Source organism: Aquarana catesbeiana, linkage group LG01 (genome assembly GCF_042186555.1).
Source record: "Aquarana catesbeiana isolate 2022-GZ linkage group LG01, ASM4218655v1, whole genome shotgun sequence".
Classification (NCBI taxonomy): Eukaryota; Metazoa; Chordata; class Amphibia; order Anura; family Ranidae; genus Aquarana; species Aquarana catesbeiana.
Window position 1 is genome coordinate 138,970,516 of NC_133324.1, and position 144,179 is coordinate 139,114,694.

Sequence of the window (144,179 nt, forward strand, 5' to 3'; positions counted from 1 at the left end):
TGTTGATGATGTTTTTTTTGTCCGGTGATGCGAAAGTAGAGTTGGGTGTCATCGGCATATGAGTGGAAACAGAGGTCCGTTTTCCTGATGATATTGAGAAGTGGGCGGATGTAGATGTTGAATAGCACTGGTGACAGGGGTGAGCCCTGGGGAACTCCGCAGGAGACTGCCCGGGTTTCTGAGGTGAATGTTCCTAGTTTCACTGTCTGAGAGCGATTCTCTAGGAAGGATGCAAGCCATTTTAGCGCCAGACCTGTGGCTCCTGCCACTTCTGAGAGGCGGACAAGTAAAGTATTGTGGTTCACTGTATCAAATGCTGCGCTGAGGTCCAACAGTACCAGGAGACTAGATTCTCCGTCATCTGCTGCTTCAAGGGCGTCGTCCCATATTTTGAGGAGTGCTGTTTCTGTGCCATGGCCCGGGCGGAAGCCTGATTGCAGTGGGTCCAGGAGTTGATGTGTGTCCAGGTGGCGTTGTAGTTGCAGTACTACTGCTTTCTCCATAATCTTGGAGATGGTGTTGAGGCTTGTTATCGGTCTGCGGCAGTTGGGGTCCTTAGGGTCAAGATTGGGTTTCTTCAGCAGAGGTTTGACGATGCCTTGCTTGAGGGAGGTTGGTACAGTCCCTTCTTTGAATGATTGATTTATGAGGTGTGTCAGAGTAGGGGCCAGGATGTCGGAACATTCTTTAAGGAGTTTTGTGGGGATGATGTCGTTTGGGGATGTGCTGTCTCGAAGGCTTCTGATGATATTTATAGTCGTGTCAGCGGTGATAGGGGACAAAGAAAATTTCGGTGGTCGCGTGATGTTTGTGTTAATATCTTCTTTTTGCTTTGGTTGAATGAGGTTGGTTGTTCTTTTCTGATGAATCGATTTCCGAATGTGAATGTGAATGAAGTAATCTGATAATTCATTGCAGAATTCTTGAGTATTGTTTTCGGGTGGCTCTAAGCAAGTCGGGTTCATTGACTGAGTGACTAGTTTGAAAAGTTCTCGCGGACGATTTAGGGCAGTTGAGATGGTGTCCGAGAAATGTTCTTTTTTGGCTTTGAAGATTGCCTTGTGGTATTTCACAGTAAGTTCTTTGTAGTTGGTACGGTTTTCCTTAGTGGGATTTCTTCTCCATGCTCTTTCAGCTCTTCTACGTTCCTGCTTGAGTAGGGTGAGCGTGGCATTAAACCATCTCGAGTTTTTATTGCGGATAGGTGTTCTGCGTTTTGGCGCCAGTGAGTCTGCTGTTTGTAGTAAAAGCTTGTTTAGGAAGTTGAGTGTTTGTTCCGTTGATAGGTTTGAGTTTAGCAGAGGTATTTTTTTTGATAATGTGGTTTTGAAGAGTTCGGAGTGTAGTTTCTTCTGGGATCTATTCCAGTTTGTTGTTGTTGTCCATTTCTGTTTTTGGGAGGTGGTGTTGATGGTGATTTTGAATTTGATAGCGTGGTGGTCCGTCCATGGTAGTGGAGTGTTGTCCAGTATGTTGATGTCCATATTCTGTTTGAAGATGAGGTCTAGAGTGTGTCCTGAACCGTGTGTGGGAGCGTTTATCAGTTGTTGCAGGCCCAGTTCTTCCATTTGGTTGACGCAGGCGGTTGCGATACAGTCTTGGGCAGAGTTTGCCCAGAGGTTAAAATCCCCAAGTACCAGCAGGTTTTTGGTTTTCAGGGTGTGTATTGAGAAGAATTCGGTGAGTGGAGTAAGGAGATTGGTCTTTGGTCCTGGTGGTCTGTAGCATAGTAGTATGTGAATGGTGTCTTGAGGTGTTGCTTGAAGATGCAGTGAGAGAGTTTCCATGAAGGGCACTGAGTTCTGTAACGTTGGTTTGGTGAAAACAAGGTGCGATTTGAAAATCACTGCTAGGCCTCCTCCTTTTTTCCTATTCTATGCTCAGTTAGGATACTGTAGTTTTCGGGCACCAATTCAGCTAGGATGGTGTTGCAGTCAGGAGTTAGCCAGCTTTCTGTAATGAAGAGGCAGTCAATGTTGTTTTCGATGATAAAGTCGTAGATTTCCAGCCTGTGCTTGACTGCAGATCTGGTGTTGATCATGGCGCATGCTAGTTGTTGTGGTTGGATCAATGTCTCCCTGTTTCTGATGGTTGATTGTGGCTTGGTCCTTAGTAATTGTTCTTTTTTTAGTCTTTTTTGAGTGGCGGTTGGCAGGATTGAGGCAGCGTTTCTTAGCCTGTGAAGGGCGTCTGCTGTGTATTTGAAGTTGCACATGATGAGGAGGCAGAGTTGTTGAAGGAAGGTTGATCTAATGATGATGATGATACTGATGTAGCGATGACGAGCTTGCAGGAGGATGTCGGGATCGGATGGTCACCACTGCTTCTGGAGTGGTTTGGGTGACGGATTAATGTGGTGCGGAGGTCCTGGCGGAGGTGGTGTGCCTACCACCCTCCTGTTGATCCAGAGGAAGGCAAAAAAACCTCTGCTGCGAAGCCAATAGCGCAGCAGAGGGAAAAAATTCCTTCCTGACCCCCCGAGGGGCGATCGGGCTCGGCCCCTGGATCAACTGCTAGTGAGCTCGGTGCTTACCTGTAGGATGGTGGGTGGTGCGGTGGCTGCGTCTAGGGCTATCTGCGGTGGATTGGGATCAGGTGAGTCACCAGTGCCCTCTGCGGTGAGGTCCAGTAGCGGGGGGGTGTTCCAGGTGTGGAGGGGGACGGGCTCTGTTGGGAGAGGGAGGGGGGAGTGTGTGGCTGCCGGAGCTGGGCCGCAGCCGTGGTCTGCCCCACCAACCTAGCGGCTGATCGGGGTGGCTAGACAGCGGCTGCGGTGGTGTCCGGTGGGGGGGGGCTGGGGTCAATTCAGGAGGTGATGCGGCCGGAGTGCTTGCGGCTTAGGGAGGGAGGCCCAGAAGCTGTATCGTTCAGCCTAGGTGTAGCAAGATGGCCACCGGCTAGGCCTGAGCGGTGAACAGGCCGGCAATAGGAGTACTAAGATGGCCGCCGGCTAGGCCCAAGCCGCGGGCTGTCCTAGCGTGGTTACCCGGGCCCTTATGCTGTAGTGGGCGGGTAGAACCGGTGGATAGGCTGGCAGGAGGGGGGTGCGGGTCCGCCGGACGAGCTACCAGGCGGTGGTGTGAGGAGCGGCAGTGATGTGCTGCCGGCAGGGTAGGAGCCGCGGAGTGTCCTGGGCGGCCGGCCGGACTGGCTGAGTGCAGCGCCCAGAGGAGGTCAGTGGGGGGGATTCTAGTGTACCGCTAGAGGGGCGGCGGCTGAGACTAGATCCGTGGATGGGTGGCTGGATGCCGGGCTAGGAGGCCGGTAGATCGAGGCTGAAGTATGGGTGGCAGTGATGTCCTGCCGAGCTAGCCGCTGGAGCTATGAAGGGCCGCAGAGGATCCTGAGCGGCTGGCCTGCTGGCTGAGTGCAGCACCCGGAGAAGGTCAGAGGGGGAGGAGGGAGAGGGATTCCGGAGAGGCGTACGAGGATTCCCGGAAGGGTGATAGGATGCCGGAGCTGGTGGTGCTGGTGGTCGGATAATCGGAGGAGAGGCGGTGGTGAGATACCGGTTAGTAGAGGAGCTTGCAGGGGCCGCGGTATCCTAAGCGGCCGGCCGGCTGGCTGGATGTGGCCCTCGGATGTAGGCCGGGGGGGGGCCCGGTGGCCGCTGCAAGGGGATCAGGAGGATCCAAGGGTCCAAGATGGATGGCCGGAGCTGAGTGGCCGGATGGCCGGAGCTGAGTGGCCGGATGGCCGGAGCTGCTTCAGGGAGCTGCTACAGAGGTCTGCTCTCCACAGTCAGTGGAGCACATGTGTCAAACACAAGGCATGTGCCGTATGACTTCAGTGCATGTTTAGGAGGTGATGGAAAGGTGCCAGTAGAGAGAGAGAAATTGAATATATGAGCGAGAGAGCATAGGATAGAAGATGAGGGTGATCATAATAGTTGTGAGGTAACAGGATCCAGGGGACAATTGGTTAGGTTGGCATCTGAGAAAAGTGTGGTAACCTCTTCAGTAGTAGCTGGGTCAAAAGAAGAAAGTATTGAATGTGCTGTTAGACAGGGTATGTTAAGTGAGGAAGATAACTGTACAGTGGAGACATCCTTACGAATTACATCAATCTTGTTTTTGAAGTAATTGGCAATGTCTTTGCCAGTGAGTGAGTCAGTAGGTGGAGGTGGTGGGGTTAGGTCAAAAGATGAGGATACGTTGAGAAGTTCAGATGTAGCCAAACTGTTAACATTAACAATGATGTTTAAAGTCGTCAAGAATTATAGTGGGAATTTTAGAGGAGAGAAAGTAGGGTAACAAAGCAGAGAAGCCATCAAAAAGCTGTGATACTGATCCAGGAGGCTGATAAATTACTGCAATCTTCAGAGAAATTGAGGATTATTTGTTTATTGAATAATTAGGGACTAATAAGAGACACTTGAATGGAAGGGAAAATTATCAGAAAACCCAATCGGCTACATGCACAGGCCAAAGTCATAAAAGATCATTGATTCTTCAACCACTAAAGGCAAAAGGAGGTGAGAATCAATCACTGAAAATATAGATAGGTTTAAAGGATATTAGAGTATTTACCATAAAGCAATAGCAGTGTCATTTAATAATCATACATAGCATGGAGAGGGATAAACATGGGTATTCCAAGCACCAGGTATAAAAGAACATTGGGTCCCTGTCTCTGGGAAAGAACTGCTCCTACTGCCGTTTCAGATGCATCCACCTCCATAATGTATGGCAAGGCTGGGTCAGGATGTTTTAGGATGGATGCAGAAGTGAATAAGTTCTTGAGGGTTTCAAAGGCGATTTGAGCTTCAGAGGACCATTGAAACCGAACAGCCTGTTTAGTCAGTTTTGTAATGGGGGCAATGATGCCTGAAAATCCTCTGATGAATTTCCTATAGAAATTTGCGAACCCCACAAAGCGTTGGATACCCTTCTTGTCCACAGGGAATGGCCAATTAAGATTGGCAGTGACCTTCTGAGGATCCATCTTAATACCTTCCACTGAAATAATTAACCCCAAGAACTGGATACTTTCACGTTCAAATTCGCACTTTTCAGGTTTTGCGTAAAGGCCGTGCTGTCAAAGCTGGTTTAACACATTTTTAACATGTTCACAATGCTTGTCCAGAGATGGGGAAAAGATCAGGATATCATCCAGGTATATTATAACAAACAGGTCAAGGTAGTCTCTAACAATATCATTAGCAAAATGCTGGAATGTGGCAGGAGCATTACAAAGCCCAAAGGGCATCACTAAATATTCAAAGTGCCTGAAGCGGGTGCAAAAAGCAGTCTTCCATTCATCACCGCTTTGGATGCGCACCAAGTTATAGGCTCCATGGAGATCCAATTTTGTGAAGATAACTGCAGTCCCAAGTCTCTGAAACAGTTCAGGAACCAAAGGAAGAGGGTACCGGTTCTTAATTGTGACTTTATTTAGTTCCCGATAGTCTACGCAGGGACATAGGGTATGGTCCTTTTTGTACGAAGAAAATTTCTGCACCTGCCGGGGAAGTAGAAGGACGGATAAACCCCTTTTTTAGGTTGTCATCAATATAAACCTTTAAAGTCTCAAGTTCAAGTTCTGTTAAAGGGAAAATTCTTCCAAAAGGAATTCTGGCCCCAGGGAGGAGCTCAATCGAACAGTCATAAGACCAATGTGGGGGGAGAGTCTCTGCACCTTTTTTACTGTAGACCTCCAAGAAACTATGGTATACCTCTGGAACAGATTGACGGGTTTCGGCATCAGAGTCCAGGCAAAGCAGAGAAGGAGCACACGTAGCTTCCTGTAAACAGTGTTGTTGGCAGTAAGGGGAACAGAAACTGATCTTTCCTGTGACCCAATCGATTTGTGGGTTATGTGTAACCAGGGCATGCCCAAAATGATGGGAAACAGGGGAGACTCAATGACATCCAGACACAGTAGCTCCTGGTGATTACTGGCAATGGTGGTGGTTAAAGGCACAGTTTGCTATGTGACTGGTCCAGATTTAATTGCTGACCCGTCGGCCAGATGCACAGAAAGTCCCTTTGCCCTGGATCCATAAAGCAGCTGCAAGCTCCAGAATCGATTATAGCGCTGACCTGGGTACTCCCTCCTGGGAGCTGCAAAGGATGGAAATATCCAGGTAGGAAGAGTTGTTTGGCAGGACAGGTGCATGAACGGAAGATATGGAGAAACATCTGTGGAGCTTTGCGGAGCAAGTCCTTATGTAATGTCCAGATTCTCCGCAATAAAGGCACAGATTGTTTACCTGCCGACGTTGCCGCTCCTCAGGCGTGAGCAAGGGGCGAAGGAGGCCCAACCGCATGGGTACAGGGTTATCGATGGTGGTAGGCACTGGAGCCGAGGAGGCCCGTTCAGATCTACGTTCTCTCAGACGTCTGTCAAATTGAATGGAAAGGTTGACGAGGGCATCCATAGTCAGGCTAGGGCAGTATAGGGGCGGGCTAGGGTAGTATAGGGGCAGGCTAGGGTAGTATATAGACAGGCTGGAGTAGTATATAGACAGTCTAAGGTAGTATATAGACAAGCTAGGGCAATATAGTGACGGGCTAGGGTAGTATAGGGGCAGGCTAGGGTAGTATAATGGCAAGATAGGGCTGTATAGTGATTTTTGAGCATGACAAGTTATGCAATATTTGGCCATCCAGCAGATCAGCAGCCACTACTAGAAAAAATGATGGACACGCTTTGTGTCCTGTCACACAGAACTAACGTATATTACCTCTCTGTTGCTCTCTCTCACTGCTTCCATAGTCTTCAGTGTCTAGCCTCATGCATGCACCAGAGCAGAAGATGGCGGGCCAGGTGTGAGGCCAGCTGCACCCCCTCCTTCAGTTTCACCCAATAGAAATGCAAGCCTTGCAAGCTGCGCCCGAACATCGGCTGCTGGCGGAGTCAGTGGGGAAGGGAATATGGCAGGACACACACCTGAGCTCTTCATGTGTTTAACAGTCAGTGTTAGACTGTGTGTGAGCACCCTCGCACCCAGCAATTATGTTGAGGGCAGCAGGGTGGCCTTTTTACAGGGCTATGGAGCGGCCCGGGGGGCAGTTGTCACGCTGCCCCCCTGGCCCAGTCCGCCCCTGGATGACACAAAAAACTGCTGGAAATAAAATCTTGCGCTTCAATTTTCCACCTGTCAGGCTAGGAGCATATAACAGGTAAACAGTTCAGGTGTTCTGATTATGCAAAGAGTTCAGAGAACAAGAGCACATACCATGAGCAGGTTTGAGCAGAGCAGGTCAGCTGGGACTTGTAGTTCACCGCTGTAGATGTAGGTAGATGTTTGCTGGACCTTGTAGTTCACCACTGCAGATGAGGATAGATGGTGTCTGGTGCTTGTAGTTCACCGCTGCAGGTGAGGATAGATGTCTGGTGCTTGTAGTTCACCGCTGCAGATGAAGGTACCACAGTAGAATCAGGCAAAGCATAGTCTAGGCAAGCTGGGTCATACACAGGAAGATCAGAGTCCAAACGGTACCGAATCAGAAGCAGGCAAACAGGGTCAAACGAGCCGGGTCATACACGAAATACACAGAGCAGATATCAACTGGATCAAACACAAGGTAAACTCTAACACAAGCACTGATTGAATGCTGATACAAGTGATTTAAAGGTGAGCTGGCCAATCATTGTTGTTTCCCAGGCAAAGGCTGTGTCAGGTGAGTTGTGCTGGGTCCTAAAGGGGTCCTAGTACTGACAGTACCCCCCCTTTCTCAAGGGGTTGCTCCTGCACCCCCAGGCTTACTTGGATAACGAAGATGGAACTTCTTCTTAAGTCGGTCAGCATGAAGATCACGAGCTGGGACCCAAGATCGATCCTCTGGGCTGAAACCTTTCCAATGAACGAGATATTGTAAGGAATTGCGCACTCGTCTGGAATCAAGAATAAATGCCACTTCATATTCCTGACTGTCCAACACATCCACAGGTTCTGGTTCATTTACTTGGAGGCTGGAATGAACAGGTTTCAACAATGAAACATGAAAGACATTTGGAATGCGCATGGATGGGGGGAGTTTTAATCTATAGGATACAGGATTAACAATCTCCGAAATTTCATAGGGCCCGATGAATTTTGGGCCAAGTTTTTTAGATGGAACATGCAGGGACAGATTCCTAGATGATAGCCACACTTTGTCACCAACTTTATATCCTGGTGCCTTTGAGCGCCTCTTGTCAGCCATTTTCTTAAAAGCCTGCACAGAGCGAGAAATAGCACGATTAACATCGGACCAGATTTTGGAGAAATTTTCAATTGTGGTGTTGGCATCTGGCACATCAGAGGGTGGAAGATCAAAGGAACACACACGAGGATGCAACCCGTAAACACAGAAGAAAGGAGAGGTCCCTGTAGATGTGCTGGCACAATTATTAAAGGCAAACTCTGCCCATGGCAGGACGTTGACCCACTCCACCTCATCATTGGCCATCAAACAACGTACCATCTTCTCTAGAGTCTGATTAGTCCTTTCTATTTGGCCGTTTGTCTCAGGATGATATGCTGAAGAATATGATAACTTAATCCCCAGCTGAGAGCATAGGGCCTTCCAAAACTGGGCTATAAACTGAGAGCCACGGTCTGAGACAATGTTAATTGGTGCCCCATGGAGCCTGCAAACATGTTTAATGAATAAAGATGCCAGTTCTTTAGCAGATGGAAGTTTCGGAAGCGGAACAAAGTGGGCCATTTTACTGAACCTGTTTACCACCACCCAGATCGTGGAACATCCCTGGGGCGGAGGCAAGTCAGTGATAAAGTCCATAGATAAATGGGTCCAGGGACAGGTAGGTATTGGTAGAGGACGTAGGAGACCGGGCGACTTAGAGGTACTGCCCTTGCTTCTAGCACAAACTTCACAGGCCTGGACGAAGGCTAACACATCCTGCCTAATCGATGGCCACCAGAGGTTGCGAGAGATAATCTCAAAAGTTTGTCTAAACCCCGGATGTGCTGCAGGTTTTGATGCATTTACCTGCTGCAATACCTGCAAACGAAGAGCCAGGGGCACAAAAAGCATACCGGAGGGAGTGGAGGGAGGGGCTTCAGCCTGTGCAGGTAACAATGCCTCAGAGATGTCAGTCTGGGTGAAAGCCAAAATCCTATCCTCAGAGATAATGGGTTGTGGAGGAAGTGGAGGAGGAGACTCATAAAAAGCTGCAAGACAAGGCGTCAGCCTTAATGTTTTTTGGTCCTGGTAAATATGAAATTGTGAAGTCAAATCTGGAGAAGAACAATGACCACCTGGCTTGACGTGAGTTCAGCCTTTTAGCAGAACGGATGTATTCAAGGTTTTTGTGGTCAGTCAGAACTATGAATGGATAGCGAGCTCCCTCCAGCCAATGTCTCCACTCCTCCAAAGCGAGCTTTATGGCTAGAAGTTCTCTGTTGCCTAAATCATAATTGCGCTCTGCTGGGGAATATTTATAAGACAAGAAGGCACAGGGGTGGATGGCAGCATTTACAGGATCCTTTTGTGACAAAAGCGCCCCCATCCCTACTTCAGATGCATCTACCTCCACAATAAAAGGTAGCTCAGGAACAGGATGGCGTAGGATTGGTGCAGAGGTAAAGGCTTTCTTTAACTGAGTGAAGGCTGCCTGGGCTTCAGTAGTCCATTTAAAGGTAGTCGGAGTCTTCCTGGTGTGAGAGGTGATGGGATGTGCAATGGTGGCAAAGTTCTTAATGAATTTTCGATAGAAATTTGCAAAGCCCAGGAAGCGCTGAACTGCCTTCAGGTCTGAAGGTGGTGCCCAGTCTAAAATGGCTTGAATCTTGGCTGGATCCATGGTGAGGCCTGTGTCAGAAATTAGGCAGCCTAGGAAAGGTACTTGTTTAACATGGAATGAACATTTTTCCCGCTTTACAAAAAGGGAGTGAGTCTTTAATCGGGCCAATACCGAGCAGACATGTTTCTGATGTGTTTCAAGATTGGGAGAATATATCAAAATGTCGTCTAAATATACAAGCATGAAGCGACCCAACATGTCACGGAAAATGTCATTCATAAAGTTCTGAAAGACAGCTGGTGCATTTCGAAGACCGAAAGGCATGACAAGACATTCGTAATGACCATCCTTGGTGTTAAAGGCTGTCTTCCACTCGTCGCCTGCACGTATGCGCACCAGATTATAGGCTCCCCTTAAGTCCAGTTTGGAGAAGATTTTGGCTCCCTGGATTTGAGAGAACAATTCTGTGATGAGAGGAAGAGGATACCGATTGGGAACAGTTATTTTATTTAGACCTCTGTAATCAACACAAAGTCTCAGTCCCCCATCCTTCTTTGGAGAAGCATCCTGCTCCTGCGGGAGAAGTGGAGGGACGGATGAAACCCTTAGCTAGGTTTTCCTGGATGTTTTCTTGCAAGGCAAGATTCTCTGGCTCAGACAGTGGAAAGACTCTCCCTCGAGGAGGTGTAGTGTCAGGCAAGAGGTCAATGGGACAATCATAACTGCGATGAGGTGGTAAAGTGTCAGCAATCCCTTTAGAAAACACATCCCAAAAGTCCTTATAACAAAGTGGAATCTGTTCCATTCCCACTTGACAGGTAGCAAGTCGAACAGGGTGCTGGATGCAGTTCTTTTTACACTGATTGGACCAAGCCAGAATATTTCCTGTTCGCCAGTCAATTACAGGATTGTGCTTCTGAAGCCAAGGAAGGCCTAGGATCAAAGGAGTGGATGGAGAGTCAATGACAAGACATAAAATCTTCTCCCAATGCAAAGCCCCCAATTGTAACTGGAAAGGGTTGGTGGCTTGGAGCACTAGATCTTGTGAGAGAGGCCGATTATCCACAGAAATCAGGCGGACTGGGCAATCTACAGCATGAGTTTCCAGGGACAAAGAGGTAATCAGAGTCTTATCAATAAAATTCTCAGCAGCTCCAGAATCTACCAAGGCCAGCAGTTCGTGAGCCCCTGTCCCAAAGTGAATGACAGCGGGTAAAAGAATATGATTGTCCCCCTGGGGAGATGAGAGCAGACCTAAGGTAACCTCCCCGCAATTACCTAGGTCCTGGAGTTTCCCAGACGTGTAGGGCACGAACGGAGCATATGACCCTTGAGGCCACAATACAAGCAGAGTCCCATGTTACGCCGGCGCGTGTGTTCCTGAGCAGATAACCGGGTGGAGCCTAACTTCATAGGTTCTTCCTCAGATTTAGCACTGGAGGTGGAATAGTCAGGCGGCAAGGGAGGTATATAGTTTGCCACAGCTGTATTTTGTTCTCGTCTCCTCTCTCGCTGGTGGCGGTCAATTCTAATGGCTAGACTCATAGCCTCCTCCAGTGAGGCTGGGTAGGAGAAGTTGACCAGAGCATCCTTAATTGCATCTGAAAGGAACATTCTAAACTGGCTGCGGAGTGCTGCATCATTCCAGCCAGATTCCAGGGCCCACCTGCGAAACTCTGAGCAATACATTTCAGCTGTGGTAGTTCCCTGCTTTAAGTTACGCAGGGTTGATTCTGCAGTAGCAGCACGATCTGGATCATCATAAAGTAACCCTAGGGCTTCAAAGAAGGCATCTACTGTTAGCAAGGATGGATGGTTTGGTTCCAGGTTAAAGGCCCAAGCCTGGGGGTCACCCTGTAGTAGAGAGATAATGATTTGAACCCTCTGAGTTTCAGGGCCAGACGAGGATAGCCTTAACTTGAAATATAATTTACAGCTGTTTTTAAAGTTGCAAAACCCTTTACGGTCACCAGAAAACCGGTCAGGCAAAGGAATTTTTGGTTCAGATGGAGTTTTTGTAGCGGTGGTAATAGGAGATTGCACCTTGGTGAGCTCTGTGGCCATTTCCTGAACTTGATGGGATAAGCGGCAAAGTTCCTATGCAAACAACTGAGCCTGCTCAGGATCCATGATAGGTTTCCTTTATTATGTATGGCTCGTGTTAATGTCAGGCTAGGAGCATATAACGGGTAAACAGTTCAGGTGTTCTGATTATGCAAAGAGTTCAAAGAACAAGAGCACATACCATGAGCAGGTCTGAGCAGAGCAGGTTAGCTGGGACTTGTAGTTTACCGCTGTAGATGTAGGTAGATGTTTGCTGGACCTTGTAGTTTACCACTACAGATGAGGATAGATGGTGTCTGGTGCTTGTAGTTCACCGCTGCAGGTGAGGATAGATGTCTGGTGCTTGTAGTTTACCGCTGCAGATGAAGGTACTACAGTAGAATCAGGCAAAGCGTAGTCTAGGCAAGCTGGGTCATACACAGGAAGATCAGAGTCCAAACGGTACCGAATCAGAAGCAAGCAAACGGGGTCAAACGAGCCGGGTCATACACGAAATACACAGAGCAGAGATCAACTGGATCAAACACAAGGTAAACTCTAACACAAGCACTAATTGAATGCTGATACAAGTGATTTAAAGGTGAGCTGGCCAATCATTGTTGTTTCCCAGGCAAAGGCTGTGTCAGGTGAGTTGTGCTGGGTCCTAAAGGGATCCTAGTACTGACACCGCCTGGGTCCAATGGAAGGGTCGGCCCTGTCCACACCACTCTGTACACTGTCCTGTACCACATATATTCCACACCATGCCACACTAGGCTGTACTCAACATGGCTTCACATTATACACTCTGCTATACTATACATACTCCAACCTTATCCTACTATATAGTATACCCTGTACCTTAGTGTTGTCCCCTCTCACTGGAGAGCTGATTGCATTCATTGCCACAGACTGTTCCCAAACAAGCGTACTTTTTCTAGTTTTATATAATCTGCATCTTGTTCAGTTTTTCCGGGAAATGTAAATACTTTCTACTATGTAACAATACATTCTATTAGCAAACCCTCCATATTTTAGCCAAAAAAATGATTATTATACTAGCATCATATATTTAACCGCATTATTTCTTTCATCTTTATAGCATTTCTTAAAGTTTCTGGTTAACCACTTCAGCCCCGGAAGGGTGGCAGGACAGTTTGTGCCATCTTAGCATTTTATGGCCTTCAAATCTGTGATAGGTAGTGAGGAGTGAAATAAAAAATTTACGCCCTTAGAAATCCTGAAGGCGGTGCTTGGTTTTCGGGGTCCCGTACGCGGCTAGGCTCCCAAAAAGTCTCACACATGTGGTATCAGTGTACTCAGGAGAAGCAACAAAATGTATTTTGGGGTGTAATTTCACATATGCCCATGTTTGAGCAATATATCATTTAGTGACAACTTTGTGCAAAAAAAAAAAAAAAATTGTCTTTTTCCCGCAACTTGTATCACAATATAAAATATTCCATGGACTTGACATGCCTCTCAGCAAATAGCTTGGGGTGTCTACTTTCCAAAATGGGGTCATTTGGGGGGTTTTGAACTGTCCTGGCATTTTATGCACAACATTTAGAAGCTTATGTCACACATCACCCACTCTTCTAACCACTTGAAGACAAAGCCCTTTCTGACACTTTTTGTTTACATGAAAAACATTTTTTTTTTTGCAAGAAAATTACTTTGAACCCCCAAACATTATATATATTTTTAAAGCAAAGGCCCTACAGATTAAAATGGTGGGTGTTTAATTTTTTTTTCACACAGTATTTGCGCAGCAATTTTTCAAACGCATTTTTTTGGGAAAAAACACACTTTTTTTTAATTTTAATGCACTAAAACACACTATATTGCCCAAATGTTTGATGAAATAAAAAAGATGATCTAAGGCTGAGTACATGGATACCAAACACGACATGCTTTAAAATTTAAAAAAGTGCAGTGGCGACAAACTACATACATTTTTAAAAGCCTTTAAAAGCCTTTACAGGTTACCACTTTAGATTTACAGAGGAGATCTACTGCTAAAATTATTTCCCTCGATCTGACCTTCGTGGTGATACCTCACATGCATGGTGCAATTGCTGTTTACATTTGACGCCAGACCGACGCTTGCGTTCGCCTTTGCGCGAGAGCAGGGGGGAACAGGGGTGCTTTCTTTTTCTTTTTTTTTTTTCTTTATTATTTTTTTTTTTGCTTTTTTATCTTATTTTTAAACTGTTCCTTTCATTTTTTTTTTTTTTATCATTTTTATTGTTATCTCAGGGAATGTAAATATCCCATATGATAGCAATAGGTAGTGACAGGTACTCTTTTTTGAAAAAATTGGGGTCTATTGGGGCCCTCAAAGCATCTGACCACACCAAGATGGTTGTGATAAAATGCTTTCCCAATTTTCCAATGGCGCTGTTTACATTCGGCAAAATCAAAGTCATGAAATGCTCGTAGCTTCCGGTTTCTTAGGCCATAGAGATGATTGGAGCCATTCTGGTCTCTGATCAGCTCTATGGTCAGCTGGCCGAATCACCGGCTGCATTCTCTGGTTCCCTGTTGGGACAGGAGAGCCAGAGAAAACCATTGAAGACGGTGGGGGGGACATTCCCTCCCACTGCTTGTAAAAGCAGTCTAGAGGCTAATTAGCTGCTAGGATTGCTTTTACATGAAAGCCGACCACTGGCTGAAAAGAATGATACCAAGATGATACCTAAACCTGCAGGCATCATTCTGGTATAACCACTCGAAGTTCAGCAACATACCAGTATGTTGCTGGTCCTTGTTGGCCATATATTGTAATCTTTTTTTCATGCAGCCTGTGGGCTGCATGAAAAAAAAGATTGATCGGTGGGTATGCCCACCATTAGAATACCTCCCTTCATCCACCCACTTCTAATGATGGGCATACATGCACCATTTATATATGCCGAAGCATGGGGGGCATCCGCCCCAAAAGTTAGGAGCAAATCGCTCCTCCGCCCCTGCTGCCCCCATGCTTCGGCATATATGCTCTTTTTTTTTAACTGTGGTGGTGAAATCACCTCCGACCGTGCTGGAGTCACGGCTTTATGTATCGTGGGAGCAAACACTGTTGCTGTCAAGATAAATAAATCAGCGCTGCAGCTGAATTGCGTACCTGAAAACAAAAAAAATGGTTAACAATAAAACACAGTAAACAGTAAAGTATAAAAAAATTGCATATCTGAAAAGCAAACATGATAAAAAATAATAACAGTAAAACATTGCAGAATAGAATACAGTAAAAAAAGAGAGAACAATAGAGAGAGAGAGAGCAATAAAACGACAACTATTTTTGTTTTTTTTATTTTATTTTTTTTGTGTTTTTTTGTTTTGTTTTTTTACACTTTTTTTTGTAACTGTAACTTTTGTAACTGGTACCAGGTTCAGGTCTCTCAAAATGCGATGGCATCTTGGGAGACCCTGTGAAAGTGTGTCCTAGTCTGTGCAGTGCTGTACCCTACGCTAATACTCAACTAGTGTATGGTAGCGTTCAAAACATTCACCAATGCAAAGACCAGGATTGTCAGGACAGGAGGGACAATAATAGCGGGTGTCACGCTTATATCCGCGCTTTCTGCAGACACGACATTTTCTTTGGGGGGCTCGTTGGGTAGGGGTACGCGGGAAGACATAAGGAAAATGCCTCTCATGCAGCCGGCTTACTGCATTTGGATTGGGAAGGTGAGGTGGAGCACCGTCTGGAAACAGAAGGGCTCGGACTATCTCTTCCTGGAATTTAAGGAAGGATCCAGTCCGTCCTGAAGCTCTGTATAGCACATGAGCGTTCAGCAAAGCCAACTGAAATAAGTATACAGACACTTTTTTATACCAGCGTCTGGCCTTACGGGCAACTAGGTACAGCGCCAACAACTGGTCGTTGAGGTCCACCCCTCCCATATTGAGGTTATATTCGTGGACACAGAGGGGTTTCTCCACAACACCAGTCGCCGTAGTAATTTGGACCGTCGTGTCTGCATGAAGAGAGGTAAGGATGAAAACATTCTTATTGTCCCTCCACTTCATAGCGAGCAAATTATTACACTGCAAGCAGGCTCTCTCCCCCAGCCTAAGACGGGAATCTACAAGCTGCTGGGGAAAGCCCCGGTGATTAGGTCGCACGGTGCCACATGCTCCAATCTGATGATCAAAAAGGTGACTAAAAAGTGGCACGCTCGTGTAATAATTGTCCACATATAAGTGGTACCCCTTTCCGAATAAGGGTGACACCAAGTCCCACACAATCTTGCCAGCGCTTCCTAAGTAGTCAGGGCAGTTAGTCGGCTCTACGTGACTATCTTTTCCCTCGTAAACCATAAAACTACATGTATAGCCTGTGGCCCTGTCACAGAGCTTATACATCTTGACCCCGTATCTGGCACGCTTGCTGGGAAGGTACTGTTTGAATGACAAGTGGCCAGAAAACTTAATCAGGGACTCATCAACGCAGACAACTTGATGGGGAGTAAACAAGTCTGCAAAACGTTGGTTGAAGTGGTTTACGAGGGGCCGAATTTTGTAGAGCCGATCGTATCCAGGGTCTCCACGAGGACGACAGAGTTCATTGTCGTTGAAGTGCATGAACCGCAAAATCTGCTCGTATCGTGCCCTGGTCATGGAAGCAGAGAACACAGGCATATGGTGAATTGGGTCAGCGGACCAATATGACCGCAACTCACTCTTTTTGGTTATGCCCATGAGGAGGGAAAGGCCCAGAAAGATCTTAAATTCGAAAACCGTAATTGGTTTCCAATCACTGGCAAGGGAGGACTGGGGAATAGTGGTGATGTGCTGACCAGCGTACAAATTGCTTTGGTCCACAATAGATCTATAGAGATCTTCGGTGAAAAACAGCAAATAAAAATCAAGTGGCATAAAATAAATTGTTTCCACATGAATGCCAGGTTGGCCAGTGAATGGGGGAAGTACGGGTGCTGCAAAGTGGTGGGTTCCCAATTAGGATTGGCGAATGCAGCAGGAAGGGCACTATGGGCGTGACGGGCCTGTGTTCATCTTCTTGGTGGCAGCGGGACACTACTTGTGCTTGCCACCTCGCCTGCTTGAACTGCACTTATGGGACTCGCCACGTCACCACGTGTTACTGCAGTGCTGGATATACGACCAGGGTGTACTAGGCCGCTGGTGCTTGCCAGTTCACCAGAAGGAATAGCGGCGCTAGTACTTCTCTGCTCCATACGAGAGCCCTGTGGTTCTTGCACCTCAACAGCAGAAGAAGAAGTTCGGGGTCTGGTACGCCTGACCTTGGCATGGACCACAACTCCGTCGTCAGAGCTATCTGTCATGGAGCCGCTGCTGTCTACAGGTTCATATTCTGAGCCTGAATCTGACAGATCAGTGACTTCCTCTTCACTATCTGTCATGCTCAGAAACGTGTAGGCCTCTTCACTAGTGTACCTTCGATTTGCCATTGTGGGCTCTAAATTTAGTTGTACACTAGTGAGACTCACAGGCAAAAAAGCTCCTTACTGTTGGCGACTGTATCAAAACGCTACCAAAAAACTGTTAGCGATCGCAGGGACCAGGCCTGACTGCGAACGCTGCAGTTATGTGTTTAGTGCTTTGTAAGTGACAGTGATTGATCGATACTGCACTTGGGTGGGCTGGGCCGAGGGGCAAAACGCAGGTGCTAGCAGGTATCTGGGCTGATCCCACTAACACTGCGTTTTTGGGGACCCTAAACTGCTGGGGACGCTAGTATAGATCTGATCGGATCAGATTAGGGGGTTAAACCTTTATTAGGTAATAAACGGTGGGTGCCCTGAAACTATAAAAAACAAACTAACTAACCAGCGTCACCCGTAACAGTTATACGGTGATCACTGGTGAAAGGGTTAACTAGGGGGCAATCAGGGGGTTAAAACCTATATTAGGTAGTATATGGGGGTCCGTGACGCTATAAAACGCTGATGGCGAACCTATATACTTACCTCCCTAACTAGCGTCACCTGTGACACTAATACAGCGATCAGAAAAACGATCGCTTAGTGACACTGGCAACGGGGGGTGATCACGGGGTTAAAATTTTATTAGGGGGGGTTAGGGGAGTACCCTAGACCTAAAAGGGGCCTAACACTAACTGCCCTACCACTTATAACTGTCACAAACTGACACCAATGCAATAATCAGAAAAAAAACTGCTATTGGTGTCACTGTGACAGGGGGTACAGGGGGGTGATCAGTGGGTGACTGGGGGGTGAAAAGTGTGCCTGCGTGTTCTACTGGAAGTGTAGTGTTGTAGCAACTCACATTGATGTCTTCTCTCCTCGGCACCGGAATGAAAAGACCGTCTCGAGGAGAGATTACATCACTTCCTCCGCTTCTGTTTACATTACAGAAGCCGAGGAAGCATTTCATTCGCCAGGAGCGATCGCGAGGGGGTGGCCACGAATGAGTGGCCTCCCCCTCACCTCTGATCGCCCTGACTAGAATCCGACTGCTGCAGGCCCCGGGGGGGGTCCAATCGGACCCCCCGCCCGTGGGCAGGCAGGGACGTACAGGTAAGCCCTTATGCCCGCCCGTGCCATTGTGCCGACGTACATCAGCGTGCGGCGGTCGGCAACTGGTTAATGAGCAAAATTGACAGTACAATATGGTAGCTGGCAGCTAGAATATTCTTCTGTTGCATGCAGGAGGAAAAAGATATAATGTATTTCTATTTGACATTTAGTTGGAATGAGGACAAAATCATGTGTAAAAAGGACATAACAGAAATAATAATAAAAAATTGGGACTAGTAAGCTCTCTTATTTTGAGAAACAATACTGCGGTAATTCAAACTAGCTAAGGCAAGATGGAGTCGCTGTTGTTCAGTCATATTACTACACAGATGATTTTGCTAACCAAGTTATTTCCTTGTAACAGTGGCACCATCACCAGGGGGACACATCAGCTTCACCCACTACAGGTTGTCTGTAGAAAACTACAGGAGGGGGTGGACACAAGACCAATTACCCTGAACAAGGAGATTATACTGTAGAAAGCTTCCGCACAGAGGCAAAGTTTAATGCTGGTGTCAGGAAGCTTGTGCAGCAAGTGCTCATTTTTGAACAAGGACATGAGCATGGGAGCTTAACAACACATGCAAGGACAAGAATGTGTAAATGAGCATGCATGAGTCATGGTGCACATATGCACACACAGGTGTGCCCAGATCCTGGCTGTCTGGTAACCTATTTAAACTTGAGGTCTGCTTTGCCTCATTGCTGGATTGTTTTCAGCACTGTCCCTGTATTCTGTGTTCCTAAAAACCCGCTGATCTTGCCACTGACCCAGCTATGTCTGATGCTTCTCTGATGCTTCTCTTCCATTGCCTGATATGTCTGCTGCTTATCTGTGTTATGGACCCTGGCCTGGACTTCTGACCTAGACTCTACCTCCTGACTTTGTACCTCATTGCCAGAATGTTGCTGCCTGTCTCCAACATTGAACCTGATCCTAATGCTGTACCTATCTGTACTGTGCTCCTGATAAACCAATTTACAGAAGTAGTGAACAACATGTAATAGAGTTTTTCACTATCTGCCTGACTGCTGCTTAACATAGCTTGTGACTTGACTCCATACTGCCACCTGGTGGATCCCTGTGATTCAAGGTTGCCAACCTCCCGCAGCATTTTTTACTGACAAAACATGGAATATTTATTGGCGGAGCACATTTTTTACTGGCAACCTGAGAAATTACAGAACTCCTATTGAAAACTAACACAGTGAATATTTGAACAGTCTAAACATGATATAGAAACACTGACAATACCTATAACAGAGTCATTTGCTTGATGTACACTTAAAAAGTCAACACACCATGAAATTATCAGCCCCTGATTTTTACTGGCAGTTGTAAAAAAAATCACTGATTTTTACAAACTGTCAGTAAATTTACTGGCAGTTGGCAACCCTGCTGTGATTCCAAATTCAAGTTCACTGCTCCAGCTTCCTGGCACCTGTGCTCTTCTACTGCCCTAGAAGTCCCTTTCTTCAGCACTAGGGGTGTTTCGACAGGAATTGTGAAGGGGTCCACCCTTGTCATCTCAGGCTCAACAGTCAGGTACGTGATAGCTGGACTACTGCATAGATCTGAAAGAAATACACAAAGATTCAAATAAGAATACCAGTGCCTCTTATTTAGACAATATTATGTATCCCAAAATTCAGCTCTAATGTCATTTTAAAGTTCATTTTCATTTGTTTAAAGTATGCAGCTTTTATAGGGTGACAATGTTCTGAACCTGCCTTATAATGGTGCTCCTAAATTTTCATCCTGTCACATGGGCTATCAATAGAGAATACAAGGCACACAAGCATGGCCTACTGTTGTCAGCATCAGGAAACATACACTGAGAAATGCCATGCAGACCACTGTCCAAGAGGGTAACATCCATCATTTTGGAGAGCACAGTTTTTACTTGTTTTACAGAACAAGGACTTTGCCATGTCCCAAAAGCAACTGTGCTCCTGATAAATCAATTTACTGAAGTAGTGGGCAACAAGTAATAGAGTTTTTCCTGTCTTTTTCCTTAAGACATTTGTGATTTATCTCTTTTTTGTATATATTTACATCACATCTCTCATTTAATATTATTTATCTATTTGTATATATTCACATGAATTAACAATTTGCATGTATTTATTTACTTTCATTTGCACTGTATTGGATACAAGGTTACTTATCAGGAAGTGCATGATATTTTGTATATATGTTTTTAGGTCATCCTATATATTCAGATGATATATGGGTGCCGCTCTTGTTGGCTTAATTACACATTAGCACAAAAAATGTTACTTTATGTTTTTTGGTAAATGGTAAATACAGAATGTAAGGAAGAGAAAGGAGAAGAGCAGGGTTAGTTTTGGCGTCAAATTTTGATTATTTTAAGTCATAGTCTTTTGACTAAAATGCCATTTTTGTTTTAGTCTACAGTAATACCTTGGATTACGAGCATAATTAGTTCCAGAAGCATGCTTGAAAGAAATAATGAAAACTCAGATGATTTATTCCGCAACCACTGCTGGTGTATGCAGTACTGTATGTGGCCAGAGGTGCGGGGGCGCTGGTGTATGCAGTACTGTATGTGGCCAGAGGTGCGGGGGCGCTGGTGTATGCAGTACTGTATGTGGCCAGAGGAGCGGGGGTGCTGGTGTATGCAGTACTATATGTGGCCAAAGGAGCGGGGGCGCTGGTGTATGCAGTACTGTATGTGGCCAGAGGTGCGGGGGCGCTGGTGTATGCAGTACTGTATGTGGCCAGAGGTGCGGGGGTGATGGTGGCTCCCAGCGCTTCCTGGAGAACTCGGAGATGCTCGGAGACGCTTGGAGACACTCGGAGACACTCAGGAACTTTTGACACTTTTGAGTGCTCCGATGCACGTTACGCCCACCCCACCCAGCTGGGTATGTTTCCAATGTCTCCGAGCATCTCCGAGTTTTCCACAAAGTGCTGGCAGCCACCAGGGCCCCCAGACCCCTGGCCACATGCAGTACTGCATACACCAGCGGCTTTACTACATGGACTAGGGCTAGGCTGAGTTCTATTTGGGAGATGAAGGCTAATTCCAAACCCCACACTGAAAGGGTGAATTTTTGTGATGAGCACCAGTGATAGGGGATCCCAAAGTGTGCAGTAATAAGAAAAGGATGCAGAATACCCTCTTTTGACAAATCTAATGGAACATGGTAGTGGTAAAAGTAAAACAATCCCAAGACTGTTTATGGCTTTTAAACATATTGTAATTTCTGTATACTTGAACTAAAGAATTACTTTAACATGGGAATATTTGATATTTGCAGTTGTTAGAACTGGCTGGAGATGCTATATATAAGCTATACCTATATATTTCTTATTAATATTATACAGGATTTATATATATGTTTATATATATATGGGGCGGCACAGTGGTGTAGTGGGTAGCACTCTCGCCTAGCAGTAAGAAGGGTTCGAATCCCAACCACGACACTACCTGCCTGGAGTTTGCATGTTCTCCCTGTGTCTGCGTGGGTTTCCTCCGGGTACTCCGGTTTCCTCCCACACTCCAAAGACATGCTGGTAGGTTAATTGGATCCTGTCTAAATTGGCCCTAGTATGTATGAATGTGAGTTAGGGACCTTAGATTGTAAGCTCCTTAAATAAAAATAAAAAAATAAAATATATACATGCATACACACACATACACACGCGCTATATACGTATAATATATATTTAGCAAAGAAGAATATACGTTTTCCTGAAAACATATACACACAGGTCGGTAGTAATTAAAAACAGATTTTCATATGTGATTTTTTACATAACAGTATCGTTTGACAGGAAGTGTTTAAAACAGAGGATGATGAGACTTTTATTGCTCCCATAAAGGTGTATTCAGTTTCAGCCAGAGAAGCAAACAGCAATTTACTGCTTATTCCCAATCCTATTCAACTCTCTACCAGGAGGTCCACACTGTAGGGACACTGCTTTTTCAAAGCAAAACTACAATTTATAAGGCTTTCATCCATCCTTCTACACTGAGTTTTACAGCCCTACGTTAATTACATCAAAGCTCTTTCTATGGCTAGGTACTACAATGGGGTATTCACAAATACTATCCATTTAATTAAGGAAATTAAATCCAAATTCCATATCCATGCATATTGTTCTGATTTTTATTGCCATGGTGGTCAGTTTTCACTTTCTAGATAAGTGTAAGGTGTTATACTAATTTACTGCTTAGTGATGGGCAGGCCTAGAACATAAACCTTGCATCCTGTCAGCATTTAAATTGCTTGAAAGTATTTTAAAAGGAATGCTGTAAAATAAAGGTCTATGGAAAGTAGTTTAATTATCTACTCATCTACTTACCTAAAAAAAACCCCAAGCAGACCTGTATCACATAATCAACCTGCAGCACATTTGCATAATACAAATGATAACAATATGTACACAAAAATTCAAAAGGGTCTTATTCTTTCTATCTTATTCCTGTTATCAATGTTGGAGAGTATAAAACCTAAACCCATTAGGAATATTGGGGCACCCAGAAGCTTTTGCCATAATGCGTAAGTATTCTCAACATATTTGCCATTTATAACATTTTTACCCTGCAAATGTCTTTGTCCAGTGATGCAAAAAGCTTTGGTACCACTCCTTGCTGCACTTTCATCTTCATCAGGCCCGGACTGGCTATAGAGCACAGTGGGCATTTGCCAAGTGGGCTGGGGCCACCAGGCCGCATTCCAAGAGCTGGCTAATGCAGGGGTCCCCAACTCCCAGGCCGCAGACTGGCACCAGTCTGTGGCCTGTTGATGACCAAGCCTCACAGCGGGAGCTAAGCAGTAACCGTGGTTCGGACAGGGCAAACACAGACTGCGGGCACTGTTCAACTCCTGCTATGCAGCCATGCTTGTGTTTCTTCTCCCGGTTCTCCCTCCCCATCAACAATATCATCCTATCAGCAGAGCAGGGATCGTGAGGAGCTGGAGATCTGCACAGAGAGTGGGAGTCTTTTCATATTAACAAGGATTAACAAGGTAATCACCCGCTTGTTAATATGATCCAGATCTGCAGCTCATTCTGATCCCTGCCCTGCTGATAGGGATGACTTTTTCGGCAGGGCGGGAGACCCTGCAGAGGACACACAGGCTGAATCCTGTCTCTGCTCTGCCAAAGGTGGGACTGTGTAGGGGAAGCAGAGAGTAAAAGGGGGCACTGTCCTCTACTGTTTAAAAAAAAAAAGGGGCACTGTAATTAGAGAGAAAAGTGGGGAGTGGGGCATGACTGCAAGGGGCACTGCGATTGGGGGCTGTGATTGCTAGGGTCACTGTGACATAAAGATGACCGCACCGCAAAGGGGCACTGTAATCATTACAGTGCAGTCTTCTTTATATCACAGTGCCCCTTTACATCACTGACTCCGTTAATATCCTGTCACCAACTGCCCCAGAAAATCCCCCCCCCCCCCCCCCCCCCCGGGTCCCTGGAAAAATTGACAGCTCAGTCTAAAATGCCTGGGCCTATTTTTTGTCTAAGTCTGGGCCTGATCTTTACCCGCCACTCTTCCCATGTTTAGAGTTTTTAGCCATTGTGATCAGCAGGGCCACAATGACACCTGCACAGGAAAAAATGCCAGGAAGAAGGATTTATGACAGAAGAGAGATACTGGGGTTGATTTAATAACTACTTCCTGACCGCGCTATAGCAAAAAGCAACTGCAGTGCGGTCACCCAGTTCTGGGAGGGCGTCCATGGACTTTCTCCCAGAACCACGCCCCCATTCGGACACAGCTGATCGCAGCTTGTGCTAAAGGGCTAATCACAGCGCCCATCAGTGCCACCTATCAGTGCCAATGCATCAAAACAAATGGTGAGCAAAGTCTTACAGTCCATTTTCAATAGTGAGCAGTTATGGCATGAGTAAAAAGCATGTTCACTGCCAGGATGCTGTAGAGATGGATCCTTACTTTTTGTGTGGAAGCAATGGTCTCTCTGTGCAGAAGTCTGACATGCCACCTACTGAGTCAGACCTCAAAGCTCATGCTCCCTGCTGATTTGAGAGTTCTAGCTTTGGCACAGTAGGGGGTATGGAGACTTCTACATAGAGACTACTGCTTCCACAATGAGAGCATTAGCCTTTCTCTGCAGTGTATTGGCAGAGGACAGGAATTTCTACTCTGGCAATTTTTTCATCAAAACAAACTGTAAGACTTTTAACACATTTGCTTTGATGCATCTGGAATGGTTTCAGATGATATAAAATAAAAAAAATGTAGGCTTTAATAAACTGTATGCATAATCATTCTATAGCATCATTAAATAACTTAAAGTAGACTAAATGTGGCCTCTCGGTAAAAAATGCTCAGCATGTAATTATTATTATTATTATTATACACAATTTATATAGCGCCAACAGTTTACGCAGTGCTTTACAATGTAGAGGGGGGACAGCACAATTACAGTACAGTTAAATACAGAAGGGACAGGAGGGCCCTGCTCATAGAGCTTACATTCTAAAGGGAGGGGGTGGTGGTACAAAAGGTAATAGATGCGGGGAATGATTGGATGGGGGTGGCTTGTAACTGCACTTACAATTTTCCCTTAGCCCATCTGCAAATTCACACAAATACCTATTCAGTGGTGAAATCCACCTCATGCAGCTTCCTGTGATGGGGGGTACAATACTGCTGCACTGCTTGCACTATAGTGGGTCACTGCTGATTCATAAACCTGTAGATTGTCAATCAGCAGTAGGCCACATCTAGCCACTGCTTTTTGGATTAGCAGGGCTGACTCCTACTGAATCTCTCCCACTTTTGGTTACAGTGCCTTGAAGGAGGAGCAGGTATGACACAAATGAAGGAGAATGTGACTTTTTTTTTTTAATTCATGAGTCCCTTGCATCACATAGTAACTGGATTCGGGAGCTGTTTAGACTGCCATACAGGAGCTTTGTACTTTAAATGGATTCATCTCCTTCTGTATACGTATTTGCATTTATCATACAAAATCTACTAATATTGTTTTTAGAACTCATGTATTGGTTTGTTAGGTGGAAGTGTCAACCTCTCAGGTCCCCAAGCAATTATGTTTACCTTGGAAATGAGAAATAGCACCATAAAGAGCATCATATTGGGCTTGGTAACAGATACAGTGTTGCCAACCATCTGTTAATTCATGGGCAGCCTGTAAATTTCAGCCCGTTTTCGGGCCACCCGTAAATGTCCATTACGGGCAACTGTGCCCGTAAAATAGATGACTGCTGGCCGACAGCGCAACTGCGCATGCGCCATTCTGAAGCCGGCTCAGCTCGGGAAATCTCATACGTGCTCAGCAGGGCGGGCGCATGTGCAGTGAAGTGATGGCGCTGCCTGGTGCTATTTTTGAATGTCAGGCGCCGCGCTCCATTCTCGTTCATCTCGCCACAGCAGAGAAGGAGGAGGAGGTGGTCAAGGAGGTCGGTCCTCGGTCGGTCTATCTCTGCCTAGAACGGAGGGACTCGGGAGTGCTGAACAGAGCGCCGCTGCACTGGCCTGACTGATCATTCACTCTCCACTCCAGGTCAGTCAGAATGAAACTGATTTGAGTTGTGCTTATCAGCCATTCAATAGAACACTACACACGCAGCCTCTGACCCCCCCGGGCCATGTCCAAGCAGCCTCTGACCCCCCTGTGCCATGTCCAAGCAGCCTCTGACCCCCCTGTGCCATGTCCAAGCAGCCTCTGACCCCCCCTGTGCCATGTCCACACAGCTTCTGACCCCCCCCGTACCATGTCCACACAGCCTCTGACCCCCTGTACCATTTCCACACAGCCTCTGACCCCCTGTACCATGTCCACGTAGCCTCTGACCCCCTGTACCATGTCCACACAGCCTCTGACCTCCTGTACCATGTCCACGCAGCCTCTGACCCCCTGTACCATGTCCACGCAGCCTCTGACCCCCTGTACCATGTCCGCACAGCCCCTGACCCCCTTACCATGTCCACGCAGCCTCTGACCCCCCGTACCATGTCCACGCAGCCTCTGACCCCCCTGTACCATGTCCACACAGCCTCTGTCCCTATGTACCATGTCCGCGTAGTTTCTGACCCCCTGTACCATGTCCACGCAGCCTCTGACCCCCTGTACCATGTCCATGCAGCCTCTGACCCCCCCGTACCATGTCCATGCAGCCTCTGACCCCCCCGTACCATGTCCACGCAGCCTCTGACCCCCCTACCATGTCCACGCAGCCTCTGACCCCCCCGTACCATGTCCACGCAGCCTCTGACCCCCCTGTACCATGTCCACGCAGCCTCTGACCCCCCCGTACCATGTCCACGCAGCCTCTGACCCCCCGTACCATGTCCACGCAGCCTCTGACCCCCCTGACCATGTCCACACAGCCTCTGACCCCCTGTACCATGTCCACGCAGCCTCTGACCCCCGTACCATGTCCATGCAACCTCTGACCCCCTGTACCATGTCCACGCAGCCTCTGACCCCCCCGTATCATGTCCACGCAGCCTCTGACCCCCTCCTGTTCCATGTAAATGGATGTAAATGACTTTTGTTTAACTTAAACACATTGCGAATAGCACTAGCAACATGTTCATCATTTAAATATTGATATTTGTACTGTTTAGCACTGAAAACAGGCATTTTAGGTACTTTTTTGCAGTGTCAGTAAAAAATGCAGCTCTGTCAGTAAATGGTTTTTGCCAGCAAAAAAAAAAAAAATTGGTGCCGTTTGTAAATTTTGCCGTCCTGCCAGTAAATTTCACTTTGGGGGGTTGGCAACACTGATCAGATAATGTATAATTTTTTTAAGTTGACATCATACCTAATATGACACTTCTCATTAGGCTTCACACCTGATATAACACCTGACCATTCAATATGTCTGTAAGTGTTATCTACTTTACAAGCTACAGAACACATACCTCCCAACATTTTGAGATGGGAACGAGGAACACCTACTAGCAAATGTATGCAGGTGTAGGACATGCCCCCTGTCATGCCCCTTAAAGGGGAAATAGGACAGAGGGACATTGCTCCAAATCAGGGATAGTCCTCCGAAATCAGGGACAGTTGGGAGCTATGCAGAGGTTTTACTATCTTCCTAAACATATAACATAATACAAGAGATTTAACATAATAAAATAAAGTTGGTAGCACATTACAAATTGAAAGTTATCATAAGTGTAGTTTTATAATATTCATTTTATATTTTATTTTATACAATTAATTATCAGACATCTTGATCAGATCCAGATTCTGATGGACAATATTCCTGATAGGGCACATTCTACATGTTTCATATGAGAGTAACATGAAATAATTACCCCAACATTTCAAATTTCCGATATGTGTCTTTTGTATTTGTATAAAAAAGTATCCTGTTGTCTTTATATTGCTTCTTTTGTGTGAAATTCCTGGCAATTCTGACAGTCCCACTGCTCACCTATTTCAATCTGACCACATTAGGCATAGAAGTACATCCGTCCCAGCATGGTCAGTTTCCTTATTTGCATTCTAATTTGGAGCACAGTCAGCCTGTAATCCACTGGTCAGATTTGTGCTGACACTTTCCCCTGCACGGCATATCACTGGGAAGATAATTGTACTGCAGTTTCTCTGCCTCCTGCTGACATGCCCCTCTGAAGTCTCCACCCCCAGATTTTTAAGCTCCTTTATGCAGCTAAGAATAGAAGTCACATGATTACTTAAAAAAAGGAAAAAGATACTTATGATTTCTTATATATACACAATATATATTCTGTGTGTGTGTGTGTGTATATATAAACAGTGGGGATGGAAAGTATTCAGACCCCCTTAAATGTTTCACTCTTTGTTATATTGCAGCCATTTGCTAAAATCATTTAAGTTCATTTTTTTCCTCATTAATGTACACACAGCAACCCATATTGACAGAGAAACACAGCATTGTTGACACTTTTGCAGATTTATTAAAAAAGAAAAACTGAAATTTCACATGGTCCTAAGTATTCAGACCCTTTGCTCAGTATTTAGTAGAAGCACCTTTTGATCTAATACAGCCATGAGTCTTTTTGGAAAAGATGCAACAAGTTTTTCACACCTGGATTTGGGGATCCTCTGCCATTCCTCCTTGCAGATCCTCTCCAGTTCTGTCAGGTTGGATGGTAAACGTTGGTGGACAGCCTTTTTTAGGTCTCTCCAGAGATGCTCAATTGGGTTTAAGTCAGGGCTCTGGCTGGGCCATTCAAGAACATCTCAGAGTTGTCTTGTTGGAGGGTAAACCCTCGGCCCAGTCTGAGGTCCTGAGCACTCTGGAGAAGGTTTTCATCCAGGATATCCCTGTACTTGGCCGCATTCATCTTCCCCTTGATTGCAACCGGTCGTCCTGGCCCTGCAGCTGAAAAACATCCCCACAGCATGATGCTGCCACCACCATGCTTCACTACTGGGACTGTATTGGACAGGTGATGATCAGTGCCTGGTTTTCTCCACACATATTGCTTAGAATTAAGGCCAAAAAGTTCTATCTTGGTCTCATCAGACCAAAGAATCTTATTTCTCACCATCTTGGAGTCCTTCAGGTGTTTTTAAGCAAACTCCATGGGGGCTTTCATGTGTCTTGCACTGAGGAGAGGCTTCCATCGGGCCACTCTGCCATAAAGCCCCGACTGGTGGAGGGCTGCAGTGATGGTTGACTTTCTACAACTTTCTCCCATCTCCCGACTACATCTCTGGAGCTCAGCCACAGTGATCTTAAGATTCTTCTTTACCTCTCTCACCAAGGCTCTTCTCCCCTGATAGCTCAGTTTGGCCGGACGGCCAGCTCTAGGAAGGGTTCTGGTCGTCCCAAACGTCTTCCATTTAAGGATTATGGAGGCCACTGTGCTCTTAGGAAACTTAAGTGCAGCAGAAATTTTTTTGTAACCTTGGCCAGATTTGTGCCTTGCCACAATTCTGTCTCTGAGCTCTTCAGGCAGTTCCTTTGACCTGATGATTCTCATTTGCTCTGACATACACTGTGAGCTGTAAGGTCTTATATAGACAAGTGTGTGGCTTTCCTAATCAAGTCCAATCAGTATTATCAAACACAGCTGGACTCAAATGATGGCGTAGAACCATCTCAAGGATGATCAGAAGAAATGGACAGCACCTGAGTTAAATATATGAGTGTCACAGCAAAGGGTCTGAATACTTAGGACCATGTGATATTTCTGTTTTTCTTTTTTAATAAATCTGCAAAAATGTCAACAATTCTGTGTTTTTCTGTCAATATAGGGTGCTGTGTGTGCATTAATGAGGAAAAAAATGAACTTAAAAAAAAACTTAAGTATTGATGTACAAAGCAGAGGAAGCCACCAGAAGCCATTTTTCATTCTAGTTTAAACCTAACCTTTACTGGTTGCTATTCTTTGTATTTCAGCATTGTCCTTTTGTACTGCATTACTGAACAAGCTGAGTTGTCTTATAGCATCGCAAAAGTGTGAAAAATCTACAATGCATATTAGTGCGCATTTATATGTATGTATAACAGGTACAGTTTAACACTTTGTGAAATGTATTAATTGGACGCTGTTATATGCAGTATTTGGAAACAGACCCAACATTTTTAATGTATTTATATAAAGGCACACCTAGGAAGTATATCTTATTTCATCTGGTTTCTATTTGCTTTTTAATAAGCACAATGCATTTTCATTTTGCTCCTGTCTTGTATATTTCTTTCATTTGTCATGAGCAATCTCTGTTTAATGAGAACAGTCTCACTTTTCTGGCCCTTTTACTATGGGTCAACCATCCCATTTCATGCTTACTTGTGCTTTAAAGTTGCCCTTTGAAAGATCAAGCACTTCAATTTTCTTTTATTTCATAGCTGATCTAAGGTTTCCTGCAGGACCATACCTGCCTTCCTTTCCCTTTGGGAACTCTGAGCCATGATTCACAAAGAGGCCACAGCTGACACAACAAAAAAACATGAACTTCGCTAACTGTAGTTTGTGAATCCGCTGTATCCAATTGCAGTTTATAAAATTAATACACTGAACTCTTTACAATCCTTCAACATAATTACATCTACTTCTACAATTATACTTTTCTATAAATTTAAGGCTGGATTTTCTTCAGGGGCCTGTTGGCACCAGTGGCGGCTGGTGCTCAAAATTTTTTTTGGGGGGGGGGGGGGGCGCAACCAAATTGCTGCTACCACGCCCATCAAATGCTGCCACTGTGCCATCAAATGCTGCCACTGTGCCCATCAAACGCTGCCACTGTGCCCATCAAACGCTGCCACTGTGCCCATGAAATGCTGTCACTGTACCCATCAAATGCTGCCACTGTGCCATCAAATGCCACCACTGTGCTATTGAATACCGCCACTGTGACCCCCCCGCTCGCCGTCTGCCCAGCACTTACCCTGTCTCAGTGGTACAGCAGGTGACGGTGGCGAGCACTGTCCTCCATGCGTCTCCCCATCCTCTCCTCCCGTCCTCTCCTCCTGGTAGGCGTCCAATCACAGCGCCTATCGTTTCAGCCAATCAGGTGACGGGTAACAGCACCTGATTGGCGGAGAGGCGGTTTAGTGTTAGGAAAGCGAATATTCATTCGCTTTTCTAACACACCTGGGTGGACTGGATTCACCTGTTTTGAAGCCTATTAGAGCCTATGGTAATGCTGTAATTCAGGTGCCCGGCTCCCGAAAAGGGGCCGGGCGCCTGAATAGGGGGTGGCAGCAGCGGCCATATGCTATGCATGAATCTATCCATAGGTCATAGAGGGGGTGGCTGGAGAGAGGGGGCGGTGCCTGTATGCCCTTATGGATGCACCACCACTGGTTGGTACAGAACTACTTAAGTCTTATGTACTCTCCATTAGTATGATGAGTTTTGGTGGCAAGAGCCCAGGTAGTTCTTTGCATGGATTTTTCAGTGTGAAAAATAGTGTAAAAGATAAAGCGGTAACAAAAAAATAACACTTTTCCTCCTGTTATAATGTACTAGTATGAATCTCAAAATAGCACATTACAGTATATGAAACATGCCTTAGTAATCCAGCAGAGCGCTGTCATCGCTGACAGGGCTTCCATGTGCGCAGGAGTCACTGTTGAATGGCATGGGTATGTCGTTCCTTCAGAGCGCATGGACTGGTGACTTTGCTGGGGCGCGTTTAGGAGATATTTACAGTACCTACAGGTAAGCCTTATTATAGGTTTACCTGTAGGCAAAACATGAACAAATGGCCTTTACTACCACTTTAAAGGCTAAGTTCACCTTTATTCACCTTTTTCCTCTAAACTCCAGCTCCCTTATGTACCAATAAAGCATTAATGTACTTATTTTACAAAAATTCAAACAGTTTTCCATTTATTCTACACATGCTAACCTCCCTCTGTTCATGGATGTTCAAAAACACCTATCCATTCCATTCTGCTTTACCTCCTGGACAGATTTTAGGTCATGACGCAGGAAGGAGTTGACCGGCTGAGGGTAGATGATGCAGGGTGTGTGCTAATGAGGTCAGCTGGTTAACTCCTTTCTGTGTAATGATTGAGGGACCTGCAGAATGCAAAGGCTTCGATTATCTATAAAACATTAAACACTTGACCAATCCCCCTTCCAAAATGACCAGACGACACATTTTATTTGGAGTCGAATGGCCATAGCAGCCTTTTATTGCAAACCATTAAATACAACATTCACAAGAAAACAAGTATAATGCATACAATACAGTCAATACATAACAAATAAACCAACCTCAGCTTATGCCCTGTCTATGGTCTTTGAAGGCCTATATACTCATGAATAACTGGTTGTATTTGCCACCCAATTAAAGGCCCCCAGCCTTTGTCAGGGACAATTAACCACTTATGTACTACCAGATACAACCTAATACCCCAATGTTACCACCGTATTGTTAGGACACCCATACCTCAGTTGGGCCCAACCCACAATTTTCCACAATTATTTAAACAGCACCACCTTCAAAGACCCAATAGACCCCCTGCCACAGTACAAGAGTGTGACACCTTACACACGTGTTTCCCCCCAAACTGGAAGGCCCGCTGAAAACCCTCCTGCAATCGCAGATGTTATAAATCAATGCCGATGGCATTCAGATGCACACCATCTCTTCTCAGATATCACCAGGTCTCGTCCTCCAGCTCTCAATGATGTATTGCCAGGTCCCCATTTCGGACAAAAAAGCTTGCTATCTCCTAGTTCACTTTTATCCTGGCTTTGTTGATCTTTTCAACAGAGCAAACCATATGCCACTCAGACCTGGCAACTATATCGGACCACACAACTTAGCCAGACCCAACAGATAGAAAACCTTATAAGTTAAAATAAATGAGGGTGCATATTTTACCAAAATCTGACTGATTCCCACTGCCCAAAGCGCTGAACGACCTTGTTATTAAGTCCCCACTGGACCGCTTTCATTGTCACTCCAATGCAAAAGTAATGGGAAGAATAATTGTCTGCACTCCAACCAGCGGACAACGGGCATTTCCTGAACACCACTCTAAACTGGAATCAAGACATTGCTGTCCCACCTGCATGCATAAGGAAAACTCCCAGAAGATTTGGTCGAAACCGTGAAAAAAAACCCACAGCCCAGACAGGGCAAACTGGAGAAGAGAGAACCACACACAACTCAATCCAAGAACCCCTCCCGACTGATCAGTGTTAGATTTTCTTAACAGAATACTCAATGTAGTGTCGTGTAACCACACATCCTGTACGCTCAAACCACCCTCACCTTGTTTGTTCCGGCTTACCAATCCCCCCCACCGAAAAGCCCCAAAAAAGGCCAGCACAAAGACAGCCCAGAACAAGGCAACCTCATAGGCGGAAGAACAAACCTTATCCAAGTGACCCACTACAGCACCAAGAACCTTAAATGAAACTGGGCGTCAAGCATCTGCCACAGAGCGACCCTTCCCATAATCCTGCATAGCCTGCCTGGCCATAAAAACCTTTGTAACATCTCTGTGACAACTTAAACATGAAAGCCAGACGGGTCAACTGCTGAGACATAGCAAAGACAGACACACCTTGTTCAAAATTCCTGCCAATAAAATAAAGCAACACTGGTACATCATCGTCCTCACAGGAATACCCCCCATCTTCATTCACCAGATCGCTCCATTCCTGCCACACCCTGCAGTATCAGGACCAAGTTGACGCAAATACTGAATGACGAATTGAGAACTTGGTAGAGGCAAAGCAATGCTCCACAGATGCTTGGGGCATGGAATTCTGCGCTGCTCTGCTTCCAGTGCCAACTAACGGAATCTGTCCCACTGAGAACGAGACACATCATCAGCCACTGAGTTATCAACTCCTGGAATGTGCCCAATTTCATGGACAGTGCAATGGGAAAACAGTTCCTGAACAGCCAAATTACACACTAAATAAACCTCCCTTCATTCTACTGGCTAACCAACTCTCAGCACTTCAATGACCCTGACAGTAGGTTCCATAACCAACAGAGCACGCCACGTGAGTGAACGGTTATAGATCAATATTATAAATTATGTGCTCCAGCCAAAGAGAGAAACCGTTGTAAGAAACCAGAAATGAATCACACACTCGCAAATTCTCAAGTTGATTCTGCCCCAGCCCAATATAAGGATGGGGCCCCTTAATTCAATCTGTAGCAGCCACCAGTTATCCCCAAAAACGTGGCCCATGGGCATACTGCAACAAGCAAAATTAAACTTGCCCAAGAGAGATTGCAAAGCAGGAAGTTTATTTTTTTTTTGCATTGCCTGTTGGCAAAAACTATCCCTGTCAGATCTTCAAGTTTGTCCAAAGGCAAATGACATTCCATCACCATGGTGTCGATGACAATACCCAGAAACCACAACTCAGTGGTCGGGCCCTCCATCATGTCAGGGGCCAATGGTACACCATAAAACTGGAAAACATGTTGGACCGTGGCCAAAAGTGAGGCATAGTACTTCCAGCAGTACTTCCAGCAGGTCCTATGCACAAGAAATCATCTGAGTCATGGATGACTAAATTAAGCTCAGAAGCATCCCGAACAGCCGATTCCAAAAACGAACTAAACATTCTAAACAACGAACAAGAAAAGGCACAGCCCATTGGTAAACATCTATCAACAAACTTCTGCTCTTGCCATTTGCACCCCAGCAGATGACAACTAGAATGTACCGGCAACTAGGGATGAGCTTCGAGTTCGAGTCGAACTCATGTTCGACTCGAACATGGGCTGTTCGCAAGGTCGCCGAACAGTGAACCATTTGGGGTGTTCGCGGCAAATTCGAATGCCGTGGAACACCCTTTAAAAGTCTATGGGAGAAATCAAAAGTGCTAATTTTAAAGGCTTATATGCATGGTATTGTCATAAAAAGTGTTTGGGGACCTGGGTCCTGCCCCTGGGGACATGTATCGATCAAAAAAGTTTTAAAAACCGCCGTTTTTTCGGGAGCAGTGATTTTAATAATGCTTAAAGCAGTGGTTCTCAACTCCAGTCCTCAGGACCCACCAACAGGCCAGGTTTGCAAGATAACTGAAATACATCACAGGTGATATCACTTGCTGCTCAGTGATTGCAGTATTCTAGTCTGCAACTCCCCAAGGTAATACTTAAAATCTGGCCTGTTGGTGGGTCCCGAGGACTGGAGTTGAGAACCACTGGCTTAAAGTGAAACAATAAAAGTGTATTATCCCTTTAAATTTCGGACCTGGGGGGTGTCTATAGTATGCCTGTAAAGGGGGCATGTTTCCCGTGTTTAGAACAGTCTGACAGCAAAATGACATTTCAAAGGAAAAAAAGTCATTTAAAACTACTCGCGGCTATTAATGCATTGCCGGTCCGACAATACACATAAAAGTTCATTGATAAAAACGGCATGGGAATTCCACACAGGGGAACCCCGAACCAAAATTAAAAAAAAAAAAAAATGACGTGGGGGTCCCCCTAAATTCCATGCCAGGCCCTTCAGGTCTGGTATGGATATTAAGGGGAACCCCGGACAAAATTGACTGTTTCACTTTAAGCATGATTAAAATCACTGCTCCCGAAAAAACATCAGTTTTTAACTTTTTTTTGCATTGATCCATGTCCCCTGGGGCAGGACCCAGATCCCCAAACACTTTTTATGACAATAACTTGCATATAAGCCTTTAAAATTAGCACTTTTGATTATTCATGTTCGTGTCCCATAGACTTTAACGGTTCAAACAAATTTTTTGCCTGTTCGCATGTTCTGGTGCGAACCAAACAAGGAGTGTTCGGCTCATCCCTACCGGCAACCAATGAAAGGCTGCCTCAATATCAGTCTTGACCAACAATGTACCTTTACCATACCTGGGAACCCACGACACTGCCATATCAAAAGAAATGTAGGAAACCATGCACAGCTCTGGATCAGTTGCATCATTCACTGAATCTCCTTTAGGATACACCAAGCGAGGAATGAGGCATAACTTATTCTCTTCTTTTTTGGGGCTAATACCCAAAGAGGAAATACTGGAGGTGAATCAAAAGGGCCAGCCATGCTACCCAAAGCAACTACTTTGAAAAGCTTTCCTGAAAACGACCACTGGATGTAAATGAGATGACTGCAAGCTATGTGCCATAGGAGGAACAACCAGCAACTGGTAGGGCATCAGAAAAACCCTACGAGAAACCCAGCTGCAACACACAAGCTTCCTCCCTGTTGGAATAATGCTTTAGGAAAGGCGCCATCTTTTCTACCTTCACCAGCATCTTCCCTCTTTCCAGCGTCACCTCCTTTTCCTTTTCTTTCTTCTTCACAGGCGCTGCCAGCCATTGACCGGAGGAATCCGATGGTCCCGCACCAAGAGGGCGAGCTGAGGCCACAGATGGAACTCTGACTGCACTGACTACTGACACTGGAGGTGGCAGCTTGTGTTGTGGACCACGCAGCTACCAGAGAGGAAGAAGCCCCAGACGTCACCCCAGCTTCACAGCGCACCAGCACCTCCCTAAGACCTGCTAACAGGGTGTGTACAACACCATACGCACGAGGGGCCCCCATCAAAGAAGAGACTGAGGACCTAGTTCTGCCCCCCAAAACTCCAGCCACCTTCCCATTGCCCCGATCCCCGCTGAGCTGTCAACTAAGTCCCCCGGAGCCCCCTTGAACAGAGTGAGAATAAGAACAAGAAAGAGGACATGAAACAAAAGGCTCTCCTGGCTCCCTCTGTCCCTCAGGACATCCAGCCGCAGATCCCTGTGCAGTGTGCGGGAATTCCCCATCTTCAGAGCCGCTGAGCACCCTTTCAGACCGCCTCTGTTCAACAAGCCCCGTTGCTGCTCTCTCCTCTCAGCAGGCTCCAGGGTGCAGTTGCCAGCCCCAGACCCCGGCGGGTGTCCGCTGATAAAGTCAGCAGCTGCCACCACACCCTAACCCTGGGCGCTCCCTCTCCTACTCCCACACTGGGCTCTGTGAGGGATGGAGGAAACCTCACCAGCGCACGCTCTGCGTTGCCAGGACACAGGGGAAAACTGCCACCCGCATCTTCTGTCACTGGGGGCCCTGGACACTCCCGGAACTTGGCCGGCACCCAACGCTCTGCCACTCCCACTCCCACTCTGGGCCACGCTAGACACAGGCAGGGAGTCTGTATAGTCAGCCGCACCATCCACACTGTGAGATGTGAGGGCAGGGGAGTGGGTGCCAGATGAAAAAACTCCCACCCTGGGTTGATCATAGATGGGAATTCCTTCCGACTCGCACACCAGGGGAAGCAGGCGTGTGCTTGGCTGGTGGGGTCAGAGGGTCCCTTGAGGAGCTCCCAGAATGCCACTGAACCTGAGATGTCACCTCAGGAATGAAGCGCTCAGAAGGCTTAGACCTCCTAGCATGTGGGCAACTAGAAGAGGGCCCAGGAAAGACCTGCCTGGGCTTGTGCTATAAGTCTGATAGTTTGTCTTATAGCCAACCCAGGGCATCTGGCCACAGCCGCAGCTCTAAGCTGGGACAGCATGTTGTCCAAGTCACCCACGTTTTGTTCTTCCTACAGGTAAAGTCCAGGAAGAAAGAAGAAAACTGTCTGATGCTGTGATGATCTCTGACTGAGCTGTGACATGATCCCCCCTCCTCTCTACCCACCTACAGGACACACCCTCTGCCTTTAACTTTTCAATCTGCTAAGCAGACTGCATCATTCTTAATCACCCTAATACGCGGCCTCTTCTGCAGATCCCAGTCATGCTGGCCCTCCTCCTAGTTTCACTAAGCTCCGGGCCATGTACATGACCTAAAGTCTGTCCAGGAAGTAAGGCAGAAGTAATGAATAAGTGTTTTTGAACAGCCATGAAGAGAGTGAGGTAAGCGTGTGTAGAATAAATGGAAGGCTGTTTTATTTTTGTAAAAGAAGTACATTAACCAAATGTGTAATCTGTCTAACAAAATCTCTTTATTTACTGTATTGGGATTTAACAGAACCAGAATAGATGAATAACTATTATTGTTGGATCAAAACTTTCATTTGACTTTCAGCAATAATATAAGATCTAGACCTGAATTTTTCATCAGTATGGATGTCATTAGGATAATTACTCAGCTGAAAATCTTTACATTCTCAAGGACTGTACTAATAACTGTATCTAGATGTTAGAAATTGTCTTAAATATTCCAAGTGCCAAATGGCCTAAATATGCTTCCTTCCACAGAGGTTAAATAATGAAGACTACTTGGGAAATCCATGAGACAGCAACACATTACCATTTGGTTATTAACCCAACACTGATGTATTATGATATTTACAAAACTTGCAAATATTGGGCCATGTATGAGTAAACATTTGAATTGACAGAGGAATGGTGTATAGTCTGTTTATGATACAGAATGGGAGTTTATACATCTGAGTGGAAGATTGAATAGTGCACTGTTTATAGGATTGCATGGGGAGGGTTGTGCCCATGAGGCAGAATAGGGAGTGCTGTACTTATGAGGAAGATGAGGGAGTGCTCCTCATAAGATGCAGAATGGGAAGTGCTCCCCCTATGAGCTTCTATGATGCAGATTGCGGAGTACTCCCTCTGTGATGCAGAGTAGGGTTAATTCTGCCTTTGGGGCACCTATAGGCAGTATGGGGAGTGATGGCATATCCTTGTGTATTTACAGAGATAAACAGAAGGCCATAAACAATTCCAATGCACTCAGTTGTTAGTTTCACCAATTTCCCTCATCACATAACAGTATTTGTCAATCAGCAGTGGCTTTTAGCAGATGTACAGCATAATATGGCTTTCCTGCATTCAACATTTTTCTTCTGTAATGAAACAGGAAGATCATGTAATAAGAATAGAAAACCAAACTACTTTTATATTAAAATATACATGAATTTATTCCCACTGAACATTTATAAGCAATACCAATAGGAAGTGGCCACAAAATGCTGAAACAGTATATGGTTCTAATAGCAGTGGGACTCTGCAGTTGGCTTGTTTTCTCACATAAGGTCTGTGATTAAGCTGTTTCTAGTATCTGGAAGAGCGCTGCAGACACTAGATGTCTATCTAGCTTAATCAGGCATTATGCAACAGCATAGTGTCTGTTACTAAATACAAGCTGCTATGGATATTAATAGCAATCACACAAAAAAGTCAAATCTCACAAAAAAGATACATTTTCAGACGTCACTTATCATACTTAGTGTGTTTTATTATTGTATTGTACCCTTGCTTTTGTATTTGTTTTGTATTTCATGTAGTGGCTGTGTTGTCACCCAAAAGTGTGTTCCTTCCACAGACTACAACAGGACAGTATCATCCTCTGATGAGAACTTTCAACACCTCCCTCCCGACCGCTCACCACTCACCGCAGGTTCAGGGGACAAAAGGTTAAATATAGTGGCAGTTCCACCCCACATACTTACATTCCCTTTGCACCATCTTTTTCAGGCCCCAGATATGGGAAGCATGTGACTCCTTTCCTTTGCTACTTGATAGCTCTGGTGCTTGACAATTGGCCTATCATAGAGGAAGTCCTCAGCACTCTGTAAGCTCAATGTGGTGTCCTGGAACTTGCATAGGGTTTCCTTTCCTCACTCCTGCCAAAAGGAGAGGTGGGGGAGTAATACAATGGTAATTTTGTACAACTGGGGATGGAGGTAAGTGAACCTGTTGTTTTATTCTACATGGGCAAAGCACAGGTTCATTTTAAAACAACTCTGAAAGTTGTTTGTGATATACTTAGCAGTTGGTCAGGTTGGGAAAAGATGTCAAGAACACGGCTTATGAAATCACTATACACAGTTTACTTGTAATGACATGACCCTATGAACAAAATGAGTGTTTGCAGCTGGATTAAATTGCTTAAGTTGAATTTTGCAGTAAGGATATTGATCATAAAGGTCTCAGCTGGTTCTGCCATCTGCTTTTCATCTATGAAAAAATACAGTTGACTGTAAAACATGATGTGCAGCTCTGGATCCATTCACTGAAATTGCTAACATTTAACAACGCCACAATACTGGCACAGCCATTCGGTTTTACTTCCCACCAACTAGTTTATGGTCCTCAAGGAAAAGACACCAGATTGTGAGCTGTATAAAAAGTATAAAATTAAATAATAGAATAAAAGAACAGATACAAATAAAATGTAGCTTTACCGTCTCTGTGAAATACTGATCATGTGGAAGAATAATGTCCACATGACATGTAATATAGTGTACATTGCTCATAACATTTTTCAATCATAGGAAAATAAAGAACAGTTTAAAAAACAGATTCATATAAATGCAACAACTAAGTTAACCTTGGGATTATCAAATACATGTAAAATTCAGGACACAGCTAATTTAAATTAAGAGCCAATATGCAGTTTTATAGCTGAACTCCAGGCAGACATAAAAAGCAATTTAATACTGTTATAGATTCATTAAAAACCTTAAAAATTGTGTTTACATACAACCAACATACACACCTAAATCTGTTTAAATAATAACTCATAATCTCTGAACCACTCAGACTGGAAGAGAAAGTAGCAGCTCTGGAAGCCATTCACATATACAGGGCTTTTTTCTCAGAGAATAGGTGCAGGAACTGCACCCTTCTGAGTCACTTCTTATCTCTGCTCCCTACCCACCTCTAAGCACCTTTGCTTGGTTTCATCCCCTACCCACCTCTCAGTACTGCCCCTTTTAGAGAGTACAGAGCCAAGTATAACTTTGTGGTGCTAAGTAATTTGTATGAAATTTGTTAATGATAGCAAGAAAAGTAGTAAAATAGACTCCCCACAGCCAGCAGCAATAGACCCCCCAGCAACAATAGATTCACTCAGAAACAATAGACCCCCTAGCAACAATGAACCCCCACAACAAAATACCACCCAGCAGCAACAACAGATCTCCCAGCAGCCAGCAACAATAGACCCCCTCCATCAATAGTAGATCTCTTGCAGTAATAATTGACCCACCAGCAACAATAGACTGCCACTCAAAAATAGATCCGCTCCAGCAACAATAGACCCTCCAACCCACCCCAGCACCCCTTGCCATTACATACATTCAGTGCTGGAGGTGCCAGAACTGCGTTTCCACTGAAAAAAATGCCCTGCACGTATATATTCACATATATAGTGTGTGCGCCGGTTAACCAACACAGAAGGCTTGCTGAGAGGATGAAAATTCCAAGGGTGAGGTGCACGTCGGCCATAAAAATATGTGCAAATGCAATAAGGCCTTCCCAACGGCCACAATATAGAAAAAAGAGGTGGGATTACTGCACAAAAAATTACTTTAATAAAGAAATAGAAAATGCATGGTATTCATGGTAACAGTTTCAGGCTAACACAGATACAGTGGGGCAAAAAAGTATTTAGTCAGCCACCAATTGTGCAAGTTCTCCCACTTAAAAAGATGAGAGAAGCCTGTAATTGCCATCATAGGTATACTATGAGAGACAAAATGTGGAAACAAATCCAGACAATCACATTGTCTGATTTTTGAAAGAATTTATTTGCAAATTATGGTGGAAAATAAGTATTTGGTCACTTACAAACAAGCAAGATTTCTGGCTCTCACAGACCTGTATCTTCTTCTTTAAGAGGCTCCTCTGTCCTCCACTCATTACCTGTATTAATGGCACCTGTTTGAACTTGTTATCAGTATAAAAGACACCTGTCTACAACCTCAAACAGTCACACTTCAAACTCCACTATGGTGAAGACCAAAGAGCTGCCGAAGGACACCAGAAACAAAATTGTAGACCTGCACCAGGCTAGGAAGACTGAATCTGCAATAGGCAAGCAGCTTGGTGTGAAGATATCAACTGTGGGAGCAATAATTAGAAAAAGGAAGACATACAAGACCACTGATAATCTCCCTCGATCTGGGGCTCCACGCAAGATCTCACCCCGTGGGTTCAAAATGATCACAAGAACGGTGAGCAAAAATCCCAGAACCACACGGGGGGACCTAGTGAAAGACCTGCAGAGAGCTGGGACCAACGTAACAAAGGCTACCATCAGTAACACACTACGCCGCCAGGGACTCAGATCCTGCAGTGGCAGACATGTCCCCCTGCTTAAGCTAGTACATGTCCGGGCCCGTCTGAGGGTTGCTAGAGAGCATTTGGATGATCCAGAAGAGGATTGGGAGAATGTCATATGGTCAGATGAAACCAAAGTAGAACTGTTTGGTAGAAACACAACTCGTTGTGTTTGGAGGAGAGAGAATGCTGAGTTGCAACCAAAGAACACCATACGTACAGTGAAGCATGGGGGTGGCAACATCATGCTTTGGGGCTGTTTCTCTGCAAAAGGAACAGGACGACTTATCAGTGTACATGAAAGAATTAATGGGGCCATGTATCATGAGATTTTGAGTGCAAACCTCCTCCCATCAGCAAGGGCATTGAAGATGAAATGTGGCTGGGTCTTTCAGCATGACAATGATCCCAAACACACCGCCCGGGCAACAAAGGAGTGGCTTTGTAAGAAGCATGTCAAGGTCCTGGAGTGGTCTAGCCTGTCTCCAGATTTCAACCCCATAGAAAACCTTTGGAGGGAGTTGAAAATCCGTGTTGCCCAGCGACAGCCCAAAAACATCACTGCTCTAGAGGAGATCTGCATGGAGGAATGGGCCAACATACCAGCAACAGTGTGTGACAACCTTGTGAAGACTTACAGAAAACGTTTGACCTCTGTCATTGCCAACAAAGGATATATAACAAAGTACTCAGATGAACTTTTGATATTGACCAAATACTTATTTTCCACCATAATTTGCAAATAAATTATTTCAAAAATCAGACAATGTGATTGTCTGGATTTGTTTACACATTTTGTTTCTCATAGTTGAGGTATACCTATAATGACAATTACAGGCCACTCTCATCTTTTTAAGTGGGAGAACGTGCACAATTGGTGGCTGACTAATTACTTTATTGCCCCACAGTAACACCCTTCTTCAAAACCAAATACCGGGGGTGCTATGTGTGCCGGCCAGGCTACTCACTCCTCAGTGCCCATCAAATGCAGCCTGATCAGTGCTCATCAAATGCCACCTTGCCAGTGCCCATCAAATTCAGCCTTGCCAGTGCCCATCAAATGCAGCCTGATCAGTGCCCATCAAATGCAGCCTGATCAGTGCCCATCAAATGCAGCCTGATCAGTGCCCATCAAATGCAGCCTGATCAGTGCCCATCAAATGCAGCCTGATCAGTCCCCAGCAATGCAGCCTTACCAGTGCTCATCATTGCAGCCTGATCAGTGCCCATTAAATGCAGCCTTATCAGTGCCCAGAAATGCATCCTTACCAGTGCCCAGAAATGCGGCCTTACCAGTGCCCATCAATGCAGCCTTATCAGCGCCCAGCAATGCGGCCTTACCAGTGCCCATCAACGCAGCCTAACCAGTCCTCATCAATGCAGCCTGACCAGTGCCCAGCAAATGCAGCCTTATCAGTGCCCATCAATACAGCTTTACCATTACCCAGCAATGCAGTCTTACCAGTGGCCAGCAATGCAGCCCTACCAGTGCCCATCAAATGCAGCCTTACCAGTGCCCATCAATGCAGCCTCATCAGTGCCCAGCAATGCAACCTTACCAGTGCCCAGCAATGCAACCTTACCAGTGCCCAGCAATGCAGCCTGATCAGTACCCAGCAATGCAGCCTTACCAGTGCCCAGCAATGCAGCCTTACCAGTGCCCAGCAATGCAGCCTTACCAGTGCCCAGCAATGCAACCTTACCAGTGCCCGTCCTCCCCTCCCTCAGTCCTCCTCCTTCAGCAACCGCTGTAACAAGGTCCCACCTCCTAGACTGGCTTTTATAATACACGTCACACTGATTAAATTTGCCGGCATTGGATCAGTGTTCCGCCTTTTACTGGAGGTGGGACTTTGTTACAGTGGCCGCAGGAGGAGAAGGACCAAGGGAGGGGAGAACGGGCACGCCGGGATGACACCCCCCATTGTGTTGCACCCGGGGCAGACCGCCCCCATTTGGCACGGATGCCCTCCCCTTCCCGCATACCCACACTGCCACAGCTTGCAAACTGGAGCCCAGTCCTGCAGGATGCAACTGCTAATGGGAAAAGAGCCCCTCCTGTGGAAAAAGTACAGGAACACTGTTCCCATGCATTCCTGCCAGACTCGAGCCCTTTCAATCCATTATGAATGTTGCTGCCAGACTTATCCACCTTACCAACCCCTCAGTGTCTGCTACCCCTCTCTGCCAATCCCTCCACTGGCTTCCACTCACCCAATAAATAAAATTCAAAGTACTAACAACAATTTACAAAAACATCCAAAACTCTGCCCCAGCTACATCACCAACCTGATCTCAAAATATCAACCAAACCATTCTCTTCGGTCCTCCCAAGATCTCCTGCTCTCTAGCTCCCATGTCACCTTCTCCCATGCTCGCCTCCAGGACTTCTCCCGAGCTTCTCCCTTCCTTTGGAACTCCCTACCCCAATCTGTCCGACTATCTCCTAATCTATTATTGAAGAAATGGATTCTGGACAGCCGCACTCCGATAAAAGCCTTTATTGTAATGAACAGTCAACGTTCATGTGACAACAGAAGCAGGACAAATAGCTGACGCGTTTCACAACATCATTGTTGCTTAGTCATAGCTAAATGACTACATATTCTTTGACAAATATATACCAGATTCAAACATGTCACATGATGCATTCAATGATTTTAAATTGCAAACACATGTGGCCAAAAAAAGGGGGGAGTGGAAGAGATACATACAAACATACATGCGAGGCCCCTGAGAAAACATGGAAAAAATGAAAATAGACCACAAAACAAGATGGTTAACATAAGGAAAAAAAAGGGATTGCTATGTATACATGTACATATCAAAGATACACATATATAAGAAAATCCAATATCTCGAAATAGTCAAAAAAGTAAAAACATAATAAAGACATAGTAAACCATCACCATGTATAATACAGGGGAAACACATGAAAACATGAAATCATAATAATAAAAACAAGATACATTTATAAACAAAAGCACATGTGCAAATTGCAATGCAAGAGTAAAAGTGTGTTTATAAATAATGTCCAAAAATCTACCAAAACATGTTGGAACATACCATGTTTATATGTAGGAACTTCAGTTCACGGGGTGCCACTAAGGAATAAGGGCACAAATACAAAGTGGCGGTGTGATGATGTCTAGTAAATAGTTAAACTCTATGAATTAGTGATGACTATATCAAAGATCACCGCCATTTAACCACATAAACATGCAAAAAAATTCGAAAAAAATAATATTTAGTAGAACCCCTTCAAATATCTAAATCTCGGGAGAAACCCAAAGACTAATTGGGATATCTAATCACCAGCAAAACAGCAGGAAAGCAGCAAAAAAAAAAAAAAAGCAGAAAAAAATACAGAAAATAAACACAACCCCTTCAAATCCTCCTCCATTAGTACAAACCCCCCAGGACACACCCCCTCCATTACTACAGACCCCCCCCAGGACAAACCCCCCTCCATTAGTACAAACCCCGCAGGACAAACCCCCCCTCCATTACTACAGACCCCCCAGGACAAACCCCCCTCCATTAGTACAGACCCCCCCAGGACAACCCCCCTCCATTAGTACAGACCCCCCAGGACAAACCCCCCCTTCATTAGTACAGACCCCCCAAGACAAACCCCCCTTCATTAGTACAAACCTCCCTTCCATTAGTACAGACCCCCAGGACAAACCCCCCTCCATTAGTACAGACCCCCCCAGGACAAACCCCCCCTCCATTAGTACAGACCCCCCAGGACAAACCCCCTCCATTAGTACAAACCCCCCCTCCATTAGTACAGACCCCCAGGACAAACCCCCCTCCATTAGTACAGACCCCCCAGGACAAACCCCCCTCCATTAGTACAGACGCCCCCAGGACAACCCCCCTCTATTAGTACAGACCCCAGAGGACAAACCCCCCCTCCATTAGTACAAACGCCCCCTGGACAAACCCCCCCTTCATTACTACAGACCCCCCAGGACAAACCCCCCCTCCATTAGTACAGACTCCCCCAGGACAAACCCCCCTCCATTAGTACAGACTCCCCCAGGACAAACCCCCCTCCATTAGTACAGACCCCCCAGGACAAACCCCCCTCAATTAGTACAGATCCCCCCAGGACAACCCCCCCTCCATTAGTACAGACACCCCAGGACAATCCCACAACCCCCCTCCATTAGTACAGACCCCCCCAGGACAACCCCCCCTTCATTAGTACAGACCCCCAAAGGATAACCCCCCTCCATTAGTACAGACTCCCCCACGACAACCCCCCTCCATTAGTATAGACCCCCCAGGACAATCCCCCTCCTCCATTAGTACAGATCCCCCCCAGGACAACCCCCCTCCATTAGTACAGACGCCCCCAGGACAGACCCCCGCTCCATTAGTATATATAAAAACACCCGGGCGTCAGCTAGTGAGGAGCGGACAGTGTGCAGCCGCGCCGCCCGGGTGGAGAGCAGATGGAGACAGGCTTGGGCGGGAGTGAGAGACAGAGGAGGAGAACACGTCAGGCACGGACCGCCCCCCCCCAGTGATGTCACTGCGCGGCTGGTCTCTCTCCACACAGAGACCAGCCGCTCCAATCTCCGGCGGCTGCTCTCCTTCTCTGATAGGAGGAGGGAGGGGGGACGGGCTTGAGCCTCGAAAAATACAGCGGCAGCGGTGACCTGCGGAGGGAGCCGCCTCTAGACACAGAGGAGGAGGAGGAGGAGGGAGGGGAGCACTCTGGCGCTTCAGCACCCCCACCTCTCTGGCACCCGGGTGCACTGCACCGCATGCACCCCGCCTGGGATCGGCCCTGCAAACAGACGACACCAGAAGTTTCAGAAAACGTAGCAGCGCTTTTGAGTATCTGGGGCATAAGACTAAGTTCCAGAAAGACTTCAAACAATATGAATCTGCCCTCCTAAAATACTATTCCTGCCTCCACACTGCCAAACAGACCTATTTTATCCAACTCATTAACATCTTCTCATCCAGTCCACATCAACTCTTCTCTACCTTTAACACTCTACTATGTCCTCCACTGCCTGTACCCTCTAATTCACTCACTGCCCAGGAGTAGGGATGGGCTATCTGTTCGAGTTGAACATGAGTTCGACTTGAACATTGGCTGTTCGCCTGTTCGCCGAACAGTGAACAATTTGGGGTGTTCGCGGCAAATTTGAAATGCCTGAGTCTGGTATGGATTTTAAGGGGAACTCTGCGCCAAAATTTTTAAAAAATGGCGTGGGGTTCCCCCAAAAATCCACACCAGACCCTTATCCAGGCAGGCAACCTGGCAGGCCACAGGAAAAGAGGGGGGACGAGAGCGCCCCCCCTCCTGAACCGTACCAGGTCACATGCCCTCAACATGGGGAGGATGTCCCCATGTTGATGGGGACAAGGGCCTCATCCCCACAACCCTTGCCCGGTGGTTGTGGGGGTCTGTGGGCAGGGGGCTTATCGGAATCTGGAAGCCCCCCTTTAACAAAGGGGACACCCAGATCCCACCCCCCCCATGTGAATTGGTAAGGGGGTACCATTTCACAAAAAGAAAGTGTCAAAATGTTAAAAAACCACAGGAGACGGCTTGGAACAAGTCCTTATTTAAAAATAAAAAAATAAAAAAAGAGATTCCAGCGATGTAATCCATGCTCCTACTCCAGCGATGTAATCCAATTCTCGATCTCCAGCGATGGATGATCTCCAGCGACTCCAGCGAGGACCACGCACAGGATCCTGCCTCCACCGGAGGCACCCAGCCAATGACGCGGCACCAGCTTGACAGCTCTTATGTAGCTGAGGGTGGGGCCACCCGTCACATGACCCCTGTGACAAGTTTCCCAGTGACATGTACGGGTGACCCCGCCCCCTCTGATGCAACGCAGGATTCTCGTAAACTCCCACAGCCAATCCGGCAGCACTGTAAGCACATTCCAAAATTTCAGTGTGTTCTCCAAGAGTCACAAGGCCCTTCTGAGACACTGGCCTTCCCAGCTCTCTCAAGCAAGCAGCCTCCCCTGGATTTTCTCCTTGACACAGCTTCCTCCACACCAGGCAGGACAGTTTCAGGACCAGTTTAACACATATTAGGCCCCAAGCAGGCTATTGGGCCTAACAGCAGAGCTCCACCCAGCAGCACCTCCCCAGGCCTCAGCTCAGGGGAAGAGAGCATATGGCCTGTCCCAAATATTTATATTCTCCCCCTGCATGCACCAGTGGCCTAAACCCCCTACTGGATTGGCTGAGGGAAATATAAATATTTATAACTCAGTCTTGTTTTTGAAACCTCATACTATGATCAGTGGTACCAGTGCCACCTACTGGTGACAGTGAGAAATCACAACCCAAATGGAGCTTAGGAAAAAACTAGGTGAAGAACTACACAATCTGTCTTCACTGATCATGGACTACAACCCAGCCAAAAACAAAACTTAGCTAGTAGCCCCTGTTTAGAACAAGGACTATACTGCTTTTTTTTGTAATCAGTAAAGGATATAATACTGGTCAAAATAGCAACCCACCAGTAGAGATGAACAAACCTCTGAAACTAAAAACCTTTATAAAAAATCTTGAATTTCTGGAATTTGGAATTTCTAATAAAAAAGTCCCATTGGATCAATGGGAATATAACCCAGGCTCCAAAAAAAAAGTGTGTATTGCAGAGTAAAAAATGATGCAAAACTACAGAATAGTATGGGAAACAGGCACCATTACATTCTGATGCCTCGTACATTGGGCACCAGACCAGAGAAGCATACTGCCCTCTCTCAGTGTAACCACTTCTTAATGGCTGTTGCACACCTTGCGTCTGGCCCAACTCCAATCCCCCAACCATCACTCACACTGCTTCCCACAGCGCAATTTCCTTGACAGCATCACTGGAGTTGAGAGACACATACCTCACTTTTACTCAGAACTTCTCAGTTGCAGAACACAATATGATCCGTAACCAGAGACCAGGCACTCATTTGATCATGAACATTGTTTCTCGTCTTGTATTGATGCAATGTGTGCTTTCTAGAAGTCCTTTTCCACAAAAGAATGTGTACACATATCAAAGACTAGGTAATCTTCTCGAAGAACAGATCCCTTTCCTATTTTTAACCAGGACAGGAGTAAATCTACCAATCAATTACATGGCAGTCGTGGGTATTAACATAAGTACTTCTGCAGAATGACCTTCACCACCCAGAAATGGCATCCTTCTTCTTGACTGGGGGAAGATTTCCTCCTTTCAAAAAACAGGACCTCTATTGCTAAATAACAGTGAAAGGAATAAAACCAAAGTTTGTAAGCACCCCTTTTAAGCTTATCTAGTTGTCGCCATCTATTATGAACTGCAACTTGTAGCTTACAGTCATTTCTACCATGCCTTATTCACCAATAAGGTTAAAAGACGTTATCCTGTCACAAGTTTTACTTACAACTCTGAATAAGGAAAGGGATGGTCAGCACCCAGGATCACATCCAAAAAATAGTATTTCTTTTTCGAAAAGACATGTACAATGCTGTAAAAACAGACAAACTCTCCCTCTTAAATTGCCGCTTACAGCAAAAGCAGCAGCCCTATGCCTAGTACACAGAATGAGAAAATTGGATGAAAAATACAGCCTTGGAGTAATTGTCTGATAATCTGATTATTACTACACAGCTTTTGAGAGCCAATCATGACAGTTCATGCAAAAATATCCAAAGGGACAAGCATGAAAATTTTTCTTGTATGATAACACAACTAACAATTTTCGTGTAATTAGCATGGTATTTGTACAAAAAAAATTGTGTGACCAAGACCACGCATGCTCAGAAACGAAAAAATACATTACAATAAAATACAATACATTACATCACTTCTGAAAGTTGTATTCTGTCATACAAGAATCTTTGTAACTTTAGTAACCTATTGGTTTTCATTATGAGATTATCATGCAAAAAAAAAAAAAGATGATCATTCATTCGATATTCTCATTGTGTGTACTAGGCAATAGCCAGAAGAGTTTTCCAATAGTCAAAGTACATGCTAGGGCACACAAGATTTCCCCTCACTCCCTGTACCAATGACAATGTTATCACTGAAACAGCAAGTGAGGATAAACCCTTTCCTTTTTTTTTAGTTTTGGATAGAACAATAACGCTCTCCTGATGTATAAATTAACCTATGAAGCAAGAAGCTGTTCTAAGAAATGTACTAAATTTGGTCCCCTTGACTAGACTTCCAAGCTAAGGTTGCTCCAGAAAACACTTAGTGTTATTTCTTCTAGACCTATCTTCTAGGTCTGCTAATTTGGTCTGGATTTTTTGAATTTCTGATTGCTGATCTTTGCAAGCATCCACCATGGAATTATGGGCTGAGAAAACATCCTCCATCTTATGCTCAATGTGTGCCACTCTATTTTGCAGTTCATTAAAGCGGGAGTCCAGCGACCAATCTTTTTTTTTTTTTTTTTTTTTTTTTTTTTTAGGTCATTGAGAACCCCAAAATAATACTCACAGTTTGGGTGTAATATTTCCGCCTCTGTCTGTTTTCATACTGAAGAATAACTTAAAAAATGTGATGCTGGCTGTTTCCATCTTGCTTGTGGGCATGTGAAGCCCACGAGCATTGATTTCCTGGATGCGGTGAATGCTGTTCATTCACAGCTTGTTCACACGCATGATCATTGTTTCCGCACTGAATCTTGGGAAGCCTGACACTAAGCTCCCAGGAGACAGTGCGGCACTGGGGAAAGGCAATAAACACGCCTACTCCCATGGGAAGAGAGACAGGAAGTGCCACAATAAAGTACAATATAAAGGTAATTACAGCAATAAAAAAAAATTTTGTGCGGCATTTGAACATCTATACAATTAACTGAAGGGGGTAAGATTAAGCTAAAAATTTGAATGGAACCCCGCTTTAACAGCAGATTTAGTGCTTGCCATCATATTGACTATGTCTACATGTAACGAGTCTCTTAGGTGATTAGCATCTCTTTTAAATCATATAGGATTCTGCATGGGGGGAGAAGGAGACTGCAGCATGTCTAGAGACAATCCCCTTCTTTCTCCCTTGCTTTTTTTTTTTGGTTTTAGTTGGGCTTCGGGTGGTGGGGCTGTCAGGAGGGGAGAACTCACCCATGTGCTGTGGCAGGCAGATCACAGTGCATACTGATGAAGAAGAGCCGCCGGAGTCAGATGCAGGTGCCATCTTGGGTCTCCTTCCCCAACAAAGGGGAGAAGAAATCAGTACATTTTTGTGGAAACGCCCGCTGGGGACCCATTTGATCATTGTTGGGTGGGTTAAATACAACCCGTAGATGTGAAATGCACGCGCCTCGTCCGTTCAGTCTGATCGATCTGTAGGTCCGGGATCCGGAGCTCCTCAGACCATGTCTGTTTTAGAAGCAGGCAGTACACACCCCCAAAAACCCTTAGGGTTATTGTATTCCTATATATACAGCTGGTAAAATAAATATTGAACATGTCACCGTTTTTCTGGATAAATATATTTCTAAAGGTGCTATTGACATGAAATTTTTAGTGTCGGTAACAACCCATGCAATCCATACATACAAGTAAACCAAAGCAAATAAGTTCAGAAATGAAGTTATGTGTAATAAAATGGAATGACACAGGGAACACATGAAGAAAGGGAGCTGCAAAAAAGCATGGAAAGCCAAGACACCAGCTGAAATCTATCAGTAATTAGAAAGCAATCCTGCCCCTTGTCAGTGCAAATTAATATCAGCTGGTTCAGTCTCAACTGATGGCCTATAAAAAGGTGTCTTATTACTGAGGTGTCACACAAGAAACATCTCATGATGGGTAAAAGCAAAGAGCTCTCTCAAGACCTGCCTGGACACAGTGGGGGAGATTTATTAAAACTGGTGCACACAGAATCTGGTGCAGCTGTGCATAGTAACCAATCAGCTTCTAACTTTAGCTTGTTCAGTTAAGCTTTGACAATAAAACCTGGAAGCTGATAGTCTGCACAACTGCACCAGATTCTGTGTGCACCAGTTTTAGTAAATTGCCCCTAATGGATCTAAGGTGGTATGTCAATGCAAAAAAATGCATTTGAAACAGAGCACACACAATGATTTAAATTTAGCTTGTCCCTATTGAACTGTTCACATTTCAATCAGTGTATGGTCAGTTTAGACTCTAGTGAGTTCTTTCACTATCTGTCTCCTTTTCTTTCTACGGTATTCTAGTAAAAAAGTGTTCTAATTTCAGGCTCTGGCTACAAGGAGTCATGCCTGTTTCTTACTCACATAAAGAAAACAGAACCTAAAGTGCACATATTGCTATATACTATATCTTCCACCGAAAAGAGAAAGTTTGTTAGTAGTAAAAATATTTCCTAAGTGGATAATTTGTGCCCTGTGATTTTATAACCTATTGTGTTGTAATGTGCATTCATTTAACAGTCCCCTGTCCCTTCTACTGATGCCTGTAATTGTCAGAGCTTTGCAGTGATAAATTTCCTGTTGTGCAGCTCCAGAATATATTACGTTTTATGTAATGATTTGCCCTTTAGCACAGCACTCTCCAGAGAACCGTGTTTGCTGGATATATATCTTTTTTTTTACTACACTGCTTTTTTTCCCCTTTTATTTCCTGCTTGGGATATAACAGATCTTGTAAATTGTGTAGGGGGGGGTTGACAGTGAAATGGAAAAATAACAGCAATAAGAAAGAAGTGAAGATTGCTTTACTTCTTAAAGAAACAAAAAGATGTTATACCACATTGTATTTTGAATGCAGTTTGAAGATATTACATATTGCAATTTGCCAGAATTTAACCCTTTTCACACCTGCAAATAAAAGATTAAATGTGCAATGCATACAATAAAGCCCTTATTGAGACCCTTTCCAAGTCCAAGTCCCTAAAATTGAAATAGTATACTCACCTCTTTGGCAGCCCATGTCCCCCATCCGCCCTCTGGTCCAGCTCTGCAGTCTCTGTTAGTCTACTCAGCATTCAACACTCTTGGGATTGTAAGATGCCCTAGTGATCTTCTTTGTGCACTGGTTCCTTCCTCCAAACCCCCTTCACTACAGGCCTTGGCAGTGAATCATGCCACCAGAGAGGTGATTATATTATGTCATCTATTGTAGGGGGGTGTTGTGTTCATTTGTTGGGAGACCTGACAGGGTCTCTTTAAAGGACATTTGCAATTATAGAGTTTAAATAGGATTTAAACAGAGTAGCACCTCCTGTAGCCTGTCAAATTTACTGGAACCAGATGATGTCATTATATATTTCCTCTTTTTCACCACCTATTGGGTAACCTGGCATTTCACTGTCATCCCACACATACAATAGTGTACTAAGAACCATTAGATCTGAATTATTAAAATTAGAGATTGGTGTTATTTACAAGATAAGTATCAGCTATATTTCCAAAAATGTGTTCAAAACCAGGTACCTGCCCCCCCCCCCCCCCCCCCCCCCCCCCAAAAAAAAGTGCCAAATGTGGCAGTGGAGGGTATGAGGGTGCAAACAAGCGGGACTTCCCGTTTTGGGTGAAGTTGCACTTTACATTATAGAGCGGTGCATATCTTTTGTTGAGGAAGGTTCTGATAATCGTTTTCAAAGTTAAGATGCAATGGAAAGTGTTTCTTATCTTGTATTTTTACATGAGCACCATTTTTGTTTTTCCCTCAGTGAACACATTACCGATGGTGTTGGTACAAAAGCTTATAGAGCATGGTCTACCTCTCAAATTTCTCGTATTGGAATACCTGTTGTAAATATCTTGTTATCCTAAAGTAGCCTTTCTCAGTCAGGATTCTGTGGGACCATAGGGTGTCTCCAGAGGTTGCTAGGGGTCCCTTGGACTATGAGTATTCTCTGTAAAGGGGAATTGTTTTCAATGAGCACAAATGTAAGGATCATTTTTCCCAAAGACCATTACACTAATGTACCAAGCACTGTGGAAATAGTAATTATTAACAGGAGTTCCTTGAGACCTGAAAGTTATTTCAAGGGTTTGTCCATGTTAAAATGATTGATAAAAGCTGTTCTAAAGATTTGTGTACCTTTTTATATCAAGGACTTTGTTTAACCACTTGCTGTCCAGGGCAATTTTTTAACTTTTCACACACATGTAAAACGCAGCATTTTATAATAGAAATTTCTTAGAACCCTCAAACATTATATATTTTCTGAAAGTAGATGCCATGGAGAATAAAATGGTGGCTGTTGCAATATTTTGTTTTACACAATATTTTTGTAGCCATTATCAGGTGCATATTTTCAGGAAAATATACACTAAAATGAATTTTAGCGCACACAAACATAATATAATACCCCATATTTTGGTAAAATATAAAAGATGATGTTGGAAAAATAGTAAAAAAATATCAAACATGTCAAGACTCAAAATTTAGTTGCTCAAGATATGGCAACAAACTATAGTGCCTAAATTTTTTCATAAGCGGTGATTTAACCTCCCTGGCGGTATGATTATTTCAGATTTTTGATGCTGAAAGCGGTATAATTATTTTGCATGGAAATTTGGCGTTTTATATTGTAGGCCTGTAGTTCTTAGGAATAACTCACTTAAATCTGTCCAAACAAGAGTCTAGTAGACATCTCCGGTATGATAAATTTTGAAACACGAAATCATAAATTATAATATAATATAATACAATATAATAAATAACTATAAATAATTCTACCAAATAATAATAAAAAATTATTTAATAATGTAATCAAATCAAAAACACTGAAATTTGCTCAGTTGCAGAATTGTCGCTGTCATTACTTTTCAGTGTTTGATGACGGATCTCCCCACTATCGCTCAATTCTGCAAGTGATTCTAATTTATTATCACTGTTTTCTAGCTGGTCTAAAACCACTTTTGATGTAAAGGGACGATTTTGGTTGCTATGGACAATCTCCAGTTTCCAGGCAGAAAGAACAGTTTTTATAATATAAAACTGCATGCAGGGCACTGGAGAAACCACTAGGGACAAAAGGGAGGTGAAATAATTTCATACAGTAATGTAATCTGTAAGATTACAGTGTACTGTATGTATCACTTTTTGAATTTGGCGCCGTTCTCCGTCCCCATGTGTTGCAAGCTCGCAGGGAACGGAGCTCAGCTCCGTGATGAATCGAGCAGAGGACGAGTCGCTCACACTGCGGGGAGACAAGGTAAGTAAGCTCTTCCTGGATCCTGCGATGCGATCCCGAGTTTGGCTCGGGAGTACCGCTTTTGGTTCTGAAATTCCACCCCGAGCCAGACTCGGGAATACCGCCAGGGAGGTTAAAAGCCTTTACAGGTTATCAGTTTAGAGATAATAGCGAATAATGATAGAATTATTGATCTCACTTTGATATTTGTGGCCAGTGGCAGCTGGTGAAGTTTTAAGCCCCATACACACTATCATATTTTCTGCTGAGTTTTTTTTTCAGATTTACCAAAACCATGTAGTGCAAGGGCCTGCCTGATTGCATACACATTGAAACTCCTAAGGTTTGACCTCATATTACATGGTTTTGGTAGATCTGAAGGAAAAACTCAGCAAAAAATCTGATAGTGTGTATGGGGCTTTAGGATGGGGGGGCGCCAGACTCTGCCCTTCATTTGACCACTCCCACTTCCCATAAGCCCTACCCCTTATATAATCCACCCACTCCGTCCCCTGTATTCCACTTGCTTCCACCCATAGTGTCAGGAGTATATAGCTCAGCATCACAGAACAGAGTATACAGATCACAGATACGCTATATAGCTCAGCACCACAGATACGCTATATAGCTCAGCACCACAGATACGCTATATAGCTCAGCACCACAGATACGCTATATAGATCAGCACCACAGATACGCTATATAGATCAGCACCACAGATACGCTATATAGATCAGCACCACAGATACGCTATATAGATTAGCACCACAGATACACTTCAGTATATAGATCAGCACCACAGATACGGTATATAGATCAGCACCACAGATACCGTATATAGATCAGCACCACAGATACAGGGTATAGATCAGCACCACAGATACAGGGTATAGATCAGCACCACAGATACAGGGTATAGATCAGCACCACAGATACAGGGTATAGATCAGCACCACAGATACAGGGTATAGATCAGCACCACAGATACAGGGTATAGATCAGCACCACAGATACAGGGTATAGATCAGCACCACAGATACAGGGTATAGATCAGCACCACAGATATGGTATATAGATCAGCACCACAGATACCGTATATAGATCAGCACCACAGGTAAGCACCACAAACTCTCCCCTAGATAAGTAGTAGGAAGGCTGTGCTGTTGCATGGCCAGAGCCAGGCAGAGAGTCAGACCGGGGACAGCTGTCCAAACAGAGGGTGCAAGTGACCTGTGGACAGAGTCTACCACCCCACGTTATTTCAGTCTGAGCTAGCAAGGCTATTTAACACTTTGCACTGCACTTGTTATCTGTCTTGTGTGCAGAAAACTGTCCCCAGAGGGGTACTTGCAGCTGCGGAGAGGGAAGGGTAAAGCCTACTGTGCCAAGCACTACAGACTTTAAAAAAATAACCAAACCTTTAGTATAACTTTATGCTACTACTGAAAAATAAATTATAAATACACATTAAAGGATACCAGTCACAAGAAAAATATGGATGCTCCCATCACTGATTTTCCTTCTGAAAATTACAGTTCCATGACAGTAATGCTGACAATTTTGCTTCAGTACCAATCACTGACCTGGGACAAGTGAGTAAATACATACTTCTGCATTCTTCTTAGACTTTCTGAACTGTATACTTGTCCCTGATCAGTGATCCGCGGTACTGAATATATATGGGTATCAAAATAACAGCCAGTCAGCAAGCATTTTAAGAAAAAAGATCAGCAACCACAGCCCCCATGGAGCTTTAATTATTACAAAGAGCACTTTGGTCCCTCACCTCTGGTTCACACATGACAAGCTCTAGCAGCAGGTCTGTCCTCGCTCTGGTGCAAGCAGACAGGCTCAGACTAAGTCCAGCAGACATTAACCTTCTTAGACATACATGTTGCAGTGCTCCTGTAAGGACTACCATTCCCATAACTCTCCATGTCTGCATGCAAGTCCTCTCTGCCACCCCTCTCTTGCTATTTTATCCTCTGATTTGATCAGATTCTGAACTGCCAGGACTTGGAGGGTGGGGGAGAGCAGAGCGTGAACGGAGTTTACACAGATCCCATTCTTGCCACTGATCTGCAGCAAGGGGAGGTGGAGGGGGCAGTCCACAGTGAGCGGAGAGCTGGCTTCCATCTCTGCAGCCCCCACTCTCTCATACCAGCAGCACAGTGACAGGGGAGTGGTGGCAAGCAGAGGGGAGGTACACACAAATGCAGAGTTCCCTTGCTGTGTGAATTTCCTAGCAGCGGAGGCACAGTAAGGGGACAGAAGATGACACCCGGTCCGCACTTATCCCACCCACGATCGCTTCCCCTCCTTCTCGGCAGACTCCATATAAGAGTATGTGTCTCTGGGGTCAGCAGCGCTTCGGCCAGCACTTACCTTCAATGGCGCGACTCCTCTCTGAATCCTCCGCATGCATCCCAGTCGACTCCACCCCCACAGTGACGCAGAGTATCGCCCACTGTCCTCTCCCCTGGTTGTCCTGTCCCAGTCGACTCCACCCCCCACAGTAACGCAAATAGTACCGCCCATTGTGCTCTCCTCCGGTCCCCGCCGCGCCAATCCTAGCAACTACTATAGCATACTGACAAATTCCAGTAGAGTGGGAGTGTTTGCTGGCGCACAGCTTGCGCCCTGCACACTCCCTAAACACGAGCAAATCAGCTTCCCAGCCTGCAATCAGCTGATTGCAGGCTGGGAAGCTTCCCATAGACCGCCGCATGTCCGTCACCTGGTCACTCTTAAAGTGACAATTTGTTTTTTATTTTTCAAACAGCTTGGGGAGGCGGCGCCCAAATGCCCCCTATGGACAGGCTGCCACTGTTTGTGGCGATACCTCACATGTGGGCCTACATATGCATTTGCATGGACACTATATTGCCAAAAGTATTGGGATGCCTGCCTTTACACGCACATGAACTTTAACGGCATCCCAGTCTTAGCCCGTAGGACTCAATATTGAGTTGGCCCACCCTTTGCAGCTATAACAGCTTCAACTCTTCTGGGAAGGCTGTCCACAAGGTTTAGGAGTGTGTCTATGGGAATGTTTGACCATTGTTCCAGAAGTGCATTTGTTAGGCCAGGCACTAATGTTGGATGAGAAGGCCTGGCTTGCAGTCTCTGCTCCAATTTATCCCAAAGGTGTTCTGTCAGGTTGAGGTCAGGCCAGTCATGTTCCTCCACCCCAAACTCGTTCATTCACACTATATTGACAAAAGTATTGGGCCACTACTCCACATAATTTGGCTGAGGGGGGATTATGGTGAGGGGTTGTTTTTCAGGGGTTTGGCTTGGGCCCATAGTTCCAGTGAAGGGAACTTTTAAGGCATCAGCATACCAAGACATTTTGGTCAATTTCATGCTCCCAACTTTGTGGGAACAGTTTGGGGATGGTCCCTTCCTGTTCCGACATGACTGCGCATCAGTGCACAATGCAAGATCCATAAAGACATGGATGAGCAAGTTTGGTGTGGAGGAACTTGAACGTTCCCATAGACACACTCCTAAACTTTGTGGACAGCCTTCCCAGAAGAGTTGAAGCTGTTATAGCTGCAAAGGGTAGGCCAACTCAATATTGAAACCTACAGACTACGACTAGGATGCCATGAAAGTTCATGTGCGTGTAAAGACAGGCGTCACAATACTTTTGGCAATATAGTGTATGTAAGGGAATGGGGGGAGGGGGTGCTTTTAATTTTTTTAACTATTTTTATTTATTTTATTAAATGTTGCACTTTTTTCTAATTAACTTTATTGCTATCATAAGGGGCTAACAGGTCCCCTGAGTGATAGCTTTGGCCAGTGAGAGGTTCTCTTTATGAAAACATCAGGGATCTTTTACACCCCCAATGTCTCCCATGCCCTCCAAAGCAGCTAACAAAGTACAGATTGTGCTTAATTAGCTGCTTCCCTGATGAAATCCTTTTCGCTTTCAGCTTCATTCTTCACAGAGGAGATAGGGGAACACGTATGGAATATGCATAGTTACATTGGTCCAAGCTGGACCAATGTAACTATGTATAAAATATCTGAACCTGGAATTCATCTTTAAAATACAGTTTTTTTCTACATTACTACATTGAATCTGATATTCCAAACAGTAAGTTACTGCTCTCCTTTACAAGTGTGCATATCAATGTTTTTAAACACATTGGGGGGGGGGGGATTTACTAAAACTGGAGCACTTAGAATCTGGTGCAGCTTAGCATGGTAATCAGCTTATAACTTCAGCTTGTTCAATTAAAGTAGAACTATAGGCAAAACTTTTTTTTCAATTTTGAATAGAGTAGCAGCAAAAATAGACAAATATAAATGCCTATCCCTAATTAAAAATAAATAAATTGCAGTAATATGCGATACTATGAGAAACAGTGATAAAGTGCACTAATTCAAGAAGCTAAACAACAAAAAGACAAATATGCATACATGACTATCCCTAATTTAAAAAATATATATTTATACACAATAATATGTAAAACAGTGATAAAAGTGCTTGAATCAAAAGCAGGTATTCATCTGATTTTACATTAAAAAAAAACAATAAAATAAGTCCCAAATCATAAAGTGCGTTGTGAACACAGTTGTTCCTACCATCCAGGCATCCAGCAAGAGTGTGCCCTAGCAGCTCACTTTAAACAAAGACCACAACAGGTCTAGTGGTGCTTTGGTATACAAATCCTTAATGACAGTTCATGTTCCACTCTCCTCTCTTCACCTGCATCGAAATCCACAGCTGGTCTGACAAGGCTTTAATATATGGATCCTTAATGGAAAATCACATTCCACTCTCCTCTCCTAAAAGCGCCACTAGACCTGTTATGGTCTTTGTTTAAGGTGAGCTGCTAGCATATAAACACGGAAAACTAAAACATTCCAAATTGTGCTCCACCAATGGAATATTAGGGTTAGTCACTCCTTGATTTCTACCTCTCTGAACTCCATATTAGATCTCATGGATACCACTCACCTATCTGCACACCATGCCCCAGCACCAATTAAAGAAAAACCTTACACACAGCATGTTGGAAATTCAGCCATAGTGACCCCTGTGGTGGGATGACTATTACACTACGTAACTGAACCAGAACTTGCAGCAGACTTGCAGAATGTTTCCAAAGAAAGTTGATCTGGAGTCATGCAATCAGGGCCGGTACAAGGCAGGGGCAGAAGGGGCACGTGCCCTGGGTGGTACCATTTGGTATGGGGGGGGGCGCAGCCTGCAGGTGAAGTTCTGCCACGCCAGTGTGTACAATAATACTGTCTTACAGTGCATGTACAGCGCCACTGTACAAATTCCCTTTGTGCGCTCCTGCATGATCCTCCCTTCCCTTCCCTCAGCACACAACTACAATGTTTACTCCCCTACGGAGGAGTCCCGTAAGTCTCTGCCAGCGCCGTGACGTCACTCACGGCCGGAGGCGAGGTGGGAGGACACAGACGAGCGCAGGGAGGCGGGAGCTGTGAGGTGTGTCGGCGCGCTGCCTGTTACCTCAAGCGGAGCGGAGCTGAGGAGTAAGGATGAGCTCCGGCGTGTTCGCATGGCGCACGTGCCGAGCCCGCCAGGAAGTCGGCACGGCGCAGCGCTAATCACAGGCAGGGAGACATTTCCCGATCTCTGCAGCCGCACATCGGGAAATGTCTCACTGCTTGTGATTAGCGCTGCGCCGTGCCGACTTCCTGGCGGGCTCGGCACGTGCGCCATGCGAACACGCCGGAGCTCATCCCTACTGAGGAGCTGCTGGCTGGCTCAGGCTGCTGGATTCAATCTGAAAGGTAGAAGAGTGCAGTGCCAGTGTCATGTGTGCCAGTGTTCTACTCAGATCTTCAGCAGTGGTGTTCACTGGTCATTAACCTCACCTCAGCCTCCTCCCCTCCCCCAATCCAGCCATTTATTAATCTGTTTTTTAGTGTTTACTTACACAAGTTCAGACTCAGAAGTTATGAGTCTGAATTTGTGTAAGTAAACTCTAAAAAACAGATTAATAAATGGCTGGATTGGGGGAGGGGAGGAGGCTGAGGCGAGGTTAATGACCAGTGACCACCACTGCTGAATACCCCACAATACTGTGCAATACTCTGCAATACCCAACAATACTGTGCAATACTCTGCAATACCCCACAATACTGTGCAATACTCTGCAATACCCCACAATACTGTGCAATACTCTGCAATACCCCACAATACTGTGCAATACTCTGCAATACCCCGCAATACTGTGCAATACCCCGCAATACTCTGCAATACCCCGCAATACTCTGCAATACCCCGCAACACTGTGCAATACTCTGCAATACTCCACAATACTCCACAATACTGTGCAATACCCTACAATACCCCGCAATACTCTACAATACCCCGCAATACTCTGCAATACTGTGCAATAAGGATGAGCTCCGGCGTGTTCGCATGCTGCACGTGCCGATCCCGCCAGGAAGTCGGCACGGCGCAGCGCTAATCACAGGCAGTGAGACATTTCCCGATGTGTGGCTGCGGAGCTCGGGAAATGTCTCACTGCCTGTGATTAGCGCTGCGCCGTGCCGACTTCCTGGCGGGATCGGCACGTGCAGCATGCGAACACGCCGGAGCTCATCCTTACTGTGCAATACCCTGCAATACTCTGCAATACCCCGCAACACTGTGCAATATTCTGCAATACTCCACAATACTGTGCAATACTCTACAATACCCCGCAATACTCTACAATACCCCGCAACACTGTGCAATACCCTGCAATACCCCGCAATACTCTGCAATGCCCCGCAATACTCTGCAATACTCTGCAATACCCCGCAATACTCTGCAATACCCCGCAATACTCTGCAATACCCCGCAATACTCTGCAATACTCTGCAATACCCAGCCATACTCTGTGATACTCGGCGATACCCTGCCATACTCTGCCATACCCAGCCATGCTCAGCCATACCCAGCCATACTCAGCTATACTCGGCCTCTGTATGTGGCCAGGCTGTGGAAGTCTCACACATGTGGTATCGCAGTACTCAGGAGGAGTAGAAGAATCTATTTTGGGGTGTCATTTTTGGTATGTACATGCTATGTGTTAGAAATATTATATAAACGGACAAATGTGTGTTTAAAAAAAATGTGTTTTAACCACTTCCCGCCCGCCGGTTGTCATACGACGTCCATGACTTTGTGTGGGGATATCTGAATGATGGGTGCAGCTACAGGCATCATTCAGATATCAACTTTTTTAGCCGGCTATTCTCTACACTATAAGAACGATCATAGCGGCTGTTCCACTGCTTGATATATTCTTGTTTTGAAACGACATTGATTCTTTATTAAATACGGGGGGGGGGAGCGCAGTTTGCCATCTTCGCCCTGGGCACCAAATGGGCTTGTCCCAGCACTGCATGCAATGCAGACTTGCTGCAATTGTGCAACAAACTTGTGAAGCTTGGCAAGTCTAGCAAGAGCTTAGCAAGTCATTTTCAAACTTGCAGCACAATTACTTGCTATCTGGGATAGTATACCAGTGCAAGAACCTGTTTCTAATAAGTGCCACACCGGACCACTCAGATTGTTGGGCCCCTAAAAGGGATAGCCATGTCAAATCCTCCTAGTACCAACAAGATTGTAGTCCGTGGTTTACTAATCCCAATCCTCAACTCCCGCAAGGGTATAAAGCACATCACATGGAAAGGATAGGTAGAAAGAGAAAAAAAAAAAAAAATACAAGATACAAAAAGCAAAAAAAAAACAAGGAAAGACGTAGAAAGCAGAAATGAAGGAGAATAGTTAGAGTATAGCGATCAGGAATAGGCACTCAGACCTCACCTCTCTCATCCCAACTCTAAACCAGGTTCAGGTCTTACAATCCCTCCATTGGCTGCCACTCAGTCACCAAATTAAATTCAAGATACTAACTATAACTTACAAAGCCATCCACAACCTGGCCGCCAGCTGCATCTCTAACCTAGTCACAAAATACCAACCTAATCATTCTCCTCGCTTCTCCCAAGACCCCCTGCTCTCAAACTCCCTTGTCACCTCATCCCATGCTCGCCTTCAGGACTTCTCCAGAGCCTCTTCCATCCTCTGGAATGCTTTACCCCAATCTGTCCGATTTTCTCCTACTTTATCCACTTTCAGATGATCCCTGTAAACTCATCTCTTCAGAGAAGCCTATCTGGCCCCCACCTAACAACTGTACATTTATTTTCTCAATCAGCACATCACCCACAGTTATTACCTCTTGTATCTCTTGACCTTTCCTCTTAGATTGTAAGCTCTAAGGAGCAGGGCCCTCTAATTCCTACTGTATTAAAGTGTATTGTATTTGTACTGTCTACCCTCAAGTTGTAAAGCGCTACGTAAACTGTTGGCGCTATATAAATCCTGTATAATAATAATAATAGCCTGCTGTCTCTGTGTGTGTGTCTTTGGTATGTGTCAGCTCAACTGCATCTTCCACTGTTAAATGAAATTGGGATCTGCCTGCTGTCTCTGTGTGTGTGTCTTTGGTATGTGGCCTTCTCTATCTGTTGCCCTGTGTGCATAACCATGACATTGTTATTTGTTGCTCTAGACCAGGGGTCCTCAAACTACGGCCCGCGGGTCGAATCCGGCCCTCCAGCGTTTTTGATCCGGCCCGCGGACTGCCCCTTTAAAATTGCAGCACTGCCCCTGCCCTCTGCTCCCTCCATCACACAGGACGGGAAACATGACAGGCAGGGCAAAGGACCTTCTGTGCTAAGAAGCAGGTGATTGGTTACTAGGCATCAGAGCGGTCCCAGGAACCAATCACCTGCCCCTCACTTCCAAAGTCCCGCCCTCCGTCCGGACCTACCAAGCCTCGTGTCCTGCGTGATACAGGTAAGTGTAAGGGCGGCGGGGGGAGTCTGTGCTATGGTGGGGATCTGTGCTATGGTGGGGATCTGTGACACACAGGGGGGAGTCTGTGCTATGGTGGGGATCTGTGACACACGGGGGGACTCTGTGCTATGGTGGGGATCTGTGATGTGGGGGACTCTGTGCTATGGTGGGGATCTGTGATGTGGGGGACTCTGTGCTATGGTGGGGATCTGTGATGTGGGGGACTCTGTGCTATGGTGGGGGACTGATGTGGGGGACTCTGTGCTATGGTGGGGATCTGTGATGTGGGGGACTCTGTGCTATGGTGGGGATCTGTGATGTGGGGGACTCTGTGCTATGGTGGGGGACTGATGTGGGGGACTCTGTGCTATGGTGGGGATCTGTGATGTGGGGGACTCTGTGCTATGGTGGGGATCTGTGATGTGGGGGACTCTGTGCTATGGTGGGGATCTGTGATGTGGGGGACTCTGTGCTATGGTGGGGATCTGTGATGTGGGGGACTCTGTGCTATGGTGGGGATCTGTGATGTGGGGGACTCTGTGCTATGGTGGGGGACTCTATGCTATGGTGGGGATCTGTGATGTGGGGGACTGATGTGGGGGACTCTGTGCTATGGTGGGGGACTCTGTGCTATGGTGGGGGACTGATGTGGGGGACTCTGTGCTATGGTGGGGGACTGATGTGGGGGACTCTGTGCTATGGTGGGGATCTGTGATGTGGGGGACTGATGTGGGGGACTCTGTGCTATGGTAGGGGACTCTGTGCTATGGTGGGGGACTGATGTGGGGGACTCTGTGCTATGATGGGGGACTCTGTGCTATGGTGGGGGACTCTGTGCTATGGTGGGGGATTGATGTGGGGGGCTCTGTGCTATGGTGGGGGACTCTGTGCTATGGTGGGGGACTGATGTGGGGGACTCTGTGCTATGGTGGGGATCTGTGATGTGGGGGACTCTGTGCTATGGTGGGGGACTCTGTGCTATGGTGGGGATCTGTGATGTGGGGGACTCTGTGCTATGGTGGGGATCTGTGATGTGGGGGACTCTGTGCTATGGTGGGGATCTGTGATGTGGGGGACTTTGTGCTATGGTGGGGGACTCTGCTATGGTGGGGATCTGTGATGTGGGGGACTCTGTGCTATGGTGGGGATCTGTGATGTGGGGGACTCTGTGCTATGGTGGGGATCTGTGATGTGGGGAACTCTGTGCTATGGTGGGGATCTGTGATGTGGGGGACTCTGTGCTATGGTGGGGGACTGATGTGGGGGACTCTGTGCTATGGTGGGGATCTGTGATGTGGGGGACTGATGTGGGGGGACTCTGTGCTATGGTGGGGGACTGATGTGGGGGACTCTGTGCTATGGTGGGGATCTGTGATGTGGGGGACTGATGTGGGGGGACTCTGTGCTATGGTGGGGGACTGATGTGGGGGACTCTGTGCTATGGTGGGGATCTGTGATGTGGGGGACTCTGTGCTATGGTGGGGATCTGTGATGTGGGGGACTCTGTGCTATGGTGGGGGACTGATGTGGGGGACTCTGTGCTATGGTGGGGGACTGATGTGGGGGACTCTGTGCTATGGTGGGGGACTCTGTGCTATGGTGGGGGACTGATGAGGGGGACTCTGTGCTATGGTGGGGGACTGATGTGGGGGACTCTGTGCTATGGTGGGGGACTGATGTGGGGGACTCTGTGCTATGGTGGAGGACTGATGTGGGGGACTCTGTGCTATGGTGGGGGACTCTGTGCTATGGTGGGGGACTGATGTGGGGGACTCTGTGCTATGGTGGGGGACTCTGTGCTATGGTGGGGGACTGATGTGGGGGACTCTGTGCTATGGTGGGGGACTGATGTGGGGGACTCTGTGCTATGGTGGGGGACTGATGTGGGGGACTCTGTGCTATGGTGGAGGACTGATGTGGGGGACTCTGTGCTATGGTGGGGGACTGATGTGGGGGACTCTGTGCTATGGTGGGGGACTGATGAGGGGGACTCTGTGCTATGGTGGGGGACTGATGTGGGGGACTCTGTGCTATGGTGGGGGACTGATGTGGGGGACTCTGTGCTATGGTGGAGGACTGATGTGGGGGACTCTGTGCTATGGTGGGGGACTCTGTGCTATGGTGGGGGACTGATGTGGGGGACTCTGTGCTATGGTGGGGGACTCTGTGCTATGGTGGGGGACTGATGTGGGGGACTCTGTGCTATGGTGGGGGACTCTGTGCTATGGTGGGGGACTGATGTGGGGGACTCTGTGCTATGGTGGGGGACTGATGTGGGGACTCTGTGCTATGGTGGAGGACTGATGTGGGGGACTCTGTGCTATGGTGGGGGACTGATGTGGGGGACTCTGTGCTATGGTGGGGGACTGATGTGGGGGACTCTGTGCTATGGTGGGGATCTGTGATGTGGGGGACTCTGTGCTATGGTGGGGATCTGTGATGTGGGGGACTCTGTGCTATGGTGGGGGACTCTGTGCTATGGTGGGGGACTGATGTGGGGGACTCTGTGCTATGGTGGGGGACTGATGTGGGGGACTCTGTGCTATGGTGGGGGACTGATGAGGGGGACTCTGTGCTATGGTGGGGGACTGATGTGGGAGACTCTGTGCTATGGTGGAGGACTGATGTGGGGGACTCTGTGCTATGGTGGGGGACTGATGTGGGGGACTCTGTGCTATGGTGGAGGACTGATGTGGGGGACTCTGTGCTATGTTGGGGGACTCTGTGCTATGGTGGGGGACTGATGTGGGGGACTCTGTGCTATGGTGGGGGACTCTGTGCTATGGTGGGGGACTGATGTGGGGGACTCTGTGCTATGGTGGGGGACTGATGTGGGGGACTCTGTGCTATGGTGGGGGACTGATGAGGGGGACTCTGTGCTATGGTGGGGGACTGATGTGGGGGACTCTGTGCTATGGTGGGGGACTCTGTGCTATGGTGGAGGACTGATGTGGGGGACTCTGTGCTATGGTGGGGGACTGATGTGGGGGACTCTGTGCTATGGTGGGGGACTGATATGGGGGGATCTGTGATGGGGGAAGTATGTGATTGGGAGTGGTTCTGTAATGAGGGGAGTCTGTGAAATACTGATAAGTTTATATTGATTACAATTGTTCTTTCTTTTTTTTTTTGCACTACAAATAAGATGTGTGCATAGGAATTAGTTCATATTTTTTTTAAACTATAGTGCGGCCCCCCAACAGTCTGAGGGACCGTGAACTGGCCCCCTGTCTAAAAAGTTTGAGGACCCCTGCTCTAGACTGTCTTACCTAAGTTTTATGTGTTGATCTTATCTTGGCCTCTGGCCTCTTGCTATTCTGACTTTAGAAGCAAAAAGTCCACTTTGATTGTTAGGCATTCTTATAGTCACTCATGATTAATTAATGAACTTCAACCCCACCCTTATAACAGTATAAATTTGAGCATCCTTAAGGGGTGAGCACATTGCAATGGCTTCTATCCTTAAGGCTTCTATCTCTAAGTGATTCTTTCTACAAGTGATATGCACTTCAATCTCTGCACTTCAGCGATTGCACAAAGCAAACAAATACAGCAATCTGCACTGGAAAGCACCTAACAGACTGCAGGTGACCCTGTCTCTCTAATAAGCTCTCCTTCCACTCTGTAACATGCACTCTCTACCACTGCTTCTGACACTCCTGTCCTCTCTCCTCAAACTCTCTTACATTCACCCCCCCTCTCCACCCGCCTGCTTATACATATCACCCTGCCTTCTGTCTTCTCCCTACTACTGCTCCTACCAACTCTTGCTCATTCTACATCCATATACTGATAAAATCTCCAGTACTCTGAGACATGCCCCTTCATATAAATCACATTCCCACATTACCTCCCTCACCCTCCTGCTTCTCCTAATCTCTGGTGACATATCCCCAAACCCTGGGCCACCATCATCTGTCTTTGCCCAACGCTCCCATCCCCATACACCCTCTGGCAGGAGCCACAACCCACCGAACTTGGTCTCTATTCCTCTTTCCAAAACCAGCCCCCCCTTTTCCTGTGCCCTGTGGAATGCACGTTCTGTCTGCAACAAACTCACCGCCCTTCACGACCTCTTCATCACAAATTCCTTTAACCTACTTGCCATTACTGAAACCTGGCTTCATGAATCAGATACTATTTCTCCTGCTTCCCTCTCCCATGGGGGCCTTCTCTGGACCCACTCCCCCAGACCAAGTGGACGGAAGGGAGGTGGAGTGGGAATCCTTCTAGCCCCATGCAGCACCTATCAGGTACTTCACCCACCTCCCTCTCTGACACTCTCCTCTTTTGAGGCACACTGCATTTGTCTATTCTCTCCCATTTCTCTAAGAATTGCTTCATCTACCGGCCCTCTGGACCAGTATCAGCCTTTCCTGAAGACTTCTCTGCCTGGCTACCCTACTTTCTCTCTTCTGAAATCCCCACAATTATTCTTGGGGACTTCAACATCCCTGTTAACACTAACACTACTATTACTTCTAAACTTCTCAGTCTAACCTCCATCGCTTGACCTGAAGCAATGGATACAGGCTCCTACCCACTCCAACGGCAACACCCTTGACCTTGTCTTCTCCTATCTGTGCACTCCGTGCAACCTTTCCAACAATCCACTCCCACTCTCTGATCACCACCTTATTAGTTTTGCTCTCTCCCTGTCTTCCACCTCTTCTCCCTCCAACCGCCTAACAGTTACAGGTAGAAACCTTCGGCACCTCAACCCTTCTCTTCTCTACTCTGCTACTGATCACCTCTATGACAAAATCTCACCTCTGTCCTGCCCCAACCTAGCTACTTTCATCTACAACAGCTCACTGTCTTCCTCCCTAGACAAGCTTGCCCACCTCACGCAGAATTAGGCCCCGACTGCTACAACCCTGGCAAACAGATGACACCAGAAGTCTCAGAAAACGTAGCCGCGCTCTTGAGCGCCTGTGGCATAAGACTAAGACCCAGGAAGACTTCACACAATAAAAATCTGCCCTCCTAAAATACTACTCCTGCCTTCACAATGCCAAACAGACCTACTTTATCACACTCATTAACACCTTCTCATCCAGTCCACGTCAACTCTTCTCTACCTTCAACACTCTACTCTGTCCTGCACTGCCTCCACCCACCAAGTCAATCACTGTCCAGGAGATTGCCAATCACTTCAAAACTAAGATTGATACAATTCATGAGGAGATCACCAATGCGCAAAAACCTCCCCCATGCAACACCCCATGTCCACAGATACAATCATTACTTCCCTCATTCAACCCTGCTACTATTACTGAGGTTGCTAAACTTTTATCTAACACTCATCTAACCACCTGCCCCCTGGATCCTGTTCCCTCGCAAATGCTACGCTCACCCTCTGACTCGATTCTACACTCTCTAACTCACATTTTCAACCTCTCCCTCTCTTGTGGCATCTTCCCAAACTCTCTAAAACATGTGCTAGTCACCCCCATACTTAAAAAGCCCTCACTGGACCCCAGCAATCTCAACAACTTACGTCCCATCTCCTTACTCTCCTTCTCCTCCAAACTTCTTGAAAGACTGGTCTACAACCGACTAAGCGACCATCTGACCATGAATAAACTTCTTGATCCCCTTCAGTCCGGTTTTCGCCCTCAACACTCCACGGAAACTGCTCTCCTTAAACTCTCAAATGACCTACTAATGGCTAAAGCCAATAGACACTATTCTGTACTACTTCTCCTGGATCTCTCTGCTGCCTTTGACACAGTGGACCACCCCCTCCTCCTCAAAAAAACTCCACTCCTTTGGTCTCCGTGACTGTACTCTTCGCTGGTTCTCATCCTACCTATCCCACCGATCCTTCAGTGTCACTTACAACTCTACTGCCTCCTCCCCTCTTCCTTTCTCCGCTGGGGTCCCCCAAGGTTCTGTTCTTGGACCTCTCCTTTTCTCAATCTACACCACCTCCCTGGGTCAGTTGATTGCCTCCCACGGCTTTAAATATCATCTCTACGCTGATGACACCCAAATCTATCTCTCCACCCCCCAGCTCTCTCCATCTGTCTCCTCACGCATTACCAACTTACTAGCAGACATATCAGCCTGGATGTCACATCACTTCCTCAAACTCAACCTATCCAAAACCGAGCTCATGATATTTCCTCCCTCAGGTGCCACTTCCCCTGATTTCCCTGTCAATATCAATGGCTCAACTATCAACCCATCTCCCCACGCCAAGGTCCTAGGTGTAATCCTTGACTCTGAACTAACCTTTCGACCCCACATTCTATCACTATCCAAAACTTGCCGCCTCAATCACCGCAACATCTCTAAGATATGCCCCTTCCTAACCAATGTCACCACAAAGCTTCTAATCCACTCCCTGGTCATCTCCCGCCTCGACTATTGCAACTCCCTCCTCATTGGTTTACCTCTAAATAGGCTATCCCCACTTCAGTCCGTCATGAACGCTGCTGCCAGGCTCATCCACCTCACAAACCGCTCAGTGTCTGCTACCACCTAATCGTTCTCTTCGCTCCTCCCAAGACCTCCTGCTCTCAAACTCCCTTGTCACCTCATCCCATGCTCGCCTTCAGGACTTCTCCAGAGCCTCCCCCATCCTCTGGAATGCTCTACCCCAATCCGTCCGATTTTCTCCTACTTTATCCACTTTCAGACGATCCCTGAAAACTCATCTCTTCAGAGAAGCCTATCTGGCCCCCACCTAACAACTGTACATTTATTTTCTCAATCAGCACATCACCCACAGTTATTACCTCTTGTATCTCTTGACCTTCCCTCTTAGATTGTAAGCTCTAAGGAGCAAGGCCCTCTGATTCCTACTGTATCAAAGTGTATTGTATTTGTACTGTCTACCCTCAAGTTGTAAAGCGCTACGTAAACTGTTGGCGCTATATGAATCCTGTATAATAATAATAATGAACCTGCAAGGATATTTTGCATTTCAGAAGATTCTCTAAGCAACTTCCAAGTTAGCCAATTTTGATAGGTGACAGGAGTGCCTTCATCCTCTCAATATGATCCATCTCTATAACCCACTCAATCAGAGGTGGAGTGTGTGCCTTTCACCAGTGGCATGGTATAACCATTCTTGCTGCTATCAGCCAATGCCTAAGTAGACCTTTTTTAATGCATTTAAAGAAGAGGGGTAGGATAGATAGCAGGGTATTCTGTGGTGTATTGGGGACAATCACTCCAGTTACCCTGGTATAGAGCTGAAAAATCACCTCCCAGAAATCATGAACAGGTGGACATTTCCACCAAATATGTAGTAATGAACCCTTGGCAGAATGGCAACGCCAACATAAATCTGAAACATTCATGTCAATCCAATGAAGCAGCGTCGGGCATCTGTACCAACATGAGAGAAGCTTGAAATTTGTCTGATGTGCCTTAGTTGCTAATGACATACAGTGATGAGGGTAAATGTTTTCTCCCACTCCTCTGTTTTAATTAGGACATTCAAATCTAGTGCCCATTTATTTGTAAATTCCAGGAGGTGCAGAGAGAATATAATCTGATCTAGTATCTTGTAAGAGCAGAGACTCAAAGGTGTCTGGTTCTTTATTAAATACATCTCCTGAGGAGAAGGAAGATAGAAAAGATGATAATTGCCAATATTCCAACCAGTGTATAACTGATTACTGCTGCGTAGGATTTAACAACGGCGGAAGATTTCCCTGAAACAAGATTTGAGATATTCTGCAGACTCACTCCTTATTCCAAGACAAAAAACGTGTTCACACCTTCCCCCGGAGGGAACCGAGGATTGCCCAAAATGGGCATCATTAGTCCCACTTTGTGGGATAGTCCCAATTGGATTTGCAGTTTGTCCCAGGTACGCCCTAAGTGGGCTGTAAGGAAGGGTAAAGAGGAAAGTGGACCACAGGTAGATACTGTATATGCATATGGACACACATATGAGATAAGATTTATACATGTGCATCCATACATACACATGCGTACATACATACATACATGGTCACCAATACATGCACATACTTGATCTATAAAAACCTTGATAATAATTGCCATGGTTTGTACATTCAACAAATTTCAAACATATTCATTGTCGTGCATTGGAGATAGGTCCAAGGCAGCGGATTGATCCAGAACTAATAACCACTGAATACCTGCATAATACCCATCCCCCATCTCCCCTGCATGACACATGCTTCTGCTATGACTTCTATTTATTATTTATGTACACAAGGTTTTAAGCTTGCACGCTATTTCCTCCATACGCAATCACACCCCTAGGAACAGAGTTTCTAGCGGCAAAAAGTAACATTAACTATTAGAGCTCATAACACAGATTTGTGTACATAAGGGAACCTATCCTGAGTTGACATGAATATAGATATGGCAACAAAAAAAAAAGGAAGAGAGAAAAAAGAGAAATAAGGGGAAAAAAAAGAACCCTATCACATAGCAGTGCTATATATATAATAATACAAACAGGATACACATTACTAATAAACCTTTCTGAACCTAGAAAAAAGGACAAATTGTATCCTATATAAAAAAAAACAAAAAACAAAACACCCATATCGCTTATTAATCCAATATATCAGCAATAAACTGTTTATGGGTCTAGAAAACACGTTGCATCCCAGCAGAAGAGAAAGGAAAAAAAAAAAACATCCCATCACACGGCAGTGCTATCTAATAGTACAAAAAGGATACACATTACTAATAAACCTTTCTGGACCTAGAAGAAAGACAAATTGCATCCTATACCAAAAAGGGAAAAAAGGGGATCTAAGAATAAAGCAGACCCCCTAGAGGGCCTTTACTTTGATTCCTGGGTTAATCTATAGAAGGGCCAATTTCTGTGCTTCCCGGTCACTCCCCCAAAACAGGGGCCCATTGCCCCACACCCCAAAACAGGGAATATGTTTGGGGCCACTCTTAAGATGGAAACTCTGGCAGATCCAGGGCCGCTAACAATGCCGGAATGGACCACGAATAACTAGCCACTTGCTATCCTTCCAGATCTGTAGCTGGAATGGAAAGTTCTAACGGTAAGAGATATTGCAATCTTGTAACAGTTAAAGTAGGGGCCTTCCTTTTCTCTAGGGTAAAACAACATAGATCTGACAACAGATGTATAGTGGCCCCCTTAACGTTCATAGGGCCTTTTGCTCTGGCTTTCCTTTAGGTATACTTTAAACATTGACAATAATATCTGGAAGGTGACTGGCTTCTACAGTATGCAGAGCTGCACCAGAGAACTGCATGCTCCAGTTATAGTAAATCAACCCCATTTTGTCCTCACTCCCAGGAAACATCTTACAGGAGATTAACAACAAATCCCACTATAGAATAAAATATAGAATAAAACCAGTTATCTTATCTCTAGTGTTCTTAGTCCATCATGAGCAGTGTGATGTATTTAACACACTCAGCTGATCATAAACTTGGGAGGTTAGTATCTCCTCAGTAAGGTTCACAGCCACAGCTGACACAAGTCAAAGACATCTAAGGAAGAAGACAAGGTTACTGGCTTTGGATTAAAAAATCATCTCTTCGTTCAATAATTTAACGCTTTGGGACCTTGTTTTCATCATAGTACATTTCCCAATGCTGGCTGACCAGATAATAAATCTGCCACCTTCTATGTAAAATGTAGCCAATATAATGTAGATGAAAAGTGTAGATATTACAAATCTACCAGGGGATTTCATGATAATTGAAAAACTCAGATCAGTTTCCAGCAATGATTTATTAGAGCCAATGAATGAGCAGTGAAGCAAAAGAAGCTAGAGTAGAAGCATAGCCATTTTCTATTGAAAGAGGATTCAAATTTAGCAGTTTAACCTCTGCGAGTAGTTTATGTCTGCATTAGCTAAAAATAGCAAAATATTTCCTGGATTTGTAATATAGGGCGTGCATTCAGTGCTAGGACAAGGCTATCCAATGCCGGGTGGAGTAGGTGGTGGGACTAATAGCACATTGTAATGTTTGTGGAATGTGCCAATGCTTGTGGCACACCACAGAAAACTGAAGATCTGACATACTGGGCTCCACTCACAAAGCGGTATCAAGCATCTTAAAAAATGTGTTTTTCAAAAACATTTTTGCCATTCTCAAAAAATCATTTCTTCCTTCAATAATTTAAGTCACTGGGGCCTTATTTTTCAACAAAAGTTTTGATAAATTGTGCAACAAGAGAGGGTAAGTACATTGTGTTTGTGGCCAATATTTTAGATGCATGGTCAATATTCATGCTGGGTTCTCCCTTGCAGCCCCATTCTGCCAGGAGAAACTCCCCCCTCCTTCAGAATACAATGCTCTTTTGGCAAACTTTCCCTAGAAGTGACCATGGAGCATGTTTTGCCTGCGTTGGCTTTATCATGGACTTGGGTGAGTATTCGAGAAAGGAAGGACATGGGCCAATGTTGACTTAATCAGTCTCTGTTCTCTTGGAGATGACCCCACAGAGGAAGCAAGCAGCTTACTATTTTCTGTGGAAGCAGATGTTCAAGATCTAGGCTTCTCTGCATCTGACAAGAATAATGACCTCAGTCAGTCTCAACAAGAGGAGGGTATCCTAAAGGCATAAGTATATTGAATAGAAAAAGTGTAATTTAATTAACAATGATAGATAAGATAAAAACAGAGTACATTGGAATGGTTACGGTACAAAATCACCACAAAGATTGACTGTAAATTTCTTGTAATTCAACCGACGCGTTTCAGAGTATCAATGTCTCTTTCTTCAGGGGTGTTATGAGGAGGTCAATCATATATCTATAATATAGTGGTTACAAAAAGTCAGAAAGAATCTAGAGTAGACAGCACTGTTTTAATATGTATGTTTACATCAATTATGCATATATAGACCCACGTATATTGTTGAGATATCACAAGTGAAGCATTCCAATAAAGCTATTTAAAAACAAAGAACATAGGTGGAACTGTGTCTCCAAAGATTGCCTGTTTACAGTAACTGGTCTTCGCAGCATGCAATGATGTTGCACCAAAAAGGATGGAATTTTTAATAGAGCCGGGCTACCATAGGGAGCATTGGACTGCTGATAATGCTGAAGCCAAGGAAGGGCATCGCCCTGTAAGTAAGGGTAATAAGATGTAATATAGAGGTAATAGGTAGTATTGTTAAACTGACTTCTTTTCATGTGACAACACTGAAGAAATGACACTTTGCTACAAGTGATTGGTGCTTACACAATTACAGTATCTCATGGCTGTGTGTTGAATTATTTTGAGGGGACAGCAAATTTACACTGTTATACAAGCTGTACACTCACTACTTTACATTGCAGCAAAGTGTAATTTCTTCAGTGTTGTCACATGAAAAAATATAATAAAATATATACAAAAAATGTGAGGGGTGTAATCACTTTTGTGAGATACTGTAATTGTGTAAGCACCAATCACTTGTTCAATCAAATCTAGGAAAGAACAACAGGGGGCATACAAATATGGTTATAGCCCTCTAGTGGCAAGAAATATAAAATAATTAAGAATTTACAGGCAATAAAGAAGACACAGAAAACCACTGATATAAATTAACCCTATATTCACAGGAAGATGTATATTTGCACAGATCGAGGACTTGTAAGGTAAATCATAAGATTATTGACATAGATGTAAAAGTGCATGAAAATCAATACTATTTTGGTACACACAAGTTATACCAATTAATCGATTAAATACAGAAGATGTGATGAACAGCATACGTAAAAATCTATAATTGCATTTACATAAGAGTCAATAGCCATAATGGCTGGTTCTAGAGAACAGATAACAGTATGAGTCTGTCTATTGTTGGACATTAGGAGGTGGGTATATTATATTATATTTCTCTTTTATTTCTCCATACCTCCTGAGGAGAAGCCTTCGAAGAAGGGTTTAAAACAAATAACAAATGGCCTCATTGAGGCCAGGTGGTACTGTAGCTTTAAGATTGTGTATCCATCGCAGCTCCATTTGCAGGAGGGTTTTGATCTATTCCCCTCCTCTGAGGCTGGGATGGATACGATCTAATATGAGAAATTTAATTTTCGGAAATTTGCCTCCATGTACATTTTTGATATGACGGCCAAAGGGTAACTCGGGGTTGCTGGTTTGCATACATTTTATGTGCCTGTATGCACATTTCCAGAATTCTAGTTTGGTCTTGCCAATATAAAAACAGCCACAATCGCAACGTAGCATGTAAACGACTCCAATGGTTTTACAATTGACAAAGTGTCTAGGACAGAATATTTGAACGTTAGGGAGAATGGGGTTTCTTTCGGTGTACATGTATTTGCAATAATTACAAGCATCGCACATGTATGTACCTTTATATTTACATGCGTCTTTATTGGCTTCCCCTTTGTATTCGCTGATAATGAGTTTGTCCCTGATTGATGCTGCCCTTTTGAATGTAAACATGGGATGGTCCGGCACATATTGTCCAAGTATGGAATCTGAGGACAGCATATGCCAGTATTTGTTGACAATGTTGTTAATTTTGTATTGTTGGTTTGTATATCTTGTAATGTCGCGTATAGGATTCATATCATTTTTGGGTTTCTGTGTGTAGATAAGTTTTTTCCTCTCCTGTGAGAGTGCCCATTGATAGTCTCTCTTCAGAGAGGCATGGAAGTAGCCTTTCTGCAAGAGCCTGTCACAGAGTTTTTGGGCCTCTATTTTAAAACTTACATCATCAGAGCAATTTCGCTTTGTCTGCAAATACTGGCTGTAGGGTATAGAATATATTAACGTTTGGGGGTAAAAGCTTGCTGGATGGTGTTACCTGCTGTAAGTTTCCTATAAATATTACTGCCTAGGGTGCCCTCATTGCCTCGGTAGACCTCTACATCCAAAAATGCTATGCGCTCACTGTCATAGGTCATAGTAAAATTTAATGGTTGGCGTAGGATGGGGCGCAGGAGGTCCCCATTGTCATGCCCTGTATCTGGAGGTAGTGGTACCCATGAAAGGTGAAAATATTGTGCCCTAGAATGAATTCTAGGAGGGAGAGGATGAACTTGTTATAGGCCGAGTCCCCATCGCTCCCCACATTGGTGACATGTTTGACCGCTGCAAGAACTTTAGAATGGGGAATTGAGCTATACAAAGCTTCAGCATCAATCGTGGCTAGTACAGCATGTTCTGGGATATGTAAACTATCTAATATTTGCAGGAAGTGGATGGTGTCCTTTACATGAGATGGTATGGAAGTGACAAATGAACAATTGGAGATCTTTATAGATTTCAAATTTATGCAGATCCTGACTTGGACAAAAACGTAGTCCTTTTCTTAGGACTGTGATTTCATTCTCAGATATACTGTGAGAGGATAGGTTAATTACATTCAGATCACCATCAGGTAAAGCTACTTTTACAGGTGACTTTATAATGTGATCGGTGTGACCGTGTCGGGATTGGGGTGCAGGGGTTTTCACTAAAATTAAGTCCAAAAGAGATGGATCAATAAGAGCCAAATTAGTCTGATTAGGAGATGAAAGGTTAGGTAGGGAGGAAGAGCCTCCATTAGGTGTAGTGTGTGAAGAAGAAGTCCACTTGACCGTGATCGGTACATTACCTTGTACCCTGGGAGTGGTGAGGTTACACCCAGAAGTGGAAGAGTGAGGAACATTGTGCAAGGTGTCCAAGCTAGTTTTTTTCACCTTTTGGCCTTGTGTCAAATCGCCATAATATTGGCGTTTGGTACTTTATCTGCTTTTGGGTTGTTTGGATCCCATCTGTGAAGGAATAGAGGAAACATTAGGTGAGTGAGGTTGGGGAGAAGAAGCTTGCTGGTAGTGTTTAGTGGTTTTGTTATTAGTGTATTTATTTTGGTTCCATTCGTAAGCTTTTTCACTTTGGAATGTGTTTTTGTCCCGTCTAAATTTGTGTCCATTTTTGATTAGGATTTCTTTGTTAAATGTTTCTAGATGTGAGTTAAGTTTTTTTCTCCCTGTCTGACATTGACTTATGCGTTTTAAACAACTGCAATTTTTCGCATGTACTGGTAATGTCTATGTCCAAAGACATTGATCTTTTGTTATATTCACATATTAGAAGTTCCATTAAGCCTAATGAATAAGTTTGCAATACTTTCTTCCATTGGGTTTTAAAGTCAAAGTCCATGTCTTCTAACGTAAGGAAGATCTGGACTCTGAGCCCCAGGGGGTTCATGTCTTCACCGATATAGTCCTGAAAGGATCTGACATGCCAAAAAAGTAGTGATTTTTTTTCTCCAACATCCTAGACAGCTTAAGAAATAGTGATTAAATTTCTGAGTCCAATTGTTCATTATCACCAAGAAGATTAAGATAGCTTTCCATTGGAGCATCCCATACTTTTCCTGTGAAATTGGTCATAATGACCAGTGGCTGAGACGATGTTAAAAATCTATAAATTTTATAGACAAAGCAAATTTTAATTATTGTTGTAAGAGAAGCAGGGTATTAAATTCTGTGTTCTCGTATTATTGATTTGTTTTGTTTTTATTTTAATTTTAAAGGACAAGGTAAGAGCCCAGTGACAGGCTCTTGCAGAGAGGCTACTCCCACGCCTCTCTGAAGAGAGCCTATCAATGGGCACTCTCACAGGAGAGGAAAAAACGTATATACACACACAGAAACCTAAAAATTATATACATCCTATATGCATCATTACAAGATATACAAACCAACAATCCAAAATTAACAACATTGTCAATTATTGCAATTACATGTACACCGAAAGAAACCCCATTCTCCCTAGCGGTCAAATATTCAGTCCTAGACACTTTGCCAATTGTAAAACCATTGGAGTCGTTTACATGCTATGTTGCGATTGTTGCTGTTTTTATATTGGCAAGACCAAACTAAAATTCTGGAAACGTGCATACAGGCACATAAAAAGTATGCAAACCAGCAATCCCGAGTTACCCCTAGGCCGTCATACCAAAACAGTACATGGAGGCAAATTTCTCAAAATTACATTTCCCATATTAGATCGTATCCATCTGTCAGAAACCATGAATCAGACTGAGACAAATGTACAGTTAAAGCAGAGTTCCACCCAAAAATGGAACTTCCGCTGATCGGATTGCTCCCCCCCTCCGATGTCACATTTGGCACCTTTCAGGGGGGAGCAGATATAATCGTATAATCCAGGTATTTGCTCCCACATTCGGGCATAGATCACTGCAGGCTCCGCTGTGATCTACGCCATGTCTGGCCCCTCCTCCATCCGCCCCGCTGTCTTCCGGGAGACACACAGGTCCCAGAAGACAGCAGGGACCGGTAAGGATGAGCAGCACGACTGGTGCGTGCACAGTAGGGAACCAGGCTGTGAAGCCGCAAGGCTCCGCTTCCTGACTCCCTTACCGAAGATGGCAGCGCCTCCACCCGAGAGCCGAGGGACAGATCCGCTTCGGGTGAGGATATTGTGGGCGCCCTGGACAGATAAGTGTCCATATTTGAAAAGTCAGCAGCTGCAGTATTTGTAACTGCTGACTTTACAAAAAAATTTTGGTGGGACTCACTTGTTTAATAATAATAAAAAAAGGTAAACAGAGTAAACTTAGTCAAAACATAGCCAGAGTTCAGGAACCGGAATGGATAGTCAGACAAACCAAAACCTCAGGGAGCCAGACAACAGCGTAGTAGAACAGCAAGCAGGATCTGGAGCCAGAAGGAATGTCAGCCAAGCAAGTCTTTAACAGGAACATAGGAAAGCGTCTCTAGAGATGTGACCAAGACGAAGGCAGAGATCATCTGGGCTGGACAGCTTAAGTAGGCAGGACTGACGAGCAGTATATCATCAACAGGTGAGTCACTGTGGAGAGATAGGAGCTGGCAATTAGCCGACAGCTGTGCGGCCAGCTCAGAGAAGGAAGGGCTGAGCCCAGCCCTGACAGTACCCCCTCCTCAATGACCCCTTCTCCTTGGAGGACCACAAGACCTTGAGGGGGAATACGTCTATGAAAATCACAGAGGAGGACAGGGGCATGTACGTCCGAGGATGAGACCCAGGAGTGTTCCTCCAGACCATACCCTTTCCAATGCACCAGGTGTTGTATGCGCCCATGGAACCTACCGGAGTCGACAATGGACTGTACTTCATACTCCTCATGGTTCTCAACCTGTACAAGGTGAGGACGAGGCACCGAGGTGGTAAAGCGGTGGCAGACCAAAGGTTTTAATAGGGAGACATGAAATACATTTGAGATACGCATATCAGAAGGAAGGTCTAATGCGTAAGGCACTGGGTTAATACTGCGAAGACTACGGAAAGGCCCAATAAACTGAGGTGTGAACTTCAGAGAGGGAACACGAAGTCGGAGGTTGGGAGATGACAACCAGACCCTGTCCCCAACCTGGTAGGAAGGTGCAGGCAGGCGTCTGCGGTCAGCATGGAGTCTGTACCTCTCATTAGCATGCCGCAAAGCCTCATGGGCTTGTGCCCAGTGGCGTCACTAGGGTTGGTGTCACCCGGTGCCAAAAAAATTGGTGTCACCCCCTCCTCCACCAACTACCTCAGTACAGACCCCCCCCCACTAACTACAGACCCCACTCCATCAATATAGCCCCCCTCCCTCAGTACAGACCCCCTTCCATTAATATAGACCCCCGCTCATTGCAGACCCCCTTTCCTCAGTATAGACCCCCCACTAAGTACAGACCCCCCAGGACAACCCCCCCAGGACAACCCCCCCATTAGTACAGACCGCCCCCCCAGGACAACCCCCCCATTAGTACAGACCGCCCCCCCCAGGACAACCCCCCCATTAGTACAGACCGCCCCCCCAGGACAACCCCCCCATTAGTACAGACCGCCCCAGGGACAAACCTCCCTCTATGAGTACAGACAGACACATTAACACCCGGGCAGCAGCTAGAGAGGACAGTGTGCAGCTGCGCTGCCCGGGTGAAGAAAAGATCGAGACAGGCTGCAGGCAGCAGCTTAGGCGGGAGTGAGAGACAGCGGAGGAGAGAGAGAACCTGTGTCAGGCTGCAGGCACGGGCCGCCCCCCCTCCCCCCAGCGAAGTCACTGTGCGGCTGGTCTCTCTCAACACAGAGACCAGCCGCTCCGATCTCCGGCGGCTGCCCTCCTCTGACAGGAGGAGGAGGGAGGGGGGACAGGCTCTAGCAATGTAAAGCACAGCGGCGGCGGTGAGCTGCTGCGGACAGAGCTACTTCTGGACACGGAGGGGAGGAGGAGGAGGGAGGGGAGCACTCTGGCGCTTCAGCGCCCCCACCTCTGTGGCGCCTGGGTGAACTGCACCCCGTGCACCCGCCTGGGACCGGCCCTGGGTGCGTGCCGCTACCTACGGGTGTCACCCCTCTGGCGGGTGTCACCCGGTGCGGCCCGCACCCCCCGCACCCACCTAACAACGCCACTGCTTGTGCCCAAGTGGAACGAAGACCACGGAGAAGCTCCTCTAATGCAGGAATACTCTCTGGAACAAATGAGTCGGGCAACATGGAAGGTTGGAAACCATAATTCGCCATAAACGGGGACAATCGGGAAGCAGAATTCAAGGAACTATTGTGAGCAAACTCCTACCACGGTAAGAGGTCTGACCAGTTGTTATGATGGTCAGAAATATAGCAAAGTAGGAATTGCTCCAAGGACTGATTGGCTTGTTCTGCTGCCCCATTAGACTGCGGGTGATACACAGAGGAGAAAGCAAGCTGAATTCCCAACTGTGCACAAAAGGCTCGCCAGAACTGGAACACAAACTGACTACCTGTCCGAGACAATCACATTGGGTAGCCCATGTAAGCAAAAGATCTCCCAAGCAAAAATGGAAGAAAGTTCCTTAGAAGTGGGCAACTTCTTAAGTGGAATACAATGAGACGTTTTCGAGAACCGGTCAACCACCATAAAGATAACTGTATTGCCCTGGGAGTTGGGTAACTCCACAATGAAATCCACAGACAGGTGGGTCCAGGGCCTCTCTCCATTGGGTATGGGTTGTAAGAGGCCCACTGGAAGGTGTCATGGAGTTTTACTCTGAGCACAGGCAGCTACAAAGGCAGTTACATCAGCACGTAGACTAAACCACCAGAATTGTTGGGAAATGGCCCAAAAGAGTTGATTCTTCCCAGGTTAGCCAGCAGCCATGGGAGAATGGTAAGTCTGGAGCACAGCAGCACAGAGACTCTCTGGGACGAAGCAGCAGTCACAAGGTTTCTCAGGAGGAGCGTGAACCTGAGCAGCAAGAATTTGTCACCCAAAAGAGAAGTGAGACTGGTGCGAACTGTAGCCAGAATACAATCAGGAGGAATCACAGGAACCGGAACCGACTCCATCTTGGAAGTGGCGGAAAATTGTTGTGACAAAGCGCCAGCCCTTACATTCTTAGTACCGGGTAAGAATGAGACAGTGTAATTGAAACTAGACAAGAAAAGAGCCCATCGCGCCCTTCTGGGAGAGAAGCGTTTAGCCTCAGACAAGAATGTGAGATTTTTATGGTCAGTAAGAATGAGAACCGCCACAGTGGTACCTTTGAGGAGATGTCTCCATCAATGTAATTGAAACTAGACAAGAAAAGAGCCCATCGCGCCCTTCTGGGAGAGAGGCGTTTAGCCTCAGACAAGAATGTGTGATTCTTATGGTCAGTAAGAATGAGAACCGACACAGTGGTACCTTCGAGGAGATGTCTCCATTCTTTCAGGGCTAAAATGATCGCTAACAGCTCTCTGTCACCACTCTTAAAATTTCATTCTGCAGGTGACAATTTCTTGGAAAAGTAGCCACAAGGATGCATAGCGCTCTCAGAGTTAGGATGTTGAGACAGGAGGGTGCCAACTCCAGTCTCAGAAGCATCAACCTCAAGGATAAAAGCTAACATAGGATCAGGAAGTGCCAACGCAGGAGCAGAAACAAAGACAGTCTTGAGACTCCCAAAGGCCTTAATGTAGACCAACAGTGTGGATTACCGTTCTTTATGGTCATATCAGTCAGAGGCTTGACCAGAGACGAGAAGCTGCGAATAAACTTCCGATAATAGTTGGCAAAGCGAAGAAAACACTGCAGAGGACGTAAACCCATGGGTCAGGGCCTCTGTAGGACTGCTGAACGTTTCTCTGGGTCCATCGAAAAACCAGCAGTGGAAATGACATAACCCAGGAATTTAACGTGTCCACGATGGAATTCGCACTTCTCCAATTTACAATAGAGATTGTTCTCTCTTAGTTTCTGAAGCACACAACAGACCTCTGTGTGGTGGCTCTCCAGAGACTTGGAAAATATGAGGATAGCGTTGAGATAAAACACCACACATAACTGCAACAAATCTCGGAGGACATCGTTAATAAATTCCTGGAAAACTGCTGAGGCGTTACAAAGGCCAAAAGGCATTACAAGGTACTCATAATGGTCTGTTCTGGTATTAAACGTAGTTTTCCACTCGTCGCCCTCCCTAATCCTCATGAGATTGTATGCCCCTCTCAAATCAAGTTTCGTGACAACTGTTGCTCCCTTGAGGCAGTCAAATAACTCCGTAATCAATGGAATCGGATAGGCATTCTTAATCGTGAAACGATTGAGAACTCTGCAATCGATACAAGGTCTCAGTTCACCACTCTTCTTCACAAAGAAGAAACCAGCACCAGCAGGAGACAAGGATTTGCGGATGAAACCTCGAGACAGTTCGTCTGTAACATACTCCTCCATGGCCTTATCCTCCAAGACCGACAAAGGGTAAACCCGGCCATGAGGGAGTATGGCACCAGGTTGAAGGTCAATTGCGCAATTATACGACTGGTGTGGAGGCAAAATACTGGCTTGACCTTTGTCAAAGGCATCGCTAAAATTGCTGTACTCCTCCAGCAGGGAGGAGAGAGAGGAAGTGCACAGGACCTTGGCTACCCTGGAAGCATGTCTTACTGCATTGTGGAGACCAGTAGAGAACCTCAGCATGGAGCCAATCAAAAGAGGGGTTGTGCCTCTGTGACCAAGAATAACCAATAACCAGTGGAAACTTAGGTGAGGAAATAACTTGGAATTGGATTATCTCATGGTGAAGAGCCCCTACGGCCATGGAAAACGGAACAGTCTCACAAGTCACATGGGCAGGCTGTAGAGGTCTCCCGTCAAGAGCCTCAATGGCAAGTGGAATGTCACGCAGCTGCAGCAGAATCAAGTGCTTTGATACAAAGGCAGCATCAATGAACAGGCCTGCAGCCCCAGAGTAGATTAGAGCCTGTATCTCTACAGACGACTTAGCAGAAGAAAGGGTAACCGAAACCAGGGGCTTATCCTTCTGAATAACTGGGGACGAAACAATGCCACCTAACGTCTATCCGTGACAGGACCTCAAGGTTTGGGCATTCCCTGGACGGGTAGGACAAGACTTCAAAAAGTGACCTGCCTGGCCACAATAAAGGCACAATCTCTCCCTCCTCCTAAGGGTTTCTCTCATCCGCAGAGAGACGTGTGAAGCCCAAGTGCATGGGTTCATCTTCACTGACCGACTAGGTACCAGGAGGCATGGGAGGTGAGGGAGGCAAGGGTGGGACTGCAAAGCTTGGAGACAAATATACAGGAGGCTTCTGTAAGCTCTCCTTAAAGTCTGGAGTCAATGAGGATGGCAAACGTGATCAACTTCTCCAGCTCAGTGGGTATATCTCGGGCTGCTATCTCATTCTTGATGGTATCCAAGAGACCATGAGAAAAAGCTGCCACAAGGGCCTCATTGTTCCAAGCAATCTCTGCTGCCAGAGTACGGAATTCAATGGTGTAATCTGCAACAGTTCTCATACTCTGTTTGATGGTCATGAGGCACTTGGCAGCAGAAGCGACGCGTGCGGAAACGCCAAATACTCTTTTAAAGGAAGCCACAAACCCAGGGTAACTCAGGACAACAGGTTTTTGCATCTCCCATAGAGGGTTTGCCCAGGCCAAGGCTTTCTCAGAAAGCAAAGATATCACAAAACCTACTTTGCTTCTGTCCGTGGGAAACGCCTGGGGCAGCATCTCAAAGTACATCTCAACCTGGTTGAGAAACCCTCTGCATTGGACTGGATCACACCCAAATTGCTGGGGAAGTGGAGCAGAACCAGACATACCTCTTATAGAGGTAATACTCGAGGTGAGTGCCTGTACAGAGACTGGAGCAACGGCAGGGATGGCCTGCAATGCAGGTTGTACCGGTGCAACCACAGTGGGAGATGCCAGGTGAGCTGTGCGACTCAGGAGCGTTTGTAATTCCATGGCAAACTGATCCATGTGGTGATCCTGCTCATCTCATGCTGGAAAAAATATTACCAACAAGTGGATTGACTACATCTTCTGAATTCATGGCCTTCACCTACTGCCAGAAACCATGAATCAGACTGAGACAGAAGTACAGTTTAATCTCACTTGTTTAATAATAATAAAAAAAGGAAAACAGAGTAAACATAGTCAAAATATAGCCAGAGTTCAGGAACCGGAATGGATAGTCAGACAAGCCAAAACGTCAGGGAGCCAGAGAACAGCGTAGTAGAACAGCAAGCAGGATCTGGAGCCAGGAGGAATATCAGCCAGTATATTATGAACAGGTGAGTCACTGTGGAGAGATAGGAGCTGGCAATTAGTCGACAGCTGAGCGGCCAGCCCTGAAACCATCCCAGCCTCAGAGCAGGGGATTGGAAAAAAACCCTCCTCCAAACGGAGCTGCGATGGATACACAATCTTTAAGCTACAGTACCACCTGACCTCAATGAGGCTATTCGTTTTAAACCCTTCTTGGAAGGCTTCTCCTCAGGAGGTATGGAGTAGTAAAAGAGAAATATAATAATATACCCGCCTCCTAATGTCCAACAATAGGCAGACTTGTACTGTTATCTGTTCTCTAGAACCAGCCATTAAGGCTATTGACTATTATGTAAATGCGATTATAGATTTTTGCGTATATACATTTTCTCTATTTTGTTCATCGCATTTTCTGTAATTAATCAATCAATTGGTATAACTTGTGTGTGCCAATATAGTATTGATTTTCATGCACTTTTACATCAATAATCTTATGATTTACTTAACAGATCCTCAATCTGTGCAAATATACATCTTCCAGTGAATATATGGTTAATTTATATCAGTGTCTTTGTGTGTCTTTTGTAATTGCCTGTAAATTCTTTATTATTTTATATTTCTTGCCACTAGAGGGCTATGGCCATATTTGTATGCCCCCTGTTGTTTCCTAGAATTGATTGAACAAGTGATTGGTGCTTACACAAATATATATATTTTTTTTTTTTACCTTGCCAGGTTGTCTTTGGTGACTGGACTGTTGAACCGCACGGTGTTCTGCCGAGAAAATTCCCCCTGGTGGATAAGGACTCCCTGTACTGCCCAAGCGCAGCGCTTGCGCAGTACGAGCCGCCGAAAATAGCCGAAGCTGAACAGCTGAGAGTCAGCTGTACATTGCGCCTGTAACAGTACCCCTCGCGGGCTGGCTTCGCTTGCCACACTTCGGGCACAGCCTTGCTTCGATTGGCATAGTTTTATTCAAACTCTATGCCCACTTGGGTGGTGGGGCTTGAACTTGGACTCAGTGCGCAGGCGCCGTGTAGAGCTGACGATCAGCTGTTCCACTTCGGAGACTTTTGGCGGCTCCGTAGTCATTCATACTGCACAAGTGCAGCGCATGCGCAGTACAGGGGGGGTCCTTATCCGCCAAGGAAACTTTCTGGGCAAGACACCGGCACATAAAGCGACCCGAATCTGGTAATTTGCGGCTGCTCTGTATGGAGGGCACAGATGATTACCTTTTCGCCTGATCTCCATCTTGCTACTCCGGCAGGCATGCTCTGTCTGCCGGTGAAGCTTGTGTGACGGTGGGCCAAGGGCTCATGACGTCATTCCGCCGCACTGACGTTGCACATGCGCGGTTGTCACGGGGTCGTGCACGTGCAGTTTAGGAAGCCTGCCAATGACGCGCTCAGCGTCTCCTCCTCCCTCTCGAGCTCAGCTGATACCCATCGGCGAGACCTGCGATTGAAGGGGGAGGTGTATATGATAGGCACCCTGGAAGACATGGCTGACATCCACCTGAAGGTTTGGATGCCAGGACGTGTCTCCATGCGGTGGTGTGTTACTTAGTAAGGTAAGAGCAATCTAATACTTCAACTGTACTTTGACAATCTTGTACACTTTCATGTACGTTATCACTGTTTGCTTCAGAGATGACTATATCATCCCTATCTGCTCCAGTGGCATTAACATATCAATTGAATTACATATACTTGAAGCCCAAAAGCTTCCTGTGAGGGTGATTAGTACTTATTTCAAAGGAGGATAAACAATATGGCAAGTATATACCCCAATATTACACTAAGCCTAAACAAAAATGACATTTAATCAATTATAAAGCAGCCTAAACAGACAAAGTGTTTAGCTTTTGTACACACATTAATTATATTTGCATTAAACGTATTGTATTCATTTAATATGGAACATAATTCACTTTATTTGAAAGACTAAAATACAATGGAATATTATAAAAAAAAATTAATTACTATATTCAGATATTAAATCCAGATATTCATATATACACCCATAAAACTGACTGTCTGCCATGCACCTATTACTTTTAAGTACACTCTAGCTGCATAATTTCACGTCATCTCTGCATCAATAATCTGCTCCCACTTGATACAGGTAGGATATATATATATATATATATATATATATATATATATATATATATATATATATATATATATATATATATATATATATACAGTATCTCACAAAAGTGAGTACACCCTTCACATTTTTGTAAATATTTGACTATATCTTTTCATGTGACAACACTGAAGAAATGACACTTTGATACAATGTAAAGTAGTGGGTGTACAGCTTGTATAACAGTGTAAATTTGCTGTCACCTCAAAATTACTCAACACACAGCCATTAATGTCTAAACCACCGGCAACAAAAATAAGTACAGTGAAAATGTCCAAATTGGGCCCAAAGTGTCAATATTTTGTGTGGCCACTATTATTTTCCAGCACTGCCTTAACCCTCTTGGACATGGATTTCACCAGAGCTTCACAGGTTGCCACTGGAGTCCTCTTCCACTTCTCCATGACGACATCATGGGGCTGGTGGAAGTTAGAGACTTTGCACTCCTCCACCTTCGGTTTAAGGATGCCCCACAGATGCTCAATAGGGTTTAGGTCTGGAGACATGCTTGGCCAGTCCATAACCTTTACCCTCAGCTTCTTTAGCAAGGCAATGGTCATCTTGGAGGTGTGTTTGGAGTTGTTATCATGTTGGAATACTGCCCTGTGGCCCAGTCTCCGAAGGGAGGGGATAATGCTCTGCTTTAGTATGTCACAGTGCACGTTGGCATTCATGGTTTCCTCAAGGAACTGTAGCTCCCCAGTGCCGGTAGCACTCATGCAGCCCCAGACCATGACACTCCCACCACCATGCTGTACTGTAGGCAAGATACACTTGTCTTTGTACTCCTCACCTGGTTCCTGCCACACACGCTTGACACTATCTGAACCAAATAAGTTTATCTTGGTCTCATCAGACCACAGGACATTGTTCCAGTGATCCATGTCCTTAGTCTGCTTGTCTTCAACAAACTGTTTGCATGCTTTCTTGTGCATCATCTTTAGAAGAGGCTTTCCTCTGGGATGACAGCCATGCAAACCAATTTGATGCTGTGTGTGGCATATGGTCTGAGCACTGACAGGATGACCCCCCACCCCTTCAACCTGAGTCTATATATGCATAATTGATGTAAACATACATATTATACAGTGCTGTCTACTATAGATTCTTTCTGACTTTTTGTAACCACTATATTGTAGATATATGATTGACCTCCTCATAACACCCCTGAAGAAAGAGACATTGATACTCTGAAACGCGTTGGATGAATCACGAGAAATTTACAGGCAATCTTTGTGGTGATTTTGTACTGTAACCATTCCAATGTACTCTGTTTTTATCTTATCTATCATTGTTAAATAAATTACACTTTTCATATTCAATATACTTGTGCTTTTAAAGTCCATTTAGGGGATACCCTCCTTTTGTCTAGTCAGTTTGGATGTGGCACCTTATTGGGACACTTCACCGATAAAAAAACTTTTTGCTCAGTCAGTCTCAAGAACAGCATCCTAATGTCAATGTTGAGGTAGTCAACCTTCTGCCACCATCTTCAAATTCCCAAGAGCAGAGACCGATTTAAGCCAAAGTTCAGCCAATTTGACTTCGCCCAATCCACCCATCGACATACGATGTGCACGTACTATAGGTCACACACGTAATTTGGACCGAGAGCAACTTGTTTATGATCAAGAGAGAGAGGTTCCACCAGGCACAGCTACAACATCGTGAAATGTTAGACGGTCATTTAAAGGCTATTGAAAAGGATATTAAGGGCATGAAGGCATGTATGCAGGGATTCTTTACAAGTACTACAGAGTATCGACAAAAGAAACTTGACTTACTCAGACAGTGGCTTGACAAGTCTTCTGGCATTAATCCACCGCCTGATTTTGCCTCTCCTTCTGTTGCCTTTTTATAAAATTAAGCTAGCCACCAATTTTTTGCCTAATGTGTCTTTTTGATATGTGACTTTTGTATTGCACTGCAAGAAAGTGTAACGGCAGAGAGGGGTTAGAATATCTGTCCTTTTTTTCTCTCTCTCCCTCTTTCTCTCTGTGCCCTGTTAGGGAGATTTCCTCTCTATATTTCTACTGTTTGTCCTTATCAGTGAGAGTGAAAAAAATCACACTTGTTTTGTCATCCAAACAAGAGACGGTGAATCTCACCAAAGGGGCCCAGGTGGCAAAAACTGACTGACAGGGGTTCTAACATTCCATTACTGTATCCAAAATGAAAAGAAAAACAGTTTTGCCCTTAGTTATACTTTCAAGTCCTTTGGGACATTCTTTTTGGCAAGGTAATAGCTAAATCGTGGCACATGTGTGCTTTTTCAATATGGAGAACAGTCATTATGGGCTATTTACTAAATCTTGAGGACCAAGAATCAGGTGCAGCTGGTCATACTAACCAATCTGCTTCTACATTCAGCTTGTTCTATGAAGCCTGGACCATAACACCTAGTAGCTGAATGGTTACTAGGCCTAGCTGCGCATAATTGTATGTTTTGCAGTCTAAGTACATCTCCACCATTGTCATTCTAGACAATGTTGAGCCCAGTTCTTTGAATCTAAACATCTCCTCATCATTAAGACGTGGAGATGTTTAGCAATGTGTATTAAAGTGGGATGGGACAACTACGTTCCTTTGACATATATCTCATGACTTACAAATACAGTGGATTTGAACAGTTATGGTCTACCACTGGTTGTTTGGCCTAATAATAATATTGCTGGCCAACATATTGGTTTTATGTTTTTATTGTTGCCAACTTTTTCAGGGCTATATAGTGCAGAAAACCACCAGATAGTGAGATACAGCAAAACCTGCTTTTAAGAACCCCAAAGGTCCACTTAAAGACACGTCTTGTTTTAGTAATTTCTGCATTGTAGCAAGATTCTGAAGATATTGAGCACCCCAAGAGTGGTTTTAGCAGCCAGGGCAGACAAGGATAGCTATAATCACCTACAATACAGTTTGAAAATGCAATTTTTTAACAGCAATAATATATCATGATGAGTGGGTAATAACAGGAGCATTTCTTTCCTACATCTTGTATTTCATTGCTGAACATGATTGTAATGTGAAGGCCTTTTAGGCCACGTCTAAAGTGTCTTTCATTGGAAATGGTTACACAAGGATCTGGTATAGCCATTTATTTATAAGCCAAGGCTGTGCTGTGTATATTTGGTGTGCAAGGTGTGAGGAGTGAACACAGGAGTGTACTATATGAACATAGACTTCAATGTATGATGTATGTGGCATGCATTGAGACATATCTGCTAATAAAAAGTGTCTTACCAAGAATCCAGCCTTCGGTTTTTCTCTAATGCCGTGTACACACGATCAGACTTTCCAACGGGAAATGTTCGATGTGAGCTTGTTGTCGGAAAATCAGATCGCGTGTACGGGGCATTAGTGTCAAAATGGTGGTAGAGCTGTGATTGCCTTAATTTGTGGGAATCGTGGAGAGATCCTGGGAAGCCGGTGAGTACATTTCTGATGGGCATATTAGCATAGCAGACAACCTGTATGTTTAGGGAACGGTGCCTCTTCCTGTTATGGTATATGTGTTCTTTATGAGAGGCGCATGGGTACAGTCTATGACATCCATGACATTGGGAATCCCAGCTACAGCACAGAATTAATTCTTAATATGATCCCACTCCTGACGTGTGTTAGGCAGGAAGATATATTTGGGGACAATTTGGCGGAAACCCTGGCAAGGCCTTAGCAAGCCAACATGAGAAAGATGGCTGTGATACCCCCACCACCTCTCCCCCTACCATCTAATAGGAGGTCTTGCCCACAAAGCGCAGGACAGCCAGCAACTTGGTCATGGGTGGTATGGCATGACAACGCAGTGTGGGGGACTGCAGAAAAGGTCTCAACTCCCCAAAGAGAAGCATAATGAGGTCCTTAGAGAGACAAAATTTAGAGAGCTATTCCTCTTCAGGCAAAGGGTCTAGCAAGGTGCGCTGCTTAAAGGAACATGGACACATGACAACTACCCTTCTTCTTCTCCTCCCCACCTTAGAATGGCCTGAAACTCCAGCTAATTGGCCTCAAAAAGCTCCATTATCGAAGTAGGGCAATGCAATGTCAATGCAATTACATAATTGTAAGTATGGGGCCCTTTTTTAAAACATTTCCATGCCCTGCCCATTCAGGTGTGATGACCAATGTCATCACTTCCATCATTACCACAAGTCTGGACTACTACTTAATTACCACATGCATTTATTGATTTCCTTCTGTAAATGGAATTTAAAGCCTGTTCATGGGGTATTTACCGCTCTTTTTTAACGTTTTGCTGGTAAATAGCGCAGGGCGGTATTGTGAATTGACAGTTTCAGGATCGCATGCGATATTTAGGCAAAATGTTTTCCAGACACCTAAATATCACATTCAAGTTCGTTTTGTGAATGAAGCCATTGTCTCATAGAAAAATATGTGTCTAACAGTGAGGAAGGAAAAAATATTACTGTGTTGGCGGTGTCACTGGATGAAAAAAGGCCCCAGCTATGGTGGTGTTGTTGTAAGAAAAAATGTCCCATCGTCAATGGTGTCACTTAAAGGAAATAATGCTGCTGCGTTATTGTCGGTGGGGAAAATAATTTGCATCAGTGGTGGACTTATTTGATATCTATGTCAGTGGAATACAGAAGGGAGGAGGAGCTAAGATGTGTGTGTGGGGGAGGGGATGGCTGAGTTTTTTGGCTGGGTGGGAAATTGAGCGAAAATCTTTCCGTCTATGGCTGGCCTAGTCATAGCAAACACATGTGCGAATAGCAGCTCATTAATGGAAATAAGTAGAAGTGGAATTGAGCAAGTGGCTGCTGGCTCACGGGGGGAGATTGACATGGCAAACTGCTGAAGAGGGAGGCAAGATGGATGTTTACATTGCAGACTTGGGTTCCACAGTCCCTTCCACTGAATTGCTGGTTACACTCTTCGAACTATGCATTTGTGGTTTTATTCATTTATTCATATGCCATTATAGTTTGATCATTTTTTTTTGTTTCTGTTCTTTATTTTGTTACACTTGTCTTTTTAATGATTGTTTCTCTTTTCTTGAGTTGTTTTATCCATCTAGTGATAGTCGATTTTGAAGCAGGATGTCCCTGACGAGGTCTTGAGGGTAGGATGAATAGAGCGGCAGTTTTCTAAAAAGTAGCCTTATATTTGAGGTAGATTCTCATAGTTCTCACTACATCTAAGCAGTGAAGAGCAATTTCTTTTGTGTGCTTCGGAGCAGTGCACAAAGATAAAAATATAATGTCTTCATTTAGGAAGGAAGGATGGCTTTGAACATACAAGACTAGCTTGTTTTTGTGAAGAATGAGAAATGTCTCCTCAAAATAGAGGACTAATAGATCAGAGACACAGTACCTCTTTATTAATTATTATTATTATTATTATACAGTATTTATATAGCGCCAACAGTTTACGTAGCGCTTTACAACTTGAGGGTAGACAGTACAAATACAATACACTTTGATACAGTAGGAATCAGAGGGCCCTGCTCCTTAGAGCTTACAATCTAAGAGGGAAGGTCAAGAGATACAAGAGGTAATAACTGTGGGTGATGTGCTGATTGAGAAGATAAATGTACAGTTGTTAGGTGGGGGCCAGATAGGCTTCTCTGAAGAGATGAGTTTTCAGGGATCGTCTGAAAGTGGATAAAGTAGGAGAAAATCGGACGGATTGGGGTAGAGCATTCCAGAGGATGGGGGAGGCTCTGGAGAAGTCCTGAAGGCGAGCATGGGATGAGGTGACAAGGGAGTTTGAGAGCAGGAGGTCTTGGGAGGAGCAAAGAGAACGATTAGGTTGGTATTTTGTGACTAGGTTAGAGATGTAGCTGGGGGCCAGGTTGTGGATGGCTTTGTAAGTTATAGTTAGTATCTTGAATTTAATTCGGTGACTGAGGGGCAGCCAATGGAGGGATTGGCAGAGGGGTGTAGCAGACGCTGAGCGGTTTGTGAGGTGGATGAGCCTGGCAGCAGCGTTCATGACAGACTGAAGTGGGGATAGCCTATTTAGAGGTAAACCAATGAGGAGGGAGTTGCAGTAGTCGAGGCGGGAGATGACCAGGGAGTGGATTAGAAACTTTGTGGTGACATTGGTTAGGAAGGGGCTTATCTTGGAGATGTTGCGTAGATTGAGGCGGCAAGCTTTGGATAGTGATAGAATGTGGGGTCAAAAGGTTAGTTCAGAGTCCAGGATTACACCTAGGACCTTGGCGTGGGGAGATGGGTTGATAGTTGAGCCATTGATATTGACAGGGAAATCAGGGGAAGTGGCACCTGAGGGAGGAAATATCATGAGCTCGGTTTTGGATAGGTTGAGTTTGAGGAAGTGATGTGACATCCAGGCTGATATGTCTGCTAGTAAGTTGGTAATGCGTGAGGAGACAGATGGAGAGAGCTGGGGGGTGGAGAGATAGATTTGGGTGTCATCAGCGTAGAGATGATATTTAAAGCCGTGGGAGGCAATCAACTGACCCAAGGAGGTGGTGTAGATTGAGAAAAGGAGAGGTCCAAGAACAGAACCTTGGGGGACCCCAACGGAGAAAGGAAGAGAAGAGGAGGAAGTAAAGTTGTAAGTGACACTGAAGGATCGGTGGGATAGGTAGGATGAGAACCAGCAAAGAGTACAGTCACGAAGACCGAAGGAGTGGAGTTTTTTGAGGAGGAGGGGGTGGTCCACTGTGTCAAAGGCAGCAGAGAGATCCAGGAGAAGTAGTACAGAATAGTGTCCATTGGCTTTAGCCATTAGTAAGTCATTTCAGAGTTTAAGGAGAGCAGTTTCCGTGAAGTGTTGAGGGCGAAAACAGGACTGAAGGGGATCAAGAAGTTTATTCATGGTTAGATGGTCGCTTAGTTGGTTGTAGACCAGTCTTTCAAGAAGTTTGGAGGAGAAGGAGAGTAAGGAGATGGGACGTAAGTTGTTGAGATTGGTGGGGTCCAGTGAGGGCTTTTTTAGTATGGGGGTGACTAGCGCATGTTTTAGAGAGTTTGGGAAGATGCCACAAGAGAGGGAAAGGTTGAAAATGTGAGTTAGAGAGTGTAGAATCGAGTCAGAGGGTGAGCGTAGCATTTGCGAGGGAACAGGATCCAGGGGGCAGGTGGTTAGATGAGTGCTAGATAAAAGTTTAGAAACCACAGTAATAGTAGCAGGGTTGAATGAGGGAAGTAATGATTGTGTCTGTGGACATGGGGTGTTGCATGGGGGAGGTTTTTGCGCATTGGTGATCTCCTCATGAATTGTATCAATGTGTTTGAAGTGATTGGCAATCTCCTGGGCAGTGAGTGAATTGGTGAGTGGAAGCAGTGGAGGACAGAGTAGAGTGTTGAAGGTAGAGAAGAGTTGACGTCGACTGGATGAGAAGGTGTTAATGAGTGTGATAAAGTAGGTCTGTTTGGCAGGAGTAGTATTTTAGGAGGGCAGATTTATATTGTGTGAAGTCTTCCTGGGTCTTAGTCTTATGTCACAGGCGCTCAAGAGTGCGGCTACGTTTTCTGGGACTTCTGGTGTCATCTGTTTGCCAGGGTTGTAGCAGTCAGGGCCTAATTCTGCGTGTAGTGCGGGGGGCAAGCTTGTCTAGACAGTGAGCTGTTGTAGATGAAAGTAGCGAGGTTGGGGCAGGACAGAGGTGAGATTTTGTCATAGAGGTGATCAGTAGCAGAGTAGAGAAGAGAAGGGTTGAGGTGGCGAAGGTTTCTACGTGTAACTGTTAGGCGTTTGGAGGGAGAAGAGGTGGAAGACAGGGAGAGAGCAAAACGAATAAGGTGGTGATCAGAGAGTGGGAGTGGATTGTTGGAAAGGTTGCACAGAGTGCAAAGATAGGAGAAGACAAGGTCAAGGGTGTTGCCGTTGGAGTGGGTAGGAGCCTGTATCCATTGCTTCAGGTCAAGCGATGAGGTTAGACTGAGAAGTTTAGAAGTAATAGTAGTGTTAGTGTTAACAGGGATGTTGAAGTCCCCAAGAATAATTGTGGGGATTTCAGAAGAGAGAAAGTAGGGTAGCCAGGCAGAGAAGTCATCAAGAAAGGCTGATACTGGTCCAGGGGGCCGGTAGATGACAGCAATTCTTAGAGAAATGGGAGAGAATAGACGAATGCAATGTGCCTCAAAAGAGGAGAGTGTCAGAGAGGGAGGTGGGTGAAGTACCTGATAGGTGCTGCATTGGGCTAGAAGGATTCCCACTCCACCTCCCTTCCGTCCACTTGGTCTGGGGGAGTGAGTCCAGAGAAGGCCCCCATGAGAGACGGAAGCAGGAGAAATAGTATCTGATTCATGAAGCCAGGTTTCAGTAATGGCTAGGTTAAAGGAATTTGTGATAGGGATTAAAGGTAGGTTAAAGGAATTTGTGATAATTTGTGATAAAGAGGTTGTGAAGGGCGGTGAGTTTGTTGCAGACAGAACTTGCATTCCACAGGGCACAGGAAAAGGGGGGGCTGGTTTTGGAAAGAGGAATAGAGACCAAGTTCTGTGGGTTGCGGCTCCTGCCAGAGGGTGTAGGGGGATGGGAGCGTTGGGTAAAGACAGATGATGGTGGCCCAGGGTTTGGGGATATGTCACCAGAGATTAGGAGAAGTAGGAGGGTGAGGGAGGTAATGTGGGAATGTGATTTATGTGAAGGGGCATGTCTCAGAGTACTGGAGGTTTTATCAGTATATGGATGTAGAATGAGCAAGAGTTGGTAGGAGCAGTAGTAGGGAGAAGACAGAAGGCAGGGTGATATGTATAAGCAGGCGGGTGGAGAGGGGGGGTGAATGTAAGAGAGTTTGAGGAGAGAGGACAGGAGTGTCAGAAGCAGTGGTAGAGAGTGCATGTTACAGAGTGGAAGGAAACCTTATTAGAGAGACAGGGTCACCTGCAGTCTGCTAGGTGCTTTCCAGTGCAGATTGCTGTATTTGTTTGCTTCGTGCAATCACTGAAGTGCAGAGATTGAAGTGCATATCACTTGTAGAAAGAATCACTTAGAGATAGAAGCCTTAAGGATAGAAGCCATTGCAATGTGCTCCCCCAGCAATGTGCTCACCCCTTAAGGATGCTCAAATTTATACTGTTATAAGGGTGGGGTTGAAGTTCATTAATTAATCATGAGTGACTATAAGAATGCCTAACAATCAAAGTGGACTTTTTGCTTCTAAAGTCAGAATAGCAAGAGGCCAGAGGCCAAGATAAGATCAACACATAAAACTTAGGTAAGACAGTATAGAGCAACAAATAACAACGTCATGGTTATGCACACAGGGCAACAGATAGAGAAGGCCACATACCAAAGACACACACGCAGAGACAGCAAGCAAATCCCAATTTCATTTAACGGTGGAAGATGTGGTTGAGCTGACACATACCAAAGACACACACGCAGAGACAGCAAGCAAATCCCAATTTCATTTAACGGTGGAAGATGTGGTTGAGCTGACACATACCAAAGACACACACGCAGAGACAGCAAGCAAATCCCAATTTCATTTAACGGTGGAAGATGTGGTTGAGCTGACACATACCAAAGACACACACACAGAGACAGCAAGCAAATCCCAATTTCATTTAACGGTGGAAGATGTGGTTGAGCTGACACATACCTGTAAAGAGACAGAGAAGGAATGATCAGGTGAGGCAGAACTTGAAGCAGAGATTGAAGTGCATATCACTTGTAGAAAGAATCACTTAGAGATAGAAGCCTTAAGGATAGAAGCCATTGCAATGTGCTCCCCCAGCAATGTGGGATAATTATAGAGTATAGTGAAGAAGTACGGGGGCAGGTGGTAATTAGACTATGATATAGTCAGAGGACAATGTTAAGGGTGGGGTAACTGTGGGGAAAGAAGGCTTTTACAACGGGTGGGGGGTTGGGGGGGGTTTAAAAGTGATATGGCCGTGGGAAAATGCAGATGATACGGAAGTGTCTAGGGAGTTTATAGAATGGAATGGGTTTCGATCTCTTCGTTAAGGCCTCCTGGCTTTAGGCAGTCTAGGGTGTATATCCAGAAGGTCTCCCTCTCGCACAGACGTTTGATGCATTCAGCTCGACGGAGATTGTTCGGGATGGCTTCTATAATCCAGACCCGCAGCCCATTGGTGGAGCCTTGGTGGAACTCCGTGAAATGTCTGGGGATCGTTAAGCTCTTGTTATCTTCAATGGATCGTCTGTGTTCTCCAAATCTCTTGCGTAATGTCCTGGTGGTGCGGCCTACATACAAGTAGGTTGCATGGGCACGAGAGGCAGTATACCATGAATTCAGTGGAACAGTTGAAGAATTGGTCAAGTTGAAATGTTTTATCCTTAATAGTGAAATGTTTTTGTTTGTGCTGTACGAATTTGCAGGTTAGGCAGGCACTGGTACATGCCCTTGATATCGAGGAAAGTAGGTGTGGCAGAAGGTTGGGGTCTGTGGGTTTTTAGTTTGCTAGGAGCTATTTTTTCTTTTAGGTTTTGGGCTCTTCTGTATGTAATTTTGGGTTTTTCATCAAGGCTGTTTTTGAGATGGGGGTCTTCTAGTAGTATGCCCCAATGTTTTTGGAGGATGTGTTCCATCTTTCTGTGTTGAGTATGGAATTGGGTGATAAGTCTGGGTGCTTGGGAGAGCGAGGGAGATTTTAGATTCCTGGATTGCGGTATTTCGCTCAGGAAGTGGTTATAGGCTTCGTCCACTAGGGGGGCAGGATAGCCTTTATCTGGGAACTTTTTCTTGAATGAGCTGCTTTGTTCAATGTAGTCTTCCAAACTGGTGCAATTATGTTTCAAACGGTGGTTATGTTTCAAATGCTGCTAGCAGGACTTTTTTTCCTGTCCTGCTAGCGCACCCCTCCAGTGTGAAAGCCCTCGGGGCTTTTACACTGGAGACAAAGCAGCAGCACTTTCGGGTCGGTTTGCAGGCGCTATTATTAGCGCAATAGCGCCTGCAAACCGCCCCAGTGTGAAAGGGCCCTTAAAGTGGCGCTGCTCTTTTTTTCTGCTTGTCTTCCCCACAGAGTCCCTTCTGCTCTGAGAAGCTGGCTGCCGCCTACCCCGTCCATTTGAACCCAGTACTGTAGGTCGAACGACCACCTCAACGGTTTGCCTCTTGCAAACACCACACTTCCTGATCCACACCACTGTCCCATTTTTCATTTCAATAGTAGCACCTGTCAGCGCTCCATCTCCCATTTGTTTCTGGTTTCAAGGAAGCACAGAGTACTTAAACAGGGGCCTGATATGAAATTTACCTTGGATGAAGGTTTTGACAAGGGAGAGTGAGGCCAGAGGTTTTTGGAAAAGAATGCACAAGACCAAAACATGTCCTTTCAGGGAGCTTAAAGCCAAGTTCTGGTCAAACCCTGATTGTAAGATTCCCTGTTGACAGCAGAATATAAACAAACTAGTGCCGGCATTAAAAATGTAATGTAAATGTAAACCAAAAAAACCCAGCATGGGGTCCCCACCAATCTGTACCAGGCCCTTGGTGTGACAGCCAGTGACCCCAACCCTTTGTTTATTTAGAGTCTCTAGGCACCCGCCAACTGACAGCTCCGGTTCCCAGTGCCAATGGTAAATAAACAAAGGGGCAGGGCCACCTATCAACGGTGACCTGCCCCTTTATTTATTTAGCATCGGCGGGAATCAGAGATGTTTAGATGCTGGGAGGTAAGCAACTGGTGCAGAGGTTGTTTGTGGCATTCATCATGATTGATGCTGGATTTACTTCAGGAAGTATTGTTTTTTTGTTTTAATAAAGAACCTGTCAAAACCTGCGTTAATGTTTTTATTTATTTTTGACACTTTTTGGTAGATTAGTAGGGGTACAATGTACTCATTCACATGGGGGGCAGGATCTGGGGGCCCCTTTGTTAAAGTGAGCTTCAAGATTCTAATAAGACTCCCGCCCACAGACCCCTACAACCACCGCCAAGGGTTGTGGAGAAGAGGCCCTTGTCCCCATTAACATGGAGACAAGGTGCTTGGAGGGGACCCCCCTGCCCCAAAGCACCCCCCATGTTGAGGGCATGTGGCCTAGTATGATTCAGGAGAGGGGGGCCCTCGCTAAACTCCCCCTTCCCTGACCCACCAGGCTGCATACTTGAATAAGGGTCTGCTATGGTTTTTTGGGGGGGGGCCCACACTGTTTTTTTTTTAACTTTAGCGTTGGGTTCAACTTAAAATCCATACCAGACTCAAGGGGCATGGTATAGATTGGGGGGAGGAGGAGGACCCCCACACTGTTTTTATTTTGGTTTAAGGCCGGCACTGGTTTGTTTATTTTCTGCTGTCAGAAGATGAGTCATGGTTGTTAAGGACGCGGCGACCGAGAGGCCACCCTGCTCCTTAAAAGCCAGCTATTCTTCACACAGAATTCGGATCGGATCTATATTTTCAATTTGAATTCAAATCTATATGAAAAGTTGGGATTTGATCTAAAACAAATAAACAAAACAAAATTAAACAAATTCCGAAATGAATTAATGTAATTAAATGAAATTAAATATACATAACAAATCTATCCAAAACAAAACTAAATACCATTTTCCGTTCTATAAACATGTCTAGTCCTTATGGTATTGCACGTGTTTACAGCTACTATATTCATCTTCTAGGCTATGTGCCCTTTAAAGACTGGGAGCTGCCGAGCTGTTTGAGCTCCGATTGTGTCACCACATGCCTGTTACCCTAGAAGTGTTGCTAGATCATTTAACAAGCTTCTAAGATGACAACTTGGAATAAGCTACTGCTGTTTGTTTGTCAGGACCAAAAGACTCCTTTCCTTCTTGTGGAAATAAAGTCCCGTGATCAACAGAACCTGTCATTTGGATTTTTTCATCATTAAACTGTATTATATTAGTATCCACAGTTAAAGAGCCCCTCCCCACCAGCTTATTGAGTATTCGGACTTAAAGGGGAGTTAAAAGGATGTCATTGTGGACTGCACTTTCTAAGTTGTCCGTGATATTATTAGGAGTATCACTATTTCTTGGCTTTCCAGCCAGCATTACTGACAACTTTTTTAATGTTGTCTACCTATACAATTGCCAGGTGGTTTATGCTGCATTTATGCTTTATTGATTAATGTATTGTGTGTGATTACTGGTTGTTGGGTGTCACCAGGCTGGACCCATCATATCCACAACCAACAACTTTGGTTGAGCTACATTAATCTGCAATTTTTTTACTAAACTGACAAATAAAAAAGGAAATATGTTTAAATTGTATTTTTTATCCTTGACCATAATAAATGCAGATAGTGGTACATTCAGATACATCAGTACATTCAGAATACTCCAGCTGTCATGCAACCATACTGCATATCTGACACAACAAGACAGATAACATTATATTACAGATTGTTCTGCAGACTCGTCTATTATATGTTAAATGTACTTTTTCTCAATTTGTAAACACGACGGCTGCTATGATATTAAATTACTCCATGGTACTGATTTTTACAGCAAACATTTCTTTATATTTCCCTGGAGAAGGAAGACAGCACATCTGCACTTCATGAATGATCTCCACACTTGTAAAAAGAAGAAAAGTGTGGAATTAAACAATGGACAGAAAGTCAATTTTGCAGGTCTATGTAAATAGTAAAAGGGAAACAACGGTTTTACTAAGACATTTTATTACAGCTTAATGCTGTCTCACTTCCTGCATGAAAACAATTGAATTATTCTTTTTAATTCAAGATTAAGTTATTTGGCTTTATCAAATAAAAAAGTATATTTTTTTTTTATTAAAATTACACTGCTGTGAAACATGGAAACAATATCAAATTTCCTTGCTGGGAAAAATAACAGCCTTAAAATGTCACTACTTGCCAAACTTCTTTACAGAGAACCCTTTTAGTGTCTACCAACTCACATCCCCACTCACAAAATATGATATCTCCAATGCATCTGCTTACTATTCATTTGGCGTAATATCAGACCAAGCCTTTGTAAGAAAATATTAATTCAATCTATACACAAGGGAGGTATATCAGTTCCATATCTCCAGTTATTATTATGAGGTTCAAAAAGCGCAGTTAAATTCATAAAAGATAAATTTTACCGCGCTAACACAAAAAATAGCTGCAGTTCTAAAATTGTGGGATATACACAATCAAATAGGACAATGCTAAAGCTATCTCACAAAGAATTAATGCAGTTCTGAAGGCAAAAGGGGGTCCAACCTGGTACTAGCAAGGTGTACCTAATAAAGTGGCCGTTAATCAAAATTACACAAAAAGTCTAGCAGTGCAGATATCTCCAGCAAATTCAGGCTCTATGCCCTTGATACAGTGTCCATTTCATGGATCCCATTAACGTGCTTTTGTGTTCACTTCTTGAATACATGCAGACAAATAACGCAGTGCTCCAGTGATCCTCCACCACCAACAGAGAAAACTCGCCAGATTTATATGACCACCCACTACAGGCAAGTCAAAAAACAATTGTTACACAGGGGTTAAGCACCATCCACTTTCCACCTGGACCAACTCCCTTTCTCTCATATTGCTGGTGTTATAATCATATAGACTCACACAACATTAGGAAGAAATGGAGGAAGAGACCGCCTGACATCAAGAGTACTAGGGTACCTGCTCTATATGCTGTGGCCACAAGTGGTCACTTCCTACTCTTCCATGGGTGTATGATGCGTTACTTTCGGGTGTAATGTGTGGGATGTAGTAACTTCCTGGCTCGCCCCGACACAGCGTTTCATCGTTCTGGTGTTTTCAGGAGGCATGTCAGGAAGTGACGCATCATACACCCGGGGAAGAGTAGGAAGGAACCGCTCGTGGCCACAGAATATGGAGCAGTTACCCTAGTACTCTTGATGTGGCACTATTCGGCAGTCACTGTGCAGAGAGAAACAAGGAAAAAGGGGAACCAGGTCCCTCGGAGGCCTCCTTAGGTCTCTTAAGTTAAATTGGACGCTGCTGCCCCGGTTGACCTGGCGCCCATCTTTGAGGTGGGCAGTGCTTATAAAAGTCACTGTACCCTTGGGTTGGTGCACTTTTCAGCATGTGGACATTTTAGGGACAGATCTCCCACTGGCTAGGGTCAGTCAGAGCAGTGTGGGGTCAAGTTCCTCTGGAGGAGGGATGGACAAGGAACTGTTGCTGTGCATCTTCAGAAGTCTCCTGTGTCAGGCCCAGTTTTTGGTTTCCCTGTCAGCCACCTCCCATGCTGGATGCTGTCAGGTGTCTCCAGTGTGTAACACACTCTTTTTCTGGTCCATTGTAAGTGTTCCAGTTTGGTGTGGCTTTCACTTGCGAATTTGACATTTTTGACATTACCACGTTAATATACCTTGCTGCATCAATAAGTCTCTGTGTGAGTTTCTTTTCCTGCGGGCAGTGAGCCTGAGCCACACCTTCAAGCTTGCTGGGCATCCTATTCCAAAACCATGGGCATTAAAACACATCCCCCTCTTCCTCCCCCACTTTACAACTCCATTCTTCTGAGAAAGCTTTCCAAAAGATTTTGGAGTGTGTCTGTGGGAATTTGTGCCCATTCAACCAAAAAAGAGCATTTGTAAGGGAGGTCAAGTACTGATGTTGGACAAAAAGACCTGGCTTGTAATTGGCATTTTAATTCAACCCAAAGGTGTCTAGTGGGGTTGACACTGTGCAGACCATTTGAGTTTTGTTTTGGAAAGATTTACTTAGGGCCCATTTGCATTTTTATGTTCTGTTAATGTGTGGTGCATTAAGTGAAGCTCATTGAAAACAATGGACTGCCCAAACACCAAAACATCTAAAAAATCTGACATCACAAAATTTGTAATGAACTACAACGCACTATAATGTGTTCCAACACACAGTAACACACGTACATTTCCTTAGTGCACTGGAGTGTCATTTACCATGCATTGCCTAAGTTTGTTGGGGTGGATGTAATGTGTGTTGCCACATGTTGTGGTAACGCATATGTTGTCACAATATGGACATGTAAATGGGCCCTTAAAGTATAAAAGGCACTGATGCACAACACCTGGTGTTTTGATGTCCACTCTGCTAAAGGCAGTACCAGCACACAGCTTTTTAACCTTTGTTTAAATGTAAGAGTCCATTTTAATACTCAATAAATGTCCCCATAATTTAACTTACTACACTAGTGGAGCCCCCTTTCTTCTCTCCCTACTTTACCTCCAATACCGGGCCGATTATACTGGAGTTATTTTAGGAGTCACAGCAGGGGATCCTGGAGGAGAGATCCACGACCAGCAGCACTAACCTACAGCAGTGACAACATCCATGGAATATTACTCATAACAGCTATGACACCACAGCTTTGAGGTGAGAGTTCTGAGAGACCATACTTACAAAAAGTCTAGAAGGGCAACACCACTATAGTGTTTTATTAAGAAACCATCTATTGGATCCATACCACATTCCTATTTGGGACTTTCTATTATAGTTTATCCATCGTTAAGGACCATATCTCTCTACTTATTATTGATTTGGATTTTTTATTATATACCACATTATATGTACTGATGTGTTTGTTAGCAATAGCTTTGCAATAGCATTTATATGTCAGTAGCTTATAACTTTACCATCTAATGCCGCGTACACACGGTCGGACTTTTCGTCTACAAAAGTCCGACAGCCTGTCCGACAGACTTCCGACGTACCTTCGGCGGACTTGCGGCAGACTTTGTTACGAACGGACTTGCCTACACACGACCACACAAAAGTCCGACGGATTCGTACGTGATGACGTACACCGGACTAAAATAAGGAAGTTCATAGCCAGTAGCCAATAGCTGCCCTAGCATGGGTTTTTGTCCGTCGGACTAGCACACAGACGAGCGGATTTCGGGGTCCGTCGTACTTACGACGTAAAGATTTGAAGCATGTTTCAAATCTAAAGTCCGTCGGATTTGAGGCTAAAAAAGTCCGTTGAAAGTCCGGAGAAGCCCACACACGATCGGATTACCAGCCAGCTTTAGTCCGTCAGCGTCCGTTGGACTTTTGTAGACGAAAAGTCCGACCGTGTGTACGCGGCATAAGAGTTTATTATAAAATGCTTTTACATTTATGTACCTATGTAAAATGATATTATTTTCACGCCACTATTTTCAATCACCTATTTTGTGTTACCCTATTCCAAACACTATTTTACCTAGAGGAAGTTTCCTAGGACATGAGATCACTGCGCGAGATCACTTTTTGATTTAGTATTTTTATTTTATGTGTGTCCCAGTGCACATTTGAGATTTTGCTGCATTCATCTTATATAATATATTTTTTCACTTGGTAGTGATAGCACGAAGGACACTTTAACACTAAGTACCAGCACACTGGTGGCGCTTATAGAAGTACAGCAGGTGATGACCAGAAGTAACAGAGAAGCCATGCTAGAATGATGGTGTGCTGTAAGTTGGAAGTGGTTCCCAAATTCTTATTGATTTACTGCATGAAAGTGTCCTTAGTAAAATGCAAATCAAGGGAGTAATCCAATGTACAAAAAATGAATCAAATGTAAGGGGTATTCTGCATTAAATGAGAAGTGAACTCCTGAAGTGGACCATTGAATGCACATTGCATCCCTTATGGCAGATATTGATTATTTTCAATATTATTGATCGCAACAATAAAAAAAAAAAAACACAGATAAACTTGGCTTCCCAGACTACTCACGCTAACATTATCCCCAGAATCAATGTTACCATACATTACGTATATGGCAGAAAGTATGTGGATACCCTTCCAAATGACAATGAGTTTAGGTTGCGTTATTGTTATTGGTATGGTTAGGACTTGTTTATACATGCATTGCCCTGAAGAGTGATCTGCAGTGGAGTGCTTTTTAGATGAGATTGCCAAGCAGTGAGAAGGCTTTATGTCCCCTCCTCATGGGGTTGCCACCTTTTCTCCAAGCCAAACCCGAACACTTTAGTGGCACACAGGACTTTTTTCCTGTAGTATACACTATAGGATTGTAAAAGATCTGGGACACCTTTGGGTGCCCCAAGGAGTGAAGTAATGGGGCGTTCTATGCGAAGAGTGGGTGTGGTCAAATTGTGGCCAAATTGTGTTAACAGTGGAAGGGGCATTGTAAGTGTCTCACAGGCATGTATAAACCTCAGCACAATCATTAAAAAATGTAAAAAAAGCACAATGTACAGATGTGAATACTGTATGACGCAGCACAAGGTATGGATTTAAATACTGTGTGATGCAGCACAATGTACGGATGTAAATACAGTACAACACTGCACAGTGTACAGATGTAAATATTGTGCGATACAGTACAGTGTACAGATGAAAAATATTGTGCAATGTAGTACAGTGTAAAGATATAAATATTGTGCGACGCAGTACAGTGTACAGATGTAAATATTGTGCAATGAAGTACAGTGTAAAGATATAAATATTGCGCAACGCAGTACAGTGTACAGATGTAAATATTGTGCAACGCAGTACAGTGTACAGATGAAAATATTGTACAATGTAGTACAATGCTTAGGTATGAGTACTATGTGATGTGACACGCTGCGCTGTCAGAATTCACACAGATGTGATTCAGTGCCTAGGTAAGCGTGCTTGCACTGCATGGAGCGGCTGACTGCAGAAATACACCGGCACAACCACACACAGCTGTCACATGACCATGACTTCATACAGCATATGACAGGTCACAGCTCAGACTATACCAAGGACAAGTCAGGGGAAGTGTGGGCATAGGAGACCTGGATGGTGACAGCAGAGGACAGCCCAGATATCCCCCCCCAGCAAGACACATGTCTGTGCTACTCCTGACCCCTGGAGAGCCTGGAATAATGAAGAGCTCCTCCTCCACTCCAGGGACACTACACACTGTCCAACACACCGAGTCACACACTATGCTGATCACTATGAGATGACCTCTTTCCTACCTCCAGAGCAGACACTTTAGCCATGCTCCAGCCGGCACAACTGTCTGTGTTACTGACAAAGAAGAGTGTAACCTCAACCTAAGGGGGCTGGAGGTGTCCTCAGTGATCATCAGACTGTCCTCAATGTGCTGTTAGACACAGCCCTGCCTCGACTCTCAACTGGGGGCACTACATCCTCTCCTCCTTATTAGGTAGCAATGCTGAGAGCCGCAATTCGGTTTTAATAATTTGTCCGGTTTTGAGATAAATTCAAAACTGGACGCAGGATTTAAATCCCGGACTGTCCAGGTCAAAACCGCACAGGTGGCAACCGTACCTCCTCATCGCCTGTTTTAACCCCTAAAAACTTGCGCAACTGTGCAGCAACCATGTACATTGTATGTGGTTGTAGCGCAGCTCTATTGAGTTAAATGGGTTGTGTTCCGCATGTAGGTAGGTGCCTAAATTGTGTGTGTAAATACTATCTCACTTTGTCATTTCCTAATATTGTGTTAAATGTTTACAACTGTTTTGCACTATATGCTGTGTTAATACATCGTTGGTGCCTTCTGGTTGAAAGAGAGTTTGTGAGCATGCTCTCTCCCTCATGTTTACGACTCTGCTCCTTAATAGAGGCCATAAATATCACGGGAAGTCTGTCCAAAGGGGTCATCGCTCCATGTATAGGAACAAGACAGGGGGATCATGCTGCCATGTAATTGAATTCTGCTCTTTTCTACATCCCTTATGCTCATTCAGAATGGACTTTCAAAAATGCTTAAGGTATGGCCAACTATTGGGCAGGGGCACCAGTGCCAGAGTGATGAGTTAAAAGTTAAAGGATGCTTGTTGTTAACTATTTCTGCCTTATCTGAAGTTATTGAAGAGTACAGAAAAGGGGTGCATGCATGGCATATCATACAACATGTTCACATTCAGGAGAAAAACTTTGCAAGGAGAAGATACAATACAGGTTCCTAATTATGGACAGCAGCCAGCTGGCCAGGAAGCTGGGGTGACTTGACGTAGGTGATGGAGGGTGCTGGTAGTGAAGAAACCTGTGTGCTCCTTCCCTAGCGATCGCTACCCCAAATTAGGTCTGGTTGTGGTACGGGGTGTCATAAGGACCCAGCCTGAAAAGCAAGATCATGGAAGATTAAGTGAAGCCTCAGGGAATACAAGCACGCGTGGAGTACAGTTTTGAGCTTCCTGATGCTAATCTGTGTTACTTTGTCCTATCAGAGTAGAGGATGTGACAGTGTGAAGAGAAGGAGTAAAGAGATACATATAATGGTGTCATTGGTAGATGTGGCGGGTGCTGGGCTGGTGGAGACCAGTGACAGCTACACAAAACCAGCTCAGAAATGTTGCACAGAGGGAGAAGTGCGCCAAAGTGCTTATGTCTGTGGTTTTCAGGAAGAGAAAGGAGTGAGTCAAGTAACAGAACCCAAAAATCAAGCTACATGTCTGCCAGGGAGAAGTGTCACTCATAATGGAGAGTGCCGCCTTTAAGCCATACCCCTTGTTCAGGCAAATACCTCTGTTAACCTATAGGGGGCATAAGTGCATCCTTCCCTGTTTCCCCACATGAACCTGCTTACAAGCTAACGATACTGCCCGCCAAACGTGACAGGTGGATCGTTGTTGCAAGTCGCCATGCAAAGCAACGTGGCTGTGGCATGTGTACAACCCTGTCCACTGACTTTGCAGCTTAAGGGGGGCAGTTGGGGGGCATAAAGACTCAGCACAACCATGTGTTTTTACCACACACCCCCCCCAACTGCAAGTGGGAACCTAGTCTTAAAGTGACACTAAACATTATCCTTATTCTTCAAAAATAATCCATACATATCCTCCACAGTTTATTGGAAGTAGTCTGTGGAATCACTGATTAGACTTATTTCTTCAGATTCGTTCTCCAAACCTACCTTCTTTACAGATATAGTATGCATTATAGCTAGATGCCTGTACAATACAGATAGCTAGCCATTCCCTTGGATCTGGGCCTCAGAAAGTGTGAGACATGAATAAGTGAAATGCAATATACAGAGGTCTTTAATAACCTATGTAATAAGGTTTTGGCGCATTCATTGTTTTATCTACGGAATATGATTAGTAAGGCAATATGGAGTAGGAAGTAGGAACCATTAAGTAGACGCATTACAGAACGAAATCTCCCAAACAAGTGTTTTCATTTCCTTTCAGCATTAAATACTGACCCTATGAGATTAAATTAAACTGAAAAGCAGATGCTGAAAACAGATTCAGACTATTTACAAATATTTTTCATAGAAACTGTGTGAAAGGTAAATGTAAATTGTTGGTGTAGATGCATATATAAAACCACCATACTGTATATATAATTATGCAGTCATTAAAAAATACTTAACCACATCCCCTAGGCTCTTTTTTTCCTAAATGCCCTTGAGTCCCAAAGCATTTTTTTTTCTTATTGGCGACGTCTGAGTTCTGCACATTATATCTTTTAGGTATTGTAGTCTATCCTAATGTATTATACATTGTTTTTTTTCCAGGCTAGATAGAGGTTTAAAGCGTAACTCCACTTTTGTTGAGAAAAACTATTCCCCCCTGGATGATCTATGCACACTGCAAGGATTATAACAACCTTTGTTGCAGATTCATACCTTTTTTATTCTGAAGAAATCCCTGTGTGTTTGTGCCTCTGTACTGAGTGGGTCTAATGGGAGTGGTTTCATAATTATCAGTCAGCTGTGGCAGCTGAAGAGGACTAATAAGGAAAGCTGCTGGGCTGGGTCTGCATCCCTACTGGGAGTACAGTATCTCACCAAAAATGACATTTTTGTTGAGGGGATGCTTGAAATCTGACTTGTTTCTTAGGCAGACTTCTGAGAAAATTGGTGAGCCGATCAGGAATGATGTTTCTGGGGAGTGGTCAGTACACATTCTGTGTACAGAACAACTCCATGTAGCCATATTGCATTGCATTTATAGAAAATTACATCTGCTGCAGATTGAAAAGGAAAGTTCATTTTTAATAACATTCAATTATCATATGACTTGTATCGCAATTGTACATGCTATATTATTTTTTCTTTGTTTGCTATTTTTTCCCCCACGAAAGCCAAACCTTCAGAGTCATTCTTATGATAGCATGTGTAATACCCGATCAAGCTACCCGTTTGTCCGCTCTGCTCTGCTAAATTGGATTACCTCTTTGAAGACCTTCAGATCCAATATCGACTATTCTCTTAATTCTGCTTGCATTTGACCTTGGATTTTGACCTTGACAATTCTGAACCTTGCCTGTCTGCCAACTGCAAGTACCTGTTTGCTTTGCTCAGTTTGCGCATCCCATGGTGTGGTAGCCAGGCACTATAGCATTGTGTATGGGGGCAACTGAGTACTGGTAGGCCTGCTTGCCTTTTGGGAAAGAACACAGAAGCCAGCTATAGTATCTGACCACCTGCGTTAGGAATAAGCGTGACGCCCCCCTCCCTACTAATGACAGCGCCAATTTGGTATATCTGTCTCCATGGCTGCAGCAACAGCACATTAGGACCCAGTGCAGGTTACATTATGGGGCTGATAGGTGCATGCACAGGAGGGCCGACACTATTGGTTATGCTGCATAGCCTTCTCTGTTGACATGCTGATCGGGATGCGATCCAGGCAATGCTCCTGATCAGATCTAATTAAATACTATTGTGGTTTTATTGATCAAAGCCTCTATCTTATTGCCATAGAGACAGAGACACCGGATCAGTGCTATCAATAGCAAGGGGAGGACAGCAAGAGGAGGCTGGGAACCCACATGGTGGTGAAACTCCAAGTCCTGGTCACAAGTGCAACCTTTGCAATTTGTATATCTATTGGATCTAATTTTGGGAAATAGCCTGTTTAAGATTGGTGCCCCTCCAATGTTTCTCCACCCTAACAATGCCACAAAATGTGAGTTTAGATGGATCTCTATTGTGGAATCTCCTAAAATGATATGATAAACTGTGTTTCCGGAAACCCTTTTTAATATCATGAATATGTTCCCTCAGTCTAAGTTCTCTTGTGGTTCTTCCCACATATTGGAGACCACATTCACATTCCAAGAGGTATGTGACATGTGTGGTGCCACAGGTAATGAATTTGGGGATTTCATATATTTGTCCTGTTACCCTAGATTTAAACTGCGTAGTCATTTTCTTTCCACCTTTACATGTTCTGCAGATTAGACATCTGCCACATTTAAAGAAACCTGTTTGGTCGAGGAAGGTTACCAGCTTCTTAGGGGGGTTACCAGCTTCTTGGAGGGGCACCGATCTTAAAGAGGCTATTTCCCAAAACGAGACCCAATGGATATACAAATTACAGTCTTTAACGCCGAAAGGGTTAAATGTGCACCTGGACATTAATTGTTTTATTAGTAATTTTTGACTATTTATTTGGATCTCGGGGATACCCAAAGGACAGATGATCAGGATTAAAAGAAATTGCAACTTGCAGGAAGACTATACAATCCAGTCCAATATGCTGGTGGACAGATTTGAGCAAAAAAGAAACAAACGACAACAACTTTTAAAACACAACAAGAAGTAGGAATAATGGATAAAGAACAACTACTCGTCCCCCATTTTAAAAAGAGAGAAAGTTATGATCTAACCTTCTGTACAGAATTCAATCGACAGTATAAATAAATAGAAAAGATCATTAAAAAACATTGGCCCATTTTACTTAGAGATCCAGTTTTATTGAAAACCTTACCTTCACGTCCGAAATTCGTCTACAAACATCCTACTGTATTGAAGGACAAAATTGTGAAAAGCATCCCCGACCCCCCTAAGAAGCTGGTAACCTTCCTCTACCAAACAGGTTTCTCTAAATGTGGCAGATGTCTAATCTGCAGAACATGTAAGGGTGGAAAGAAAAAGACTAGTTGTAGGGATATAACTATTCCTATCCATTTTTTTTTTTAAATCGTCTATATAAACTATTGTTGGAATGGAAAATTTCCAGGTCCAAATAATTGACCTTTTCTTTACTATAGTTTGATGAAAAAGATATGTTATATTTGTTAATGTTAATCTGTTCCAAAAACTTTTTCAAGGAATCCTCACTGCCCTGCCAAACTAGAAAAATGTCATCTATATATCTTCTGTATGTTTTCAATCCTAATATATTTCTCCCAAATATTTCCTCTAACTCCCATTTACTCATAAAGATGTTTGCCACCGTGGGAGCATATTTAGCTCCCATGGCTACTCCCCTTATCTGTTTGTAGTACTGTTTATCATGCCAAAAGTAGTTATTTTCCATGGCTAATTGTAGCATATCTAGCATGAATTCTATCTGGGTCCTATGTAGCGTTGTTTTAGTTTCTAAAGCCCATTTGATCGCAGAAGTGGCATCTTTCTGTTTTATGTTAGTGTATAGGGAATCAACATCTATACTTACCAGGAACGTTCGTTCATTGCTTGGAACGTCCCTGATAAGATTGATGAGGTCCCTACTATCTTTCGTGTAGGATGGAAACTTCTGAGCAATGGGCTATAAGAAATTATCTAAATATTCCCCAACTCTAGAAAATAGGGAATCTACCCCATTAATGATGGGGCGTCCTGGGGGTTTCTGGATATCCTTATGTATTTTGGGAACTTGATATATGATGGGGGTTTTAGGTGCTGCTGGTACTAGATATTGAGCCTCTTTTTTGTCCAATATGCCTTTCTCTTGGGCTTTCTTGATTTTTTTTTATTAGAATGGCTTTAAGCTTGTTCACAGAGATCCCTTTAATTTTTTTGATAGGTGTCTTTATCTTCTATGAGTCCGTTAAGTTCATTTTTATAATCTACTTTATTCAACACAACTATTCCCCCCCCCCCCTTATCCACTGGTCTTATTATGATGTCTTTCTTCTTCCCTAGTTCCTTGAGGCCCTGTTGGATTTTTTTGTTGCCTCTAATGGGGTGGATATGAATATCCTCTATAGCCTGTTCAACCATCAGGCAGAGATAGCCAGCGCGGAAGATATTCCAGAGGGTAGTATTGGGGGCATTAGTGGTAGGTTAACCAAAGCACAAAAACACAAGGTGAGTATAATAGCAAGTCCTAGTTGCAATCTCGAAACACCCAATACGAGGACAATATGCGACCGGTCTAAACTATGTGGCATGTTCACCAATGCCAGGAGCCTGGCGGACAAGATGGGTGAACTAGAGATACTGTTGTACGAGGAGGATTTGGATTTTGTGGGAATTTCAGAGACCTGGTTCAACAGCTCTCATGATTGGCTGGCAAACATTCAAGGGTATACCCTATACCGCAAGGATAGAGAGGGTAAAAAAGGGGGAGGGGTATGCCTATATATCAAGAATAATGTACAAGTGAATGTGAGAGATGACATCCCTGAGGGAGCTAGAGAGGAGACGGAATCCTTATGGGTAGAGCTTCAAAGGGATGAAGCTAAGGGGAAAATAATACTGGGAGTATGCTATAGGCCCCCTAACCTGAGGGAGGAAGTGGAGACAGATCTCCTATCACAATTTGGATTAGCAGCAAGGATGGGAAGTGTTATCATAATGGGGGATTTTAATTATCCAGACATAGACTGGGCGGAGGGAACCGCGCATTCATTTAAGGCTTGCCAGTTCCTTAATGTCTTGCAGGACAATTTTATGGGTCAGATGGTAGATGCACCAACTAGAAATAAAACATTACTGGATCTACTGATTACCAACAATACAGACCTGATCACGGATGTGGAAATACGGGGCAATTTGGGTAACAGCGATCACAGGTCAATTAGTTTCAGTATAAATCACACAAATAGGAAACATAAAGGGAATACAAATATACTGAATTTCAAAAGAGCCAACTTCCCTAAACTACAAACCTTGCTAAAAGGCATAAATTGGGATAAAATATTAGGAACAAAGAATACGGAGGAGAGATGGGTTTGCTTTAAGAGCATATTAAATATGGGCATTAGCCAATGTGTCCCATTGGGTAATAAATTTAAAAGAGCGAACAAAAGTCCTGGATGGCTTAACTCCAATGTAAAAATGCATATAAAAGCAAAGGAGAAGGCCTTCAAAAAATACAAGGTTGAGGGATCATCCTCAGCATTCAGACTTTATAAAGAATGCATCTTCAAAATGTAAGGGTGCAATTAGGGTACATTTTCTGGAATTTACACAGCCTTTAATTTATGACTGCTTATGTCATTTCTTGAGGTGCTAAAATGGCAGGGCAGTACAAAACCCCCACAAATGACCCCATTTTGGAAAGTAGACACCCCAAGGAAATTGCTGAGAGGCATGTTGAGCTCATTGAATATTAATTTTAGGACAGCTAAGCTAGAACATGAAAGACACATAGCAGAGGAGAGATAGAAGAGAAAAAAAAGCCCAAGAAATTCTTTAACCACTTCAGCCCCGGAAGGATTTACCCCCTTCCTGACCAGAGCACTTTTTACAATTTGGCACTGCGTTACTTTAACTGCTAATTGCGCGGTCATGCAATGCTGTACCCAAACAAAATTTGCGTCCTTTTCTTCCCACAAATAGAGCTCTCTTTTGATGGTATTTGATCACCTCTGCCGTTTTTATTTTTTGCGCTATAAATGGAAAAAGACCGAAAATTTTGAAAAAAAATGATATTTTCTACTTTTTTGTTATAAAAAAATCCAATAAACTCAATTTTAGTCATACATTTAGGCCAAAATGTATTCGGCCACATGTCTTTGGTAAAAAAAATGTCAATAAGTGTATATTTATTGGTTTGCGCAAGTTATAGCGCCTACAAACTAGGGTACATTTTCTGGAATTTATGACTGCTTATGTCATTTCTTGAGGTGCTAAAATGGCAGGGCAGTACAAAACCCCCACAAATGACCCCATTTTGGAAAGTAGACGCCCCAAGGAAACTGCTGAGAGGCATGTTGAGCCCATTGAATATTAATTTTTTTGTCCCAAGTGATTGAATAATGACAAAAAAAAAAAAAATTACAAAAAGTTGTTACTAAATGATATATTGCTCACACAGGCCATGGGCATATGTGGAATTGCACCCTAAAATACATTCTGCTGCTTCTCCTGAGTACGGGGATACCACATGTGTGGGACTTTTTGGGAGCCTATCCGCGTACGGGGCCCCGAAACCAAGCACCGCCTTCAGGATTTCTAAGGGCGTAAATTTTTTATTTCACTCCTCACTACCTATCACAGTTTTGAAGGCCATAAAATGCCAAGATGGCACAACCCCCCCCCCAAATGACCCTATTTTGGAAAGTAGACACCCCAAGCTATTTGCTGAGAGGCATGTTGAGTCCATGGAATATTTTATATTTTGACACAAGTTGCGGGAAAGTGACCAATTTTTTTTTTTTTTTGCACAAAGTTATCACTAAATGATATATTTCTCACACAGGCCATGGGCATATGTGGAATTGCACCCCAAAATACATTCTGCTGATTCTCCTGAGTACGGGGATACCACATGTGTGGGACTTTTTGGGAGCCTAGTCGCGCACAGGGCCCCGAAAACAAAGCACCACCTTCAGGATTTCTAAGGGCGTAAAGTTTTGATTTCACTCCTCACTACCTATCACAGTTTTGAAGGCCATAAAATGCCCAGATGGCACAAACCCCCCCAAATGACCCCATTTTGGAAAGTAGACATCCCAAGCTATTTGCTGAGAGGCATGTTGAGTCCATGGAATATTTTATATTTTGACACAAGTTGCGGGAAAGTGGCAATTTTTTTTTTTTTTGCACAAAGTTGTCACTAAATGATATATTGCTCAAACATGCCGTGGGCATATGTGGAATTACACCCCAAAATATATTCTGCTGCTTCTCCTGAGTACAGGGATACCACATGTGTGGGACTTTTTGGGAGCCTAGCCGCGTACGGGGCCCCGAAAACCAATCACCGCCTTCAGGATTTCTAAGGGCGTAATTTTTTGATTCACTCCTCACTACCTATCACAGTTTCGAAGGCCATAAAGTGCCAAGATAGCACAAACCCCCCCAAATGACCCCATTTTGGAAAGTAGGCACCCCAAGCTATTTGCTGAGAGGCATGGTGAGTATTTTGCAGCTCTCATTTGTTTTTGAAAATGAAGAAAGACAAGAAAAACATTTTTTTTTCTTTTTTCAATTTTCAAAACTTTGTGACAAAAAGCGAGGTCTGCAAAATACTCACTATACCTCTCAGCAAATAGCAAATGGGGTCATTTGGGGGGGGGGGGGTTGTGCCACCTGGGCATTCCAGGCAGTGAAGAGTGAAATAAAAAAAATCAAAAATTTACGCCCTTAGAAAGCCTGAAGGCGGTGCTTGGTTTTCAGGGTCCCGGCTAGGCTCCCAAAAAGTCTCACACATATGGTATCCCCGTACTCACGAGAAGCAACAGAATGTATTTTGGGGTGTAATTTCACATATTAACATGGCATGTTTGAGCAATATATCATTTAGTGACAACTTTGTGCAAAAAAAAAAAAAAAAATTTGTCTTTTTCATGCAACTTGTGTCACAATATAAAATATTCCATGGACTGTACATGCCTCCCAGCAAATAGCTTGGGGTGTCTACTTTCCAAAATGGGGTCATTTGGGGGGGGTTGAACTGTCCTGGCATTTTATGCACAACATTTAGAAGCTTATGTCACACATCACCCACACTTCTAACCACTTGAAGACAAAGCCCTTTCTGACACTTTTTGTTTACATGAAAAAATAATTTTTTTTTGCAAGAAAATTACTTTGAACCCCCAAACATTATATATTTTTTTAAAGCCCTACAGATTAAAATGGTGGGTGTCTAATTTTTTTTTTCACATAGTATTTGCGCAGCGATTTTTCAAACACATTTGTTTGGGAAAAAACACACTTTTTTAAATTTTAATGCACTAAAACACACTATATTGCCCAAATGTTTGATGAAATAAAAATGATGATCTTAGGCCGAGTACATGGATACCAAACATGACATGCTTTAAAATTGAGCACAAACGTGCAGTGGCGACAAACTAAATACATTTTTAAAAGCCTTTAAAAGCCTTTACAGGTTACCACTTTAGATATACAGAGGAGGTCTACTGCTAAAATTACTGCCCTCGATCTGACGTTCGCGGTGACACCTCACATGAATGGTGCAATTGCTGTTTACATTTGACGCCAGACCGACGCTTGCGTTCGCCTTTGCGCGAGAGCAGGGGGGGACAGGGGTTCTTTTTATTTTTTTTCTTTATTATTTTTTTGCTTTTTTATCTTATTTTTAAACTGTTCCTTTCATTTTTATTTTTTTTGTAATCATTTTTATTGTTATCTTAGGGAATGTAAATATCCCCTATGATAGCAATAGGTAGTGACAGGTACTCTTTTTTGAAAAAACTGGGGTCTATTAGACCCTAGATCTCTCCTCTGCCCTCAAAGCATCTGGCCACACCAAGATCGGTGTGATAAAATGCTTTCTCAATTTCCCAATGGCGCTGTTTACATCCGGCGAAATCTAAGTCATGAAATGCTTGTAGCTTCCGGTTTCTTAGGCCATAGAGATGTTTGGAGCCACTCTGGTCTCTGATCACCTCTATAGTCAGCTGGCTGAATCACCGGCTGCATTCTCAGGTTCCTTGTTGGGACAGGAGAGCCAGAGAAAAACATGGAAGACGGTGGGGGGGATTCCCTCCCAGTGCTTGTAAAAGCAGTCTAGAGGCTAATTAGCCACTAGGATTGCTTTTACATGAAAGCCGACCGCTGGCTGAAAAGAATGATACCAAGATGATACCTAAACCTGCAGGCATCATTCTGGTATAACCACTCAAAGTCCAGCAACCAGTACGTTGCTGGTCCTTGTTGGGCATATATTGTAAACTTAATTTTCATGTAGCCTGTGGGCTGAACGAAAAAAAGAGATTGATCGGTGGGTATGCCCACCATTAGAATACCTCCCTTCATCCACCCACTTCTAATGATGGGCATACATGCACCGTATATATATGCCGAAGCATGGGGGGATCCTCCCGCAAAAGTTAGGAGCAAATTGCTCCTCCGCCCTCTGCTGCCCCCACGCTTCGGCATATATGCTGAAGTATGTAACTGTGGTGGTCAAATCACCTCCGACAGCGCTGGAGTCACGGCTCTATGTATCGTGGGAGCAAACGCTGTTGCTGTCAAGATAAATAAATCCGTGCTGCAACTGAATGGCGTACCTGCTAAGCAAATGATGGTTAACAATAATACAAAGTAACATTACAGTATAACAGTAAGACTTACCATACCTGCAAAGCAAATACAAAAAAAAAATAGTAAAAAATAAAACATTTAACGCAACCTGTGCCTAAAATATATATATGCCGAAGCATGGGGTCATCCTCCCACAAAAGGCAGAAGCAAATCGCTCCTCCACCCACTGCTGCCCCCACGCTTCGGCATATATGCTGAAGTATGTAACTGTGGTGGTGAAATCACCTCCGACAGCGCTGGAGTCACGGCTTTATGTATCGTGGGAGCAAACGCTGTTGCTGTCAAGATAAATAATTCCGCTCTGCAGCTGAATGGCGTACCTGAAAACAAAAAAATGGTTACATAATTCTGGTGCTTGCCAGTTCACCAGAAGGAATAGCGGCGCTAGTACTTCTCTGCTCCATACGAGGGACCTGCGGTTCTTGCACTTCAACGACAGAAGAAGAAGATTGGGGTCTGGTACGCCTGACCTTAGCAGGGACCACAACTCCGTCGTCAGAGCTATCTGTCATGGAGCCGTGTCCTCTACAGGTTTGTATTCTGAGCCTGAATCTGACAGATGAGTGACTTCCTCTTCACTATCTGTCATTCTCAGAAACGTGTAGGCCTCTTCACTAGTGTACCTTCAATTTGCCATTTTGGGCTCTAAATTTAGGGGTACACTAGTGAGACTCACAGGCAAAAAAGCTCCTGACTGTTAGCGACTGATTCAAAACGCTACCAAAAAACTGTTAGTGATCGCAGGGATCAGGCCTGACTCTGCGAACGCTGCAGTTATGTGTGCTTAGTGTTTTGTAAGTGTCGGTGATCGATCGATACTGCACTTGGGTGGGCTGGGCAGGGCTGGGCCGAGGGGCAAAACGCAGGTGCTAGCAGGTATCTGGGCTGATCCCGCTAACACTGCATTTTTGGGAACCCTAAACTGCTGGGGATGCTAGTATAGATCTGATCAGATATCGATCCGTTCAGATACTATAGCACTAAGGGAGGTGTATGCTGCGTGCGTGGGTGTTAGCGGTACTGGCGCTAAACTGACGCTGCCTGGGGCGACGCAGACCTTATCTGACCCTAAAAATGTAACTTATATCACCGCCAGGCAATTAGGGGGTTAAACCTTTATAAGGTAATAAACGGCGGGTGCCCTAAAAGTATAATAAACTATAAAAAACAAACTAACTAACCAGCATCACCCGTAACACTTATACGGTGATCGCTGGTGAAAGGGTTAACTAGGGGGCAATCAAGGGGTCAAAACCTTTAGTAGGTGGTATATGGGGGTCCCTGTCGCTATAAAACACTGACAGCGAACCTATATACTTACCTTCCTAACTAGCATCACCTGTGTCGCTAATACAGCGATCAGAAAAACGATTTCTTAGTGACACTGGCGACGGGGGGTGATCAAGGGGTTAACCTTTATTAGGGGGAGGTTAGGGGGGTACCCTGGACCTAAAGGGGAGTACCCCAGACCTTAAGGGGGCTAACCCTAACTGCCCTAACACTTATAACTGTCACAAACTGACACCAATGCAAAAAAAAAAACTGCTATTGGTGTCAATGTGACAGGGGGTACAGGGGGGTGATCGGGGGGTGATGGGGGGTGAAAAGTGTGCCTGGCGTGTTCTACTGGAAGTGTAGTGTTGGTGTAACTTACTTCTCTCCTCTGCGCCGGAACGAAAAGACCGGCTTGAGGAGGGATGACATCACTTCCTCTCCCTCTGTTTACATTACAGAGGCAGAGGAAGGATTTTCATTCGCCGGGAGCGATCGGGAGGGGGTGGCCACGAATGGATGGCCTCCCCCTCACCTCTCATCACCCACGAACAAATGCCGGCTGCCTCTGGCACCGGGGGGGTTCCGATCGGACCCCCCACCCGCGGGAGGCAGATCACGTACAGGTACGTGACTCTGCCTGCCCGTGCTATTCTGCCGACGTACATCGGCGTGAGGCGGTCGGCAAGTGGTTAAGTATGTAAACAGTAAAAAAGGAGGACAGACCATATTGGCCCCATAAAGAATGAGGAAGGACATCTGGTTACAAAGGATGGGGAGATGGCGAAGGTATTGAATTTATTCTTCTCCTCAGTCATCAATAGTATGTGAACTCTTGGAGGGGATGATAAGGGACTATATACAAAATTTTAGTAATAAGAACGGTATCATTAGCAGTAATCAGCATGGATTCATGAAGAATCGTTCTTGCCAAACCAATCTATTAACCTTCTATGAGGAGGTGAGTTGCCATCTAGATAAAGGAAGGCCCGTAGACGTGGTGTATCTGGATTTTGCAAAAGCATTTGACACTGTTCCCCATAAACGTTTACTGTACAAAATAAGGTCCGTTGGCATGGACCATAGGGTAAATACATGGATTGAAAACTGGCTACAAGGGCGAGTTCAGAGGGTGGTGATAAATGGGGAGTGCTCAGAATGGTCAGGGGTGGGTAGTGGGGTTCCCCAGGGTTCTGTGCTGGGACCAATCCTATTTAATTTGTTCATAAACGACCTGGAGGATGGGATAAACAGTTCAATCTCTGTATTTGCAGACGATACTAAGCTAAGCAGGGCAATAACTTCTCTGCAGGATGTGGAAACCTTGCAAAAAGATCTGAACAAATTAATGGGGTGGGCAACTACATGGCAAATGAGGTTCGATGTAGAAAAATGTAAAATAATGCATTTGGGTGGCAAAAATATGAATGCAATCTATACACTGGGGGGAGAACCTCTGGGGGAATCTAGGATGGAAAAGGACCTGGGGGTCCTAGTAGATGATAGGCTCAGCAATGGCATGCAATGTCAAGCTGCTGCTAACAAAGCAAACAGAATATTGGCATGCATTATAAAGAGGATCAACTCCAGAGATAAAACGATAATTCTCCCACTCTACAAGACTCTGGTCCGGCCGCACCTAGAGTATATTGTCCAGTTCTGGGCACCAGTCCTCAGGAAGGATGTACTGGAAATGGAGCGAGTACAAAGAAGGGCAACAAAGCTAATAAAGGGTCTGGAGGATCTTAGTTATGAGGAAAGGTTGCGAGCACTGAACTTATTCTCTCTGGAGAAGAGATGCTTGAGAGGGGATATGATTTCAATATACAAATACCGTACTGGTGACCCCACAATAGGAATAAAACTTTTTTGCAGAAGAGCGTTTAATAAGACTCGTGGCCACTCATTAAAATTAGAAGAAAAGAGGTTTAACCTTAAGCTACGTAGAGGGTTCTTTACTGTAAGAGCGGCAAGGATGTGGAATTCCCTTCCACAGGCGGTGGTCTCAGAAGGGAGCATTGATAGCTTCAAGAAACTATTAGATAAGCATCTGAATGACCGCAACATAAAGGGATATATAATGTAATAATGACACATAATCACACGCATAGGTTGGACTTGATGGACTTTTTTCAACCTCACCTACTATGTAACTATGTAACTATCATCTTGAAAACATCCAAACATACATCTGCCACATTCCTGTTTGGTCGAGGAAGGTTACCAGCTTTTAGGGGGAGTGTACTATCATTGTCATAATGGTTCACTTAATGCAATATACCTTGATTTGTTTTTAATGTAATACCGAATTACCAACACTAGATAGCCTCTGATCATTCCCTGTTAATCCAGGAAGTAGGAAGCTGATTTTTACCTTTTGTCAACAAAGATTACATCACTTCTTGTGCTGCTGATCACTTCCGGTCTCGGCGGAAACGTCACTTCCAGTTCTGGCGGAAACTGGAAGTGAGGCCAATTTCATACCACACCATCAATGAGAGTAGTGGGAGTCATTGGGTGCAGTAGGCGGTACTTAAAGTATATAAGACAGACAACCACAGACTCCATAAGCTTCTGATGACGCCCAGTGGGAGGGGCAAAACATGTCAAGCTAAGGATAATCTGTGAAAGCTGTTTGGATGCCAAGGCAGCAATTTTTGCATAATTTAAAGATTCTGATTTACGTGTAATGATTTTAAACTTTTTAATAAACCTTGCAGTATTACACTATATGCCCTCTTCTCTTCACTTGTCCAAACTTTACTACTCCGTAGGGATGAGCCAAACACCCCCCTGTTCGGTTCGCACCAGAACAAAAAAATTTGTTCGAACGCGCGAACACCGTTAAAGTCTATGGGACACGAACATGAATAATCAAAAGTGCTCATTTTAAAGGCTTATATGCAAGTTATTGTCATAAAAAGTGTTTGGGGACCTGGGTCCTGCCCCAGGGACATGGATCAATGCAAAAACATTTTTTTAAATGGCAGTTTTTTCGGGAGCAGTGATTTTAATAATGCTTAAAGTGAAACAATAGAAATGTAATATTCCTTTAAATTTCATACCTGGGGGGTGTCTATAGTATGCCTGTAAAGGGGCGCATGTTTACCATGTTTTGAACAGTCTGACAGCAAAATGACATTTCAAAGGAAAAAAGTCATTTAAAACTACTCATGGCTATTAATGAATTGCCGGTCCGACAATACACATAAAAGTGCATTGATAAAAATGGCATGGGAATTCCCCACAGGGGAACCCCGAACCAAAATTTAAAAAAAAATGGCGTGGGGGTCCCACTAAATTCCATACCAGTCCCTTCAGGTCTGGTATGGATATTAAGGGGAACCCCGGACAAATTTTTTTTTTTTAAATGGCGTGGGGTCCCCCTCAAAATCTATACCAGACCCTACAGGTCTGGTATGGATTTTAAGGGGAACCCCGCGCCAAAGTTAGAAAAAAAATTGGCGTGGGGTCCCCCCAAAAATCTGTACCAGACCCTTATCCGAGCACACAACCTGGCAGGCCACAGGAAAAGAGGGGGGGATGAGAGAGCGGCCCCCCTCCTGAACCGTACCAGGCCACATGCCCTCAACATTGGGAGGGTGCTTTGGGGTAGCTCCCCAAAACACCTTGTCCCCATGTTGATGGGGACAAGGGCCTCATCCCCACAACCCTTGCCCGGTGGTTGTGGGGGTCTGTGGGCAGGGGGCTTATCGGAATCTGGAAGCCCCCTTTAACAAGGGGACCCCCAGATCCTGGCCCTCCCCCCTGTGTGAAATGGTAAGGGGGTACAAGAGTACCCCTACCATTTCACAAAAAGAGTGTCAAAAATGTTAAAAATGACAAGAGACAGTTTTTGACAATTCCTTTATTTAAATGCTTCTTCTTTCTTCTATCTTCTATCTTCCTTCAGTTTCTTCCTCCATCTTCTTTTTCTTCTGGTTCTTCCTCCAGTGTTCTCGTCCGGCATCTCCTCCGCGGCGTCTTCTTCTCTTCATCTTCTTCTCCGGGCCGCTCCGCATCCATGATGGCATGGAGGGAGGCTCCCGCTGTGTGACGCTTCTCCTCTTCTGACGGTTCTTAAATAACGGAGGGCGGGGCCACCCGGTGACCCTGCCCCCTCTGACGCACGGGGACTTGACAGGGACTTCCCTGTGGCATTCCCCGTGACGTCAGAGGGAGGCGGGGTCACATTTTGTTAAAATGTGGGCCCCCCGCCCGCAGACCCCCACAACCACCGGGCAAGGGTTGTGGGGATGAGGCCCTTGTCCCCATCAACATGGGGACAAGATGTTTTGGGGGGCTACCCCAAAGCACCCTCCCAATGTTGACGGCATGTGGCCTGGTACGGTTCAGGAGGGGGGGCGCTCTCTCATCCCCCCCTCTTTTCCTGCGGCCTGCCAGGTTGCGTGCTCGGATAAGGGTCTGGTATGGATTTTTGGGGGGACCCCACGCCAATTTTTTTTCTAATTTTGGCGCGGTGTTCCCCTTAATATCCATACCAGACCTGAAGAGCCTGGTATGGAATTTAGGGGGACCCCCCACGTTTATGTGTATTGTCGGACCAGCAATTCATTAATAGCCGCGAGTAGTTTTAAATGACCTGGCTTTATTTTGCCATATGAATACAGATTTTTAAATATTCAATATCTTGCTGTCATATTAACCCTATTTTTACCCAAGCAAACTAAGTTACATATTTGGCACACAATCGTTTGAAAGATAGATAAGGTACTAAGAAACTCTTCTCATTGTGATTAATTTATAGGTGTCCTGTTCCAGCTTCCCCCTCCATTTGTGGAGGAGAGCCATATACCTGTGATCACCCGTAAGCCCCACGGGTTGGCTTTGTTTCCCTTTGAGACGCAGGTAGAGACAGCGGTATAATGAAGTCCATCATCAAAAGTGGGGGATCTCTTCAATTTCTTCAGTGTTTTTAAGTTATCTCCGGTTAAAACGAGCATATATGGTACTAAAGGTAATTATTAAGTGATCACTATAAAATATTCATATTTAATGACATACAATGAATACATGATCATTTTCTCTTTGATGCCCTTACAGAGCTTAAAGGACCCCCTGAGGAAGACAATGACCTTATAAACGTTGAAATGCATTGGGGTCTCCTCTTTTATTAGCAAGCACTACCATAATTACAATAACATTACTTGGAGTAGTAGTACCTATACACTCCCAGCAATCTACCATGTGATAAATTATTTGCCTGATTGGTATATGTACCCAATATGTCTTGCTATGTGTGAAGCCGGAGCACATATTTTAAATTTCTGTATTCTTTAAACTATGTTTGGTGTATTTTTCTAATAAAAACATCTTTTACAAAAAATTTTTTCCATTTTGATAATTGTTGCTAAAAAACCCCATGGGCAATCTCCACAACCTTTTTTGGCAATTAAATGACTTTTTTTCCTTTGAAATGTCATTTTGCTGTCAGACTGTTCTAAACACGGGAAACATGCGCCCCTTGCCAGGCATACTATAGACACCCCTCAGGTATGAAATTTAAAGGAATATTACACTTTTATTGTTTCACTTTAAGCATTATTAAAATCACTGCTCCCGAAAAAACGTCCATTTTTAAAACTTTTTTTTGCATTGATCCATGTCCCCTGGGGCAGGACCCAGGTCCCCAAACACTTTTTATGACAATAACTTGCATATAAGCCTTTAAAATTAGCACTTTTGATTTCTCCCATAGACTTTTAAAGGGTGTTCTGCGGCTTTCGAATTTGCCTCGAACACCCCAAATTGTTCGCTGTTCGGTGAACTGGCGAACAGCCGATGTTCGAGTCGAACATGAGTTTGACTCGAACTCGAAGCTCATCCCTACTACTCCGATAGTCTTTGACTAAGTAAAGTATGTAGGATCTACAATCAAGTGGTGAAGGAGAGGAGATTCCATTCCCTGAGGCACAACCAATCTACATATCTGCTGGACAGGAGACACCATCTTGATATACACAGGCATATTTATCATCTTTATCTGGTTAGTGGGGATCCAGGAGGGGAGCACAGGAAGTCACCAAGATTACATCAATGTGTCACCAGCCCTGCACCTCACATTTGATGAACTTTATTGTTTGCACCTTATTTTGCAATTTTTTTGAATTTTTGAACTTTATTGAATGCACTTTTTTTGCACTATATTGGCACTTTGTTACACATGTTGTCATTTGACACATATTTGATGCGAGTATATGCACATTTATGATTGAGAGAGGTAGCGCTGAGTATATATTTTCTGTTGTCATTTTTTGGGGTACTCACCTTGCACTACAGAGGCAGCCCTATTACATATGTACATGTGGGTGAGTGTGTAAACGCACACGTATATGTACACTTTGTATTTGTTCTATAATTTATTTACAATTTTCTCCACGGTGCGGGTCTATCTTTATCACTTTTATTTAAAAAGTTAAATTACTTTTCTTTTAAGATGTTTAATATTTAACATGTCAGCCTGCAATGATAATGCCTCTTTATCACTCCGAGAAGAACAAATTAGGGTTTAGATTGACTTTAAATTGATTTTGAAATAATAGCCTTAGTCTATTTTAGTTGTAGTCTTTGTAATCCCCTGAAATTTATCATTTAGTCTAGGACAGGATGATAGTTCTGAGGTTGCATTTGACCTGTTTTGCCCTCTGTGGTTTCTTTAGCTGCAGCAAGTCCAACTGAAGATGCATTTTCATTGCAGGCAAAGTAGGTCAAACAAAGACATTTGTGTTTAAACGCATAGGTTTGAGACGCACTACTTTGAATGTAGAAATCTTCAATATGGTGACCATACGGGCTTTGATATTTATATCTGATCTTTGTGCAATTTAATCAAAATGACCAAATTGGCAAATTATCAAATAGCCTGTAGGTAGGTGCAGTCTACTTTCTCCACTGCAGGTGGTGCTCCTCCACAGCAGCACTGTTGTTGGAGAGGAGAGAGAGGAGAGCCTGTGTTTTTCTGGGTTACTGGGGAAGCTATCCTATTACATGCTGCTGTCCCATGTGACTCTGGCAGCCATCTTGGGTCAGGAAGAGCCTATTTAAAGCTCGGCTCCCAGGTTTGGGGTGCGTTTTGTGAGTTGGTAAAGTAGAGAAAGGTACCCCGCCTGTTAGGGACAATGCTAGGGAAAGGGAATTGTTCCTTATGAGGAGGGAAAACGTAGGGTCGCTACTCCATGGACTTCTTACCGCTTGGGCACGAGACAACCATGTCACATTATGATCTTGTTATCGATGCTGTCAATTTTGCTAATACCTGCTCTCTTTACATCACTGGAAACCGCAAGTGTACCTGGTTGGTCAGCCTTCTAAATGGAAAGGCTGTTAACTGTTGCTGTGCTATTTCAATACAAGTTTTCCATTGCAACGGACTATGTGTATTATTTCCACCGCGCCACGCTGCACTCCACCTACAAGCTATCACTTCCCTTCCAATTAATTTAGTATTTTGGCAAGGGCAGAAAATGATTGATCGTCTGCGTTAATTGACAGCACTAAGATGCTTGGTCATGAATATGATCATATTTCCAGCAACCAGATTATAAGATTGTATGGTAGAAACAGAGATGCGAACAATAACTTACATTCGTATCGTCCAACTATCAATCAAATTTCACTTTCCCGTATGTGGCATATTGATCAATTGGGTTGTTGATTATAGATTGACTATCCCTATCAGGAGAGATCAACTGGAAAAGAAATTGATCATTTTTCAAATCGTGTATGCCCACCATTAGACAGCAACACCCATCATAAGCCCTAAAGATAATTTCCTTCAACTCAAACAGTGGTTGAAGACCACCACTTGATTGCTAAACACTCTATGGAATATATTTGACTAGAGTTCTCCTTGACATTGATATTTTTGAGTATAAATGTATATAGATTTCTTTAACATTTTATACCACCTATAACTCATAGATGTTACACGTCGAAGGCCCATTAAGTCAAGTTAATGTGCCTGATATAAATCTGCCTTCATTTTGAGCAGATCGCCTCTAAGTGCCATAAATTGGAAAATATTTCAATGTGGAAAAAATAATTAGCACTTAATATCTCATTTGCATGTTCTTCTGTATCAAAAATAACTCATATTGCCAATTAAAAAGATAATTATTTCAGCTTTATTGTTTTCTACATTCTGACTTGACTTAATTGGTAGATAAATAAGCGACGTTAATATTCCTACTGCCAATGTTTCACTGAATGTCCTGTAGGGAAATGAGGCTAATAGATTTTCCATGAAGAGCTTGATGTAATAAAAAAGCTGGAAAGTATAATGTTATATAGAAGACATAGAGAGGGTGTACACCTTCATAGACTGATGTCCTCTAGATGTGACTTACAATGAACTGGCAGACATTGATACATGTTTTTTATTACCATTTTACCTTAGGGGACTTATTATCAAAAACATTTACCGTTCTTACTTAGAAAGGTCTATGTGAGATTCATCCTTACAATCATCACAGAAATACTAAACCACAAGGAACAGTATGAACAACTGGACTAAAAGTGTTGAGGGGTGTGGGTTGAGTGACCTCATATGATCCGGCACCTCATCCCTTATATTAATAAAGTACAAAAAGGGGAATTGAAGAGGGATTATAGCGGTGCCTTATATTTAGAAGATTGCTGTATTTTACTTAGAAAATTAAAATTTTATTATAAAGATATACAAAAAGACAACAAACATAGAGTGCATAAAATATAAGCATTTGCTTATATTTTATGCACTCTATGTGTGTTGTCTTTTGTATATCTTTATAATAAAATGTAAATTTTCTAAGTAAAATATAGCAATCTTCTATATATAAGGCACCGCTATAATCCCTATTCAATTCCCCTTTTTGTACTGCACTAGAAGTTTTTTTTTTTTTGCATTAAATTGTGTTGTAACTGTACAGTCTCCCATTTATTTTGTAAATCACTGCACAAATAATGGCACTATATAAATCCTGTATAATACATTTTTTCAGACACTTTCATAATTGACAATAAATGTATGATAATAGTCAGAGCACTATTATTAGAGCAATGTGTATATCATGAAAAATAAAACACGAAACAATATAGTCTATAGCTCTGTGTGAAACCTTGAATAATCAATAAATCCACTGATATATATGCTCTATGGGCAATCCCACCACTTACTGGACTAGAGCTCACCACATCAAAATGGCCACCTGTTTGAAGATATGTCAAAAAGTGATTCACAATCTCCTTCAACTTGTTTCCCCCTATGGTCTTGAACACTGTGTAGGTGGATATCCCACAGACAAACCAATATGTTATTGCACCAGCATATTAAGGTGCAATGCTCATGTACGAGGAAAGAGGCCTCTCAAAGTGTAATAGGTTTATTATATATAAAAAAAAGGTTACAATAGCAGGGAACACTCACATGACATAAGTGCAACCAGCAATTATAATTGCATTTGCGTACAGAGCTTAAATAAGATTGTAAGCAGGGCCCTGATTCACCACCAGTAACGGTCATGCTGGCCAAGGACACCTCCCACCGTCCTCTTGCAACAGAAAGGGGCACAATACAACTGTAGTTTGTAGGGACTCTGCAGTATTAGTTACTTACATTCACCCCTGCCTGAGGCCAGATACAATCTTACAGGGATCCAGATTTGGCCTACAGGTTTGAAGACCCCTGCTTTAGTGAATCATATACCTCCCAACTGTCCCTGATTTCGAGGGACTGTCCCTGATTTGGAGCAATGTCCCTCTGTCCCTCATTCCTCTTCATTTGTCCCTCATTTTGGTCTGATCCTTATAGTTGTATATAAAATGCACTTTTTATCTTTCAAAAAGTGTTTCCCAGTGCTAAACCTTTCATCCAATTTCTAAATTGCTGCATTTGTACATTTTAAATGCCAATATAAAGGACTAGTAGTGGTAAAAAAAGCACTTGTGGATTTAATTAACCTTTTTTTGGGGTTAATTCTCCTTTAAGGGGGCGTGTCCTATGCCTACATACATTTGCTAGTAGGTGTCCTTCATTCCCATCTCAAAATGTTGGGAGGTATGCAATCAACATTTTTGCTTCTGCTCAGTACTGCAGCACAACACACTTCCTCGTGAATACTCCCATCTCATTGTAAGTCTGGTTCACAAGGTCTATTTAAACAAAAACCTTAGACCCACTGCAGTCTCTAATGACAAGAACAACCTACAATGCTCCTGGCATCAAGAAGAAATGTAATCTTTTCATATGGTAGCTTAAAAGCATTTCATTTATACCATAAAAAAATATATGACCTGGTAATACAGACACATGTTCATTTGATTCATGTGAAGTGTGAGATTTAATGACAGGTCTGCTTTATCATAAACTACTGTCTATCTGGACCATTAAAAATACAATTGTGTTACTGTAATCATTTTTATTTGCAGTTTTATTTGAATTTATGCTGTGCATAGTTTACTGGTCTGGGCTTGCTTTCTGATTCAATTTCAACATCTCCTTTTATCAGTATCCTGAACAATTAGATTTCCCAGCAAGTCCCAGCTGACAGCGCAGTAGTGTAGAAGTCCTAAATTATCAGCTTATGGGCTACAAATGAGATCAATTCAGAATATTCATGGTGTGAAAAGAGCTCTCACATGTACATTGATAGAGTGACTGTGAGCTGGGGTCGGGCACATTTCATTATTTATCAATATAACTTCTCCATAAATATTTGGCCGAGGTTCTTTGTCTGGTTTCTGTTTCTGCTGGTTGGAAATGTTCTTTAAATCAGTCTTTTTTAACCAGTTTAACACCTTTCCTTATAAGATACTTAAGATACTTCAATCTTTATAAAACCTCCCCCTGGCTCCGTTCAGAGATGAAGTCCTTGTCTGTGCCTGATCAAGATAAAACTGGGGAAATGTGCAGAGACAGAGAAGTAACTAGGATCATACAGTCACATTTGTATGGGTATTAGGGATGAGCTTCGCATTCGAGTCGAACCCATGTTCGACTCGAACATCGGCTGTTCGATCGTTCGCCGAATTGCGAACATTATGGGCCGTTCGTGTGGCGCGTCACGGCCCATAATTCACTGCGGCATCGCAGTGAATTGCTGGCTGATGATTGGCCAAGCATGCACTATGACCCGCTTGCTTGGCCAATCACAGCGCTGTCAGTAGAGAGAGCTGTAATTGGCCAAAGCCAGGGTGGCTTTGGCCAATTATGCCTTAGGGGGTTTAGAACACGCCCCAAACTATATAAGGCCGCCTGCACGGCGGTCCTGTGTAGTGTGTTCCAGCATGCTTAGATAGACAGAGAGGCAATGCATTTCATTTGAGTTAGTTAGATTAGGCAGGACAGTCAGTGAGTTAGCTGCACTTACAGTGTATTGTGTATATATATGCATCCCAGGTGTTGTATATATATATATATATATATATATATATATATATATATATATACACTGTATTCAGTTTAGCTAGATCCGTTCCTGTTATCTCCCTACTGACAGGCATGCTTGTCTTGTTACAGTATTTACAGCTACCTGAAGAAAATTGCTGGTGTTCTTTTGATCCTATTAGTACCACAGTCAGGCAGCTAGACTATTTAGAGTTAGTGTAGTGCGTCCTCCTCACAGTGTTCAGTTAAAGCTACAAGTTAGTTTAGTGTGACCTCTGCACAGTGTTCAGCTAAAGCTACAAGATAGGGTAGTGCGTCCTCCTCACAGTGTTCAGCTAAAACTACAAGTTGGTGTAGTGCGTCCTCCTCACAGTGTTCAGCTAAAACTACAAGTTAGTGTAGTGCGACCTCTGCACAGTGTTCAGCTAAAGCTACAAGTTAGTGTAGTGCGTCCTCCTCACAGTGTCCAGCTAAAACTACAAGTTAGTGTAGTGCGACCTCTGCACAGTGTTCAGCTAAAGCTACAAGTTAGTGTAGTGCGTCCTCCTCACAGTGTTCAGCTAAAGCTACAAGTTAGTGTAGTGCATCCTCCTCACAGTGTTCAGCTAAAACTACAAGTTAGTGTAGTGCATCCTTTGAACAGTGTTCAGCTAAAACTACAAGTTAGTGTAGTGCGTCCTCCTCACAGTGTTCAGCTAAAGCTACAAGTTAGTTTAGTGTGACCTCTGCACAGTGTTCAGCTAAAGCTACAAGTTAGGGTAGTGCGTCCTCCTCGCAGTGTTCAGCTAAAGCTACAAGTTAGTTTAGTGTGACCTCTGCACAGTTTTCAGCTAAAGCTACAAGTTGGGGTAGTGCGTCCTCCTCACAGTGTTCAGCTAAAGCTACAAGTTAGTTTAGTGTGACCTCTGCACAGTGTTCAGCTAAAGCTACAAGTTAGGGTAGTGTGTCCTCCTCACAGTGTTCAGCTAAAGCTACAAGTTGGTGTAGTGCATCCTCTGAACAGTGTTCAGCTAAAACTACAAGTTAGTGTAGTGCGACCTCTGCACAGTGCTCAGCTAAAGCTACAAGTTAGTGTAGTGCGTCCTCCTCACAGTGTTCAGCTAAAACTACAAGTTAGTGTAGTACGACCTCTGGACAGTGTTCAGCTAAAGCTACAAGTTAGTGTAGTGCGTCCTCTTCACAGTGTTCAGCTAAAACTACAAGTTAGTGTAGTGCAACCTCTGCACAGTGTTCAGCTAAAGCTACAAGTTAGTGTAGTGCGTCCTCCTCACAGTGTTCAGCTAAAACTACAAGTTAGTGTAGTGCGACCTCTGCACAGTGTTCAGCTAAAGCTACAAGTTAGTGTAGTGCATCCTCCTCACAGTGTTCAGCTAAAACTACAAGTTAGTGTAGTGCGACCTCTTCACAGTGTTCAGCTAAAGCTACAAGTTAGTGTAGTGCATCCTCCTCACAGTGTTCAGCTAAAATTACAAGTTAGTGTAGTGCGACCTCTGCACAGTGTTCAGCTAAAGCTACAAGTTAGTGTAGTGCATCCTCCTCACAGTGTTCAGCTAAAACTACAAGTTAGTGTAGTGCGACCTCTGCACAGTGTTCAGCTAAAGCTACAAGTTAGTGTAGTGCATCCTCCTCACAGTGTTCAGCTAAAACTACAAGTTAGTGTAGTGTGTCCTCTGAACAGTGTTCAGCTAAAACTACAAGTTAGTGTAGTGCGTCCTCCTCACAGTGTTCAGCTAAAGCTACAAGTTAGTTTAATGTGACCTCTGCACAGTGTTCGGCTAAAGCTACAAGTTAGGGTAGTGCGTCCTCCTCACAGTGTTCAGCTAAAGCTACAAGTTAGTTTAGTGTGACCTCTGCACAGTGTTCAGCTAAAGCTACAAGTTAGGGTAGTGCGTCCTCCTCACAGTGTTCAGCTAAAGCTACAAGTTAGTTTAGTGTGACCTCTGCACAGTGTTTAGCTAAAGCTACAAGTTAGGGTAGTGCGTCCTCCTCACAGTGTTCAGCTAAAGCTACAAGTTGGTGTAGTGCGTCCTCCTCACAGTGTTCAGCTAAAACTACAAGTTAGTGCAGTGTGTCCTCCTCACAGTGTTCAGCTAAAACTACAAGTTAGTGTAGAGCGACCTCTGCACAGTGTTCAGCTAAAGCTACAAGTTAGTGTAGTGTGTCCTCCTCACAGTGTTCAGCTAAAACTACAAGTTAGTGTAGTGCGGCCTCTGCACAGTGTTCAGCTAAAGCTACAAGTTATTGTAGTGCGTCCTCCTCACAGTGTTCAGCTAAAACTACAAGTTAGTGTAGTGTGCCCTCTGAACAGTATTCAGCTAAAACTACAAGTTAGTGTAGTGCGTCCTCTTCACAGTGTTCAGCTAAAGCTACAAGTTAGTGTAGTGCGTCCTCCTCACAGTGTTCAGCTAAATCTACAAGTTAGTGTAGTGCGTCCTCTGCACAGTGTTCAGCTAAAGCTACAAGTTAGTGTAGTGCGTCCTCCTCACAGTGTTCAGCTAAAACTACAAGTTAGTGTAGTGCGGCCTCTGCACAGTGTTCAGCTAAAACTACAAGTTAGTGTAGTGCGTCCTCCTCACAGTGTTCAGCTAAAACTACAAGTTAGTGTAGTGCGACCTCTGCACAGTGTTCAGCTAAAGCTACAAGTTAGTGTAGTGCGTCCTCCTCACAGTGTTCAGCTAAAACTACAAGTTAGTGTAGTGCGACCTCTGCACAGTGTTCAGCTAAAGCTACAAGTTAGTGTAGTGCATCCTCCTCACAGTGTTCAGCTAAAATTACAAGTTAGTGTAGTGCGACCTCTGCACAGTGTTCAGCTAAAGCTACAAGTTAGTGTAGTGCATCCTACTCACAGTGTTCAGCTAAAACTACAAGTTAGTGTAGTGTGTCCTCTGAACAGTGTTCAGCTAAAACTACAAGTTAGTGTAGTGCGTCCTCCTCACAGTGTTCAGCTAAAGCTACAAGTTAGTTTAATGTGACCTCTGCACAGTGTTCGGCTAAAGCTACAAGTTAGGGTAGTGCGTCCTCCTCACAGTGTTCAGCTAAAGCTACAAGTTAGTTTAGTGTGACCTCTGCACAGTGTTCAGCTAAAGCTACAAGTTAGGGTAGTGCGTCCTCCTCAGAGTGTTCAGCTAAAGCTACAAGTTAGTTTAGTGTGACCTCTGCACAGTGTTTAGCTAAAGCTACAAGTTAGGGTAGTGCGTCCTCCTCACAGTGTTCAGCTAAAGCTACAAGTTGGTGTAGTGCGTCCTCCTCACAGTGTTCAGCTAAAACTACAAGTTAGTGTAGAGCGACCTCTGCACAGTGTTCAGCTAAAGCTACAAGTTAGTGTAGTGTGTCCTCCTCACAGTGTTCAGCTAAAACTACAAGTTAGTGTAGTGCGGCCTCTGCACAGTGTTCAGCTAAAGCTACAAGTTATTGTAGTGCGTCCTCCTCACAGTGTTCAGCTAAAACTACAAGTTAGTGTAGTGTGTCCTCTGAACAGTATTCAGCTAAAACTACAAGTTAGTGTAGTGCGTCCTCTTCACAGTGTTCAGCTAAAGCTACAAGTTAATGTAGTGCGTCCTCCTCACAGTGTTCAGCTAAAACTACAAGTTAGTGTAGTGCGTCCTCTGCACAGTGTTCAGCTAAAGCTACAAGTTAGTGTAGTGCGTCCTCCTCACAGTGTTCAGCTAAAACTACAAGTTAGTGTAGTGCGGCCTCTGCACAGTGTTCCGCTAAAGCTACAAGTTAGTGTAGTGCATCCTCCTCACAGTGTTCAGCTAAAACTACAAGTTAGTGTAGTGCGACCTCTTCACAGTGTTCAGCTAAAGCTACAAGTTAGTGTAGTGCATCCTCCTCACAGTGTTCAGCTAAAATTACAAGTTAGTGTAGTGCGACCTCTGCACAGTGTTCAGCTAAAGCTACAAGTTAGTGTAGTGCATCCTCCTCACAGTGTTCAGCTAAAACTACAAGTTAGTGTAGTGCGACCTCTGCACAGTGTTCAGCTAAAGCTACAAGTTAGTGTAGTGCATCCTCCTCACAGTGTTCAGCTAAAACTATAAGTTAGTGTAGTGTGTCCTCTGAACAGTGTTCAGCTAAAACTACAAGTTAGTGTAGTGCGTCCTCCTCACAGTGTTCAGCTAAAGCTACAAGTTAGTTTAATGTGACCTCTGCACAGTGTTCGGCTAAAGCTACAAGTTAGGGTAGTGCGTCCTCCTCACAGTGTTCAGCTAAAGCTACAAGTTAGTTTAGTGTGACCTCTGCACAGTGTTCAGCTAAAGCTACAAGTTAGGGTAGTGCGTCCTCCTCACAGTGTTCAGCTAAAGCTACAAGTTAGTTTAGTGTGACCTCTGCACAGTGTTTAGCTAAAGCTACAAGTTAGGGTAGTGCGTCCTCCTCACAGTGTTCAGCTAAAGCTACAAGTTGGTGTAGTGCGTCCTCCTCACAGTGTTCAGCTAAAACTACAAGTTAGTGCAGTGTGTCCTCCTCACAGTGTTCAGCTAAAACTACAAGTTAGTGTAGAGCGACCTCTGCACAGTGTTCAGCTAAAGCTACAAGTTAGTGTAATGTGTCCTCCTCACAGTGTTCAGCTAAAACTACAAGTTAGTGTAGTGCGGCCTCTGCACAGTGTTCAGCTAAAGCTACAAGTTATTGTAGTGCGTCCTCCTCACAGTGTTCAGCTAAAACTACAAGTTAGTGTAGTGTGCCCTCTGAACAGTATTCAGCTAAAACTACAAGTTAGTGTAGTGCGTCCTCTTCACAGTGTTCAGCTAAAGCTACAAGTTAGTGTAGTGCGTCCTCCTCACAGTGTTCAGCTAAATCTACAAGTTAGTGTAGTGCGTCCTCTGCACAGTGTTCAGCTAAAGCTACAAGTTAGTGTAGTGCGTCCTCCTCACAGTGTTCAGCTAAAACTACAAGTTAGTGTAGTGCGGCCTCTGCACAGTGTTCAGCTAAAACTACAAGTTAGTGTAGTGCGTCCTCCTCACAGTGTTCAGCTAAAACTACAAGTTAGTGTAGTGCGACCTCTGCACAGTGTTCAGCTAAAGCTACAAGTTAGTGTAGTGCGTCCTCCTCACAGTGTTCAGCTAAAACTACAAGTTAGTGTAGTGCGACCTCTGCACAGTGTTCAGCTAAAGCTACAAGTTAGTGTAGTGCATCCTCCTCACAGTGTTCAGCTAAAATTACAAGTTAGTGTAGTGCGACCTCTGCACAGTGTTCAGCTAAAGCTACAAGTTAGTGTAGTGCATCCTACTCACAGTGTTCAGCTAAAACTACAAGTTAGTGTAGTGTGTCCTCTGAACAGTGTTCAGCTAAAACTACAAGTTAGTGTAGTGCGTCCTCCTCACAGTGTTCAGCTAAAGCTACAAGTTAGTTTAATGTGACCTCTGCACAGTGTTCGGCTAAAGCTACAAGTTAGGGTAGTGCGTCCTCCTCACAGTGTTCAGCTAAAGCTACAAGTTAGTTTAGTGTGACCTCTGCACAGTGTTCAGCTAAAGCTACAAGTTAGGGTAGTGCGTCCTCCTCAGAGTGTTCAGCTAAAGCTACAAGTTAGTTTAGTGTGACCTCTGCACAGTGTTTAGCTAAAGCTACAAGTTAGGGTAGTGCGTCCTCCTCACAGTGTTCAGCTAAAGCTACAAGTTGGTGTAGTGCGTCCTCCTCACAGTGTTCAGCTAAAACTATAAGTTAGTGTAGTGTGTCCTCCTCACAGTGTTCAGCTAACACTACAAGTTAGTGTAGAGCGACCTCTGCACAGTGTTCAGCTAAAGCTACAAGTTAGTGTAGTGTGTCCTCCTCACAGTGTTCAGCTAAAACTACAAGTTAGTGTAGTGCGGCCTCTGCACAGTGTTCAGCTAAAGCTACAAGTTATTGTAGTGCGTCCTCCTCACAGTGTTCAGCTAAAACTACAAGTTAGTGTAGTGTGTCCTCTGAACAGTATTCAGCTAAAACTACAAGTTAGTGTAGTGCGTCCTCTTCACAGTGTTCAGCTAAAGCTACAAGTTAATGTAGTGCGTCCTCCTCACAGTGTTCAGCTAAAACTACAAGTTAGTGTAGTGCGTCCTCTGCACAGTGTTCAGCTAAAGCTACAAGTTAGTGTAGTGCGTCCTCCTCACAGTGTTCAGCTAAAACTACAAGTTAGTGTAGTGCGGCCTCTGCACAGTGTTCAGCTAAAACTACAAGTTAGGGTAGTGCATCCTCCTCACAGTGTTCAGCTAAAGCTACAAGTTAGTTTAGTGTGACCTCTGCACAGTGTTCAGCTAAAGCTACAAGTTAGGGTAGTGCATCCTCCTCACAGTGTTCAGCTAAAGCTACAAGTTAGTTTAGTGTGACCTCCACAGTGTTCAGCTAAAGCTACAAGTTAGGGTAGTGCGTCCTCCTCACAGTGTTCAGATAAAGCTACAAGTTGGTGTAGTGCATCCTCCTCACAGTGTTCAGCTAAAACTACAAGTTAGTGTAGTGCGACCTCTGCACAGTGTTCAGCTAAAGCTACAAGTTAGTGTAGTGCGACCTCTGCACAGTGTTCAGCTAAAGCTACAAGTTAGTGTACTGTGTCCTCCTCACAGTGTTCAGCTAAAACTACAAGTTAGTGTAGTGCGTCCTCTGAACAGTGTTCAGCTAAAGCTACAAGTTAGTGTAGTGCGACCTCTGCACAGTGTTCAGCTAAAGCTACAAGTTAGTGTAGTGCGACCTCTGCACAGTGTTCAGCTAAAGCTACAAGTTAGTGTAGTGCGTCCTCTGAACAGTATTCAGCTAAAGCTACAAGTTAGTTTAGTGTGACCTCTGCACAGTGTTCAGCTAAAGCTACAAGTTAGGGTAGTGCGTCCTCCTCACAGTGTTCAGCTAAAGCTACAAGTTAGTTTAGTGTGACCTCTGCACAGTGTTTAGCTAAAGCTACAAGTTAGGGTAGTGCGTCCTCCTCACAGTGTTCAGCTAAAGCTACAAGTTGATGTAGTGCGTCCTCCTCACAGTGTTCAGCTAAAACTACAAGTTAGTGTAGTGTGTCCTCCTCACAGTGTTCAGCTAAAACTACAAGTTAGTGTAGAGCGACCTCTGCACAGTGTTCAGCTAAAGCTACAAGTTAGTGTAGTGTGTCCTCCTCACAGTGTTCAGCTAAAACTACAAGTTGGTGTAGTGCGGCCTCTGCACAGTGTTCAGCTAAAGCTACAAGTTATTGTAGTGCGTCCTCCTCACAGTGTTCAGCTAAAACTACAAGTTAGTGTAGTGCGTCCTCTGAACAGTGTTCAGCTAAAACTACAAGTTAGTGTAGTGCGTCCTCCTCACAGTGTTCAGCTAAAGCTACAAGTTAGTTTAGTGTGACCTCTGCACAGTGTTCAGCTAAAGCTACAAGTTAGTGTAGTGCGTCCTCTGAACAGTGTTCAGCTAAAACTACAAGTTAGTGTAGTGCGTCCTCCTCACAGTGTTCAGCTAAAGCTACAAGTTAGTTTAGTGTGACCTCTGCACAGTGTTCAGCTAAAGCTACAAGTTAGGGTAGTGCATCCTCCTCACAGTGTTCAGCTAAAGCTACAAGTTAGTTTAGTGTGACCTCCACAGTGTTCAGCTAAAGCTACAAGTTAGGGTAGTGTGTCCTCCTCACAGTGTTCAGCTAAAACTACAAGTTAGTGTAGTGCGTCCTCTGAACAGTGTTCAGCTAAAGCTACAAGTTAGTGTAGTGCGACCTCTGCACAGTGTTCAGCTAAAGCTACAAGTTAGTGTAGTGCGACCTCTGCACAGTGTTCAGCTAAAGCTACAAGTTAGTGTAGTGCGTCCTCTGAACAGTATTCAGCTAAAGCTACAAGTTAGTGTAGTGCGTCCTCCTCACAGTGTTCAGCTAAAACTATAAGTTAGTGTAGTGCAAGCTCTGCACAGTGTTCAGCTAAAGCTACCTGTCGAAGGTTGGTGGTGTTTTCCTGATCCTATCACTACCGCAGGCAGCTAAATAAGCTACAAGTTAGTTTTTTGCGAGCTCTGCACAGTGTTCACCTAAAGCTACCTGTAGAAGGTTGGTGGTGTTTTCCTGATCCTATCACTACCGCAGGCAGCTAAATAAGCTACAAGTTAGTTTTTTGCGAGCTCTGCACAGTGTTCACCTAAAGCTAACTGTAGAAGGTTGGTGGTGTTTTCCTGATCCTATCACTATTGCAGGCAGCTAAATAAGCTACAAGTTAGTTTTTTGCGAGCTCTGCACAGTGTTCACCTAAAGCTACCTGTCGAAGGTTGGTGGTGTTTTCCTGATCCTATCACTACCGCAGGCAGCTAAATAAGCTACAAGTTAGTTTTTTGCAAGCTCTGCACAGTGTTCAGCTAAAGCTACCTGTAGAAGGTTGGTATGTATATATATATATATATATATATATATATATATATATATATCCCAGCTTAGTGCAGCTACAGGCCATTAGTATGTCTGGAAGGCCAACAAGGAGAGGCAGACAGTCACAAGCCAATAAAAGAGGGCAAGCAGGCTCTGTGTCTAGAGGCAACAGTGCTGGTCATGGAGACAGTGCATCCTCATCAGCACGTGGTCGTGGGACACGCTTGGCCTTTTTTTCGGCAGCTGGTTGCGTTGAGCCACAACATGCGGAAGACTTGGTCGAGTGGATGACCAAGCCCTCCTCATCCTCCTCATCCTCCCTCACCCATGCTCAAGGTACTTTGTCTGGCAAAGCAGCTGCCAACGCGGCCTCTTCCCTTGGCTCAATGGCATCAATGACTCCTTCCCTAGCCCCACCATGTTCTCCTGAGGAGTCCCTCAAACTGTTTGACACCGCAGTGTTGGGTACATGCTCCAGGAGGATGCCCAGCGTTTAGAAGGCTCTGATGATGATACTGAGTTAGATGAAGGCAGTAACGTGAGCACGGACAGAGGGGGTGCCCAAGAAGGACAGCAATCTGGCAGTCATGCTCCCCCTGCTGCAGCATACTGCCAGGTTTGCTCCAGTGATGAGGAGGGAGGGGATAATGAGGTCACTGACTCAACGTGGGTGCCTGATAGGAGAGAGGAGGAGGAGGAGGCACACTGACTGCATCACACCCCAAAGCTCCGTATGTGCAGGGCGCTGCTGTCTCTGTGCGTTATTCCAAAAGTTCTTTGGTGTGGGCCTTTTTTGAGACGAGGGCATCAGATCGCACTGCTGCTATTTGCAACATATGTCTCAAGCGTATCTCGCGTGGCCAAAACATCTCCCGCTTGGGCACCACATGCTTGACCAGACATATTTTGACCTGCCATGCAGTTCGTTGGCAAGCGTATCTAAAAGACCCACATCAAAGAACAAAGAGGACCTCTCCTTGCTCCTCATCAGCTGAGATCTCCAACCCCACTATACCTTCAGTCCTCTCTGAGACCTGCACTGAGAGGAATGAAGGTGTAGAATTAGGTGTGTCACAGCCAAGTACTTGTGGGCAATCTGCTTTCGGTACACCGACATCAGAATGTACCAGGCAAATTTCCCTGCCCCAGCTGCTGCACCGCCGAAAGAAGTTCGCTCCCAGCCATCCACATGCCCAGCGGTTGAATGCCAGCTTGGCAAAATTGCTAGCACTTCAACTGCTGCCTTTTCAGTTGGTAGACTCTGCCCCCTTCCGTGAGTTTGTGGAATGTGCGGTTCGACAGTGGCAGGTACCCAAACGCCACTTTTTCTCACAAAAGGCAATTCCGGCTCTCTACCGGCATGTGGAAGGCAATGTCTTGGCCTCGCTGGACAGGGCGGTCAGTGGTAAGGTGCATATTACCGCTGACTCATGGTCCAGCAGGCATGGACAGGGACGTTACCTAAGTTTCACCGCGCATTGGGTGACTCTGCTGGCAGCTGGGAAGGATGCAGGACAAGGTGCAGTAGTGTTGGAGGTTGTTCCGCCACCACGCCTCCAAAATGCCACTACTAATGATTGTGATCCACCTCTCTCCTCCACCCCCTCCTCTTCCTCTTCCTCCATGGCCTCTTCCTGTGCTTTGTCCTCGGAACCAGCGGTGCTCCATAGCCGTTCAAGGGGCTACGCAAGTATGCAGGCCAAAAGATGCCATGCGGTGCTTGAGCTGGTGTGCTTGGGGGACAGGAGCCACACTGGGGCAGAGGTTCTGTCAGCTCTGCAGGGGCAGGTTCAGAGGTCTTTGACGCCACACCAACTTAAGGCAGGAATGGTGGTTTGTGACAATGGCACCAACCTCCTCTCTGCCCTCCGACAGGGACAAATGACCCATGTGTCCTGTTTGGCTCACGTCCTTAACTTGGTGGTGCAGCAGTTCTTGGGCAGGTACCCGGGCTTACAGGATGTCCTGAGGCAGGCCAGGAAAGTCTGTGTGCATTTCCGCCGGTCATATAATGCCAGTGCTCGGCTGGCAGACCTCCAAAAGGAGTTTAACCTGCCCAAGAACCGCCTAATCTGTGACATGCCCACCAGGTGGAACTCAACATTGGCCATGCTGCAGCAGCTGCACACGCAACAGAGGGCCATCAATGAGTACCTGTGCAACTATGGCACCAGGACAGGGTCAGGGGAGCTTGTTTTTTTTTCCCCACGCCAGTGGGCCATGATCAGGGATGCATGCACTGTCCTGTCACCATTTGAGGAGACCACGAGGATGGTGAGCAGTGACAGTGCATGCATCAGTGACACTGTCCCCCTTGTCCACCTGTTGGAGCACACGCTGCGTGGAATAATGGACAGGGCACTTGAGGCAGAACAGAGGCAGGAAGAGGAGGACTTCCTTAGCTCTCAAGGCTCCCTTTATCCAGACAGTATTCCTGTGTGCCCGCCGATCACACAGGAAGAGGACAAGGAGGAGGAGGATTGTGTCAGTATGGAGGTGGAGCCTGGCACTCAGCATCAGCAGCAGTCTTTAAGGGATCAGTCCCAAGAAACACATGGACTTGTACGTGGCTGGGAGGAGGTGGCAGCGGACCATGTCGTCCTTAGTGACCCAGAGAACTCCGGACCGAATGCCTCAGCAAACCTACGTTGCATGGCCTCCCTGATCCTGCAAAGCCTGCGTAAGGATCCTCGTATTCGTGTTATCAAGGAGAAGGACCAATACTGGCTGGCAACCCTCCTTGATCCACATTACAAGGGTAAGGCTGCGGACCTAATCTTGCCATCGCAGAGGGAGCAGAGGATGAAACATCTTTGGGAGGCCTTGCAGAAAGGTCTGTGCAACGTGTTCCCAGAGACTGGGAGGTTACAAACTCCTGTTTCTGGACAAAGTGTTGTTGAGGCTTCGGTCAGTCAAAGAAGGAGCAGTGGAGAAGGTGGCCGTCTGACCGATGCGTTCAGACAATTTTTTGGTCCGCAGCCCCAAGGTATGATCGGTTCCAGCAACCATCGCCAGCGTCTGTTTTACATGGTGCAGGAATACCTAGGGGCAAGATCTGACTTGGACACCTTTCCCACCGAAAATCCTCTGGGTTACTGGGTCTTGAGGATGGATTACTGGCCAGAGCTTGCACAGTATGCAATTGAGCTACTGGCCTGTCCTGCATCCAGCGTTCTTTCGGAACGCACATTCAGTGCTTCTGGAGGCTTTGTAACCGATCACAGGGTGCGTCTGTCCACCGACTCGGTCGATCGACTGACCTTCATAAAAATGAATCAGTCTTGGATCAACACCAGCTACCAAGCTCCTGATGCTGATGTAACCGAATAATTTTTTTTGAAATCTCAGATCCCTTCAAAGACTGCCTATGCTGATGCTGAGTGACTAACCTGAGTAATTATCCTCTTCCTCCTCAATGATCACGCTGATAGCTTGTAAGAACATTTTTGGTTCTGGGTGCCACCACCAGTGCCTAAGGCCCAATTTTTCAGCCCCTGTTTAACAGGGGCGTGTAATTACAATTTTTGATGCAATACTTGCAGCAGGGCTCATTTCTGCGTTCCAACTAGAGTATATGTGAGGGGTTGCAGTGTTGTGGCACCAGCACCAGTGCCTAAGGCCCAATTTTTCAGCCCCTGTTTAACAGGGGCGTGTAATTACAATTTTTGATGCAATACTTTGCAGCAGGGCTCATTTCTGCGTTCCAACTAGAGTATCTGTGAGGGGTTGCAGTGTTGTGGCACCAGCACCAGTGCCTAAGGCCCAATTTTTCAGCCCCTGTTTAACAGGGGCTTGTAATTACAATTTTTGATGCAATACTTTGCAGCAGGGCTCGTTTCTGCTTTCCAACTAGAGTATCTGTGAGGGGTTGCAGTGTTGTGGCACCCAATTTTTCAGCCCCTGTTCAACAGGGGCATGTAATTACAATTATTGATCTAATATTTCACAGCAGGGCCCGTTTCTGTGCCCACCAAGAGCGAGTGAGGACTTACAGTGTTGTGGCACAAGCACCACCACCACCAAAGGCCCAATTTTTCTGCCCCTGTTCAACTGAGGCATGTAATTACAATTCTTGATCTAATATTTCACAGCAGGGCCCTGTGAGGGCTTACAGTGTTGTGGCCAAGGCCCAAATTTATGCTGAGTATATAGGGCAGGCCCCTACTTTCAAACATCCAACTTTCAAACGACTCCTACTTGCAAACAGAAGGAGACAACAGGAAGTGAGATGAAATCTACCCCTAGGAAGGGAAATTCTCTCCTGTAAGAGTTAATATGGGAAAAACGTTTCTCCTTTCCACTGATGCTTTATCACCAATCCTTGTTTCACAAAAAAACCCAAATTTTCAAAAAACATTTGTCATTGGGACAAAAAGTGAGGTGAAATCTTCTGAAGAGGAGCACAGACAGCAAAACAAATGTGACAGGGGTGATAACCCTTCCCTATGTTTTCCAAAAAGCTTAAAATAGATTTTTTGGCTGGAGCTAAACACGTTAAAAATGTACCAGTTCAAAATTGCAAACAGATTCTACTTAACAACAAACCTACAGTCCCTGTCTTGTTTGCACCGCCTGTATACTGCTGTTCAGAGTATATAGGGCCTGGTGGCCCCACGCTTTTCCTTTTTTTAATTTAGGTGCGGGGTTCCCCTTAATATCCATACAAGACCCAAAGGGCCTGGAAATGGACTGGGGGGTACCCATGCTGTTTGTCTCACTGATTTTCATCCATGTTGCCAGGACCCAACATTACATTAAAGCCGCAAGCAGTTTTAAATGACTTTTTTCCTTTAAAAATGACATTTTGTGCAGGGACTGTTCTAAGCACGGGAAACACGCGCCACTTTACAGGCATACTATAGACACCCCCCAGGTAAGATATTTAAAGGAATATTTCACTTTTTTTTTTTTTTAACTTTAAGCGTCATTAAAATCACCGCTCCCGAAAAAAACGGCCGTTTTTAAAAGTTTTTTTGAATTGATAGATGACCCCCCGGGTCCCCAAACTTTTTTAGGACAATACCATGCAAATTAGCCTTTAAAATGAGCACTTTTGATTTCGAACGTTCGAGTCCCATAGACGTCAATGGGGTTCTAACGTTCGTGCAAATTTTCGGTCCGTTCGCAGGTCCTGGTGCGAACCGGACCGGGGGGGGTGTTCGGCTCATCTCTAATGGGTATACATCACATTGGAGGCAGACTGTCATGCTCCTCTTGCGAATGAGTGCAAAGTACCCTTGAAGGTGGTACAGGAGATGCAGTGCCCAAAGAAGCATGGGTTGCCAACTGTGGTAGCCTGAAGAGCTGATCATCAGATAATAGCAGGAACAAGCAGGATGCACTGCAGGGCAGGTGTCCCTCAGAAGTTTCAGGTGTACTTGGCAGCAGGGCGAGACAGGAAACAGGATCAGGAATCAGGCCAGGGGCCATAAATGGTTGATCAATCAGGAGCAGAGGCAGATAGCATGAACAGTAATATAAGCTGAGATCATAGACGAGTAATCAGGCAACAGCGAGAATGGAGATAAGACAGGTTAAAGGAAAACCTGGCAGGTGTCCCAATACTTTTGGCAATATAGTGTATATATTTCCCTGGAATGGCATATACTGGTATCTGGTTGCTTATAGTTTTAAGGCAAGTTGATGACCTCTTATTTAAGGTGGAAGTCACAGTACCGGTTGTGTATGATTATATCTTTGAAACATCCATCTATCTGTAGCACCCTTGTCTTAAAGAGGGCTGCTAGTAAATTTGGCAACGATCAGGCTCCTCTCGGGCTAAGCCACTTTAGACGTGGCTAGGCCTCAGGCTTCAGGCCTAGCCACGTCTAAAGGGGCTCAGCCTGAGGGGAGCCTGATCGTTGCAAGGAGGCATAGGAGAAGAAGTTGCCAGGGGGTCAACCACTCTTGTTGCCGGAGGCAGGTGTAAAGGGATGGAGTTCTGAAGGAGTACCAGAGCAGGCGCTTCATCAGCCGGGGATGGTGAAGTAAGTGGG